At 31.3% G+C, this 133951-nt stretch overlaps 1 protein-coding gene across 1 annotated transcript; it reads right to left on the bottom strand.

Moving 5' to 3' along the window:
* Positions 1–22403: 22403 nt before the first annotated feature.
* Positions 22404–109371, bottom strand: LOC129218726 (neuroligin-4, X-linked-like). Its single transcript, XM_054853048.1, has 7 exons — positions 109347–109371; positions 109136–109285; positions 65448–65633; positions 54810–55605; positions 45388–45503; positions 33758–34266; positions 22404–22742 (listed from the first exon to the last, which is right to left on the bottom strand). Exons 1-7 carry the CDS (start codon positions 109369–109371, stop codon positions 22404–22406), a joined length of 2121 nt encoding a protein of 706 aa, XP_054709023.1.
* Between the last annotated feature and the right edge of the window lie 24580 nt (positions 109372–133951).

The following is a 133951-nucleotide window of genomic DNA, read 5'->3' as shown; positions in this document are numbered from 1 at the left end:
TTTATTCGTATTAATTAACACTTATCACTATCAAATATTTTCATGAATTTTAAAAAATTATCTTCTTAAATAATTTTTTACTGTAACCAAATTTCCCACTCAAGTTATATTTTATCACTACATATGCTTTTCATGAGTTTCACTTAATTTATCGCATTTCATTTAATTAACTCTAATAATTATTTTTTATCATCGATATTTAAGTTAATCATATTTTCCTTTCTTTATTTTTTTTTTTCATGCAAACACTCTTGATGGAATAAAAACAAAATTTTCAACTTTCATGAATTAAATCCCCTCTGAATATTTTATTTTACTTTACCATACTTTACTATTTTACTTACTGCGTTTTACTATTTATCATTCATTACAGCTTTTCCAAAATATTACTTTACAACCAACCAATTTCATTAACAGAATATTTCATTACAATTTATAAATTTCACTTTTATTTAATTATTTTTACCTACGGTAAAATAAAACACATAACACAAAAATGTTAAACATCAATGAAGTACCCAAGAAATGTTAAAATTATAAGTCGAGTATCAAAACTTCATGTCAGCAAATTTTAAAAAATAGACTTACCGAAAAATAACTTCTACTGAAATTCATTTCAAAACTTGGAATCAATTTACTCTTAGCATTAATAAACACTTATCATTAAGAAATTTTCATGGATTTTAAAAATCAACTTATTTAATTTTTTTCCAGTAAGCAAATTTCGCACTCAAGTTACATTTCATCACTTTATTATGCTTTTCAAGAGTTTCATTTAATTTATCACATTTTATTTAATCAACTCTATTAATTATTTTTTTGATTAGTATTTAACTTAGTCATTTTTATCGCATAGTGTTTTACTTTATTATTATTATTTTTTTTTTTTCATACAAGCACTCTTGTTAGAATAAAACAAAATTTTCAACCTTCATGAATTAGAATCACTTTGGCTATTTCATTTTCCCCAATAATATTTTACTTTAACAACTAATTTCTTTAACAAAATCGATATCATTTATTTTAGTCTTTATCCTTTTCGAACGATACATTCAAATGGACAGCTATACGTTAAATTAAGAAACTTAATCTAAATTTTGACAAATTAAGTTATAGTTAAATACTTACTAAAATTAAGTACAAAAGACTAACCTTTTTTGGGGTGAAATCCCTCAAGTACCAGCTATCGCGAAGTTATTTAAAAACAGTGAATGAAATTGTAAATAAGTGGATTGTTAATTATAAACTCAATCTCACAAAATTACAATTACATGCATGTTTTATTTGAAATCGCTGCATACGACTGGCTGCCCATCGTCGATTTGCAGAACGCATGCCGTGATATCGCAAAATCAACTCGGCTGTTGAAAAAAACTACCGTAATGCTACAGCACTTCGGATCGTCCACACTCACCGAGACGAATTGAGAAAATGACTTTATCAATATTGCTATCTACCACCCTTTACCGATAACAGATAGCAAACCCCACGTGCTAGTATTATTCACCACCTGGCCTACGTCTTTCAAGTGATGTCACTGTTTCTGACCAATTAAAATTAGTTCACGTTTCTCAAATATCAAGCACATAGATCGGCAATAGCCTGATGTCTGGTTTTCCAAACAAAATTTTAGATTTTAATTCGTAGTTTCGAATTAATTTCTTTTTCATTTCAAACTTATAAAAAAAAATTTCCAGCTTGTAAGAATATTTCTTTCAAAAACAGATTTTTGATTCAAAACAGTATTTTTTCAAACTTGTAATATTTTTCTACTTAGAAAATGAAATCAAAAATTTTTGTTTTCTTTAATCATATAAAATGTTTTTTAAGAAATAATTTCTCAAACTTGTAATATTTTTCCACTAATTAAAAAAAAAAAAATCAATTTTTTTTTTTCAATCATATAAAAATAAATTTTTAATCTTACAACAGTAAATTTTTCCGCAAAAATATTTTTTTCAAATCAAAATAATAATAATATTTTTGTAACATATTATTTTTTTTTCTTTTCAATCTTTTTTTTTTTTCGCAAAACTATTTTTTTTTTTTTTTCAAAAATTTTCAAACTTACAAAATAAAATTTTTTCAACTGAATCTTCAAACGAAATGCTTTAATTAAATTTAAAACTCAATATCACTTTACTCTTAGTATTAATAACCAATAGCACTTAACCATTTACTCTTTGCACTCTAAGTATTAATTAACACACACGCATTAGAAATAATAATAATAATGTTTAAGATACTTATAAATCATTCACTCAAGCTTTCAAATATCCATCTAGCATGTTATTGTTCATTCGTGTGAGGGAACTTGTAATAAAACTTTACTTATCAACCGAAATTATAAGCGAAAATATCGCATTTTTTAGCACTTAATATAATCCTACAATTAACAAATTGGTTTTAACTTTGAATTTAAGAAAAATAAAAACTATTACACACTTAGTAACATATCTATCGATGTATATTATTTCATGACAAATCACAAATAGGTGAGGATCTTTTATCGATCATGTGACCAACTAAGTTAAGAAAGAGCGTTCTTATCTCATATGAGAATTTATAAGTCTTTAATATTTCTCTTTAATGTAAGTGTATTGATACGTACGAGTTTGTGTATGTGAATATAACTGTGTATTGTTTTCAAACCATTGTCATGTTTAAGCTTTACGGTTCTAATTTTGAATTTCCACTTAGCATTATTTGAAGTCCTTCGCATGCATTAAACTATAGAAATATTACAAAAATTATATTTTCATTCAGTCTTAATTACAAAACCATACAATAAGATGAAGACAACACCGATAGTATAAAGATTACTTACAATAAAGTGCATATAAAAAATATATGTAAGAGTGATTTCAAAGTATAATCCATCAACCATATTCAACAACTCAATCAAAACACAAGTCTCTTTTAAAATGATAAACACAATTTATTCACACACACAGTAAAAGACAATTAAAAAAACTTTCATCTTTAAGTAAAACTCTTCAAAACTTTCAAGCGTATTTTTAACATCGATTGCATCAAATAAATCAGACACATGACATTTTAAACATGGACTATCAACATTCAAAGTAACGAAGTCACGAGTCAAGTTTTCCCAATTAACATTAAAAAGAGCCCGTTCGAAAAAAGTGTCGAACTTTCGACCCCTTGTTAATGATTCACATTCATGCACTCTCATGTAAAAAATGAATCCATTTTTACAATCCACACATTCTTTTTTAGAAAGGTAGTTTATGTTGCATATGAGCTCATCAAATAGTCACTTACGTAGAGAATCAGCCAGTTTACGAACTTCTTGTGATGTATATGTGCTGATTTTATCACATCGACAATCACAGGGATATTTTTTCTCAATTTCCGAAAGGATGTACTCTTTTAGAGTATAAGTCATAAGTTTGTCTTTGACACTACGTGAGATACAAGGGGACGCGTAGCACAATTTGTCAATCTGGCTTTCCAAAAGTAGAACTCCATCAGGCATCAACTGGAACACTTCTCGTTTCAGTTTGAACAATCTTTGCACACTAACACAGATGTTACCATTCGCACTCGACTCTCCTTTTTTATAACAAAAGCGAAATCACGGTCTTCGATTAATTTTTGATTTACATTTTTACGTAGGCTTGAAATAAGTGATCTCCACACATCTGGTTCTAAGGAAATACCATCCATAGTTGGTCGAAAAATACCATCTTTCCCACACGTATATCTTCTAATATGCACGCGTGTACGTTTCCGAAAAGTATTCACCTAAAGTGAAAATACAATCACCCAAGTGTATCATATCATCAGGCTGTGGAGAAGCCTCAATGTTCATTTTCATGTTCGTTGCATCCCATCTGTTCATCTTCAGGCTTCAAAGTTTCAGAATGATTTTCACCAGCGTTAGTCATTCTTAACTCTCATAGGATTAGGAGTCACAATACTAAAACAACTTCCTGTGAACTTAAAAAATAAATCAAACTAGGTTTTAACACTAGCTGGTGAAGAAAAATCCTAAGTACATAGAATAAAATTTCACGATCTCTTTCAAAGCTCAGAATCACCCTGAAAATGATTCTCCAAACATCCACTATAAACCAATGAATATTCACTTTAACCAATGAGAAGTGTACATAAATCTCTTGCTACTGACGTCATAGAATATCACATGAACTTTTGAGCAGAATTGAGTTGTTTTACACAGTATTCAGATTTTTAGAAAATGCCAACACTTTGACTTCCAAATTCATCCTGACCTACTACGAGTAATTTTAAGATGGTAGCAGGTTTTCACATCACATCGAATGCCGATGACGTTTTCGCATCTCACGCATGACATGATCAATCACGTGTAATTGATCATGTCAATTTGCATGAGATGCGAAACCGTCATCGGCATTCGATGTGATGTGAAAACCGATGTGATGTGAATGAACATTGAGGCTTCTCCACAGCCTGATGATATGATACACTTGGGTGATTGTATTTTCACTTTAGGTGAATACTTTTCGGAAACGTACACGCGTGCATATTAGAAGATATACGTGTGGGAAAGATGGTATTTTTCGACCAACTATGGATGGTATTTCCTTAGAACCAGATGTGTGGAGATCACTTATTTCAAGCCTACGTAAAAATGTAAATCAAAAATTAATCGAAGACCGTGATTTCGCTTTTGTTATAAAAAAGGAGAGTCGAGTGCGAATGGTAACATCTGTGTTAGTGTGCAAAGATTGTTCAAACTGAAACGAGAAGTGTTCCAGTTGATGCCTGATGGAGTTCTACTTTTGGAAAGCCAGATTGACAAATTGTGCTACGCGTCCCCTTGTATCTCACGTAGTGTCAAAGACAAACTTATGACTTATACTCTAAAAGAGTACATCCTTTCGGAAATTGAGAAAAAATATCCCTGTGATTGTCGATGTGATAAAATCAGCACATATACATCACAAGAAGTTCGTAAACTGGCTGATTCTCTACGTAAGTGACTATTTGATGAGCTCATATGCAACATAAACTACCTTTCTAAAAAAGAATGTGTGGATTGTAAAAATGGATTCATTTTTTACATGAGAGTGCATGAATGTGAATCATTAACAAGGGGTCGAAAGTTCGACACTTTTTTCGAACGGGCTCTTTTTAATGTTAATTGGGAAAACTTGACTCGTGACTTCGTTACTTTGAATGTTGATAGTCCATGTTTAAAATGTCATGTGTCTGATTTATTTGATGCAATCGATGTTAAAAATACGCTTGAAAGTTTTGAAGAGTTTTACTTAAAGATGAAAGTTTTTTTAATTGTCTTTTACTGTGTGTGTGAATAAATTGTGTTTATCATTTTAAAAGAGACTTGTGTTTTGATTGAGTTGTTGAATATGGTTGATGGATTATACTTTGAAATCACTCTTACATATATTTTTTATATGCACTTTATTGTAAGTAATCTTTATACTATCGGTGTTGTCTTCATCTTATTGTATGGTTTTGTAATTAAGACTGAATGAAAATATAATTTTTGTAATATTTCTATAGTTTAATGCATGCGAAGGACTTCAAATAATGCTAAGTGGAAATTCAAAATTAGAACCGTAAAGCTTAAACATGACAATGGTTTGAAAACAATACACAGTTATATTCACATACACAAACTCGTACGTATCAATACACTTACATTAAAGAGAAATATTAAAGACTTATAAATTCTCATATGAGATAAGAACGCTCTTTCTTAACTTAGTTGGTCACATGATCGATAAAAGATCCTCACCTATTTGTGATTTGTCATGAAATAATATACATCGATAGATATGTTACTAAGTGTGTAATAGTTTTTATTTTTCTTAAATTCAAAGTTAAAACCAATTTGTTAATTGTAGGATTATATTAAGTGCTAAAAAATGCGATATTTTCGCTTATAATTTCGGTTGATAAGTAAAGTTTTATTACAAGTTCCCTCACACGAATGAACAATAACATGCTAGATGGATATTTGAAAGCTTGAGTGAATGATTTATAAGTATCTTAAACATTATTATTATTATTTCTAATGCGTGTGTGTTAATTAATACTTAGAGTGCAAAGAGTAAATGGTTAAGTGCTATTGGTTATTAATACTAAGAGTAAAGTGATATTGAGTTTTAAATTTAATTAAAGCATTTCGTTTGAAGATTCAGTTGAAAAAATTTTATTTTGTAAGTTTGAAAATTTTTGAAAAAAAAAAAAAATAGTTTTGCGAAAAAAAAAAAGATTGAAAAGAAAAAAAATAATATGTTACAAAAATATTATTATTATTTTGATTTGAAAAAAATATTTTTGCGGAAAAATTTACTGTTGTAAGATTAAAAATTTATTTTTATATGATTGAAAAAAAAAAATTGATTTTTTTTTTTAATTAGTGGAAAAATATTACAAGTTTGAGAAATTATTTCTTAAAAAACATTTTATATGATTAAAGAAAACAAAAATTTTTGATTTCATTTTCTAAGTAGAAAAATATTACAAGTTTGAAAAAATACTGTTTTGAATCAAAAATCTGTTTTTGAAAGAAATATTCTTACAAGCTGGAAATTTTTTTTTATAAGTTTGAAATGAAAAAGAAATTAATTCGAAACTACGAATTAAAATCTAAAATTTTGTTTGGAAAACCAGACATCAGGCTATTGCCGATCTATGTGCTTGATATTTGAGAAACGTGAACTAATTTTAATTGGTCAGAAACAGTGACATCACTTGAAAGACGTAGGCCAGGTGGTGAATAATACTAGCACGTGGGGTTTGCTATCTGTTATCGGTAAAGGGGTAGATAGCAATATTGATAAAGTCATTTTCTCAATTCGTCTCGGTGAGTGTGGACGATCCGAAGTGCTGTAGCATTACGGTAGTTTTTTTCAACAGCCGAGTTGATTTGCGATATCACGGCATGCGTTCTGCAAATCGACGATGGGCAGCCAGTCGTATGCAGCGATTTCAAATAAAACATGCATGTAATTGTAATTTTGTGAGATTGAGTTATAATTAACAATCCACTTATTACAATTTCATTCACTGTTTTTAAATAACTTCGCGATAGCTGGTACTTGAGGGATTTCACCCCAAAAAAGGTTAGTCTTTTGTACTTAATTTTAGTCAGTATTTAACTATAACTTAATTTGTCAAAATTTAGATTAAGTTTCTTAATTTAACGTATAGCTGTCCATTTGAATGTATCGTTCGAAAAGGATAAAGACTAAAATAAATGATATCGATTTTGTTAAAGAAATTAGTTGTTAAAGTAAAATATTATTGGGAAAATGAAATAGCCAAAGTGATTCTAATTCATGAAGGTTGAAAATTTTGTTTTATTCTAACAAGAGTGCTTGTATGAAAAAAAAAATAATAATAATAAAGTAAAACACTATGCGATAAAATGACTAAGTTAAATACTAATCAAAAAAATAATTAATAGAGTTGATTAAATAAAATGTGATAAATTAAATGAAACTCTTGAAAAGCATATAAAGTGATGAAATGTAACTTGAGTGCGAAATTTGCTTACTGGAAAAAAATTAAATAAGTTGATTTTTAAAATCCATGAAAATTTCTTAATGATAAGTGTTTATTAATGCTAAGAGTAAATTGATTCCAAGTTTTGAAATGAATTTCAGTAGAAGTTATTTTTCGGTAAGTCTATTTTTTAAAATTTGCTGACATGAAGTTTTGATACTCGACTTATAATTTTAACATTTCTTGGGTACTTCATTGATGTTTAACATTTTTGTGTTATGTGTTTTATTTTACCGTAGGTAAAAATAATTAAATAAAAGTGAAATTTATAAATTGTAATGAAAATTCTGTTAATGAAATTGGTTGGTTGTAAAGTAATATTTTGGAAAAGCTGTAATGAATGATAAATAGTAAAACGCAGTAAGTAAAATAGTAAAGTATGGTAAAGTAAAATAAAATATTCAGAGGGGATTTAATTCATGAAAGTTGAAAATTTTGTTTTATTCCATCAAGAGTGTTTGCATGAAAAAAAAATAAAGAAAGGAAAATATGATTAACTTAAATATCGATGATAAAAAATAATTATTAGAGTTAATTAAATGAAATGCGATAAATTAAGTGAAACTCATGAAAAGCATATGTAGTGATAAAATATAACTTGAGTGGGAAATTTGGTTACAGTAAAAAATTATTTAAGAAGATAATTTTTTAAAATTCATGAAAATATTTGATAGTGATAAGTGTTAATTAATACGAAAAGTAAATTGATTGTAGATTTTCGAAAATTAAATGGATAAATGTATAAAAATAATAACGTATGTGATAATTTAAAATATTAACAATGAAAAAAGAATCAAAGACGATTTAATGAATCTAAATCGTAAATGAGTTGCTATTTTAGTAAACTCAAACTAGAGTGAAAAGCATTTTAGTAGGAACATGTTAAAATCTCTTGTGCTAAGAAAAATAAATAACTTTTAAGCATAATTTTGTAACTGGAATAAATGTATGATAAAATGATTAAGTTAAGTATTAATGAAAAAGTAATTATTAGAGTTAATTAAATGGAATGTGATAAATTCAATGAAACTCTTGAAACATATATGCAGTGTTGGAATGTAACTTGAGTGCGCAATTTGCTTACTGGAAAAAATTAATTAAGTTGATTTTTTAAAATCTGAGAAAATTTGTTAATGATAAGTGTTAATTACTACTACGAGTAAATTGATTGCAAGTTTGACATGATTGCAAAAATTGAAGACATGATAACGTTTTGAAAAATTTGAAGGTTCGATTCCTGTCACTACTTGTGAAAAATTTCTAAGTTTAAAAATATCGGAAAAAAAAAACGATAAAGTAAAAACAAGCGAGAAAATGATCAAACTCTAAAATATACTAAAAAAAATCGAAATCACGAAAAAATAATCTAAGTCTGAAATGCTTGAAATTAGTTAAAGACTAAAAAGTTAAGAAAATAGTTAAAGACTGAAAATAATTGAAAAACGCTAAAATAGTGAAAAAAAAATCAAAGTGCTAAATGACAGGAAAAAACGTTAAAGTTCAAAATGTGTGAAAGAATATTTAAGTTAATTATTTCTTTGAAAATTTAACAAGTAAGAAAAAATATTTTGTTGTATGAAAGTCAAAAAAAAATTAGTTAAGAAAATTATTTCTTCGAAATTTTTACAAGTTAGAAAAAATATTTGTAAATTTGACAAAGAAAAATGAAATTAGTTAAGAAAATTTAACAAGTTAGAAAAAAATAAAAATGATAAAGTTTGAAATGCATGAAAAAGAAAATCAAAGTTTAAAATATATTTCAAGTCCATAAAGCATTGAACCAAATCTAAAATCTCGAATGGGTTGTATTTAAATAAATCTTTACTTAAGTGAAAACTTTGTTATTATGAAAAATAATAATAATGATGATAGTTTCAATTATGAGCTGAAATACAGTTAATGATATGCCATGATTAGTACTAAAGAGTGAATTAACTGATGGTTTTAAAATTAATTTAATTGTAATATTCGTTGTCATGGTACAGATTCACATTAAGACTGAAAGAGTAATGAAAAATATAGCATAGTGGTTAGCATACGTTTTTGCTAACTCAAAGTTTGGGTGTTCGATTCCGAGCAGCGACACTCTGTAAAAATAAAAATAATTAAATTCGCGAAACTTTGGTTGTCTTGACAACCATTCGTCGAAATTATTCAAAGTTCGGAAATAAAAAAATCAACCTCTCAATAGATGGCGCCAGGAGCATTGCAAAAATAAAATCTTCAAAGTTCGCGTAAAAATATTCACATCCGAAACGTTGAGTGTTGCCATCCCAAAACTCGTAAAAGGTTACGAAAAACAAGTGTTGCCATCCGAAAACTTCTACGAAGTGTTGCCATCCCAAAACTCTGGTTGTCATGACAACCAGAAACCTCGTAATCTTTCACGGACAACTCAACTCACGCGGCGAGGGAGGGAACGGCTGGGGGAGGGAAGGAACGGCTGGGGGAGGTCAGAGGGGCAATGGACGGCGGCATCAGGGAGGCGCAGGGATTGGGAGGCGGTGGAGGCGGCATCAGGGAGGCGGAGGGATTGGGAGGCGGCTCATAGCCGCAGAGCCGCCTCTTGGGGCAGAACCGGCATTATTACCCTACTCTTCAGAAGTGCATTGATGCAGGAGGTGCCTATTTTGAAAACTATTATTCAGTTGTACCGATCAGCTCAATAAATCTGTGTTTTTTGAACGAAAGCTCAATACTTTTGAATCCTACCCTGTAAACAAATCCGCAATAAAAATATCCGCCCACGAGTAATCGGGAGTTCACTGCAATCATTTGCACTGACCTGGTTTATGGAAAGTCTGTGAAGTATTGTATCATTTATAGTCAAAGATGGGGTTTCTGTTAGGACTACAAACTGAACTAGTTATCGTAGCTTATTAGCTACGGAAGCAGTAAAATATTTTATTTAATTTTACTATATTATTCTAGTCTTACTATATTTTACTATGTAATATATTGTAATTTTACTATACTTATAAACTGTGCCTTAATATATGTACTTGTAATTAAAAGGGTAATCATTGAATCTTTAAATACAAATTATCAATGCTAAAATGTGAAGTAAGTTAAAATTTGTTTTAAGTTAAAAAACAAATCTAATTATTCGGACGATATTGCTTATTTGTTTTTAAATAAACACTTGGTTATCAATATTTACCTCGAAATCATCGTCGTTAAACATCATCATGTTAATATCGTAACAACTTGTCCCAACCGCGGAACAACTTGCCCCTTCTCGGGGCAAGTTGTTCCACGGGTTTCTGATCGACTTTCGGAACTATGAAATTAATTATAGAAAATCTTTAGAAGTACTACTCAAAAAGCAGTTGTTACTTCATTGGGACATATATTACTTTATTTTAATCTCAGAATAATAATTCCAGACCAACGTTTCCATAATAAATTGCGCTTGCTTGAAAAACGGAACTTCTATCTCCGCTCTCCCTAACCAGTTTTTTTTTTTTTTTTAATTTTTAGATATGTGTAAAATACCAATTGACTTGAAAATTACTGAATATTCAAAATAGTTCTTATAATGTATTTGTAAATTTCATGAAAGATTTGTAGCGAATATTTCAAGATGTTTTTGACAGTTTTTTGAGTTTTTAAAAGCATTTGTGTTTTTTATGATGAAGAAACTGATTTTCAGCTTTCAATCCTTAAATCAAATTTCTTTGCTTGTTTTTTAAACATAAGTGTTGCAAAACGTCTGAAAACTATGTGTATGAAAACTTAAAACAATAAACTAGTTTTTTTGGCTAAGATTATATCGGTGGTTTTAATAAACTGTTAAAAATAATTGAAAGTGCACTGCATTGGGGACATTTTGTGTATAGTTCTTTCTGACGTTGCATTAAATTTTTGATCTTCTATGCTACTTTAAAGATTTAAAATGGTATAAAATTCGAATTACGTAAAAAAGAAAGGAAATTATATTTAAAGTGATGTTAAAACTTCGTTAGGTAATGAATCCGAAGTTTTGCTTTGTGATAAGTTCAATGTTTAATCCAAAAAATGCATTATTGGCTTCTTGCTATATATTCCTCGTAATTGTTTTCCTTTTTTCTGACTAAACTTATAAATTAATGCGTTTAGAGCTACAAATGTGAATTCTATTATTTTCCCCAACTCGTAGGCAACGGAAACTGAACGTTAAATAATTTATCTTACAAAGTGATAAATTACTGCAGTTGATCAGAAAATATCAATCAACATTTGGCTCAAAGAGTATATCGATTGCCTGGAAAGAAAAGGGATAATTTTACTTACTCAATATCACCTTTCAGCAATTTCAAAATGACTGAAAGTGTAAAAGTTAAAATTAAAAAAAAAAAAAAAGAAAAGAAAATGAGTTAAATATACAGGAATAGCAAGTGTGTTAAAACTATTTGCTCCGCCTTTTCCGAGGAATAGAGTGAATATGAAGCTAGTAGACAAATCTTTCAATGTCCGTAAATACCAAATATGCAATCAATCTTCGTTGCATGTTTTCTTTTTCTGTCAAAGAAGATGAGGTTAAGTTGCTTGACACAAGCCGGATATTTTAGATAAATGCGACTGATTATCAGAAAAATGGTATTTTTTGCAGTTTTCAGATGCATTTGTTGTAAGATAATATTTTTTTTTTTTCATAAATGTAGTACTATTGAGAAAATAACTTTTCCGGGATAAATATTTTTTGTTAGTTCAGTTAACAAATAGAATGCCAGTTTAAAATTTTAAAAAACAATATGTGCAGTATTAAAATATTTTAAAACTTTTACAAGCAAATTTCACGCATTGTAAATCTGGAATACTCCTCAAAAATTTAGTCAAACTTATTTTCAGACTGTGTGTTTTAAAAATTCAGCTGAAGAAAATGGAAAAATAAGCAATTGGAATTTCAAGAGTATTACACATGACTAATTTACTATTTTTCGAATGCAAAATGGGAAGTACTATAATTGTTTAATAAAAAATAACTACTCATATCTTCTTTCCCTTCCACCTTCCATTTCATTTTTGGCAAGTTAGGTTTTTTTGGATTAAGATTTGTGAATGAAAAAAAAAAAAAAAAGAAAATATGAGAAATTGGTAGAAAGTTGAAAAATTTGTCGAACTTTCCGAAGCGGTATAAAACGCCGTGCGTCTTGTGAATGAGAGAGTCAGGTAGTTTGCTTTCTAACTGTTGAGTCTCGTTTTCAGCGTTGCGCTGAAAGTGTGTATTAGCCTTTGCGCTGTGTTTTTGCGTATTCTGATGTAAATACGTGTGTGACCGTTGAGTTTACAGTGTTAATTGATATTTGCCTAATTGCTATGGTTAATTTAGCAGTTGCTAACGATATTTCTTGTACATATTTGTAAATAAATCTCCCGTGTTTTCTCAGGAACTGTGTCGTCAATTAAAGAAAGTTTGAAGTTTAACAATATATTCACATACACTCAGGAACATTAAAAATAGCGCCCCAAGAAGGATGTATTGGATTGAATTGAAATTTAATGTACGGAATAATGCACATGAGAGATACACTTGATCCAGAAATCTAGACAATTAAACAAATACAGGCTGAGAAATGAGATAAATACATTGCTACTTCAATAGCGCGTTGGACCCCTTTTTACTGCAATACATGACGTAATACGGTCCGACATTGAGCTAGTTTAACGTCAGATGTTGTTCTGAGGCAGATGGGCCCCCAAATTTTTCACAGAGTTCTCAACTTCCAAATCTTACACAGAGTAGCACGGCGGCATCTGGCATTTCAGCTGATCCCATACATGTTTTATAGGGGACAAGTCGGCGGAGCGGGCTGGCGATGGAAGTGTCTCAAAAGGACGTAAGAAGTCTTGAGCAGCTATAGTTGTACGCGAGCGAGCATTATCTTGCTGGAAAATTGCTCCTGGAGGGCCAATTAGGAACGGTCCGAGATGTGGTTGCAGAAAGTCATTAACATAACGCTGACCCGTTAAGGTACCACGTACCATAACTAGAGTGAACCGGCTATCATAGGCTATAGCCTTCCAAACCACTTTGCTCGCTGTGCGGGTAGTGTGTCGTGCTATAGAATGGGTGAACTGGTACCTTTCTACAGGTCGCCTCAACATCCGTGCAAGAATACCATCTGACCCCAAAACAAATCAGGAATCATCACTGAGCACCACCTTTTGCCAATCAGTGACATTCCACATCGCTCTGGCTTCGCACCATTGCAGACGGAGATGCCATGTTTTGGTGTTAAAGGGAGTACATGTAAAGGTCGCTTTGACGGCAGATTTACTACCGCAAGTCGTTTAGAAATGGTTCGGGGAACAACTGCTATCCCTACGTCTGCTTGTATGGTGAAACGAGTCACTATGGGATCCACGAGCGCTTGCCGCACGATCCTCCCATCCTCTCTTCTCGTGGTCTTCCCGGTAGTTCCAGACCCGTTTTTTTGCACGTATGTACCGTCTCGTGTCACGGCCTTTCGCAGTTTCTAACGGAACATTCCGAACGATTCATTTAGGCAGCAACACGGCTCGTCGACCAGCCTGCAATTTTCATGCCGATGATCAAACCTCTCTCAAACTCGTTTAACTGTGAGAAACGTATTCTAAATCGTCTACCTGGCATCCTTCACTCATTAAGGTTCTCCGACAATCCGGATGTAATCGTAACATTTACAAATCTTAAACTACGCACTGGTTTATATAGCACCTTTTTCCTGATGTCACCGATACTGTAGGGTAAACGGTCATGCACATTGACTCCAAACTTGGTTCATTTGCATATCAGATGTCACTCTTCTTATAGGCAAAATTTCACAATTGTACCTTTCTTTTTCTTGGGGCGCTATTTTCAATGTTTCTGAGTATATATTTAAAAAAAAAAAAAAAACCTTTTGAAGATGAATCTATGTTGTAAGTTATGCCGTTGGAGGAAAATAAATGACCGTATTTGAAATTTATTTCTCTCTTTCAGTCTTGTTGCTCGCAATGAATCGAAGTGAAAAACTGGCCATTATTTTGAGCTCCAGTTGCGAATTTACTGATAGCCTTTGCCCTTTGATTCATGAGATTCTTTCAATAAAAAAAATCCAAACTGCCTTCTACTAGAAATTAAATCGAAAAAAAAAGGCTTTAGATCATGTTCTTCTATTGCATTGTTTAGTAGAAAGCCGTCACTCTGCTTCTCTAGAAATTGCTAGGCTCCAGTGGCAGTCTGCCAGAAAATACACATAGTCATTAGTGTCAGCTTCAGTTATATCACTGGGATTAATTACGAGGATCCAGAGTCCCAGCATTTCTCCCATTGAATAGAACAACAGATAAGCTGTTAAAAATCTTATAGAAATGAACCTTTTTCAATAGTAACAGTTGGACAGAACTATATATCCCTGTTCTGTATGAAGATCTCATAATTCTTTAGAAATAGATTAATGTAAAAACATTACTTTACAAGTCTTGTTAGTGATATTCTTACTTACTTAAAATTAGTTGTTTTTTTTTTTTTTCCTTTTTTACCTTAATCGTTACTTTTTCTCTTTGAGAGAGGCAAAAGGGCTTGGTGGGACAGGTAAAAAAAATCGGTGCAAGGAAAAACAGTAAAATATGTATTGTGTGTTGTGAATGTATACTTAAATTGTATTAATTTGGTATAACTTTAAAATTGTTTTTGTTATTTTAAAAGGATGAAGTTTTGTTTTTGACATTTTAAACATTAATTTAGATTTACTAATATTACTTGAAGCATTTTTTTACAATTTAATATTAAGCGATATTTTATTTCAAATGTCTCGTGTACTTAGCCAAGTGTATTCGGGGAGAAACTGAAATAGTTTATTTTGTTTATTTCTGTAATTATTTATTATGTAACTTACGTATACATTTAATTATTAAATTATTTACATTCCTTCATTTAATGATTTAATTCTTTTCTTTTCCGCTCAATATTTTATTCACTGTTTAATTTTTCTCATAAATTTGATTCTTTATTTAGTTATTTATTCTTTTATTGTTTTATTATATGTTTTTTTATTCATTGATTATTTTTATTACTCATTTATACAAACAAAAATATCTTTAGTAATCATATAGAAAATAGTTAATTTGAAAAATATTTATTTTTTTAGTTTGTCCCATTAAAAAAACGCTTTTGAGCGTAAATTTACTGCCAAAAGTAAAAAAAAAGAATGCTTCAGTGTTCCAAACACGTTTCAAGGGGTTTTTTTTTTTTTTGAAAAAGGTTAGCTTATTTTATTCCACTTTGCCCCACATTCCTCTACTTTGACTGATAAACAGATTACATTATCTAAACGTTGTTGCTAGCGTAGAAGTGCTATAAAATATTAAAACGGATGCCGAATATTCACTGGTCAAGAAAAAGTAAAAACATTTTTATTTTCATTTATTATAGCTAGCAAAGTTCAAAATTTCTCTCACAAACGAATATATTATTAGATTTTTCCAGCAGTAAAAATGTTGAATGAGGTTTTCTGAAGGAAGTTAATTAATTTCGGACAAGTTCATTAGACGAAACAGTAAATCTCATCTTAGTGATCAATTTCACAAAAACCTATCATTTTTTAAGGATGAGAGGAAAGACGAAAGGGAAAGAAAAAAAAAATGTATATTTATTTGTTTTGTAGACCCATAGAATACGTCAAATTTTAAAGAAATAAAAAAAGCACTAAATGTTAGAATCTGAAAATTTAATTTCCCCCTATTTTCCACGGTGCCAAAATTTTAGTAAAGAAGCACAGTGTGATTTAAAAATTACCGAACTTTTAGTGAAATAATAAAATAACCGTAATAATATGTTTGATGGATAATATTTATTCGAAATAGGATACATTTATCGGAATACAATATTTTCAATGGTCAACCAACTTTTCCGTAGAATTTTAAATTCGGATTTGGGAATGATCTTTAGCACATGTCTCAAGCTGCTTGAATGGCTAGAACATATTGAAAAAGCTCCTTTCATCGCAGTTTTCAGTTTCGGAAAGATAAAACAGGCTTGTGTCCTCGATCACCCTTTGTATTCAATTCATCTATCAGCTTGTGACTTTTTATGTTCCCGAAACTGAAAACTGCAATTGGAGGAGCTTTTTACGGTATTCTTCCAACGATTCAAGCAGCAGTTATACAAATTCTAAAGAACAATCCAAAAACCAAGTTTAAAAATGCCTTGAATAATTTAGTTTACTGTTTGAAATGTATTGAGTTAAGTGGATTCTGTTTTGTAAAAAAATATCAGCTTTTAAACACATTAATATGTAAAGTACGACAAAACAACGTTAGAAGAAGCACAAATTTGTAAATTACAGCAGACACGTGTTTCGGCGTTACGCCAAAAACGTGTAGGGAACGCCTTTTTCAATGCAAAAAATAATGAGCTTATGGATGAAAAGATATCCGACAAAAGCCAAGAGCAGATAAGCATGCAGCTTAAAAGATAAAAACAGCGGATTAGCCAAACACCAATGACAAAGTTATAAACCGATCAGAAACCAATAGGAATGCAAGCAAAGACCAAGAGCTTTCTCTTAGGTACGAACCCAGAAAGAAAGAATTCAATTGGACAAAGATTAAGCCGAAGCTTAAACAAAAAGAAAAGAAATTGTCAGTAACTGTGAACCGCAAGAAAGGAAAAGCTGAATGGAAAACCATGAAATAAAATAAACAGAAACAAAAAATATTCGAAAAAAGGAAAAATAAAGATAAATAGAAGAAAATTGGGGGGGGGGGAGTGTCAATCAAGACAAAAAGGTAAAAATAAAAAAAAGGAAGATCGATAAAAATGAATGGGGAAAAAAAAAGAAAAAAAAAAGAGAAAAAAAGGGGGGGGGGAAGGACAGTATTAAAGATATGGGAGCCAAATGTTAGAAAAATATGGAACTGCACTAAGATCGTTAACTAAGTTAGAACTGTTCCTCAAAATATGAAAGGATTCCCAAAAGTCAAGATCTGATGAATTGGGGCATTTTTAGATAATCTGATAAGAGTTAAAATCAAAAGAGTGATTCGAATCCCAACAGTGTTGAGCAATACTAGACTTATTTAATTGTTGTTTTTTCACATAATTTTGATGCTCTTTCAAGCGAATTTTTAAAGCACGCCGAATCTGTCCAATATAGGCAAGTTTACAACTACAATTAATTCTATAAATTCCACAACAATTAAGATGGTGAATAGGATCTTTAACAGAAGAGAATGAAAGTTTATTAATAGGAGAGAACACCACCTGGAATTGGAAACGTTTTAGAATCTTAGCAACCTGATAGCTTACAGATGGAAAGAATGGCAAAACAACCAAATTCTTTCTGATGAAGGTTCGGTTAAGAACATTAGTTTGGGATTTATTTGAAAGTTTTTTATAAATGGAATCAATCAAAGTTGGCGGATAGTCTCTATCAATTGCCACAGCTTTAAGATAATTAAGTTCCACTTTGAGAAGTTCCGACGAAGAACAAATATTAATTGCGCGATAAACAAAAGAATTGAAAGCAGAATATTTTTGATTTGGAGGATGAGACGATAGTCTATGAGGAGGTAAAGAAACAACAAAAGGTTTGCGATAAACAGTAGTTTCAAAACCAATTTCAGTACGAGAAACAAGTACATCAAGAAATGAAATGCAATTATTCCGTTCTTTCTCAACTGAGAAAACTGAATATGAGCAGGGCCGACGGCAAGGGGGGGTGTGGGGGGTGTTACACCCCTCCACTTTTTTGGAGAAAGGGGCCGCCAATTTTACGTTATTGTTAATTTCTAATGTGAGGAATAAAACCGCAAATCGAAAAAAATGCGGAGGTTTCTTAAATGAAATTTAGAAGAAAAACGAAATATAATTAAAATTTTATTTAGCAGTATCAGTAAACCTGAAATCTAAAACATCCGGTAATTATCATCTATCGCGGCCCTAGTCACTAAAAAAAAAAATAGGGGCCGCGAAAAACAGCTAAGAATTGTTGCGAAAAATGCGGAATATTAATCGCCGAGTGGGGCCGCGTGAACGATTACATATCGGTCGTCCCTTATTAGGAAAAAAAAGTGCTGTGTAAACACGTGAGAGAACTTTAAAAGTTACTCCAACATTTTTAGTAAAATCTGTAACGTGGAGTGGGCATGAATCAATTCTTTTTGCAGAAGTATTACATTAATTTGTTTCAAGCTGCGGCAGGGTTCTTTGAAGTTTAAAAGAAAAATAAAATAACTAAAACATAACTAGCAACATCAGTATATCTGAAATCTAAAACATTCGGTACTTTTCAACTATTAAAAAACTATAAATGGGGCCGCAAAAAAAAAGCTAAGATTCTTTTTGGGCGGCATTCGATGCGGAAAATACGAATATGTCGCTAAGTGGGGCCGCGTGAACGGGATTTCACAAATCGATCATCCCGTGTTTGAAGAATGAAGTAGTGCATAAATACGTGCAACATTTTCAGATCTTCAGTACACTGCCACTGTGGTGCTTCAAGAAACTTTCCTTGGGAGAGAAGGGAAGAGGGGGGACATATGTTTCGAAATTAAAGTTCGGATAGTGCAAGTTTAGGCACTTGCCGTGTGTTCATTCAAATCATTTTGTTGCTATATGCACACACTAAATACTTCGTACAAACTTGCAAAATATTTAGTCTCTGTGTTTTCTCCCCTTAGGAGTCACAATTTATTTACTATTAAAAATTCTATTGAGTTTGTTAAAAAAATTCATAGCTTCGTTCCAAATAATTCTTTTATGAATTCTTTTGATGTTAACTCTTTATTTACGAACGTTCCCGTCGAGGGTTCATTGTTATGCCTTCGTAGAAGACTTTCTGAATTTCATTTCACCAATACGGAAATTGAGGATTTAATTTTCCTTACCCGTACTTGTCTTAAGTAATGTTCTTTTGTTTTTAATGGGAAATTTTATATTATGTTAGATGGTCTGGCTATGCGAAACCCACTTAGCCCCATTCTTAGTGATATTTACATGCATTATTTTGAGGTTAAGCTGTTCCAAAAACTGCAGTTTCAATTTTACGTTCGGTATGTTGATGATTGTTTTGTTCTAATGAACCAGAATCAGTTTGAGAGTGATGAGGTTTTATCTATTTTAAACTCCATTGATCTCCTCATATTCAGTTTTCTTGTGAGAAAGAACGGAATAATTGCATTTCATTTCTTGATGTACTTGTTTCTCGTACTGAAATTTGTTTTGAAACTACTGTTTATCGCAAACCTTTTGCTGTTTCTTTACCTCCTCATAGACTATCGTCTCATCCTCCAAATCAAAAATATTCTGCTTTCAATTCTTTTGTTTATCGCGCAATTAATATTTGTTCTTCGTCGGAACTTCTCAAAGTGGAACTTAATTATCTTAAAGCTGTGGCAATTGATAGAGACTATCCGCCAACTTCGATTGATTCCATTTATAAAAAGCTTTCAAATAAATCCCAAACTAATGTTCTTAACCGAACCTTCATCAGAAAGAATTTGGTTGTTTTGCCATTCTTTCCATCTGTAAACTATCAGGTTGCTAAGATTCTAAAACGTTTCCAATTCCAGGTGGTGCTCTCTCCTATTAATAAACTTTCATTCTCTTCCCTTAAAGATCCTATTCACCATCTTAATTGTTGTGGAATTTATAGAATTAATTGTAGTTGTAAGCTTGCCTATATTGGAGATTCGGCGTGCTTTAAAAATTCGCTTGAAAGAGCATCAAAATTATGTGAAAAAACAACAATTAAATAAGTCTAGTATTGCTCAACACTGTTGGGATTCGAATCACTCTTTTGATTTTAACTCTTATCAGATTATCCAAAAATGCCCCAATTCATCAGATCTTGACTTTTGGGAATCCTTTCATATTTTGAGGAACAGTTCTAACTTAGTTAACGATCTTAGTGCAGTTCCATATTTTTCTAACATTTGGCTCCCATATCTTTAATACTGTCCTTCCCCCCCCCCTTTTTTTTTCTCTTTTTTTTTCTTTTTTTTCCCCATTCATTTTTATCGATCTTCCTTTTTTTATTTTTACCTTTTTGTCTTGATTGACACTCCCCCCCCCAATTTTCTTCTATTTATCTTTATTTTTCCTTTTTTCGAATATTTTTTGTTTCTGTTTATTTTATTTCATGGTTTTCCATTCAGCTTTTCCTTTCTTGCGGTTAACGGTTACTGACAATTTCTTTTCTTTTTGTTTAAGCTTCGGCTTAATCTTTGTCCAATTGAATTCTTTCTTTCTGGGTTCGTACTTAAGAGAAAGCTCTTGGCCTTTGCTTGCATTCCTATTGGTTCCTGATCGGTTTATAACTTTGTCATTGGTGTTTGGCTAATCCGCTGTTTTTATCTTTTAAGCTGCATGCTTATCTGCTCTTGGCTTTGTCGGATGTCTTTTCATCCATAAGCTCATTATTTTTTGCATTGAAAAAGGCGTTCCCTCTAACGCCGAAACACGTGTCTGCTGTAATTTACAAATTTGTGCTTCTTCTAACGTTGTTTTGTCTTACTTTACTGTTCAGCACAAAGGTATTTATTTATCACATTAATATGATCAGAAGCGTGCGCAGAGGTTTAGCAATGGGGGTACCGCGCTACCAGTAACCCTGGTCATTTAGATAACCATCAGAAGAGGGAGAAGGGTAGCCGCAAGGTCAATAATTTAGATAAGTTGTATGAAATTGGTGGCATCTGATTTTTTTTCTAAAGCGTCTTAAACAAGGGGGAGAATTTAGTTTCTGGTTTAAAATGGAGATAGGGAGTCAAAATTAAATCTGAGTATTTGGAAGCATTTTTTTTTTTCTCTCTAAGTTCACTCAATCACCAGTTTTGAAACCGCACGGAGCCAAAGTGTTTCTTTTTCATGAGCAGATTAATCCCATGACAGGAGAATCCATGCAAGCACGAAGGGAAGAGCAGTACAATGCATTTTAAATGATTTATTTTTTTACATGGTTTCGCTTTCTTTGGTGATCATTGTCTCCAAATATTTTTATTCTAACCTAGTATGGCTTTTTAGAAGGGAAAACTTTGTACTCAAAACTCACCAATAATAAGAGAATATTTGGAACTCAACTAGTAGATCACAGACGTAACTTATTTAAGGTGGATTTAAGAAAAAAGCAAAATGATGGCCGAAAGTAGCTATCAGAACAGATAATTATATAAGTAACAAAATCGCGGTCACTAAGGGCAAATTCTCTCGTATAAGTATGCAGAGTCGTACAAGTAGATGAAACAAACTGGTAATCAAAATAAGTACCTTACACATATCTTACAAAAACAAATAAAAATTTTAACTGTTATTGGTAAAATATACTATTACTCAAACTATTAGGCATTAATATGTATCAAAATTTCAATTCATGAAATTATTATAAAATATCTTCCACCATGGCACTTTCCAAAAATATTGAAACATTTTCTGAGAAAAAACACACAATTTCGTGGAAATCAACTTGTTAAGCATTAAAAGATGTTCAAACGAATTTCATATTTAGAAAAAGGTGCTATTTGAGTAATATTATTTTGCTTGACCATAAACATAAATAAACTACTGAAAGTTGATGGTAAAACTACTTTATTTTCGACCAATTGAAATAAGCATGTTTTTGAAATAAACTAAAGTAAAATAGATAACAAAAATACGAAAATAAATTTTAAATACTTTCATTAAACTATATAGGTAAATATTATAACCAGTATTTATTGTTTAAAACGGTCAACATGATTTTTTCAGCTAACCTGACGAACCAGCATTACTAATCATTAAAAACTATAGAACGATTAAGTCTTAAAAATGTCAATATTTCAGAACACATGACTAACATGTATATTAAAAACTGTTTATTTATACTAACCTCTCTTAGGTTTACTGATATTCAACAATCTCAACATCTTTGAAGAGACATTCTTTACAAATTGATCTCTTGATGATTATGAGGATAATGAACTTGGGCATTCTGTGAATACTGATGAACTGGCGTTTTATTGGCCGCAGCACTGCCACCTACTTGGTTGAGTAAGGGCTGTGCATCGACTAAGCTCTCCCTTTGTTGAAGCTGCGGTGGGGTGGGCACCACACATGGCTTTGGTGGGGCTTTGTGGGAATGATGGTGGTGCTGAGGTGGAGGATGAAGAGTCAGTTCCTGCTGCTGCATTGTGGTGCACACTGGTGATGGGGGAGGTGCTCTGAGAGATACAGACTTGACATGAGCGACTTGTGAGTGAACCTGAGCATCTACATTTTTTTGCTGCAAATGAAACGTACAATACCAAATTAAAAATCTTAAAAGTATTGATAAAATGTCTTAGTTATTGATCTACAGACAAACTGAAGCTTACTAATTGTTTATACTTGGCAATAATTATACTTCATGCAAACATAGAGCTATAAAACTGATCGTTTAAGAGGTATATTAAAGTGATATTATTAAAATTTGCAAGATTACTTTAAAACATAGGATGTGTAGCTACTTAGAATATAGATCTGGCAAGAGAAAAATAACTTCATTATAAACATAATGCCCGAAATCATACAGTAAAAATTTAATTCACTATATTTAATAATAACGGAAAATACTATGCTTTCTTTACAATTTTATAGTAAATTTTTATATTAGTCAAATGCTATGATATGTCTGCAAATGATTGTTTTTCCTGTTACATATCATCTTAATTCAACCAATATCCGACCAAAAAACTTGCCATAGTAAACAATTTCAGAGGTACAGATTGCAATGAAGGTAACATATTACACAAAACTAGCTATGTTATTGTTTTACACATTTAAAATAAACTAAGGGCTCCAAAAGGGCAGCTAAATCACACATAACTATGTACCTCAGGATTTCGGTTTAGAACAATCATAAAAAATATTACCCAGTCCAACAATCAAGAACTTTACATCCTTTTAACATCCTGATATGATTCTACGCGCCCACAAACGTGCGCATTGTTTGAGACATTTACATTTTTCTTACACTATCACTGATAACTGTTTTAATCAAAAGTCAGAAACATTTTTTCTTTCTGAAACTATATGAATTTGTCGTTGGGAAATTAAAATGAGATTAAGCATAATGAGGTATAGCATATTGTCTCAGTGGGAGGTCTCATTTTTCTAGCTCATTAACAAAACCAGAACTACCAAAGTTCGCACTTTGTCCAATGTACAATAAGGTAGACGGTTACAAGGTGATCAAGTGTCGCTTTAAAAAAAAAAAAATCAGTTTGGGTGGTTTAAGACAAATAACTGTATTTATTTATTTATTTATTTTTTTTTTTTTTGAATCCAGGGAAAGCACTTTTGTTGAAAGTCTAAAAAAGTTTTGCGAAGTTAAATAAAAAAAAAAATAGTAAGAAAATAAAAATAGATCGTTTAAGCTATTTTTCAAGATTAGATTTTAAAAGTAAACAAAAACATTAAATTTAAAAGTGCCGACTTCTATGTTTGCTGTACTTTATAGAAGTTACAAAGTCAAAAATTGTCTAAAAATAAACTTAATAGTCATAAAAAATAAGATTTTAAAAATGCAACATGTTACGCGCGTACATTTGAGCACTCGCTCACCTGCTTTAAAAAAGGATTAGTGTAAATTTATTCATCTTTCAAAAATCAGCTGAAAAAACATCTTAAATACTTTATAATAACTATAAAAAGGGACTTTTGAAGAGAAAAGGTATTTTTCTCTCTTATTAAATGAATGGAAAAAGATGAAAAATAAAGATAATATTAAGTTTTATCAATACTATTTTGATTCTATAATATACATTGACTTGATACTTATGTCGCATTAATAAAAGTTTTTTTGCTACAAAAATAAAAAAAAGGGGAAAAAAAACAAATTGTATTTACCTCATGCCTACATATTTTCCTTTGTGATCAATTTCGTAAAAAGTGCTTAATATTTAGTTATTTGAAGAATATACAGGGTGTTAAGTTTTAACCTGCAAGACCTCTAATTTCGCAATCGTTAGTCCTATATGCATACTTCTGATTACAAAAATGTTCAAAATCAGATGCGGGGTTAAGGTATTGAAAGTTTGAAGCAAAAATTAAAATTAGTCAAAAAATACAAAATTTAACTTCAACTCGGGCCCTAGGTCACCTAACTTATATTTAGAGAAAAAAATTCCATTGAAAACCATTACTGATCCAAAAAACTTGACATTTGTGCGACCAAAATTCAAGGAGATGTTCCGGTTCAAAGTTTTAAGGGACCATACAGTAAATAAAATTGCAATATAGCCCCTTCAGAAGAATAACAGATTGCCAAAGTAAAAAAAAAAAAAAAACAAGGTATATATTTTTCATTGCTATACAAAAATAAACGCAAATGTCATGACGTGATACGCAGAAACACACTACGAATCCTCGAACAATTTGAAAAACCACACTTTATGCGCACATATAGTTTTAAACACTTGTTAACCGCTATATTTCCCCCCAAAAGGTGTTATTGACGGCGAGTGTAAAGTGGTGTAAGTCATAAAATGCTACGTTTCATATCTCGGTGAATATTTGTCGTACTAAATTCAAACTTTTGTGTTGGAATTGTTTTTAAGTGGAAAATATTTCCCTAAATATAAGTTAGGAGACCTAGGACTCGTATAAAAAGTTAAATTTTGTATATTTTGACTGATTTTTATTTTTACTTCAAACTTTCAATGTCTTAATTCTACATCTGATTTTGAACAATTTTGCAATTTTATGTATGCATATAGGACTAACGGTTGCGGAAATAGAGGTTTTGCAGGCTTAAACGGAACACCCTGTATACTTTTAAGGTATACTATTACTTTCTTTTGCATTTCTTAGTCCATAAGAATTTGATACCGATCTTTCCTAACGCAAGACATAAATAAGCACATTAAAAAAAAAAAAAAAAAACGGACGCTCAATCTATTTCCTCAGATGTGATTTTCTCACGTGTATTTGCACTTCAAACCCGGGAACTTTGAACTTTGGCTTTTAATTGTGATACTATTTTCTAACATAAGTATTCATTCTGTGTCATAATATGCAGTATCAAATTTCCAAAAGAATACTTTAAAAAAAATGATTTTCACTTATTGCGAGAGTGACCACAAGGTCACTCCCGCAACGCGTACACATCATTTTCTAAATACAAGAAAACGTTTTAGAAAATTGAAGCTTCATATCGAGATATATCATGGTTGCTTGTATTCGAATATATAAAAATTAAAAGTCAGATTAGAAATTTCCGGGGAATGAAGCGCAATCATATGCGCAAAAATGCTGCATTTGTTTAAATGGATTAAGCATAGAGAAAATACAAAAATAGCGGTCTATTTATGAAATCTTAAAAACATTAATAAATATGTTGCCTCGGAAAGCAGTAAAATGTAATGAAGGGGAAAATAAAACTTATAAGGGTTAAATACATTGCAAAATTAACTATGATACCGGTGCCGAGACTTCAGCAATTCTGCAACTGAATCATTTGTATGCATTCAGATCCTTCCTTGTAAAAAGCGCTTTATATTGTTATATTACAAATCACTTATTACAATAATCTATACGTAGGCAATTAGTTTCCGTACCTAGTTCAACTATTATTAAATAATATTATTAAACTGAGATGGGTTCAGTAAGATTTAGCCTCCTTGGGTTATTGTGCCATTAAGTTAGATTTAGGTGTGAATGTTACATTAAAATACCAGTACCTTTTTTAGCTCAAAAAAAAAAAAAAAGATTTATTTAAATATAAAATTAAACTACATTTCATAGAAACTAAAAATAGTTTTAATCTGGCTTTTAAAAACGTTAAAAATAATTAATGGTAAACTATTATTCTTACTATTTCGTCAAAAACTATTAATTACTTTTGGAAAATCATTACGGTAATTCGATCAGTTTTAGAAAGTCAATTTATACTACCGATTATGCGTCTACTAGTTTTAAAATCGTAACGTACTCAATATTTAGTCTTCCTCACTTAAATAAATCGAGCAGCTGCTAATAAAGAAGAAAAATTGTGGTTTATATTATGCTAGATAGTTTATCTCGTCTTCTTTAATACTATTTTAGCTGAAAAAGCTTGATACATCGAAAGTCGTAGTAATTTCACAAAATTCGAGTTACTTTGTAGTTATTACTATAATATTAATCACATAAGTTATTTTTCGAAAAACTATCAATATTAAATAATAATATCGTCTGTTAGTATGATACTGCTGCAACATGTTACTTAATATGAAAACAGTGTTTACACTTTTTAAAAATTATAGTTCAATTGCTTTGTCAAAATGTGCTTAAAAGATAAAAACAATTGAAAATCCTAAAACGAAAAAAATAAATAAATAAATAAATAAAAACAGCAAATAAGTTTTCAAACAAGCCAAAAAAATGGTGAGATGGAATCAGAGTTTCAGAAGAGTTAAATAAATAGTAAAAAAAAATAGTATAACATTTAAACTGCAAATGAAAGGAAAGCCCCAAATCACCGATAAATAAAACATTATCTTAACTAGTCTCCCCCCCCCTCTTTTTTTCTCTCAATGCATGCAATTAATAAATAAAGATGCCATGCTGTCATATGAACATCTGCGATAAGACTTCTTGGACACATGAAAAATGTTCAGTGATTTATTTTATTATTCAGAAAATTATATTTCAGAAAATCGTTCTCGAATTAAAGTTGAAGTGTCAAAAAAAAAATATTAAATTGTTAGCTAAGTAAAAAAGATTAATACAATTTTTTGAAAAATTATACAGAATCCCAATAGCATCGATAGGAGTAAAACTGGGCATTTCTTTTATCAGACCACAGTTTAAAAATTTAAGTAATGTAAAACTTTGTGAAAATTTAATGGTTTGTGCGTCAACATGTAGCATTTCTTACTATGTCAAAAAGTTCAAATGTTAGAAGCAATGGGTTCAACCTTCCTTCTTTTGTTTTGCCATAGCATTAATATATATATGCTATATTTCACTTTTGTTATTTGAATACTGTGTTCATTGCTGCTTAAAGTTCATTTTAATGGAAAAAATTTACCCTACGTTGAAATATTAGATGCTTTACAGTTAAATAAGCTATACGGAATTTTTGAATATCATTACTTTATTTACACTTCAATGTGTTTTTAGGCAGTTGTTATTTTTATGTAGAAAGAACCGGTTAAGAAATATTTCAGATGTAACGAAATTCCGATTTAAAAAAAGTTGAAGTCACAAGTATTTGATGCTGCTCAAATAAAGTACTTTCCAGTGAGTGCATTTGACGTACATTAATTAATTTCAATGATATACTTAAATTTTTCATCTGGGGAACTCATTATTTTAAAGTACCGCCAATACTTTTTCTAATTACGACATCAGAACTATAACGGAGTCAAGCCTGAGAGTATAATTTTCATTGTTAAATTTTGTTTGAGCCTCGGAGACGTCAATTAAGCAAACATCCTTGTAAACTGGTGAAACCCTTCTTAGAAGCACCGTTTTCAGGAGATGCGAAACTAATTTGCGGAATTGCTTTTGTCACTCAAGATTAGCAAATATCAGTTTAAATGGCTGTCTTGCAAGTCCGTGGAAGCGCAACGGAATAAATTCTTTAAAGCACTTTACATGCTTTGGCGGCATTGTTGTCTTTTGCGCAATTAGTGGCATAGACACTAGTCTGTGAAATTATCATTTAAGCGGACGTATTCATTTCTTCGCTTTACGTTTTGAAATATTTGATGGCGAATTATATATTCGCGCTCGTTCTCAACATAATCATAATTCTATTTAAAAGTATAGTAGGCTGTCATCCAGCATGAAAAAAGAAGTGGAAGATTGTGAGATTTATTGGTGCTGGAAAAATTCTGTAATGGTAATTTACACCGCAAAATATTAAGTAATTTTTAAACTAATTTTGGGGCAATTTTCCAGTTGGAATGATATTTAGAAAATTACTCCAAAGTTAGTTCAAGTTAGTGTTGCTTTCACCTTAAATTGGTTCTCATTTTCGAAAATGCAAGGCATGCTGCAACTGTTTTTTTTTTTTTTTTTACTTTGGAGAACGATAACAGCTTTAACAATGATTTATAACTTATTACACTGACGTTGGGCTTTAACAGCAGATTTGCATTCACCCAGTGGCTTAGGGAAACGGAACAAGTCTACTCCAGATTTTAAGTCCAGTGATTTAATCCTAGAAAAACCGCAAGAAAAGTGGCATTTTTAATTAAAAAAAAAAGAACAGGAGCCCTCTTATTGCAGCAAAATATGATTCAAAAAATAGTTATCCTCTTAACCATCAATTCACATCCTTTTTGATGCGAAATACCTTGTTTAGCAAGCGCTTCTTATGCTAATGCAATGAGGTACAAGCCATTCATCAGACAATGACTTTTTCTTGATTGCACAACTTAAATGTAACACAGTTAAAGTTATATTTGCTAATTTAAATTACATTTTATCCCCAAATGCAAAATGCCAACAGATTTCTTAAATAGTATATTAAAATGAATTTAAAGTTTTAAAATTATGTTATTGCAGTTAGTTTTTTTACATAAGTAACTTTAAAAAAAATTTTGATTGCATTCAAAGAATTAGATTAACCACAGTTTAAATCTGCAGTACGGAAGATTCTACTGTTGGAATTTTGAGGGTAGTACCAAGGTAGTACCTTTTAACAGCAAAAGTTATGGAATACAAGGCTGGAGCCCCACTTCTTAAATCAAGTCATAACCAATCACAAAAGATAATAACACATATCGAATATTAAATTATACCACGACTGATTGGAAAAAAACGATGAAACTTTAATGTAATTTATTTTGACTTTGTCCGCCGAGCAAGTGATGACTGCAGGAGAACTTGCAAAAGTGAAAGAACTGTGGGGGTATTTTAAAACCACATCGTGAAGAAGAAAAAGAAGCGATTCATTAATTTGAAGAATAGACTGGCTATGATAGAGAAGAGTGATTCCGAATCCATAGAAAAATATTTCATAAGAGCACAGACAAGAAAAAAAGAAATATCTGCTCAAGAAGAGTGTAAATTCATAGATGAGGAAAACTTTCAGACATGTGAAAAGAGCACGGCAAATGTAAAACTTTTAAACACATTTTGAACAAACTTTTTGACGAGTTGAACTGATTGTTATTAAGGATTGACGTCAAATTTTAAAACAATTTTTTAAATGGTCTTTTTTGTTTTCTTTCCGAATTTGTATGTTCTACAGATGATTATTCTATGTTCCTAAATGTTCAAATATCCTTAGATTGTTTTCGTCACAACCAATACTATACGAAAGACAAACTAATAAAAAGACTCATTTTACAAGGTGTTTGCCATAATCTTTACAAGGTGTGCCATAATACATAAAACAATCATCAAAATTAAATATACAGGGTGTTCCGTTTTAACCTGCCTAGATGTATACTTCCAATTGCAAAAATGTTCACTATTAGATACAGAGTTAAGGTATAGAAAGTTTGAAGCAAAAATAAAAAAGAGTCAAAAGATACAAAATTTAACTTTTTATACGGGATCTAGGTCTCCTAACTAATATTTAGAGAAATAATATCCGTTGAAAACTAATACTGACACAAAAACTTCACATTTGTGCTACTAAACTTCAAGGAGTTATTCCAGTTTAAAGTTTTAAGGGACCATAGAGAAGATGAGATTGGAACTTATCGCTCTTTCAGAAGAATGACATGTCGTCAAAGTAAGAAAAACGAGGTATTTATATTTTTTCATTGCTATTCAAAAATAAATGCAAAAGCCGTCATACGCAAAAACACACCACAAGACCTCGAACAATATGAAAAACCACTCTTTGCACACATATACATTTAAACACTTGTTAACCGCTATATTTCCCTCAAAGGTGTTATTGACAGCGAGTGAAAAGTGGTGTAAGTCACAAAACGCCGCGTTTCATATCTCTGAATATAATGGTACTAATCTAAAACTTTTTGTGCTGGAATAATTTTTCAATGGAAATTATTTCCCTAAATATAAGTTAGGGGACTTGGGGCCCGTATAAAAAGTTAAATTTTGTATTTTTTGACTTATTTTTATATTTACTTCAGACTTTTAATATCTTAACTATGCATCTGATTTTGAAAGTTTTTGCAATTGTAAGTATATATTTAGGACTAACGGTGGCGAAAATAAAGGTCTTGCAGGTTAAAACGGAACACCCTGTATACCTAAGTGAGAAATATTCAAAAGTAACATTCGGTTAAAAACACAAGCTCAAAAAGAAATAAATTAAGAAGGCGAAAAGAAAAAGATTTTAAGCGAATTCCATCTATAATTTTTGACACAAAAAAATTGTTTAAGTTAGACATTATTTAAAGAACAATCATTCATAATCACTTCATAAAATCATTAAACAATAAATTAAATACATTTAAAAAAATAATAAGGAAACATAAGTATATGTAGTCTCAATGGATTGCCAGAAAAGAGTGAAACAAAATGGGGGAGGTTATAAGGTAAAGTGGAGAACTAGTTAGAAAGCTGGGTAGGAGTGTCAAACATGGTGAAAAAATATGTGATATCCTTTGATGAACAGCACTCACACATTAATGCATTTGGTTAAAAGTATCTTTCGGTAAAATCAATGGAAACCAAGAGCGATGTAATGAAAACAATAAGCAATCCGTTGTTCATCAGTAATATCTTTTGAAAAATAATAATAAAAAAAGAAGAAATAAATAAAAGTGAAATTTAAATTTCACTGCTTTCTCAATCTTGCGACACAAAACCCGCTCGAAACTTTTAAATTCGATAATGACCAACACGAAAAGGAATGCTATTTAAAAAAGTTTGTTTCTAGTGGTGGAAATAGAAGAAAGTTTCTAAGTACTCATTTTTACAAAGTCATCGTATACTGTCAGGCTTTGAAAAATGAATACTAACTAGGGGAGCTCTTGATCACCCTTTCGCATCGATCATTTGTAAGCAGTTGGAATGCTGCCAGTTTGTCTTTATTTTGAACGTAGTGTGAAGGAAATCTTAAAGTTATAGTCGGAGAAAGAGCAAATATTCTTTGCTAAAGATTACAATTTAAGTAGTGATGATAGCGACAAAGAGTAGTTTTATAACGATCATTAGTTTTGGGGCACGTCAAACTTCAAGCCATTACTCTGCCATCAATGTTTTATTTAAGGCGTTACAACTACATTTAACCAGCAAAAATGATTTGTTGCTCAATTCAGAACGCGCTGAGAATATATAGGCTGTTATAAAATATGGAAAGTATTGTCGTTATTGTTTGTGTACGAAAATTGAACTATTATTTATTAATGTCGTAAATGATATTTAATAGTGGTAAGATAAAAAATGAACGCTAGTTCTTTACAATATATAAAATATTAATTTTCTCTAAGTTATGAAAGCTTGGTTACATGAGACACTGAGAAGCAAAGAGGTATAAGTGAAAAAATTTAAAAAAATGGAGTAAACCAATAAAATGGTAGGATAACGTCTCCTGTTTTGGAGCAAAAGATAGTACTAGTAACTCCAGTAGGTGTGACTATCCAGCATGATTTAGAAAAAAAAACCAGCAGTAATGACGTCACATTTTATTTCCCATGATACAAGGGGGCCCCCTTGTTTATTTTCAGCCATAAATGAAGCTGTGAGATTTTTGTCGAAAAACAAAAAGATTTTGCTTCAAATACTTAGTATGGTTGTTTTGACTTCTCATCTCCGTGAACTTGAATTTCAGGGATGTAAATGAATGTAAAAAAAAGAAGTGAACATGTTTTCATATGCTTATTATGTGCAGATTGTAGCAACGAAGAAAAAAACCCTGTATCTATTTGCCTATATTAAGGGGTCTAAGGACCTTTAATCTTCAGAATTTTCGATTTTCTGGAAAAAATATATGTTATGCATAATTTTATTCTGAACAATTTGATACCTTATTTATTACCATACGCCAAAAACTTTTCGAGTTATTGTAAAAATGCGTAAACTTTCCCCGTAGAGATTTATGTTAACAGCAGCTGTTTAAGCCTCTTTTTCTCAGGTGTCGATTTTTTCGGTTTTCTCGTTTTGCGCGCATGATATTTCAGAAAGTTTGTTATATATTTCCGTAAAACTTTTCATGCATGTTTGTCTGATACATCTTAACGATCTGAACCTAAATTTCAACTAAAAAGTTAAAGTTAATATTTAAAAATAAATATTTTTTTACCCAAAGTTTTGGAAATTTTCGATATTAACTTTCCAAATTTCAAAAAATAAATAAATAAATAAATAAATAAATAATTTAAAATAAATAAATAAATTTAGGTTCAGATCATAAATATAAACTAGATAAACATACATTAAAAGTTTTACGGATATATATAAGAAACTTTCTGAGATATGCGCGCAAAACAAGAAAACCGAAGAAACCGGCACCTGAGAAAAAGAGGCTTAAACAGCTACTGTTAACATAAATCTCTATGGGGAAAGTTTATGCATTTTTACAATAACTCGAAAAGTTTTTGTCGTATAGTAATAAATAAGGTATCAAATTGTTCAGAATTAAACTGTGCATAACATATATTTTTCCGGAAAATTGAAAATTTTGAAGTTTAAAGGTCCTTAGACCCCTTAATGGAAAATTCCTCACTCCCGTGATTCTCACCTTTTTGACAGACCTTATCAATTTCATTATTTCTGAGGTGAAAATAAATGATGGAGGGGAAATACATCAATAACAGGAAGTCTTCCAAAATCATAAATTGCCAGTATATTATCAAATTTACTAAATACTATTTTTAATATACATTTAAAACTAATAATTAAGCCGTACTTTAATTAAGAGAGCATATTATGTTATTCCTACTAATCATTAAAATGTCTGGTTGTTTGCACAAATAACAAAAGTACTATATTGATATTAAATTTTTTTTCGTAAACAAAGCATTTTTTATTTATTTTTATTATTTTTTATGAGTAAAATAATCGGAACATAGCTGGGCCATTGTTTATGGTTACTTCTAGTAGGTAACTTTCATGTAATAAGGAAAAAAAGAAAACAAAAGGTTTTGAAATTGAAGAATAATTGTGTTCAAAAGTTACGTTTATGACCCACATATATTTTTTTTTTCAGCTTCAAAATTTCAATATTTTAACTCTGCATCTCATTTCGACCATTTTTTCGATTGGAATCATGCATATAGGATTAACGTTTGAGTAAATAGGTCTTGCAAGTTAAATGGGGACACGCTGTGTAAAGATAAAATGTAAAACTATATTTAAATTATATACGTGCATTAAAAATTATAAAATCATTAACAAGTTACTTACCGCAAACATTCTCTTTTGCATGTCTTCTGCTCGACTTCGATCTCTCTGATAGTAAATTCCAACAAAAATTAATATATTTAAAACTAAAAGGGAGGCTCCTACAGCTATTGTGACACTCAACGCCGCACTGAACTGTTCATTAGTCATCACCACAGCCAATGAGTCCGTCATGTTTGCAGTTGTAGGGGAAAAAGTTACTACTTCGGTTGAAGATGGAAAACTAGGGTTAATAGTACTTAAAATAATACTTAGTTTTCCTCCAGCCCCACTCCACGGTGTAGTGGATGCTATAGGAGATGCCACTGTGGCAGTGTCACCAGGAGTTCTTTGTAAAGAAAATGGAACTTGACGAACAGCGCCGTCATATGACTGGAGATTGTCATGATCATCTAGCAAATGATGCTCTGGAGCTACGTTGACAGAACTAGTCGTGTGCAGTTGGGGGAACAAATGCAACCAAAATGATAATCGGTGAGCATGGTAATGGTCACGTACTTTCGGCTTGATTCCTGAAATAAAGATAATCGGAAACACAAATTGTGGGACCATTTTAAATAGAAGTTTTTAAGCGAGGATAACTAGAAATGCTATGGGAAACATTTAATGGTAGTAATATTTATTTTGTATGATCTAGATGAAGATTTCAAATCTATACAACATAAGATACATAGATTATATGTTTAACAGTTTCCCCAGGTAAGAGTAAAGTCATGTAATGATATTGGAAACTGCCTTACAAAACTACACTGCAAATAATCGGTACACATTTGAAACACTTTAAGTGTTCCAGTTGCTTGAATATGTGCTAAAATGTATTTCGAATGTGTTCTGTACGAAGAAAGTAAGCTGAAATGTTTAACTAATCCGTTCCGTTATGAAGAAAACGTTCCAAAAGTGCACCGAATGTGTTTTGCTGGGAATCTCTTTTCAACCGAAGTTTGGGAATACACTTGAGAACAAACACATCGCGTGCAGATTTGAGTGTGCTTGTGAAATCACTGCTTTCTTTGCTACGCCATGTTTGTAAACAATCTGGATCGGCCGCAATCATTTTCGTTATGCTTTTGAATGCTCAAAAGGTATGCCACTTCCTTATATTCCTGTTCTTTACAGATACTTTTTGTATTTGTACATTTACTGAACTTCATACATTCGTTTTAAATAAACTAATAATTTACCATACCGCTTAAGTTTTGAAATAAAATTAAATCCTGTGTTTTAAAACTGTGTGGTTACGTTAAGATTAACGTGTTACGATTTCAATCCTGAAATTTGACGATTGATTTAGGGTTCCTGTCCTTATATTTAGATTTTTTTAAGAACATCGGAATTCGAGGTTTAAACAAGGGCTCCTAAACTACAGGTTATGATCCAAAAACATTTCTAATGAAGGTCGAAGGGCATTTCTTACGCTGTTCAATTTCCATCTTTAAAAAAAAAAAAAACATATCTTTCATCTAAATGCTTTTTATAAGTTCTGTCATCTATTTTTTGTTTTTAAAAATATTTCAGGTGATTTTATATTTCTGGCTAGCAATTTTTTGATACTTTAGTACTTATGCTTGTAAACAACTCATAAGATCGATCATCTTGTGCACAACCTTTTGGTTTAACAAACCGAAAAAGAATGAATCGCTGGAGGTTCTACGGCTTAGATTAGGTTAAACTTGAATATGAACTATATCTACCACAATAGTATGAATGAGATTCGAACCTAGGTCCAGGGATCAAGATTCTTCCAAGTAATGAAGTTTGACAACATATACTGTCTAAAGTTTCATATCAATAAATTTTATCTTGAATTTGAGGATAAAATATTGCGTACCATTTTGTATCTTATTTATGGATAATTAATTTTATTATCTGTTGCATTGAAAAAAAATATGAAATTTCAGTTTCATGATTGATGTTTTTTAGAAATGATCAGTAAAGTATTGTTCGAATGAAAGACCTGAGTTCAACATATTAGCAACAAATCTTTTAAGTATCTTAGTCTAATTTCTGAAATCATTAAAGCAATTAGAGCAAACAGGGTGCCTTATATAAATGTGTGTTTTGCGTACGTACAATATATGTATCGGGTCTCGTGTTCTTAAAAATGGGGTCATGACACAAAAATAGGAAAACCGCTGGTTCAGAAAATAATTCTTAATAGTTTTTTCCAATTCCACTTTTTAATTTGCCGTGTGATAAAAAAACATGTGAATAAAAAATTTCAGATTTGAAAAAAAACCCTTTATTTCTTTGTAAAACAGGTACAACCTGATAACATAAACACAAAAACAAAAAAAAATCTTTTTTAATACAATGTAAGACTTTGTAAAAATTGTTGGGTAACTAAACGTGATGTCTGTTGCAGTGCAAAAACTATTTCAATTGTAATTTAGTTGTTATATGTTCTATCACATTGAGAGATAGATTAAGGGTGACCACAGACTGAGGAAACAGGAAATATAAGACCTTTTTCTGAGAAAAATGCCGATTTCAATATTAGTAACGCAAGTTTAAGATATTTTTACAGTTCTGGAAGTATTGTAGGGAGATCTTCCTCGGAGATTTATCTAATCTTAAAATATGTTTAAGCTGTCTTTGATTTTCTAAAGATGGGGGGGGGGATATGGAGAGGGGAGAAGGATACCTCTAGGAAAAAATGTAAAAATGCAGTTTTAAAACTATACATTGAGGGCATTTTTAAGGAACTTTGGATTTTATGTTCCGGGAATCATTTCAGCTGAAAATATTTGGAACCTAAAGTGTTAAAAACATTTTTGTAAGGTAACTTGAGTGAATGAAAAAAAGTATTATTTACTATAATATTTTGAAAATTATTTTTTTTAAAGTATAGTTCAAGCTATCTTTGGTAACATTAGAGGAAGGAAACTCTGGTTGGAGGGGGGGGGGAGTTGGTCTCCAGAAAATTGTAAAAACTGATGCGTCTAAAACATTTTAGCTATCTTTGATAATGTAAAGAGAAAATTAGGAGGATAGGTGTAGGGGCTCTTTTTGGAAAAATTATTATTATAGAAAAGATAGTAAGGGAAGGTGGGGTAAAGTAAAATTGCTAAGATGGCTGAAGTTTTTAAATTGAAAATTTCTTTTGAAAATTACTCTTCACAAAGAAAGAACATTGTATTTTTTAACAAGACTTGCAATGAAACTTTTTTTTTAAATTCTTCATTTTTTATAGAGAGAGTGAAAATAAATATTTTTCTCAATGAAAAAAGTTCTATTCACTGATAAAAAATGTATTTGATCAAATGAATGAGTAAAACAAGGGTAGAATGAATAATAAAAAGATAATGAAGCAATGAACGAATACTTAAATAAATTAAATGGTTAATTTATGAAGAAAAATAAATGACCGTATAAAATAGTGAATGAATAAGAAAATGGGTGAATGAATGAATAAATAAGTGAATTAATGAATGAAGGAATGTAAATAAATTAATAAATTAGTCCGTAAGTGATTTTGTAAATAATTGAGTGAGTAAACGAAATAAACTATCTCACTTTGCCCCATTTACCTTGTCCTGTAAGTACATAATTAATTTTGCAAAACATTAGAAATACAAGTAAGCTTAAAATTAACTGACAAAAAATAAATAATATTGCATCAAATATTAGAAGGTTATTATCATTAATTTTAAACTCCAGAGGTATTTTTTTTGCTGACTGAAATTTATCTGCTACTATATAGTTAAAATATTACGAGATTGTTGGCACTAAAAGTAATTGTTTCACCATTTCACTTTGCGCCGCTATTTCACTTTGCACCGCTCTTTCACTTTGCCCCACATTCTCCTACAGCCTGCAAATAAATGTATAACGTATTGCTTGTGTTCTCCTAATTAAGTGTATGTTTGTAAAAAAAAAAGCTTTTTCTTATTTTTTTAGGTAATTTTTTACTTGCTCATAGAAAGCAAGATAGTTTCAAGCATTGTTATGTAATTTCTTTAATGTGTATGTACAAAGTTAAATAAATTGATTTTAAACATATTGTGTTTAATGACTTGATATGTTTGATAATCTCAGTTTAGTGTTGCTATGTACGTAAGTTTGAAACATAAATCCCATGCGTATTTTAACTTTAGCTGCATTAGTTAATGCGTTTGATCTTAACTGTCTGATTGAGTTAGACCTGAATGTATGGCATTTAGTCACCATCTGGAGACTAAATGCCATACGTTGGAAGCTACAAAGAGTACTCAACCAGTCACGTCTTAAAAACCGAACCGGCCACACAATGTTTGCACCAATGATTTTTCATACACAAATCCTTTCTATTTTGAAGTAATTAGTTTCGATGTAAGAGCAATCTCAACCTCAGTATTTTATGTTGCCTTTCAATCAACAATAAAAGCCACTATTAATTTCACGACCCAAATTGCACCCCTCAAAAACTAGCAAGCAACTTGGAAGCTTATGCAAAAGGTTTGTAAAAGGTTCGTACTCACCTTTCCCGGGGATGGGGGGGGGGGGATAGAAAAAAGGCAAATGAATGGAACTGCAGTTAGATCTCATACGGTAATACCTTTTTCCACAGCTCATTTTTTAATGCAGCCATTTTTTCCTCATTCAAAAAATAAATAAATAAAATATTTTGAATAAAGTGGCTACTAATGGCAAAAAAAGGCTACTAAACTGAAAGTATATGTCAGCCACTGACTACTAAGTAATTTTTTATTTATTTATTTATTTTTTCGCTAACACTTTTCTTCCTTCATGTAAGGAACTAAAACTAAAAATAATTAATGGATATTTGTCAGTGCCGGATATACGATTTTTCCGAGTCAAGGCAAATCTTGAAACTGATGCTCCTACTCATCTTTCTTCAAGTTTTATATTGAGTTTCAGTGAAACCCCCCTCTTCCCCACGGAAATAGAACAAATTTGTTGTCCCCAAAAAGTTGCCTCACGGGGACAAAGGTCCCGACTCCTCCCTTCTCCCCCAGATTCAGCACTCATCTCTTTAGTTAAATAATATTCAAGGAAATGATTAGTCTTTAAAGATTTCCACTGCACTTACATTTTTTAAAAGAACACAACTAATGTTTAAGGTCATTGATCAGATACCAAGCAATAGATCACTGAATAGCAAAGTATCACGAATTCAAACAATTAAGGCATATTGATTTTGTTCCTGAGAAATTAAAATTTTTGAAAATGAAATTTATGAAGCAACAAACTGAATTTATGTGAGCCTTTGTTTGTACATTTTTGTTTGCTTTTTACAGTATGGATTAGCTTTGAAAACGTAAATATGGAAATTAATATTTTAAATGTATATGCAGTTTTTGTACTAAGTAATAGTGGGTACTACATTTTCCTGCAACCTTTTTATTGGTACACATTGTTCGTGTGCAATTCTGCTGTACGCTATTCATTTATTTGGAAATATCTTTGCATTTTAAATTTTCATAGAAGTTATGCTGAATAATAATTAGATTCATACAAAGCCTAAACCATCATCAGCCTGCAGTCTCAAAATGTACGCGAATTTAGTGCATATTTATTTTTTCTCAAAGCTTCTTTAATACTTGTGCGGTAGGTATCCTCAGAGGATATTAGTGCTAAGTAATTGTTCTAAAACGCATTCTAGAAACTACATATATGTGTGCCACAAAATGTTCAGTGAAGTGTTCTGAAACGTGTTTTAATGCTATCCTATAAATGCTTAAAAAGTGCGCTAAAAAGAATGCTGAACTAAATATATGTTCCGAACTGTGTTTCTAGAAGTGTTTTGAAAACTGATCCAAAAAGTGTTCTAAAAAAGGGGACAAGTGTACGCGTTCAAAAAATGTTTTTAAAAGTGTTCTTACAACGGTTCTAATAAATGTTCCGAAATAAGTGTTCTGAAAAAGGAGACACGTGTCCGTGTGAAAAAAGTGTTCAAAAAGTGTTTGATTATTTGCAGTGTAAAATAGTCAGTAAGCATCATGCATTAGTTTCAATTTAGAGCTTGTACACTAGGGTCGGCCGAAAAACAACTTTTTTTTTTGACGATTGGTAGTGTGAAAAATGTGCCATTAATGGAACAAAGTGCACGCAAAAAATTTGAATTTTTTTGCACAATTTCTTGATCTGCCGCAATTGGATTGAAGTTTCGAAAAAATGCTGTTTTTTCATGTTTTTAGCCAAAATTAGTAAAAATAGTATATTTTTATTTTCGATGATGATTTGCGCAGAAAAGGTGCCATTGGTGGCACTAAAATCCCATAAAAATTTTGAGGTGTGTGGTACAGTTCTTTCCTTTGCCACAAATAAGTAGAAGTTTTGGCAATTTTCAGTTTTTTTAACGTCTTCAATAAATGTTTGCAAAGGGTAAAAATTTTGTTTCCGCCATATTTCTCTGCAATAATTATATAGTTTTACCTCATGTGATGCTTTTTTAGATACGTGGTATGTTATAAATAAACTACTTATTGCGTATAATTTTTTTAATTTAAAATATTCTATTAAAAAAAATATTGAAGCTTTGAGATTTATTTGCGTTCAAAACCAGCGGGAGTAACGCAGAATTCGTTCTCAATCATTGGTAAATCTTTTTAAATAAGAACTAAGTTATTATATCTTAAGTAAAAACAGTCCCGTGAAATGGCACTCCCATAATAGTATGAAAAGAAAAATAAAAAACAACGGTGTCATTGCAGGTGTTAAAAAAAGAAGGAAATATATAAAGAACTGTAACATTTTTCATACGAACGGATATCTCCCAATCTGACACCTGATAAATAAAAAAAAGTGCTGAACCTCAGGACTTTCTGGCTTAGTCAAATCCAAGCTGATGGCATGCGAAAAGCTTCTCATACTATCATTCTTGGTTACCACTGTCATGTGTTACCACATTTTCAAAAGAAGAGGAAAATACCGACAATTTGAGCACTGATCAAAAACACGTAAATGATAGTTGTGCAAGTGTTTCTTTCAATTGGAATGTGCTCTCCAGCGTTTCAACACATGCAATCAGGGCGTATTTACGTAGTCTAGGTGGCTCACGGCCGCCTACAGAGCTCTTTGCTTGCACGTACCTCGAAACCCAGATGCCCCACGATGTCTCGCACTGTTTGCAATATGAATTGATTTGCCCATATGAATCGCCAAAAGAAACGTCCTGGGTACGCAAAAGGGATTTAAAAAAGTAAATAACATGGCCAACCTAAGAATTCACAACAATGCTACAACAGTAGTAGAAACTGACGAAAACTAAGGTATCAAAACATTGTGATGAATATTAATTGAATAAAGAGACAGCAATTATATAAAAGAGAGAGAAAAAAAACAAGGATCAAGAAATTCGAGTGTTTAAGGATTAAGGTTCCAAAATTAAAATTTAGGTTAACTGAATCCGATGATATGCTCCCGGTTTAATTCTCAACCAATGTCAGTCAACCTCGAATCAAGAAATGTCTTTCGTCACAAGAAACTGAAATAAACATAGTACCCGAAACTATTTTTGAATCTGAACTCCTACTCCAGCTGTGTGTAGTAAATAGAAATACTACTAAAATGGCACGGAATTTGCAGATGGCCACGAAGGAAAATGTGCTTTCGTTGTAGCAATACTGCACTAAAATACAGAAATTCAACTCAAAAAAAGCTTTTATTACCTAAAACAGTGTAGATAAGAACTCTCGGTTGAAACTAAAAGCAGAAATTTTCTGTACATACACACCATCTTTAGCTCTTTGTTGAATTTTGTGCTGTTTAACCTTAATTTTGAACGCAGCTGCACACAGTTTTCAAATCACACATTTCAAATTTAAAATTGTATACGCAATAAGTAGTTAATTTATGACACATCACGCATCTAAAAATTCATCACTAGTGATAAAACTATACAATTATGACAGAGAAATGTGACGAAAACAAAATTTTTACTATCTGAGAAAATTTATTGAAAACGTTAAAAAAACTGAAAATGTTTGTACTACTCATTTACATACTAATGTAATACTCATTTGTGGCAAAGGAAATAACTGTACCACACTCCTAAAAATTTTTATGGGAGGTTAGTGCCACCAATGGCACAATATCCGCGTAACTCATCATCGAAAATATAAACATAATATTTTTACTAATTTTGGCTAAAAAACATGCAAAAACATCATATTTTTGAAACTTCAACCCAATTGCGGCAGATCAAGAAATTGTGCAAAAAAATCAAATTTTTTATGTACACTTTGCTCCACCAATGGCACCTTTTTCGCACTATCCTCCATCGAAGTAAAAAAAAGTGGCTCACCCTATTGTACACAAGTTTAAAAGTAAACAAATTTTAACAATTTAGTTATTTTTTGTGCTTCTGTTTTTTTTTTTTTTTGCAGTAGAGCGGAAATTTAAGAATGTACAACACACAAATGTAACTACATTTTCTTTCTAGCTGGTGCATATGACAAAATAGAAATAAACAAACTCGGGCAAAATTGGCTGAGCTTCCTGAAGACACGGAAGCATGACGGCACATCCAATGAATTAAATAAACGCTAGATATTAAAGGAGTATTGAGAAAAGCGACGTCGGTAATTACAATTTACGTGTCATGAATCTGTTTGTAGAACTAATCTGTTTGAAGTAATCTGTTGGTAGTATCTTGACTGTTGAAAATATCAAGACGTACCTCGGAAAAGTATCTAGAGATCACCGTATGAGCTAAAAGCGTTAGAAAAATCTACGAATGTACCTGTCCTGCGCTGCATTGGATATTCCTGGACGACCACTGCCACTCTTTCTCAATGTGCTTCTGGTGCTCTTTTGCTTATTCAGTAGTCCTTCTTTGTTCAATGCAACGGCAACACTCTTCCTTTGTGGTATCAATTGAACGTATTTCGACATACTGCAACTCATACTATGTCCTGATCAGGTATGAATGCGACGAACGTTCAACTGTTTTTTTTTTTTTATACTGTTAGAAGGATGATGCAATCTTACTCAATAGCTTGCGTCATGTACCGATGCCAATTCGTGTTATATGATGCAAGAACCGTTAAATATTTCATAACTACTTATAAATGCTAAACATATTTGGATTTCGCTGGAGATGCAATTTTTTTACCACCACTCTATTACAGAAGACACAAGCTGCAGCAAAATTTTTGTAGCCATTTTAGTCAAATTTTATACGTATAGTGAACGTATTCAAACTTTGACCACATTGAACGTTTAAGGATTAGTTAAGTAGAACTTCAGAAATAACAAGTTGAAAGGGACGTTGTTGCTTTTCAAAACTATGTAATCTTTTCAAAAGAGGTTTTAATATAAATGTTTGATACTTGTACACTTTTTTTTTTGCTGCTTGTAAACTTACGATACTAAAAAATCAATGTCTCTAAACAAAAGCCTAAAGTTATTGGCCATACACATGACAATCATATATACCCCTTAAAGTAAACTGATATTATTGAAATACTAGCAAACACTTAATATTTGAGATTCAAAAAGCACAAAGTCATGTGTAAACAATGTACCCGTTACGTACAAATTGGCTTTTCAGTTTCATGATGGCAAGAATAAGAGTCTGTTGAAAATTGCTGTATCTGAGATCTGTATATTTAGTGTTAGCTGGTAGTGAAAGTTTATTTCAGGTGTATATTATATACACTCATTTGCTCTGATCGTGACTGATTAACACTTCACTGCAATGTTGGATGCCACAATAGCGGTTGCAGTCTCACTCTTAGTAACATATTTAATTAAAAATCAAAAGAAAAAATAAAACAAACACAGTGTACAAATATTTTTTACAGGTGTTACTGAATCAAAGCAATGCTTGATTGCTACGCAATAAGTTTTCATTTTTCAAATAAAACGTTGGAAAAGCATCGTCAAAATTTGTTATTTGCAATGACTTAGTTCAAACGTAAGGGTGAAATTGAGTTAAATAAATGTAAAGCTTATTTAACTCGATTTCCAAATTCTTCTGAATCAGATGTTGTTAATATTTTTAAATGTAAATGAAAATTGATTTTTTTTCTCACTTTACTAAATTTGAGTTTTTCCACTTGACAACTAGGAATCTTATTTGTATGTGTTGTTCATTAGAACAATAGTCCTGTATAACTTTACAAATATTCTTAACTTTGGTCGCTTTGACAATGTTCTGGTTTTTGACTAAGCACTGCTTGTGCAAAAAAATATATGGAATTTGCATTATATATGGGTCATTCTCCAGAAAATGTAACTTTTGAACGCAAATATTTTTCAGTTTCGAAATCTTTTGTTTTCATTCTTACATGAATGTGTTACCTACTAGAAGTAACCATAAACAATGTCCCAGCTAAGTTCCAATTATTTTGCTCATAAATAAAAATAATAAAAAAAATGCCGCGTTCACAGAAATAATAAAAAAGAAAAAAAACTATTCATGTTTAAACATCGAGGCCAATTTAATATCAAAATAGTAACTTTGTTACTTGTGCAAAGAATGAGCTATTTTAATGATTATTAAGAATCTAATCTTAAGTTCTCTTAGTTAAAGTACTTCTTAATTAGAAGTATCCTTTTAGTGCAAATGTGTGTTAAAAATAGCATTTAGTAAATTTGAGAATATAATTTCAATTCTTAATTTTGGTAGAATGCCTAAGATTGATGTATTTCCCCTCCATCATTTGTTTTCACTTCAGAAATAAATACTTTGATGAGGTTTGTCACTGAAGCAAGGAATTTTCCATTAATATATGCCTAATCGATACATTTTTCTGGGAAATATTTTTTTTTCCTTCGTTGCTACAATCTGCACATGTTTAGCATATGATAACATGTTCACTTCTTTTTCTTACATTAACTTACTTCCTTGAAATTCAAGTTCACGGAGTTGAGAATTCACAATAACCCCACATGTAAATTTTAAGACAAAATCTATCCTTTTGTTTTTCGACAAAAATCTCGCAACTTCTTCATGGCTGAAAATACACAAGGGGGCTCCTTTGTATTATGCGAAATAAAATTTGATAGTATTATTGCCACATGTTAATGATAAATGGCATTTTGTGTTTAGGTAACGGAGGTGAGAATGTATTGTGTGACATGACATCTTATTCTACTAAAACGAACTAAAACACAATATTAAAAAATTAAATTCACTTAAGCAATTATTATTTGAGACACTTGTGAAAGGAATAATAAATAAGTAAATATATACTTTTAATTAACCAAGTTATTAAGCAACATAAACAGTCACACAATATGTTTGACATGCCATGGAGGTGAGAAATTACGTGTTGTGAACCAAACATACACTAAAATAAAAATTATTTTTGAAAAAATGTTTGCAGATTTAAATAGATATATTTTTTGATGAAATTAAAAAGCATTGTTGAATGAATTGTTTCTTAAACTTTTTACTGTAAATGCATGTGACCGAAAAGTTACACTTTTTGAAGAATGACCCATATCAGTTTCCAATCATAATATTAATACGTGTTATAAATCCTCTGCAATTTTAAATCTGGTGTTTGATTTCAAAGTACGTTCAAAACACGCCCATAATATACATGCATACCAAAATCATGATTTTTACTACTTTAGATACAGCATTGAAACTTTTAGTGACCTAATATTTTATCAGAACTGAGTCTCTTAACAACAGTTTTACGATTGTACATGCTCTACAAAAGGAAAAAAGAAGTACTCACCTAGCATCATGTACCTTTGATGGACGCTTTCATATTCTGGCCATAACGTCCTGTCAAATCTCCCTTTCGATTTCTCTTGAACACTTCTCTCCGGTTGCGGTGCACCATTAGGATCGCTGAATGACAAACATTAACTTAATAAGATATGTCATATTGCTTTCGCTTATATCTCATATGCAATCTATTGCTTAAATTAATTCAATGTCTGGTGTAAATTTGTTATTTTAGCAAACGTACTTGTCGTCAGTATTAATTATTACATTTGTTCTTTAATTTATGTTTAAATTAAGTTAATTGATTAAGAACTTAAAAACAAGAAATGCGTTTAACTATGCATATAATTACAGTAAAATTATTTTATTAGCCATCATCAAGAACGTTGCACATATTTTTATATCAGAACACAACTTCTTGTGTTCAACAACTGTGTCATAAGTGTGAATATGTAGCGGTAAAAAACGAAATCAGTAAATAGCTGGAAAAAAAAATCACAAAAATTGTCCTAAATGTTTGCCTTCTTATGAAAAGCATTGTTGCTTAGCAGATTGAGAGAGGATTATGGCAGGGTAAATGACTAGCTATGGACACCCAAATAATAATGGGCAGGTTTGTCTTGTATTGTCCATTCTATATTTGTAATGAATATTCCGAGAACATTAGTGAATAGTGTGAAATTAATGTCATTTTTGTTAAAATAGTATCTTTCAAGAACACTCCGATCAAAATGAATCGATACATAAGTTGTAGGGTCTGGTGGGGGAAAGTGGTCAATGGGGTAAAGTGGTCATTCGTGAAATAAATGGCTATAGCTTGGAAATAAATGTTTGAATGAATGTTAAAATTTTATTATAGAGTAGGGAAGTTAGAAACTATATTTTGAATAAAAATATTTGAACTATATTTTACAACTGGCAAAATTTTATTTGGTGAAAAAAAAACATTTTGTGTGAATATGAAAATTTTAATATTTAAACACCTCTTTTAACTTCCTTTGGAAATTTTGTTTGTTAGAATTATGAACAGATTGACTGCATAGGAAGCTTCCTACATGTCTCAAGAACTCTTACTCATTAGCATTTAGCTGAATCTCTTTTAGATAATTTTTTAGAACAATTTAAGTAAGATGGGGTAAAGTGGTCATAATATTAGGCTTAACAAATATTGTTCTTCTAATGCCACTTAATCGTAGGGTATAAGGAAGATATAAATTAAAACAGTAATTTCACATAATATGTATTGTTTTTACAGTAAACGGGGTTAAATTTACGATTATATGCATATGCATACGCATATACTCGTGTAGGGACGTATATAGACGTATTCACATAAATGCACCAATAAATACGTATATGAATATCTGCAAGTATTTTTAATCTATACAGATATACATTCGACTATACACGTACATACTCGCTTATACTCGTATATGCATAAACACTTATATACTCAGGTAGACACGAATATACGCGTACGTACTCGAGTATACACTTACATACAAGCATATGATATACAAGTAAACAGGGTGAGTTTAAACTCTTAGGCAAATTAAATGTGTTAGAGAGGAGGATAAGAAGCAAGAATCATAAGGAACATATCGTCACAAACAATATGCTGACGCACTACATGCACGCAAAGCCAGAAACTAATGGATGCAAAACAGGTCACAAATTTATATATTACACAAAGAAAATTTAACACAACATTATAGATCTCAAGAAAGTTTTAAAGCGATTGATAAAATTTGCGGCCTGCTGCTGTAATACATGTGTGTCGCAATCACAAAGCACTCTCTTGCAATAACGAGACTTTTGAAAAAGTTTCATCGGTCGCTGCGCCTTTGTTGCGATGCTTGTATTAGAGCGTAACTTTTACCAACTGCTCTAAATATTTCTTAAAAACTAAAATGTTGGTTAAAATCATATTTGTGTAACAAAATTGCGATTTGTTTGCATCCATCAGTTTCTGGCTTTGTGTGCATGTAGCACGACAGCGAACGTAAGTTCCTTAAAATTTTTTGCTTCTTATCCCCCCTTTCACACTCCTTAGATTTTTGCACAAGAGCTTTTGCTCATTCTGCAGGCACACATGTATATAAGCTTATATACTCGTGTATATATACATGTACTGGTGTATACACGTAAATGTACTTATATACGTCCATACAGGACATAATCGTGTTTGCACGTACATACGTATATACTCGTGCTTCACAATATATATATATATGTGAGTAGACACATACTCCCCCCCCCCCAAACACGCACTAGATGTATCCACGAATTAACTCATTTATACCCGTATATGTGTGTATATACACTTATATATACGTGTATACGTCTACTGTACACATATATACTCAGGTATGCACATATGTACTCGATATACAAGTGCATACACGCATATGATATTCGTTTACACGCGTATATACCCGTACGTACACGTGACACGTATATACACGTGATACGTATATACCCGTGTAGACACGTATACATTCCTGTAGGTAATCACGTATGCATGCTTATATACTCGTGTATACACGTATATACTTGAGTAGGCACGTGCATGCATGTATCTGATGCACACATGTATCTACTCATATATAAACGTGTTTACTAATGTTTACATGACACGTATATACTCGTGTATACACACATATGCTTGTGCATATACTTGTAACTATAAAGATAACCAAAATATACAAATATTAGGGTTGTTTATAATGGTTTTGCATCTATTTTTAACTATGACCACTTTACCCCATGCTATGACCACTTTCCCCCACCCCATGGGGTAAAGTGGTCATAAATACAAAGGGAAAAGAAAGTGTTATAAAACTACTTAAATCAATATTTATTTTCCTAAAACTCAATGTACTGTGTTCTTTAATATTGCAATGTAAAATAAAAACAAAAGAAGTTTAAATGTTTAAAGAATTTATTGTATCTATTATTCACATAAGTTGAAAACCTATGATTTTATGACCACTTTACCCCACCAGACCCTATCCATGTTACGAAAAATATTCAAAAGAGGAAAAAATGAATTTTCTTTGCATTTAAGTTTTTGACGGGTTTTGATCTTAAGGAAATGATATTGCTACTTCTTATTGGTTCGCAGTTTTATTGGTACATTCCTTAGCTTTTTTTCCTACCATATATGCATGTTTTTGGCCAATAATCAAGATACTTAAGCTCCATTCAAACTGATGTCTAGTAACTAGTCAAGTAAAATGTGTTATCTTAGTTTTCAGCACATATGACCATAATCAATTATTTGGCCATTCTTTCTCCGAAGCATGGTTTAGAATTGATGATATTTTAAATCATAAAGCTAAATTTGGCAAACTATAAATAAGAAATGCAGCAGTATGATGGTTCTATTTGATTTGTTTATTTATTTCTTTTTGTTGCTCAAGTTCAGACTAACCTTTTAAATCGAGTTGTCAGTTAGATATTTTTTTAATTTTAATGTTGTTCGAATTGGTCAGTTATAATTTGATTATGTTGTACTTAAAGAAGGTGCTTTAATATTGCTGAATACTTTTTTGTGTATTCCTTGAAAATTACTTAATTCAGCTGGCGTGGCCATTATTAGTTTTTAGTATGCCTATAAATAAGAGAGTGGGACCAAAACTGGTCAAGATATTGCATTCCAATTTATGTCAAATATATATAAGTAATAGCGGGAAATTAATGAAATTGTTTTCGCAAAAAAAAAAGGCAATTTCTAAAATTTAACACAGTGAGAGTTAGTTTTTTACATCAATAAGAACTATAGTTGGAACTTCTATCACATAATTTTCTAATTTATAAAAATTATTCTTATACATAAGACAAAACATTAACCTTTGAGGAAGTTTGAAGTACTTCCTTTTTAACCGTTCCTTCAATTTTCTTCTTCAAATTTCCAGCATTACATGAAGGGATGATTATCTTAGAATGTTATACTTTCTAAATGGCAATTTGCATGCATATTTTTAATTTATGAATTTTTATTACTGAGTTTCAATAAGGTCATTTAAGATTAAGATACAGTTTTAGACGATAGGAAAAACTAATGATTATATAAAAACCATACATATATAAAGAAACATATATTAATAATAAATAGCTAATATTGGGTAATTTTGCATTTCGGTTTAATTAAAATTGTAAAATCCAAATTTTTGATAGGTTAATTTATACAATATGTAAGCCACCTCGAATATATTTTATGAAAATCGAAATATGATATTTAGAGAAGTCATATGGAATGCAATTGTACCCATAATAACAATTTCCACAAAATAACATCCCATAACGTTTGGAGAAAGTTATTTATTTATGTTTTTACGAAATGAGTTATTAATAAAGAAAAACTGTACCATTTCTGGTAAACAAGTAATGCATATTAATTGCGATTCAGAAAAACGTTTTTTATCCTTAATGTACTAAACTAATAGTGTCAAAAATCCATTCACGCATTATAAATTGCAAAAGCGATTTAAATGAAGTATTTTTGAAAACATTCTTATCTTCACATTAATTAATAAATTAATTTTTGCGCCTCCTTATTTTATCAGCGTACAATTTCTGTTTCTTTCTTCACAGAATACCCTTAAAAATAATGACGTACACAATATATACATGTTATTTTATTCTAGTAATATGTTAAGATCTCGAATCCCAATATTTTATTTTCCTTCCACCAATGATTTCGTTTGTGACTTTCAATCACTTGTGCTAATGATTCGTTTCAGTTAATAAACTTTTATCGCTATTTAATGCTTTAGGAGGCGTCAAGAGAATCATATGAAAAATTAATCATTATCAAAATGTGTGATACTTAAGTTTCGTTTATCTTGTCATTTTTATGCTTTTTTAAAAGATTACTATGTATTAAAGATTGCACGAATAAACCAATGAGCCATTTATAAGTAATTGCTTTTCCTTTCTTTCAGATAAATCTTATTAATTGGTAATTAAGTAAATAAAAGGTCCATATAGATTGTATCGAATGTGAAGTATTTATTAATTTGCTAAAGATATGTTTTTGTCCTACAGGAGTAATAATTGTAGAAGCAGAGACATATTTGGGAAATGAACAAAATTTTTGCTCGAAATAAGTTAGGAACTTGGTTACTTCTCTCTCTCTTTTTTTTTTTTTTGATTGAAATTTTATTTATTTATTTATTTTGCGAAATGTATTGGCGTGACACTCATTTGTATTTGTATCTTTTCCAATATAACCAAACTTCAATAAAGTTCATGTACGAACTAATATTTGTTAATACACGAATGATAGATACAGCTTAGATAACCCGGCGTAGATCTCAAAGAAAAAAAAAAAGAAAACGGAAAGCTATCTTACATACTTCCACAAAATACTGCACAGGTAACACCGATCACGTGACTTTATTCTTCATACAAAAGTTTTTTTTTTTTTTTTTTACTCTTTAAAAACTATACATTTACTGCAATTATGTTTTATTCAGAAAATAAAAACAATTTTTATGTTTTAATAACGGGAAAGTTGGGCGAAAGAAGGTGTGGTTTAACATAATATACGAAGCATAAACTTCCAATTTACTTTAAATCTTAAAATACAAATCTTAAAATAATAGACAAGATAACGAACAATAAAAATTGTTCAGATTTATGTCTTTAATTTTCTATTATGGTGAAACTATGTCTGTGCCTCTCCTTCAGTCATGCTCTTGAGTGAAAATGACCAGTACCTACTGCAGAACAATTGGAAAAATTCCTGGATTAATCTAATCCATGACAGCAATCAATGTTCTTTGTTGACATATATCTACTTAGTATTCCAAACATGATATGTATCTAGTGGGTAGTTCATGTCAAGAGTTTTCTATTCATATCGGCAAGAAAAATGGCCATACCTAACCCCATGTACTATGTTCGGCTTTACAAGTTTCTGTTGTATTCTTTGACATCATAATTGATGAAATAATACTTTTATTGCACAGTGGATAGCCATCATTTTTGTGCGTTTGTTCATGTAGTTATCATTTGAATTATCTAACTATAAATATAATAGATATAGGACGTTTTTCTTGCGGTGAGTTTTTTAGCTAGTATGTAATGAGTGTTAATTGTTCAATTATTGTCGATATGGTAAACAGTAGGTTTTTACAAGTGATATTGAACTTCTGCAAGAGCAAAAAGATCTTGTTTTTTTTTTTTTACTTACGAGTTGCGTAGATGTACTTATTGTTATTATTATTATTATTATTATTATTATTATTATTATTATTATTATTACTATTATTATTACTGTTTTGTAATTCTTTGACAAAAAATATTTTTCGGGGATTTCTTTTATTAAATCATAAGAAAAGAGTATACATTGTAACTATTAGGGAAACATGAGGCAGATTGGGATACTTTATATAAAGCTTTTTTTATATGACTCAATATTTTTCTTTTCTCTTTAAAATTTCGCATGTTTCAAAAGTTATGCTTTGGTTATCTCATAACTATTTAATCTGTAATCTTCTTCTAGCATTAGATGTCTTTAATTTGTGGAATAAACGTTGTGACGAAATGTGTCTTTATTTGCTCCAGGAATGAATCCTGACAGTGACAATATTTATCCGACTTTGGAGTAGTTAAGGGCAGCTATCTAGCCCTGATATTTAAAAAAAAACTGGTCGTAAATGCACATACAGTGGATCCCAAAACTGTTCGTACACCTAGAAATTTTGTAGTAAAACCAAAATAACTCAAAACTGAATTCGAATTTGAAGCCCTATTTTTTTTCACACCATTCCTATGCCATTCTGAATAAAAACCCAGTAGTTTTTTTCAAAATATTGCCAGATTTTATTTTTGAAATTTGTCAGAAAACGAAGAGACAGAAAAAATACGCCACAAAAGTCCTCGTACACTGAAATATTTTCGAATAAATTCATAATTAAAATTATCATATGTGGTTTTTTAATAATTTTTGCATTGCAATGACACTGTAAAGTCATTTGCCTTTAATGGTTTGTTTATTTATTCAATAATATTCTGCTTATTATTTTTAAATGGCAGGTATAGGAAGAAAACAACAAACATGATTCGAAATTTGATTTTTTCCCCTCTCAGTAGCCATAAATTGGTTTGAAATGTCTCTAAATTGGTTAATTTATATCATTATATAGTGAAGTGCTTGATAAAATGCTTTAAAGACAAGAATCGGATCGAAAACAAGGTAAGAAAAGGTCAACTGGCAAAGTTAACAATGCGTGGTCGGAGGTTTACAGTTAAAAAAAATATTAAAAAAACACATTTCAGAGTTGAAAAAGTTTCTGCAGAATTGAATGAAACATTTTACGTTTAATTTTCACATAAAATTGTTCGCCAAGTTCTCTGATTAGAGGGATTCAATGGGACCTCTTCCCGCAGAAATTTTCTTGTTCGTGCGAAAAACAGTAAGCTTACGCTTTCCCTCTTAAAATCAATGATAAAATAAGCTCAAAACGTTTTTGAACAACGTCTTACTTATAGAGGAAAATAAATTCAACATTTTGGGTTAAATTGTCGTATAATTGTAAATGGAAGAAAAAAATGAGGAATTTAATCTTAAGAACTTGTTGAATGAGTTAATCAGGACGGTGAAGGTGTTCTTGTGTGAGGGTGCATCTCAGCATCAGGACTTGAAAATTTGGAATTTTTTGATGAAATAACGAATTATGCTGTTCATTTAAATATGTTAAAAAAAAACAATTTTAAACTATTAGCCCAAAATTTGGTATTCGGAAACAACTTTGTTTTTTATCAAGATAACGATAAGAAGCACACGTTTGCGTTTGGTGCCTCAAAATTTGTCCTTATAAGCTTAGAAATATCTCCTCAATCACCAGATTTGAATTTAATGGAACATATTTCGAGATATCTGGTGGCTAGATTATGAAAATACACCATTGAAACGAAAAGCGAACTATAAACAGTAAGACTCGAAGTGCGACTTAACACTTACTCTGAAATTGCACAAAAAAAAAGAAAGAAAAAACAATGAAATTTATTCCCAGACGTTTAAAAGCTGTTGTTGCTACTGCATGATATTCTACTAAATAATATTTAAGCAAAAAGTTATATTATTTACTAATTTCTTGACATTTTTTCGAAGTGTACGAAGACTTTTGTGAGATAAAATTTCCGGCACTTTTTGTTTTTTTTTGTTTTTTTTTAAATTAAATTTTAATGTTTTATTAAAAATTTTCATGTAGTGTTGTTAAAAATAGATCATAGATCTTATAATAAAATACCTATTCCGAAATATTAGTTCTAACCAATGGAGAAGGGCTTATTTCATTGAAAGTCGTAGGTGTACGAACACTTTTGGGAGCCAATGTATATATAGAATTAAAATATTTCTAGCGTAAATATATATATTAAAATTACATGGGAAAGAGTAGTACAGTATGTTGAAGTAACTATATAATTTTATGATTAGATAAGATTTTTAGAATATCGTATGCTACGAAGTTTATAAGAAAGGAAAAGGTCACAATAATTGACTTCCACTTGTATTGGCTAAAAAAAACATACAAATAAATATAAAAAATTCTCTTGACACTTTAAGATATGTATTTATGAATATCATTATTTATGCTTTGAGTCTGTCTCAATAGGCCTCCAGTTTCTCTATCGCCACCTTTTTGAAAATAAATGAAAATCTCTTATTATTCTGAAAAGCATTACAGATACAGAATAATTAATCTAATAAGCAAAAAAGAAAAACTTAGTTGTTTGAAGGCGTAAAAGAAAAAAAAAAATGTGTTTCCTTGGAAGAAAAAGTGCGCTATTAAAACATTAGTAATCATGAAGCTTAGTAGTACCTATTACGACACAAAAACAAACTTACTTAGCTCATAAGACAATTGCTTTATATTTTTAATTAAAATTAATGGTACAAACAACACAGTGCACATCGCTTTAATAAGAATTTTCATGGTTTTCAACTTTTACTGAGATACAGCCCTCACGTCATGTTCATGTCTCTAAATGCCGCCTTCTCAAGAATATAATTTTGCAAAGTTAATAATAGGTGATCAAAAAATAAGGCACTAAAAATAATAATTTACTCATTTTTTTTCAGGACTTAACCACATAGTATTTTGCGCATCCTATTTGTTGTTGAAGAAAGCGCACCCATATAATATAAACTTTAAAAGGCGTACACTAAGAAAAAAATATCCGTATTGTTTTTAATAATAGATTTATCTATTTAAATATATGGTTTTAGAAAGATTTTTAGTTCCATTCTCATTAATGAGACTTTCGCAATTTGTAAAATTCTCCATTGGTTCATTTTTCATATTTAAGCCTCATGTAGCAATGTTAAACATGCAATATGATGTTCAAATTATAGTGACAATTGTGAAGCTTGATTTTAATTTCTTAAACAGTTACATAAAATCCTTATTTACTCACCCATTTCTGGCGAAGTTCACCCAATATGTCATCACTGCTTCAGATAATAGTACTTCACTTTGAGTATAATTTTTAGAGAAATGTCCTAGACTACTTATTAGAGGAGCTCCAAAAATAAATTGGAGTTCTTCTCCTGGTAAACATCCTTGCCTTTGGGGATACTTACCATCCTCAGCTTGATAATTAAAAACATAAAAATATGCTTTGCGTGGACTCATTGAATGATAATTAGCAGATTTTATAATAGGAGCCACGACAAGAGCATCACCTAATGCGTCTAAAGTACCATCTAGCACATTAATATCATGTTGGACTGCTTTAGTCCAGTCTGTGTACTCGTTGACTATAGTAAGAAATATCTCTTGGAGATGATAATTAAAGATATTTCTAACTAGAGTTCTTAAAAGTTTGTCTCTGCGCTGTATATCAATACCGACTTTTTCTTCCTTTTCCGATATGTGATAGTAAGATTCGACTTTGGTGACACCGAACATCAAATCGAACAACCCGAATTGCTGCTCATCGGCTAGTTCCTCCATCATCGAAACGGGCTCACTTTGAACTACGATGCCATCAATGGTTGGACCAAATGCTGTCAGAAACATAGGAACGGTGACTTGGACCCTTAAAATATCTGTGGCAGATCTCTGACGCAGACATTCGAGGAGAGCTGCAGGTTTGGCTGTTGGGCAACCAAGGGTTCTTGCAATTTGGCGCGCATAGAAATTTGCGTCACGCGCTATTGCCCAAGGGCTTAAGGCCGATCCGCTCATCATGATGGCTCGATGAAAGAGGCCTGCAGGGAAGAGAGTGGAACCTACAAATGCTATTTTATTACGTCTTCTTTAGAAACCTTACAAATCACTTGAATTCTGATCGATTAATTGTTATTATTTTTAAAATAAAAGTCAATTTTTACCACGCTTACACCACTAGAAATGGAAAACAGAGGTCATAATACAGTGCCGGCAAAGGAATCTACATTTGTTGGCAAATTAAACTTTACATGCAAACTTCCTGTCGTGATTTTATTGGCATGCTCCCTAGTGATTTATTTAGCCAAATACTGAATATTCGGCCACAACCTAGGTCGAATATTCGGTATTCCGCCAAATCACAAGGGAGCATGCCAATAAAACCAGGACAAGAAGTTTAAATGTAAAGTTTTTAAAATTGCCAACCAAATGTAAAGATTCTTTTGCCGGCACTGTATATTTATAGTACTATTTTTAATAATGATGTAAGTAATAAAAAAAAGGATTCATGGTTTGTTTGTGCTAATATTTTTTGTAATTCAGACCAGAATATAAATGATTTGTAACGAAGCAATAAACAAAACACATATACACTGCAAAGTATGCTTTGAAAATACACAATTGAAGCAGTGAGAAGCAAATGGATGTAAGTGCCAAAATCAAAAATTTGGATATAACCAAAGCAAGTGGCATAATTACCACTCCTCTGTTTTGGGGAAAACATAGTACTAGTAGTTCGGGTAATTGCTATTATACAGCATGATCTAGAAAAAGGTTTCAATGAACCTAGGATTGGAACTTTAACGCTTTTTACTCGAAAGGTTAAAAAATGTCCACTTACATCCCTTTGTCCTCTCAATTTAAGAAAATAATTCTTTAAAGATATATAGATATACAGGACAGTACAGTAAAAACCATTTTCCTTTTTTCCTCAGGGTATTTAATGATAAAAGATCTATTGCAGGAATTAGTAAGAAGTAATACAAAGTAATTATAATTTACAATTGGCTTTTTCTCCACATGTAAATGCTTTTAACGTACTTTAAAAATACTGATCTGTAAATAAAAATCTGAGAATGATTTAAAATCAAGTATCTGCGATGTGGAAAAAAATATTTCGGGGATTTTTGAAAGAAAGGAAAATATGAAGTTCGCTGTTTTTACATGAACTTTTACATAACCGAACGTTTGTCAGTCCTTATGAATATTTATTGTGCTACGAAGATCATTAATATGAAGTTTATTTTGAAACAGTTGTTTCCTAATCTGTCAATATCAAAAGAACTCAAGTGTAGTTTCCAATTGGTCATTACTTAATAGTCTTTAAAGATGCTAATATTATTTAATAATGTTCTTTAAAAATTATAATAATACGTTCCTGGGAAATTTTCTATCAACTGGTAAGACTCTACTTCATTTTAAAATGCATATTTTGTGGCCATAGTGTGTGAGTGGAAAATGCCAAATATATTTCTATAAAACACACATGATTACACATGCTTCATATTGCAGCCTCAGAGCGAGAGCAAGACATCTAACAACTGTAGAACATTTATTTATATCCTATTGTTGCCCTGATGCGACAGTACATTAAAAAAATAACCTATCTAAAATATCATTTTACCGTTCCGTGAAGCTGTAAGAATTTATATTAAAAAGCATCAACGGTGTGTATACAGGAATATAGCACATTTCATTTGATATGTAATAAACACGTACAAATATTAAAAAAATAATAGTACTGTAATCAAGCCCAGTTATTTTTTTTAACTAATTTTAATCAAGTTCAACTTATGGCATTAAAAACTGTTCTCAGACTTCTATGTAGTACTTTAAAATAATACATTGATTCAATTCGTTCAAAAACTCATTTGTCTAAAAAAGAAATTCATAGAAAATTATTCCGATAAATTATATTTTTATCTTTTGACCTAGTAATGAAAGATTAATATCTTTCAGCGATAAACATAATTCAAAAATGTTATAAAATAATCATATCCGGTTATGTCGCTGCTACTTTTTAATAATAAAAGACTTTCTGAAGAAAGATGCCGGGAATACTAGTGAACTCAATGAAGTCGAAGAATTCGTGTTACCTGCTGTAATGTATCACATCCCTCAGAAAAAAAAGAATTGCAGGAGTTCCTGTGTTTTTAATTCGAAAGTAAGAAGAAATTGAGTGTCTTGTAAGTAGAAAGAAAACAAATGAATGCCTGTCTTGAATGTTATCCATGTGATGTATGGCCCCTGTTGGAAAGATTTCCATGTTCTTTCTTTTTTTCCCACTTTTATAATAATAATGTATTAAATTGAACCTCATGTAACAGGAAATGAAATCGAAAGAAATGTATTTGCATACTCGTTAAAAAACAGTAACACGTGAATAATTGATCTTAAACGCTTTAAGACACTCATTTTGATCGTCAGAATTATGAATGTTTGATACAGTTAAAGTATTAGTTAATAAGCTTAAATATCATATTTTTAAAAAAAACTAATATTTCTGAATAAATTATTTAATTCCAGTCTTCCAGTCATTCATCTAGAGAATATATTTTAGAATTGTCATACGTTTACCTTTTTAGGCATTAATGCTGATGAAAATAATGCAACGCTTTATATGTACAAAATATATTAGTGATTAAAATCCTGAGAAACAATTTCTCCTGGGTTGGGCTTACGAAGAAAAATAATTCTATGTCTTAAATTTATTTTTAATGAGAATCAGCCTAAATACATATGATGAAATTTTGTAGCTAATGTCTATTTAATAGATTTGCTTTTTAATCTGAATTTGGAGTTAAAGATAAGTGTATTTGATGATACTGAAAAAATTGTTATAAAATATGTAACAAATCTACAGCGGCACAATTTTGCACATTTGCTTCAGAAATGCGATGTTAGAACTAAATTAAGGTTAACTTATTGTCGATAGACGAGCTTAATACGAATCTAATATTATAAGTTGTAACACGTTTTAAGAACTGGTCAGTTTCCTTTTTAAAAATCTATTAATCAGAAGACGGTGCAAATAAGTATGAATGCCTTTTTCAGCAACCGTTTTTCTAAGTTCAACTCTATAAACAACATTGTTTTTTGTCATACATTACTGAAAATGCCAAGATACTTTTTCATTTCCTAAAGGTTATTTCCCAAAGATTTCAGTTTTACTGATTGTTGTTGAGCTGTACCTCAACTTAAATTAAGTTTTACAAGGAAATTTAACCAATTTAACGTTAAGTTGTACTTACCAGTAATATTGCAAAAAGCTCTTTTCTTTATATAAGTAAGTAAAACAAAATATTTTTTGCGTGTACTTTGTGCTATTTCTATGTAGTTCTTATTGCATGAAATATTTATGTATTTTGTTCATAACTCTTCTTTGATGAAAATTTAAGAGCAATCAAATGGAGAGCAATGTCATTAATTTATGACACTTTTTTCGGAGAGGTATGTGTGTCGGATGGGCAAACAAATGAAAAAATTGTCTTTATGTTTCATCGCAATGTCTAATACTAGAAGAAAACTACGCCATTACTGCAAAAATATACGATAGGTGCATTTAGTCTATAAAATCTAAATGTCAGCATGGAAGCAACATAGGAAAAGATTTCCTCTTTTGAAACTTTTTTTTTTTTGACATAATCGTTGATTGATGATAATTCTTTCTTTTTTTAAATTTGGTTCTCATGGAATCTGGGGAGTGATTAGTACATAATCCGTGTTTGGTACAACCAACTATTTATTAAATACACTGCCAAAAAAATTATGTGCACTTGAATAAAGACAACAAATATCCGAAGAATTCTTAAAATGCTACAGCCATCCAATGCATACCGCCAAACATTGCTCAATTGAATCAAAATGTAAAAAGCAACTATATCGAAATAAACTCTTTGATCCAACTTTCTTGGATTTATTCTTCACCGAAGAGCTTAAGCAGACGGTTTATCATTATCTGCAGCTGTCTCCTTTAATTTGAGATTCCATACTTTCTAAACCCAAGGTAAAAGCTTAGTTATGTGTACTTTTTAAAATAGAGCATACTTTTAGCAATGGAAAACAGTGTTTGGATTTAATTTTGAAGCTTGAATTTGTAATATTCATTTTTATGTTGACTTTGTAGAACGTCTAAAAAGCATTGCTTAGGGCTGAATTACAAATTCAGTTTCTAATTTTATATTTTATAATGATAGTAGTAAAAACAATGGAATTTTTTTCGACAAATTTTCTTCGAAAAAATCTAATTGCTAACAATAAATGTAGAACATTGCACTTTTATTGATTTTCTTTACACAAACAGATATATTCATTTTTATTCAAAATAAAAATTTTGCTCAGCCAGTTGTATAGTGTACTGTAGTAATTTTGTCGGAAAGTGACAGAGGCAACCTAGGAAGTCATGGAAATGGTTTCCATGTTTTTCTTTTCAGCTTTGGAATCGACACATTTTTTTTTTTGAAGCTGACATATTTTTCTTCAAAAAGGTTTAAAAAAACACCTTTCAATTTTTTGGTGTACCGAATACGATAGCTCAGATTGTTTAGTACTCAAAAGTGTTTCCCGTATGAATCCTGCTGAAACATTTTCTTATGACTGCTACCAAGATGGGCAAACTGGTTTATAAAAAATAATTTCAGTACATTTTCATGTCATCATTTCATTTATTTTGTAATATTTTTACTTGCCTCAAATATAAGACCTAAAAATTTTGATTTTTTTAATGAAAACGAGAGGAAAAAATCTAACAGAAAAACTCCTCTGATGCTTTTACTGTTAGGCAGTAAGAATTGAATAAGTTCATGAAAAAAGACAGCCATTATGGCAATTTATTTAGTAAAGGTGCTAAATTGCATACCTTTGTCTTAATTTTAAGAGCAATTTTCCATTATTGCACCCCATAATAATGGAAAGCAACATTAACCTCAAGTACGTATTCATTAGTTTACTTGATTAATCTTGACTTCCTAAAAGTCATTATTTCAGTCTCGCACTTCAGAAAAAGCCTGCCATTTGAATTGTCCTTATTTAGTTCTCTGTCGTTCGAACCTCAGATTTATTATTATAGTTTTGTGGGTAATTTCATCTGAATGAGGAGCTGATACTGATAAAAATTCTTTTGACACCAAGTGTCTGTTATAAATTATTTTTAAGCTATTTTTTTAAGAAATGATACGAAAGCTTCCCCTTTTCTGCCGATACTTGGAAGCGTCTTAAGAGTTGAGCATTAATTGCTTGGAAGAGAAATACCAACATTTTGATGCAAAAGATAGTGTATGGAGTCTTTAAAATAAAATTAATACCTTTTTAAGATTTACTATCAGAAACGGTAGAATAATATTTTGAAAATTAATGAAAATGAATACGTGTATTTTTGTTGAAACTGTCATTTGTTCATCACAGCAATAAAGTGAGAAAAGCTGGTAATGTATGTTTAATATGCTTTAAACACATTTGTGCTGCGTAAATAAAAATTATTTTTCTGCGAAATTTGCAACTTGAGTTATGTTTTGGTTTTGTAAATTATTATATAATGGTCTACATTGAAATGGTTCGTTGAAGTATTATATACTTAATTGAAATGTCAGAAAACACTGATGCTACAATTTCAAATGTTTGCCTGACTGACATAATAACTAGAACATACATTTAAAATTTCCTGTACTAAAAAATGAGGGGGCTATAAAAAGGTTTTCTGTTTTTTTTTCAAACGTTATGAGTTACAAAAAATGACTCTTCACTTATCACCTAAAAATTTAAAGAAAAGATCCAATGAAAGCAGAACCAACTATGCAATCATTCATAGAAATTTAAAAAATGCTACACATTATGTTACAAGCACGTATTGCAATACCTTGTAATACGTGCAAAAACGTTTTAAACAATTGAAAAAGTCAATGAATCATAACGTCGTTCAATGAAGGACGTTATTGGTCAAACACTGCATTTTTGAGCATGAAAAACGCATGGAAATTCGCTATAATTAATTTGAAAACATTAATTTCACCGGTGACAGAAAGCGATCGTAATGCTTCGGTAACAGACGAGCAAATATAAAAGAAAATTTACTGACTTACTAAGATGAAAAGGCTGAGTTTTTGAATCATAGTCAAATATCATTAAGGGAAAAAAACATGCCTGTCTAGTGACCGATTCCATCAAATATCCATTATTTGCAATGTCTTCAGTGGCTGAACGTGTTTTTATTTCATTGTGTAATGTGAAACTTGTTGGCTAATTAGAATAATTCAATCAATATTTTGACAATATAAGGGGATCAATAAAAGATAAGAGTTAGTTAAGTGCAGCATTTCACGAAAATTGGACCTACAACCAATTCAAACGTACCAACTACAATTTAGCAAATGTTAATACTTAGCACGTTCCAATTTTGGCACTCCCCTTGTGCTTAGCTATTCTTAAAGTGCTCCAGTTCTTCTTTGTTTATATATAATCATTTACATAAATCATCATTTGAAAACGTTATTCACGCCTGACATTAATAAGGTTAATTTCTTCTTGTCGAATTTTCCTTCGCAATAATTGCAAAGGTAGTCCACTCAAATTTACGACGATCGCATATATATGCACGTAAGGGTCTTAAAAAAAAAAGAAAAACTCAACATGCATTCGAGGATGAGTAAAATGGAAAATTAGGCCGATTTTTTTTTTTTTGGCGAATACAATATTTCCTTTACTATGTAAAAGGAAGTAAAAACCGTCATCTGGCAGTACACCAGTGGAAAGGTAGTCTGCTGACGCAGTAAACATGATTAAAATGGTGCTCCGTATAGAAAGTTACACTACGTCAGCTGGCGACCTTTCCACCTGAGTACAGCCAGCTGACAGCCATTTTTTATAAAAGTAACTTATAAATTAATATCTCATAAGTTCCCGAGCAAGAGGAAATAATTTATTTTATTTTTTTTTTTTTTACAAGTTCATGTAGCCAACTGACGCATAATCCACCGCGACTCAACCATTGACGTTGTTTTTTTTTGTTTTAGTTTTACGTCAACTACTTACTGACAAATTTTCAGGCGGAAGTAAATGATTAATTTTTTTATATATTTTTTTACATGTTTGCGCTCAAACAGCTACTTAACCCACCTATAGCGCCGCAGTATACGTTCCCTAGCTTCTTTTACACGTTTAAAGGAAACATTTCTGAAGTTTTCAGCCGAGAGGAGATTGGTAGCAAAAAAACTGCCGCTGGCTCTCGGACTAAAACCCTTCGACAAAATTAAGCTTCTATAACATGCATGTTTGCAACAAAACACCATGATTCATATTTCAATTTCAAATTTTTTAAGGGGTCTAAGGACCCTTAACCTTCAAAATTTTAGATTTTCTGAAAACAATATATGTTATGCATAGTTTAATTCTGAACAATTTGATACCTTATTTATTACCATAAGCCAAAAACTTTTCAAGTTATCGTAAAAAAGCGTAAACTTTCCTCGTAGAGATTTATGTTAACAGCCGCTGTTTAAGCCTCTTTTTCTCAGGTGCCAGTTTCTTCGGTTTTCTCATTTTGCGCGCATGATATCTCAAAAAGTTTCTTATATATTTCCGAAAAACTTTTAATGTATGTTTATCTGGTTTATATTTATGACCTGAACCTAAATTTATTTATTTTTTTAAAATTATTTATTTATTTTTTTGAAATTTTATAAGTTAATATCGAAAATTTCCAAAACTTTGGGCAAAAATATATATTTTTTTTAAATATTAACTTTTATTTTTAGTTAAAATTTAGGTTCAGGTCATAAAAATTTACCAGACAAACATGCATGAAAAGTTTCCAAGAAATATATAAGAAACTTTCTGAGATATCATGCGCGCAAAACCAGAAAACTGAAGAAACCGGCACCTGAGAAAAAGAGGCTTAAACAGCTGCTGTTAACATAAATCTCTATGGGGAAAGTTTACGCATTTTTACGATAACTTGAAAAGTTTTTTCGTATGGTAATAAATAAGGTATCAAAGTGTTCAGAATTAGACTATGAATAACATATATTTTTTCCATAAAATCGACAATTTCGAAGGTTAAGGGTCCTTAGACCCCTTAATATTTTCCACACTATACAGTAAACGATATTCAATTCAGTAAGCGCGTTGTTTTACAAAACAGCTGTTCAAAAGGAAGAAAAAATAGATTTCTCTTTAGACACTTTATTTAACTAAACTTGCATATAAAAATATTCCGAACTTTTCCGTACTCCAGCCTTTTAAGCCGACTTATCTCTTTCATTATAAAATCAAGGAGGGATCTAAAAGAAGATAACAACTTTATCAGATCTAACTGAATAAACGTTGCCTCCAAAAAGACTGGCTTTCATCTTCACTAACGGTTTCAACTGAAGATAGTCTGGAGAACAGTCAATGCCGTTGATTACCCTTTCTAGGGAAGAGTCACGTAACCGTCTCTTAGAGTTGTTGACATTCAACTAAAGCAAGAATATCAAACAATGTATTGATCAGTGCAGAGGAAGGATAGAGGGACTGATAAAAAGAGTTAGACGCATAAAATAGGTTTGCTATTACGCTACAAAACATAAGGATTTTACTTAAACCCGGCTAATTATAGAGGACAGGTATGCAAAGGAGTCACTGTTATAATTTCGTCTCATCGGGGAATTTGCGATTAGTTTGACCCTGTTTTTAATTAACAACTTGGTTTTCATCTTTAGAGAACGCTATATTTAATCATGGATTATTTTATTCTGTTGGATACTTGTAGTTTTTGCAAATTTTGTTGTTGCTATTAGTTTTAATTACCCGATCTTATGATGCAAAACCATCTTTCGGAGAGATTAATATAAAATGAACATTTGATCATTTGATTGGGTTTTATTTATCACTCAAGTGTTTAGAGAATGTACAACCTCTGCCAAAAAAAGCAAAATTGAACTCTAAAACTATAAAATTTGCTCCTACTTTTGTCTCTGCTGAACGGAAATTTTGAATTTTTAGCTATTTAAGATACAATAAGTAACCTATTTTTATTCGAAAAATGCAATGATTTTTTCTAAAATCATACCAAAGACAACTAATGTAAGGTAACTTGTGAATGAATATTCTAATCCAACTGTATGATTTAGAAATAATCACTGTCTCAAAAATTAGAGCATGGCGCTTGTACACGATTCGGAGAGTTATAGCTTTTATGTGACATTTTAGTCCTGTCCACGAACAACCCAGCTCTATTAAATGAGAGACAAATTACTTCTATCGATCATAAAAAATAAACGAAAAAGAAAAAAGAAAACATAAAAACTAGTACTATTTATATATTGTTTCTTAACATAGCTATCAATGGTGCTCAACTATTGTAAGTATGTACATTGCACATGATATACAGCGTAAGAAGCTTTTCCTGATTATAGAGAATTCGACGTTTATCATGTTTATATATTTTGCCAAAGAAGTGGCTTAAAACTCTTCGTCAAACGTTTTGTTCTATCATAACGTTGTCTAGTGTGTAATTGTGATTTTTCAGCAAAATAAGCAATTAATAATACGTATTCACTGAATAATTTCGGATGTGCTTCATTTCTCTGCAGGTGAAAAGCTGTGACTCCACGCAAATAAAAAAGGAGAGAACTCGAGATTTTCAAACTCTTCATTTTAATTTTTGTTGCTAAGTTAGAAACGAGTTATTTTTATTTTTTCACATTTTAGAACAAAAAATTTCTTCCCTTGAACAAATGTTTCTTTCTGTTCTCAATCTCAAAAACAAAATGTACACGACGTCGACCATAGAAATAATTTGTGCTGATTTCTAACATGGACATATTGACAAAGATAATAACATTCCCAAGTATTCATATTATTTACATTAAAAAACAATTGTCTAATATTAAACGGAGTTAATAGTTACCTTTCGCCATTGGAGACAGCACAAGAAAATTGACACAAGCAGCGCCATGACCATGTCCTAAAAGAGTGACGTTTTTCGGATCCCCTCCAAATTCAGCTATGTTCTCTTGAATCCAATGTAATGCAGCTACTTGATCGGTTAGCCCATAGTTACCACGAGCGGAGCCTTCCATCAAGGGCAAGAAACCTAAAAGCAAGAATATAACTGTTGCAGATGATATTTTTCACAATATATACTGATAGCCTGGTTTATTATTCTAATTAATGAAATGTATATGAGTGAATTATTTTTATCACATTATTAGCGAGGGTGCATGAAAATGTTATAGAGGCTATAACGAAGAAACGCGACGTGTTAGACACCCATATCATTAGGCAATTTCGGTTGCAATTAAATAAGTAGCTCCAAACACGTAATAGTATTCATGTTAGAAAAATCGTGTCACACAGTGTTATAATTAATTCAAAAAAAAAAAAAAAAAAAACTGAGTTACATTTTTCTTGATAAATATGCTTTACGAAAGAATGTCTTATTCTATGGAAAAGCTAATATTGTGTTAAAATAAAGAGTTTTGTTTTTCATTATTAATATAAACGAATATTAACTATTCAATAAAGTTCAATTCAGTAAGCAAAACTCAACAAGTGTTGCGCTAATTTGATTTAGTCTTGCTTAATTATTCATTCTGGTTTTAATTACGAGACATAAAAATAAATTGAGACTTTTTACATGTTTTCCATTTAAAGGTTAAATGAAAATTTTAGTTATTTTTGTTAAAAAGAAATTACAGTGTATTAATTACTTTAAATTAAAACTTTAATGTAAGTTTATCGCATTATTTGAGTATGACGCCTTTGATATTTTAATAATAAATGCTCATAACATATGCACGTAACGATAGAGAGATAGATAGGAACATCAGGGAGTATGGAATAATATTTTCATTAAAATACTGAACTATACATTTGATTCACAAACATATCAACTGCTGCAAATTTTAACTAGTTGCGACAATCTGTACTTCAGTAAACGTAACTAAAACACACACATACACACACACACAAACGTTAATAAGACAAAATATTTGAAATAATTGGGTGGTTCGGGTAATGATAAATAGCGGGACAATAATAAAGAAAATTGATCAAATTAATAAGGAACAAATTTTAATGAGACAATAGGAACGTTAACATAAAACTCAAACTTCGGTCACTGGGACAATACCGCAGTTGCTTAGCAGAAAACCTAATATTAACTTGAGGAGTGAAGACAAGATGTGTCATATAATAAATTCTACTAAGTCTTGATAATAATCTCTTTGCAAAAAAAAAGAAAGAAAAAGAAAATCAAGCAAAAGTATGCATCTGTATAAATTTACTGGAACTAAAATTGCGCGGTTAGAATTCAAACAACATCGATTGTTAGTAAACTAGAAAATTACCCATCACGGTATAACGGATGCTTTTTACTACCGAGATTGGCCATCAAAATAGATGTGTTCTCAACTGTGTCTTTTGGAGAGGTTAAAAAAGTTTGATTACTGCAAACGAAGGTTAAGACTCGCGCTCTTATAAAACTGGTCAATAAATCAAAGTTCTTAAAAACTTCGTTGCTGTGGCTTAATGCAGAATAGGAATCTGTTCCTACAGTGTAACCAACCTATGAGATGGAAAAGGTAAAATCCGGTTCATAGGCGGACATTGACGCATCTATTAGTTTTCAGGGAAACAACCTTTTGAAAAATGAAATTACTAAATTTTAGGTGATCCAACAATGAAATAATGCCCTCACTCTAATCATTCATAACCTATGGTTTCTTACTAAGTAAAATATTGACAGACATATACATGTACATTCATTTTTTTCATGAGCTTCATTGTTGGTGACATCAGAGCGTTTCTAGATCAATGATTATTGGTATTATGGGGGAGGGTGGCCCAAAGCGGGTAGGTCTTCCTATGCCATCCCCCCCCCCAACCCCATGATGTGTGAGCGGCGATGCATACGTACGTCGTGTTTACATGAACACCCCCGAGTTTTCAGCAGTCCCAGCGAAGCAGCAGTGAAACGGCATGGTGCGACCAGGCTTAAAATAAAAAAATGATACATTTCTAACGTATCAGTAAGTTTTTTAACTTATGATAAGAGTAGGGAGATAATGGGCGTTCTTCGCCAAGAGGGAGACTGGGGATCGTGCACGTGCAACTCACTCCCCCTCTCACCTTGGGTAACACCGCCATCCCTCCCCACCGCCGTCCCTCCCCTTGTGCCTGGAACTTGAAGAAGATAACGAAGGGTTTTCGCGCGTCCACGTTTTCGCACTTAGTCCTTTTTTTTCCCCTTATAATCTTTTACAAGGACATTTCCGCGCGCTTTTTTCCCGCGCATGACATGCCCAATCACGCGTGATTGACCATGTCAACTTGCGCGAGCTGCGAAAACGACATCGGCATTCTTTGTGATGCAAAGTTCTGGCGGATGATGTGGAAAGCTATTTTTTTGGAAGTCAAATTATAAGTCATGCCATATCCTGAAACTTAAATTTCAAGAATACCAACTCAACTCCACTCAGAGTAGTCTTCGACAAATTTTGAGAAGGATCTTGATGTTCACATATGGTTTGAATTTATCTTTATTTATTTATTAATTTTATTTTATTTTTTACTCTTGTGAAATGATTGTATTCAAACAGATGCGTTGAGCTCATTGGTTCTCTCATCCATTTCATTTAGCATTCTCATTCGTTGATAATTTCACCTTTTGTTTAACGCATCCTTCGAAAGTATAAATTTGATGTGGTTACTTCGAAAGATCATTTGGTGGTTTAAATTCCATTCCGATCGTGACGGGAGGTTTTCTGTGCTGAAGTTAACTTCTACTGAAAAACTTTTTTGAACAGTTGAAAATTTTAACTTGGTGTTTTAAATTTCTTTAGAGTTTTTCTAATGGAAAATCATAGGGAAAACTCGAATATAGTTGATGATGGTGTGAGTCGCGAAGATGTTTTATCATCACATGTAAGTATTTATTTTTGAGTGTGTTATGTGATAATTCTTTTGTTGAAATATTTAAGAGTCTTAGCTAATATGGAAATAATATAATAAATGATTTTGGGTAAAGATTTTATCAATTTTTTTTATTTCAAAAGTGCGAGTACGAAATATTCATTCATTAAAATTGATTAATATTTGCACAGGATGTGCTTTACTTGAAGGTTAGCGCTTATTTGATAATTATCTTATTTTAATATTCTAAAGAAGCTTGTTAGTTTAGTGGAAAAATTGTACATGCCGAATTTTGGTAGCGGAACGGTAAACGATATTGTGTGTGCTATATTTTTTAAGTGAACTTTTATAAAAATTTCAACTTTTGGATTCTTGTCTTATTGAAAGAATTGAATATGATGTAAACAAGAGTTTTGTTTTCACGTTTTATGTATTTATTTACATTTCATTTGAGATTAAATTTAGATGATGAAATGATGTTGAGAAAGTATATAGCATGAAACTTCATATGTGTTAGTGTTTTAAATGATATTTTCGATGATAGAATTGACTTAAATAAAAAAAGTTTGTAATAATTTTTGATTTATTATTCTTTTATATCTTTTATAGGTATGTGCTTCATGTGGGGAGCAATTTAGTTCAAATTCAAATTTGAATCAACACCTTAAGACTCATTCAGGGATGAAACCATTTAGTTGTATGGAATGTAATGCTTCCTTTGGGCGTGAGTCTACTTTGAGAAGTCATCAAAAGATACATTATTGAAAGAAGTCTTATAGATGTGAAAAGCGCGACATGCTATTCGATGAAAGAAAGCATTTGAATCTACATATTAAGGAGCATGGTCCCTCATTCATATGTCAAGAATGTGGAAAGTCATTCAAGTGGAAATCTGCTTTGAATCGTCATTTGAAGATTCATAGTTCTACTACCAGCTTTGCATGTTCGAAATGTGACAGAAAGTTTAAACGAGAGGATAGTTTGAAAAGGCATATCCTGACACATGGACGAAGCTATACATGTGATCAGTGCGGAAAAGTGCTTGCTAGTAAATCTACCCTTTTGCATCACGTTCGAGTTACAAACTCATGTCCCAAAGAGATTAAGACCTATTCGACAAACTGCATTCGGTGTTTTTGCTACGGAGTTTGTAACACCTGCTCCTCAAAATTCTCAAGACATAAAAATGGGTTTTAATGAGTTAAGACTCCAAATTATTCAAATATTGGAGGATGAAATAGATGAAAAACGAAGCATTAAATGGTGCATAGTAATGAAGGCTGTGCTGAGTCGTTATGTGGGTGATTATGATGATGATGATGATAGTTTGATTACTTCTTATTTTAGAAGTGCAATGCGAATAGAACATGTTAAGGACACTATCTTAGAACATTTGAATGATGCTATTGGTCAGGTTGAAAATGCCGTAGAGGTGTTTATACAACTTGGATCTGGGTGGACGTTAGATCATATTGTCAGTGTGGAAGTTCAAACTGCGAAATACGCACTTTTAGCTAAGTAGTAAATTAATAAGTTTTATAAATGAATTACCTCTATCCTTCAAAAAGTATCTGTTATCCTTTAAGGCACTTAAACTTGTTTTATTGCTTTGCATTGTATATAGTTGATGTTTTGTGCTTTGAAAGTAATCTTTCATATATTTCTACATGCGTTTTCTTCAAAGCAAGCTTTAGAATGCCTGTATTTTGTTTGTTTCACTGTATGGTATTGTAATAAAGTTTGAGTGAGAATATGATTTTTGTGATATTTCAATAGATTGGCACACATAAAATATTTCGACATATACTAAGAAAAAGTTGAAAATTATGATAGTAAATCTTAAACAAGATAATGGGTTGAAAAATAATATACAGTCACATTCACATGCTGAAATTCATAAGTATCAATACTGGATTCGATATTGGAGAAAACCTTAAAGACTTGTAAATTCTAATATGAAATGTGAGCGCTCTTTCTCAACTATGTTGTTCTCTCAATTGATAAAAGACACTCACCTGTTCGTAAACCATTTCGACCTATGTGTTACTGAGCGTGTAATAGTTTTTAATTTTCTTAAATTCAAAGTTAATTGCATGATTATATTAATTGCTAAAAATGTGATATTTTCGCTTATAATTTCGATTGATGAGTAAAGTTTCATTACAAGTTCCCTCACATGATTGAACAATAACATGATAATTGGATATTTGAAAGCTTGAGTGAATGATTTATAAGTATCTTAAATATTATTATTATTATTATTATTATTTGTAATGCATGTGTGCTAATTAATACTGAGAGTGCAAAGAGTAAATGGATTAGCGATATTCGTTATTAATACAAAGAGTAAAGTGATTGCTAGTTTTAAATTTAATTAAATCATTGCGTTTGAAGATTCAGTTGAAAAAAATTTATTTTGTAAGTTTGAAAATTTTTGAAAAAAAAATAGTTTTGCGAAAAAAGATTGAAAAGAAAAATAATAATATGTTACAAAAATATTATTATTGTTTGTTTTGAAAAAAATATTTTTACGGAAAAATTTATTTTTGTAAGATTAAAAATTTATTTTTATATGATTGAAAAAAAAAATTGATTTTTTTTTTTAAATTAGTGGAAAAATATTACAAGTTTGAGAAATTATTTCTTAAAAACATTTTATATGATTGAAGAAGAAAACAATATTTGATTTTATTTTCTAAGTAGAAATATATTACAAGTTTGAAAAAATACTGTTTTGAATCAAAAATCTGTTTTTTGAAAGAAATATTCTTACAAGTTGGACATTTTTTTATCAGTTTGAAATGAAAAAGAAATTAATTCGAAACTACGAATTAAAATCTAAAATTTTGTTTGGAAAACCTGGAATCAGGCTATTGACGATCTATGATTGATATTTGAGAAACGTGAACTAATTTTAATTGGTCAGAAACATAGATGTCACTTGTAAGATGTGCTGGTTAGGGGTGAATAATACTCGCACGTCGGGTTTGTTATCTGTTATTGGTAAAGGGGTAGATAACAATATTGATAACGTCATTTCCTCACTTCGTATCGATGTGTGTGGACGATCCGAAGTTTTTTGGGATTACGGTAGCTTTTTTTCTCTACTGCCGCGCTGATGCGACGATATCCTGGCATGTCTTCTGCCATCTAGCCGTATGCAGCGATTTCAAATAAAACATGCGTGTTGTTGTAATTTGTGAGATTGAGTTATAATTAACAATCCACTTATTACAATTTCATTCATTGTTTTTGAATAACATCGCGATAGCTGGCACTTGAGGGATTTCACCCAAGAAAGGTAAGTCTTTTGTACTTAATTTTACTCAGTATTTAGTTATAACTTAATTTTGTCAAATTTTAGATTAAGTTTCTTAATTTAACGTATAGCTGACTATTTGAATGTTTCGTTCGAAAAGGATAAAGACTATAAAATAAATGATATCGATTTTGTTAAAGAAATTAGTTGGTTGTAAATTAATATTTTAGAAAAACCTGTAAACTCTCTTCTTTCCAAATAACTATATTGAACGTGATGTATTTTGAATATAATAGCGGGAACATTTTTCATCACTTTGTAAATGTATAAAAAATAGTAAAATGCATGGGAATATGTTAAAGTAAAATAAAATATTATTGTGAAAATGAAATAGTCAAAGTGAATCTAATTCATGTAAGTTGAAAATTTTTGTTTTATTCTAACAAGAGTGCTTGTATGAAAAAAATAAAGTAAAAACATGTGCGATAAAATGATTAAGTTAAATGCTAAGCGATAAAATGATTAAGTTAAAAACTAATGAAAAAAATAATTATTAGAGTTAAATAAATAAAATGTGATAAATTAAATGAAACTCTTGAAAAGCATGTGTAGTGATAAAATGTAACTTGAGCGCGAAATTTGCTTACATGAAAAAAATTATTTAAGATGATTTTTAAAATCCATGAAAATTTCTTAATGATAAGTGTTTATTATTGCTAAGAGTAAATTGATTGTAAGTTTTGAAATTAATTTTAGTAGAAGTTATTTTTCGATAAGTCTATTTTTAAAATTTATAGGATTGTGGACATGAAGTTTTGCTACTCGACTTATAATTTTAACATTTCTAGGGTCCATTGATGTTTAACATTTTTGTGTGATGTGTTTTATTTTACCATAGGTAAAAATAATTAAATAAAACTGAAATTTATAAATTGTAATGAAAATTCTGTAAATGAAATTAGTTGGATGTAAAGTAATATTTTGGAAAAGCTGTATACTCTCGTCTTCGAAAATAACTATATTGAACGTGATGTGTTTTGAATATAATAGCGGGAACATTTTTCATCACTTTGGTAAATGAATGATAAGTAGTAAAACGCGTGAGAATATGTTAAAGTAAAATAAAATATTATTGGGAAAATGAAATAGTCAAAGTGATTCTAATTCATGAAAGTTGAAAATTTTGTTATATTTGCGATATAATGAATAAGTTAAATATTAATGAAAAATAATTATTAGAGCTAATTAAATGGAATGTGATAAATTCAATGAAACTCTTGAAACGTATATGTAGTGATGGAATGTAACTTGAGTGCGAAATTTACTTACTGGAAAAAAAAAATATTTAAGATGATTTTTAAAAAATCCGTGAAAATTTGTTAATGATAAGGGTTAATTAATGCTAAGAGTAAATTGATTGCAAGTTTTGAAATTCGTGCAAAGAATCAAAGTTGTAAAAAAAAAAAAAGATAAAGTTTAAAATGCATGAAAAAAAAAAGAAAATCAAAGTTTAAAATATATTTCAAGTCCACAAAGCATTGAAATAAATCTAAAATCTCGAATGGGTTGTATTTAAATAAATCTTTACTTAAGTGAAACACTTTGTTATTATGAAAAATAATAATAATGATGATAGTTTCAAAATATGTGCTGAAATTCAGTTAATGATATGCCATGATTAGTACTAAAGAGTGAATTAACGGATGGTTTTAAAATTAATTGTAATATTCGTTGTCATGGTACAGATTCACATTAAGACTGAAAGAGGAATGGGAAATATAGCATATTGGTTAGCATACATTTTTGCTAACTCAAAGTTTGGGTGTTCGATTCCCAACCCTGACACTCTGTAAAATAAAAATAATTAAATTCATGGCAGTCCGGAAAAAATATTCAAAGTCCCGATAGATGGCGTCACGAACGTTCTTAATTTCGATTTTCGATTCCGAGTCACAACTGACAACAACTGTATTTATGTTGAGGACTGCATACTAAGTGCCTTGCCTCCAATATTTTTTTACCTATAGATGGCAGCACCATCACCGGATCGAACAGTTAATGAGAATTTAGAACTAGACCAGGAGCTAAAAGCTACCTGGTGGCAGCACCCCCAGAGGTATCGTTACGAACGTTCTTAAAAGTAAAAATCAAAACAGGTTGCCATCCTAAAAGTAAAAACTTAGTGTTGTCACCCGAAAAATAAAACATCAGTTGTCATGACAACAAGTGTTGCCATTCCCTAAAAGTAAAAACGACAAAGTCCAGTATGTTTGTAAATAAATAAAAAAACGCGGGAAAAAAGCGCGCGGAAATATCCTCGTAAAAGGTTATAAGAAAAAAAAAGACAAAGTGCGAAAACGCGGACGCGCGAAAACCCTCCGTTATCTTCCTCAAGTTCCAGGCGCGGGGGGAGGGACAGCGGTGGGGAGGGATGGCGGTGTTACCCAAGGTCAGAGGGGGAGTGAGTTGCACTTGCACGATCCCCAGTCCCCCTCTTGGTGCAGAACGCCCATTATCTACCTACTGATAAGTCTTAGACCAGCTTAATTTTTTAATTGTCAATAACATTACGTTCTTCTGACACCATCCACCTACAAACTGCGATAGTCTTTTCGTTTGTTTCTTTTCTAAATTTAAGGTTATAATTATTGAAATAACAAACGTGCTTTTGGGCAAAGCGGATATAGGATTTAATCATGTAGTTACTTTTAATTTCTTGATTCGCGTGTGAAGGGCCACGCCGTCACTATGTGCAAGGTCGTGCGGTGCATGACGGCCCCAGAGTCAGAAAGGCGCCGAGCTCTGCCGAACAAAAATGCTCCAAATGAAGGGGAAAAATAACCAAAAAAAAATAATAAAATAGATTTCCTCATTATATGTAATGGCGGTGGTGAAATTGTACTGCTCATTAAAACAATTAATCCGCCTCGCTGAGAATCTAAAAGGGAAAATTATTGGCTTGTTGTGTCTAAACATACTTTTCAAACGCGCAATACTTTACAATGAAAACAAGTGATTTTAATTAATGCATACATTAGCATTTTACTTCTTAATATGGAGACGTGAATGCTATTTCGATATGTCTACATTACACAAGGATGAGCAACGGAAGCGCAAGAAATTTGCTTTTCCCCATTTTGGTTCTTGCGGTGAATGTCTCGTTCTATAATTTTTGCAGTTATTGTCTTTTTGTGATTTTTTAATTCGTTTTAATTCCACCTTTCAATATTATCGTATATAAAAAAATTCTGTGAGCACATTTGCATGTTATTTAGATGTGCGTAAAATTAATATATTGTAGGCAATAATGTAGGTTTCCTTTTTAGTTCCGAAAAGTAACGAGTTGACCATAACTACTCGCCCCCACTTTTTATTTCTTTACCTATTTGTATAATAATAAAAAAAAGGTTTGGAGAAACTACGTATTTGTTTTGGATCTTAAGTTCAATGCCTTTTGTAACGGTTCCGTATTTAAGAATTTTTAATTTTACCGGAAATGATTTCAATTTCAGATATTAATTAGGAATTACCTCTACTTCAATTTAGAAATATATTTAGTACTCTGTCATTATGTTTTCACAGGCATAAAAGTTTGAATAGTTATTTGTCAATTAGAGAGAAATTTAGAGCGGTGTTAACTTTGATACTTAAAATATTGCCATAAACCAAAAACGCATTAGCATATAAAAGGCAGGGTTCTTCAAACCAGGCTCAGCCCGAAAAAACCCGCCCGGACAGGCATACTTGAAAAAACACAATATCTCGGTAAAGTGGGTTTTTCACAATTTTCTGAATTTTGAAATATTTTCTTCAGAAAAAAGTTAAATATTGATCAATACAAAGTCCAGAAATAGGCATCAAGTTTTCTGGACAGTATATCAAACATTAGAAATTTAAGCTACATAATAGTCGTTTCCCATTTTTTTTTAAGTACACTTGTTAGACTAAAATAAACAATAATTATTTTGATCAAAGTCCAAGATATATATATATATATATATATATATATATATATATATATATATATATATATATATATATATATATATATATATATATATATATATATATATATATATATATATATATATATATATATATTGCGGTAAAATGCTTTGATTAACTGAAACTGGCCATCTCTTTTTGTAAAAGCAGCTCAATGCAAGGTTTCCAAGAAAAAAGTCAAATTTCGAAAGTCAATTTCGATCGCACCTCCCTAAAATCCACCCTGACTCAAAATAACTTCAAGATATGAAGTAAAAACGTACACTGTGTATGTTCCAAAATTAAAAGTTTACAGATTGGTTTTCTTTTGATAAATTAAATGTCAAACGTATTTTTGTTTCTAATTACATTTATCTACAAAACCTCACCCCAGATAATAACTATATTTTGCTTGAATATTACTGCATAAAGATGCTAAGAACACAGGCTAAATCAGGCTTGCCACGGGCCTGTTCGTGTGCTGACTTAGATTTTCGATTTCAATAGGATAAGTATAACTTTAAAAGTTATTTTTTAGGATGGCAAATAATTATCTATTAATTTAATCAGTTATTTCTTTATGTATTATAAACAAATTTTCTGACTTTAAATTCGATAAGTACAACTGTTTTAAATTTTTTTCTATAATGGTAGGTAGCTAGCCAACTATTTTAATCATTTACAACTTCATATTTACTAGCAAATGCACCAAACCACACGTAGTTAAGCTTACTCGCTTTGGGCTCCCTGGTAGGACAAAGCGAGTTTTTCAATAAATGTCTGTAAAAATTGATAATAAATAAATATTACGTCTAAAATAATACAAAAATCTTTTTTTGTTTTGAAGTTCAAGAACCCTGCTATTAAATAAAACCGAAATTGTTACGATAAAAATCCAAGAACTACAATTTTCGAGCGTTGTTGAAAAACCTACGCGCTTTGGGGCACCCTCCATTATATATGAGGATAAAAGGGAGAGCATTAGTTAAGACATAAATATGCCAGTAGAACGTTTTACATTAGAAAATAAGTCAGCCTAAGACACTAAGGTATCCAAAACTTAATTTCAAACGCAAAGTTAAAGGAAAACCCTAGTAACCTGAAATAGACGAATTTGATTACGAATCACCGTAAAAAGTGTTATCATTGTAACACTATACTGTCTCAGAAAGGAAAGTATTTTTGAACTTTGGAACTTTTAGGGATAAAAATGATTCACTGTTCTCAAACTCTCTAAAAGAAAATTGAATTCCAAAAAAAAAATAAAGAAAATGTTTAGAGGAAACTCCGAGGAAGTAGAAAAATCAATTGCACTGATTGCTTTGCCTCGAAGTATTTTGGCGAAGACTAGTGTTACCAATTTCGAAAAATCTTAAAAGTTATTCAAGACAGGCTCTTAATCTAAAGCGTTGCTAAAATAAAGTTTTACTTTTAACTGTGGTATTTTATGAGATTTTTTTCCCCATTTTAAGTATTAGTAAAAAAAATAGATTAAAGAAAAAAATATCATATTTTACCTTAATAGTATTTTTTTTTTTTTTTTTTGCCTATGAAATTAAGTCTTCTGAATTTTGAACTTATACAACGTTATAAGTGGAGTATAAGAACAGTTTATTTAATACAATAATGCTATTTAACATGAAAACTTTCATCTAAAATATTTTTATCTCCAAAGCTGGTTAAAGCATTTCCGTAGGGAAAAATATGCAGTTTTAATTTCGTGTTGTGAACCTTTGCTCCATATTTGAACTGTATGAAATAACTTTGGAAGTTATTGCCTTAAATAATGGTAAGTTTCTCAAAACTAAAAACAATTCCTATTCCTATCAGAAATCCACTAATATTTCCAAAGTGTTCGGCATAGTTCTGCTACAAGATTTTTATGAATTTTCATTGTATTTATGTAATTTCATTCATTATAAAATGCATACAAAATTTCTCAAAAAATTAGTGTAGGGGTAAAACAAAAGACTTTGCATTTCCATTTGTGCATTTACATAATAATGGGTTTGTCTATTCCTCCTAATCTAACCTAAGAAATATAGGTCATTATCATTAAAAAAGTGTTGAAAGAACTGAGTTTTAGAAATATTTGTTGCTCTTGTATCATTTGGTTGAATACTTTGTATTTTAAACAACGGATGTCTAAAGTGAGGAAATTAAACTACAATTTTTATCAGCCTAGCAATTTTTACCTTTACACATTGTTCATGATTTTTTATAAAGTATCATTTAAGGTTATTACAGTCATAAACTGAGGTTCCTAACGGTTTCTAAAATTAATCCTACGTGTTTTATCAACACAAGCTAAAATTTAAAAAAAGAAAGGAAAAAACAAAAACAGAACGCAACGAAAGTTTATCTTTTTGAGTGAAAAAATAAGATATGTTTTAAAATTGTATCTGAATTTCCGAAGTTTTTTTTTTATTTGATGTTATGATTTAATATTGTAACTTTCTTGTTAAGTAAATCAAACCTTAAATAATTCGTTATACTTTAAATTTGTTTGAATGCAGCAGACAAAGCATTCCATAAAATTATAGATCGCATTATCCTGCATTGATTGTAGTAAAAAATGATAGGTGATAAATAAATGCTAATAATCATAATAGTTATGCAAATGTTTCTCATTTAATCAATTTACGTATCTGCATTAAAATGAGACAATTGGAATAAAACAAATACCTGACGTCACTTTTACAATTCAAATAAATTTTGGTTTAGTAAATCTTAATGATTGTGTAAAAACAATTTAGTTGAAACATGCTTTTCTCTGTTATTAAGAAAAATACTATATACAAACCAAATGTTTAATAATGCAAATGATAAATTCTTGCAATGATCCTTTATACATGTAGTACTTGTGACTAAAACACATTATTATCTCATTTTACCCTAAATCGAAAACGATTTCATTTTGTTTTTATGTTTAGAGTACGTTTTTGCAACTATAACCTTGTAACTCTAAGTAAAGAGTCAGAAGGAGAGATACAACTAAATTTGTGTCAAATATAAATATGGTATATATATATATATATATATATATATATATATATATATATATATATATATATATATATATATATATATATATATATATATATATATATATATTTATATATATATATATATATATATACATATATATATATATATATATATATATATACATAATTTGTCATCATAAATGCAGCTCTTCCATTTTTCCCAGTGTCCCGTTGCTTCTCTCTCTCCCTAATAAACAGTTGAATTACTTTTTGATAAAAGGGTGTTAGTAAACACTGTTCATAGTTTGACTTACGCCCTTTTAACAAAAACCGATTCAGTTAGGAAACAGTTCACCTGTGTTTTAAATTAAGGAACCACCAATATGCCCTTATAAATCAAAATTACCGCGTGAAAAGAGAGAAAAGAAGAAATTTGACATTCAAGCGTTTTAGCAGTATGTACTATTTAATTGAAAAATTCTCCAGGGGAAAAGAATTCTCGACGATTTTAATCCTGTATAGATACACGTTTTTTTTTTTTTTTTTTTTTTTTTTACTTTTATTTTTATATCCGACGAAATTAATTAAACCGCTTGCTTCTCTTTCATACCACCATCAAAGCAAAGTTTAAATGTACCTTTCAATACGACTTCAATGAAAAAATTGTTTGTATTTTTTTTTTTTCAATTCAGTGCAATTCATCTTTTAAAATTCAGAGTAACGATGAAAAGGGGGACTTTTCTTTTTCTTGTTCCTTCTGCAGGGATCGTTTTCCCTATTTTCTTTTTAAACAACTCAAAATCCTGTCCAGTAGCGATACACTTTGGCCTTCTCCAGAATTGTTTTGCGTTTCTTTCCTCTTTCGAATATGGCCCGCTGTTGTATTTTGAATCTGAATTTTATTTTCATGGGGGGGAAATCCAATCATTTAGTTGAGGGAGTATCCCGCTTTGCAAAAGTACAATATATTACTCTTGTCGGGTAATACTTGGATGTTTCTTTGTTGAAGAAAGAGCTTTTTCTGCTTTTAACTTCCCATACCCAGCTGAATAGAAAACATTTTATTATCATTCGTATCCAAAAATATATTATTTCAGTATGTTGTGATTTGGATATGTTTCTTGTGTCCTAAGGGAGTGGTATTCACATGCAATTGAATTCTATTGATAAGAATATCCGTCTTTCAGAGCTATCATATCATTGCATTTTTTCTTCATCCATTCCGAAATGTAAAAATGCTGAATATGATTTCGTAGACATTCATAGCGTTGCATTCTAGGTTCAACTTTAGTGAGTATGTCCAGATGTATCTGCTGTAAAGCTATAAATTTAAAATTTAAGCTACCAAAAAAACCAATACTTCTATTTAAAAAAGAAATAGCTTGACTTTTAAGATCTTGGGGATATTCAACTCAAATTATTTTTTTCGCAATCACAAATTGCGATACAATCCTACTCGTTGGGTTTCTTGTTTCTACTAATACCTTTTATCGCAACCATAATTTGAATTCAAGACGTAAAAAATCAAGTGAATGCCACGGTTTGAATGGTGGATTTTATGCTGGACACTGTTTTTGAATAAAAAGGATTGCGTAAAGTCAAGTAGAGGTTGTTTGTAAATAATTCAATTTCGAGGTTCATAGACGCCTGCATTATAAGCATAGGAAAAAAAACAATCAAAAAACGGACGTTATTCAACAGCCAAGTGAAAACAATAAGCCATTCGGGAGTTCTTAAAAATATGATCATGAAAAATTAAAAAAAAAAAAAACGGACCTTGGGAAAACTCATTTTTCATATTGTTATGTGATGATGAAGTATGGCATTTGTTCCGTTTTCTGAATGTAAATGTAACAATCGTTAGTCACAAATATTTTCTCAATTTCTTTATACAACTCCTGACTATAACTCAAAAAAAAAAAAAAAGTTCGTTTAACATTTTTTGTAAGATTCTGAAGATTATTATTGAAACGTAAGACAATTGCATTACTTTTCCAACCACTTTAATCGGTTCACAGCTTGAAGCACCGAAGCAAAAAAGGAGAGAAAAACGGATCCGTGATTTTTTTCACTTTCTTTATTTCTTTCTTTCTTTTACATTATTTTTTTAAATTCAACTTTGGAATATCTTAAGGCCTGCAGAAACTCTATTAGTCATTAAGAATTAAGAGAAAAACTAATAAAGCAAAATACATGGAAATGTTTTTTTTTTCTTATTTATACATCAATAAAGGCAAAACTTGAGTCAGCTACGTATAGCTTCCAGGCCACAAAATTATCTTTCGGTGTTTACTTAAAAAAATATTTTTTTTTAATGGAGATCTCGTTTTCTTAACGACTTCTGCACTGTGTGTTTTTGCCAGTTGTCTTTAGATGAACCTACAGTTTAACATCCTTTTTACATTTCTAATGCATTTTTTTTCGTCGTACTTGCATTTCGGGACAAATGCCATTGAAAGAGAAACCCTTCGGCATAGTTTTTCTAAAGAAGAATTGTTTCAGACACGAGAGAGGATCAATTGTTTCACGTTCGCTGGCAAAATTTAACACTTCGTTTAAATGAATAATATCCCATCTGCTGTTCACTTTTTAAAGAAAATACTATATTGGACTATTGGATTCCATATGGTTCTTTTTCTTCTCAATTTAGGTTGGATATGTATCTGAACACACTGAAACTCTGAGCGACTAACGAAGTTGTCCGTGGGTTGATGTGTGAAAGTTAACACTGAAAAAAAAAAACTGAAGGAGAAAGATTAAAAAATAAATAATTTAAAAAAAAAATAAATCTTCAGCGTCTTTAGCAGATAAAGAAACCCAACTGTGGTGAAATTTCAGTAACAGGCTTATGCGATAAGGGATGGTTTCGAGCATACGGATGGACGGATCATGATTTTTTTTCGGTGGAGAGCGTGAGCTCTTTTGCCGGGTGTGAGGGTATAGGGTCATAGCATGGAACAGATCATTGATGGTATGAGGGGGAGGAGGAAAATATATATAAAAAAGGAATCTTTTCAGGGCCACTTGTGTATATACAATATTTACAAGCACATGTGAAATAATTGACAAGTATGAAGAACGAAGGATAAATATAAGTGGATAAATAAGGACTATTTACAATATGTACAGCGAAAATCCAATGGAAGATCAGTGCGGGTAAGGCCTGTCCTACCCGCAAGGAGAGTTCGGGAGCCGAACCATCTGCCGGAATGGCAGAGAAGAGATTTAGCCGTCGGGGACGGCAGGGGGAATGCGCCTGGGGCGCTTTTTCCCCTTGAGTTGGTAAGTAATGAACATTGTGTCCGAAGGGAAGCCTGTGTCTCCCTTATTGTATGTGTATTGTATTTGGTTATGTATCAGTGGGTCGGGGTGGTAGGTGAGTCGAGTGAAGAAATTTGTTGCCATGTCAATAATGAAATCTGTTAGATACACAATGTGGGAATCATTATGGATCGTATCATTGGAGACAAACCAAGGGGCATTAAAGACCTTTCTCAGTATTTTGTTTTGGATGACTTGGAGCCCCATCATGTTGGTTTTTGCAGCATGACCCCATACCGGGATGCTGTAAACCATTGCTGGGCGGATGATGGTAGTATATATGGCGAGTTTGTTCTTGGTGCTTAATGAGTTGGTCTTGCTTAATAGACCGTACATGTAGCCAATTTTTGTTTTAGCTTTTTTAATGGTTTCACGAATGTGATATTTGAATGTGAGTTTTCTGTCTAAGCTCACGCCCAAGTACTTTACATATTTAGAGTACTTGATGTTTTCGTTGTTGACAGAGAGGGGTTTGGGAGCATTATTGAGGTCATTTTTGGAGAAATAAATGGCCTGAGTTTTACTAGGATTGATAGCAATTCTCCATTTGTTGAGGTAAGACGTGACATTATTTACGTATTTTTGTAATCTTAACTGGGCAAAGTTCCTATTCCAGTCACTAGCCATGAGACTGGTGTCGTCTGCAAATAAGCAAGTTAAGTGTGGATCAATATTGAGGAAGTCACTAATATAAATGTTATACAATGTTGGGCCAATCGCAGAGCCCTGGGGCACGCCGGCCAAGATGTTGTGTTTGCTGGATAGATAATCACCAATGCGCACTTGAAACGTGCGTTTGTGGAGATAGTGGTGAATAATTTGGATTATGTAACTGGGGAAATTTAGTTTAATGAGTTTGTAGATAAGACCTTCGTGCCATACGCGATCGAAGGCCTTACTGATGTCAAAGAAAATGCCGATGGTGATTTTTCCGTCTTGCATATTTTTTGTGATATAGTTAACCATCCTAAGTAATTGGTGGGTAGTGGCATGAGCTTCTTTAAACCCAAAGAGGGAGGGAGCATGTAACATAAATCAGGGCTGCGGAGTTGGAGTTAAAAGGACTGACTTCTGCTTCGACTCCGACTTCGGGTTTTTTATAGCATTCGACTCCGACTCCGGAAATTTTACCCCAAAATCAACCCGACTCCGACTCTATAATTCCTGGCAGAGTTACGGATCTTGAGAGAGAATAACCGACTCTGACTCCGACTCTTGAGAGTATAAACCTTTGACTCTCGACTCTGATTCCTTTACTCCAAAATCAGTCAGAGTTCAACTCCTCAGCCCTAACAAAAGGAGGCATCACGCATTTTTAATAATTATTCGGATGTGCATTACAGCGTGACATGTGCCTTAGGGAAGGGAGTTTTTAAGGTGAAGGTCATTTTGTGACCAAGAGGACCCCTTAAATATGTTTAAAAACTGTGAAATAATTGATGGACATCCTCTTATCCCTCTGACTGATTGTTATTTCCTGGCATCCGATCTGTATGGTATATTTGCTTGCTTTTGATGTTTACTTGTGGTTCTACCTTAACTTGGATGCGTGGCGATAACATTTTGTTCAATCGTCGTGCAGGATGTAGAGACTGCAAAAATACATATTTTGAACCAATATTTAAAGTTCTTTTAACTGTGTATATATATATATATACACTCAGGGTGCTTCAGCCAAACGTTTTGGAACTTCTAAGAGGGATAGGGTGCATCTTCCAAATCATATAGCAATGTGGATCGGTCCTGATACGAAGGTAAACGCAGAAGCAACATAAAGAAAATAAACCGCAAGTGAAAAATCTTTTTAAAAATACATGTAAAAAAGCAAAAGGTACATGAGTGGAGTAAGTGTTCGAAGTTTTTTCCACAGGCTACATTGCACACTTCCTATCTTAAGCGCATGGATCTCCGAACAGCAAGAACACTCCCGGCATATTAGTAATTTCTGGTCGGAAAGCATATCCGACCCCATCTTGCGATATCATTTCGAGTCGTCAGGATGCATCCTACCTCTTTTAGGAGTTCTAAAACACTTCACTGAGACATCCTGTATCAATACTTTCAAACTTGCAAAAGCTAAGTGTGTCAAAAGGATGCGCAGATAGAAATTATTTTTAATTACCACTTAAAACGCAACAGCAATATTTGTTACACAAATCAGTCAGTTAAAGCTCATTATCATCTAAAATTATCATTAAAATCATTATCATTTAAAATGCAAACTAACTACTATACATTATTATTAATTCTGATTTGTGCATTAATTAAATAACACATGGGACAAAAGGCGAATAGAAATATTATGATCTTGTTACAGCTTCACGTCTTAAATTATGTTAATAAAAAACTACACATAAATTGGCATCTATCACATACTATTCTCCCAAAAATGTTTTGTATTTTTTATTCTTTAATTTAATTTATGTCTCCTATAACGTCACGCTTCACACCAATAACATTTGAAATGTGAAGCAGTGTTACGACCTCGAAGATTTTAAGTAAGTATTTTCGATCAAAACTACAAAAAAGTGAGTTAAGTTTTTTTAAGCTGAAAAATAAAACATTCAATTTTTTTTAAGTCTAAAACCAGAACATTTTGATAAATAACTGAAGAATAAAACTATATATGTGATACTTCTAGTTTACTTGTGTAAACAAAACAGTGTTTTTAAATACAAGTTATTTCTTAGATAGAAGCGTAGTCATACATACTATAAAAATTATTTTTTCTCTATCCGATAGCAAACCAGAATTACTCACACCTAATTCCTCAACCTCCTTAACTATTAATTTTGAAGAATTATTATGTGTGCGGACATCAGTAGGTAGATGTACTTGGTATGACTTATTATATAAGGTTATCGTCATACTCGAAATCAATAGCGACACTGTATCGTTTAACCGCATTGATTACTATAAAATTTCCGAGACTCCATAACTTTTGAATTTTATGGTTGAAGCTTTAAAATTCCTCTTTGAAGAAGGTTTTTTTTCAAATCATAAAACAAGTTCATTGCTCCTTCTGACGAAATAGCGAAGACATGCTAAGGAAGAAAACATGAATTACATTCTTCATTTTTCAACAGGGTTTTGGTTGTTCCACTCTTTAAAAAAGTTGCCAACAGGTTTAAAATAATCACGGTGAACGACAATTTAGTTTACTTTTTGATTTCAAAGCCCAGATAAAGAAACAAGAAACTGAAAGTCATTGAAAATTTGTTATTGTTGTTTATTACGTGTAATCACTATGAATCAACACAATACCAGTGTTAGAACTACTGCAGAAATTACTCACTATTAAACTTCTTGCAAGCGTCAACATCGTTTTCAGGCAGCATTTTGTGAAGCTGTTATTTCATTTCTAATCTTTTCAGGGTCAGGTTCAGGCCCAGTCAATTTGAATTTTTTTTTTCTTTGCTCAAAGGGCAGATGTATTGAATTCATTTCTACATTGCTTCTTAATTGCATGTTCTATTTACCTACACTGTAAAAAAATTCGGAAACGTTTCTGAGTATATCGTGCAGCTGCGGTTCATGAAATTTTCAAAAACGTTTCTGAGTATTTCGGAATTCTCTTTCTGTAATGTCCGGAAACGTGTCTGAGTATTTCGGAATCATCTTTCTGTAATGTCCAGAAACGTGTCTGAGTATTTCGGAATCCTCTTTCTATAATTTCCAGAAATGTTTCTGAGTATTTTGGAATCCTCTTTCTGTAATTTTCAGAAACGTTTCTGAGTATTTCGGAATCCTCTTTCCGTAATATCCAGAAATGTTTCTGAGTATTCTGTGCAGCTGTGGTTCATGAAAGTTTCGAAAACGTTTCCGAGTATTTCGGAATTCTCCAAACAATTTTCAAAAACGTTTCTGAGAATTTCGGAATCCTTTTTCCGTGATTTTTTCTAAAAAATAATTCTTTACTATAGTATTGCATGCCATATCAGTTTCAATTCTTTCATATCTAAGAGCAATGAAACAAGCAATTTTAGAATCATCCGTGGATTTTTTTTTTCTGAATTTCTAATGACAAATAGCATGGTTAACAGCATAACATACGCACAGTTATAAATTTTTGAAAATTTATGAAATAATATAGTAGTTTCATTCATAATCACAAAATCGTCGGGGGAGGGAAGGGGAGTACTTTCTCAAAAGTGGGATTGTTTGTTAAACAATATTAAACTTCAGTTTTTCTCTCAATATTTTCAAGACAAAATTATCAACATATTGTATTTTTAATGCAGAACTTAAAAACATATCTTGTATCAAACTTGATAGCTTTTATTTTCGGATAAAATTTGACAGAACTTACCTACACTTTGCGTTCCGAAATTCGTTCACGTCAAGTCAATTTCTTTGACGAACAAAGTGTACCGAAAAGTACCAACAGAGAAATTGATGAATTTAAATATGACACCAAAGTCCCCCTGCTGGAACCATTCGGGTTTATTCTTCTGTTCTTGCCCTTTTCCAGTTTATCACAAATATAGATACTTAATCAAAATAGGTTACTGATTTAGAGTGTGCGCAAAATGCATTATATATTTTATTTATTAAAACATTGAACTCTATTACATGATTATTCCATTTCATATATACGAGAGTCCCCCCCCCACACCATAAGAGTGATGGTGCACCCATAAAATGATATAAAGCGCCCCCCACCTTAAAAAAAGCAACCCCTTGAAAATGTCAATGGCACAGTCTGCGTGGTGAGCGCCCCTCGTCTTCTCACCATATGTGCATTGCATATTAATAACACAGTATTTAAAAACTGATCACTTTTAAAACGATGACATGAAATAATATTACTTTTTATTTCAGCATGTAAATGCAGCTGTTCCATTTTTGCCACTGACTCATTCCTCCTGAGTGTCCAACATTAAACTAGTATATCCACGAAGGAAATGTTATTTTCGGAACTAATGTCAAGGAATTTTTTTATTGTTAACCACATTTAACAAAATGAATAAGCAGATGAATTAATTTCATAACTATGTTCTTACTAATAGATAACATGGTCATTTTCTAATGGTATAAATATTTTTAAATGAATGAATAAATTATAATAAAAAAAGATAAATTATACCGGCACATTTTTTGTGAAGCATATTACAATACTAGAAAATATTTGCATTACCATATTTCTAATGAATTAAACAATTGATTTTTTTTTCTTTTTGAACCAAAATGTATGTACATCCAAGTATTTCGAAATAACTTTTCTGTGATTGCTTCTCAAATATAAATCTTACTTCTTTTGCGTAATTAATCAGTTTCAGTTGGTTACAACAAATAGTACACCGCGCACATAGGTATGTAGGATAACTTTAAATTAATTCGATAAACCCAAAAACAGTTACAATTGGAGCCTCATCAAATGCAAATCAACAAAAATATAAATTATATAACAACATGTTTTAAAATATTCATTAATACTTACAAGTGAACATGAGCGGAAGAAAATCTAAGTACCTCCATTACAACTGAATAAGTAATCCAAAGGGTTTCGTTTCATCAAGTATAAGCACGGGTGTTGAAACTATTCACGCTTGTACACACAATATATATCTAAATATGGTCGGATTGGAAATTGTAAAGAAGCAAATGGTTATTAACTAACTTAATAGCTGCGTTCATCGTCTAAAAATCAAGGGCAGTCCAAAATGCAAAGGCGTAAAATTAGTTTCGACACATTTTACTACTCTTTAGACATGAAATAACAAGCAATCCAATGCTAAACAGCTGCTGACTGCAGCAACCATAGATAAGAAAAAAAGAAGTTCTCGTTATTTCCGACTCATTGGCGCCTGTGTTGGAAGGATGAAATAGGTTTCGAAGCGTTGCTTCATCACTTCCGCTTCTAGATATCTTGAAATAACAAAAAGCTTTCTGAATATTGAGGAGTTCGCTATTGGATGAAGGATTCCTACTATTTCGGAAACGTTTCCGATATATCCAGAAACGTTTCCGAAATTTGTTACAGTGTACTGCCCTAGAGGGGGGGATGGTGAAAGTTTACAAAATGCCTCTGTTTAAATTTATGGCTTTGAAAAAAAAACAGTAGAAATAAACTACATTTTACTTCAAAAATAAATTGAACTGTAGTTTCTCATTCTTAGATACCTAAATTAGTACGTAAGCAAAGATTTAAAAAGTAATATTTTATTTGGCGCGAGTGTACAGTGCTTTACTTGACTAAAACCTAGAAGTTTTAATCTTTTATGGTTTAAAATTTTGACTCAACTGACAGCTCCACGAAGCAACAAAGAGGCTTGTGAACTGTATAAATTTTTTTTAGCTTTGTTCCTAAATACAAAACTTCTCTTTTGCTGGAGTAGCCTATTTAATATTTACAACTTTTTCTGGAAAATATTGTATTAAAAATGTATTGAAGTCCTCTCCGAGTAAAATATGTAACTTTATATTCGTTATGGAGGTTTAGAAAACGAAGAATTTATTTTATACAGTTATTTCTGGTTTATGTTAGGAAATAAAATAGGTCGAAATAGTTTTCGTTTTCTTCTAGGAACTTGCTTAGTTAGAGTTATTTTTCAAAGACATTGCTGCAATTTGAAAACCTCATTCAGATTTCTTTTGAATCATATGCAAAGCACATTTAGAACGTACTACGATAGCAGAAGTATTGTAATGCATGCTATTGTGTAAAAGTTTGCACATTCTTGTTTAAAAACTATTGTCATTTATGTTACAGGAATTGCTTTTTAGTGAGTAAAGAAAACGAAAATATCCCAATGTAATATTCACATTGCAAACGGTCTTTTTTTACGGTTCCTCATAGAATTTTTAGCATTTAAGCTAGAGATATTTCAAGTCTCTAAAATTCATTATATTTTCAATCGGGTATTGCGTTGTACGAGTATTGCGTATTCACATTAAAGCAAGAAATATTTTACGCCTTGTTACTTGATTAATTTCTAAATGTTTAAAAACTACTTAACATCAAGTATTTACATTGGTCTTTTCAAGTTATTTTTCTATAATTAAGATTATTTGTGAGTTTCTATGGATATATTTAAATAACTCTGAAAAAACAATAATTTAGACCGCAGAACCTAATATTTATGTATGATAAGTGCTGAAAAGCTACAAATATAACATTGTCTCATAGCTAAATAGATGCCGTCGTTAATTCAAAGAATTTTGAAATTTTGTGGGATTGGATAACTAAGCTTTTCTTACATAAAATACACCGCCAGCTCAGTTATTCCATCCGAGGGCTGCAGTTTCGTGCTTTTTAGCACTCAATAACTCGGAATAGGAAGTAACTGAGCTGATGACGGAAAACCTCTTAAAGGAGCCAAGAGAGCCAAACAAACTGTTAGTTAATATAGAATTAGCACACTAAGTGGCCGTAGCAATGGTGCGCGCACCATTGCTGCCATTGCTTGCGATAGAGTACAGTACCTTAAGCAGCTTCGATCGTTTAAATCTCTTTATTTTTCGTTATTCATTTATATTGTATATAACTAAACCCACGCATACAGCAAAGCGACTGCAACTGTCAGAACTGCTGCATTCTTTGGCAGCTGTAGGAGCTTAAGTTATAACGAGAGAAGACGGAATACTTGATAATTTTGAGAATTTTGCTCAATTTGGGGAATCTATTTTTGAAATGTTTAACTACAAGACGAAACAAAAAGAAAAAATCACTGTTTTGAAACTGAAAAATCCTCCCCCTCCCCGCTTAAACTGGAAGTAGAATTTTCTGATTAACAAGAATACATTGCTGGCAATTTGATACTGCTAACTAGCAACTAACAAAATTAACATACATTACCAATGTACCAAATTTATGGTATATTAAGCAAATATTTAGTTATAGGTCTCCACCAACGCCTAATTATATAACTGATAATTTGACCTGAATATTTAATAATAAATAAGTCATTTAAATATAGTTCAAACCAGAATAACGCAAAGTTTATCGTTAATAAACATAAATTAATTGAAATTGTAATTTACAAATGTATCTCATAAGTAATGCAATTTTAACTTCACCCTAACCAAAAAAAAAAGAGAGAGAGAGAGAGAGAGAGAGAGAGAGAGAAAGAAAAAAAAATCTGCAACTAAGAATTCCAGAATGCAGAATTAGGCAGTATCTTTTACATCAATTCATAACTATTACAACCGTTTTAGAACGAAAATTACTGCAATCGTAATGGCTTATAACGAACGTGAAGGAACTGCAATATTTGTTAGTTTATAGCCGAGTGCTAGTAAAATTCGGGTTAATGGAAGCAAATTATAAACATTTAAAAATTTTAGCCTTGTTTGTTTTTCATTTCTGTAATGCTCTAAAGAAGTTGAGTAACTTGCTTTGAACAGTCTAATTGCTTCTTTCTTGCGTTATTGTTTTTCGAGAAATGCATACGACTTGTAAAACATCTTTATTTGCACCTTGAACTTAGAAAAGGTTTGACCTTTTTTTTGCCCATCAAAAGCATTGACTACGTTGAGAGTAAATCATTTCAAGTTTTTCATACACTGTAACAAATTTCGGAAACGTTTCTGGATATATCGGAAACGTTTCCGAAATAGTAGGAATCCTTCATCCAATAGCGAACTCCTCAATATTCAGAAAGCTTTTTGTTATTTCAAGATATCTAGAAGCGGAAGTGATGACGCAACGCTTCGAAACCTATTTCATCCTTCCAACACAGGCGCCAATGAGTCGGAAATAACGAGAACTTCTTTTTTTCTTCTCTATGGTTGCTGCAGTCAGCAACTGTGTAGCATTGGATTGCTTGGTATTTCATGTCTAGAGAGTAGTAAAATGTGTCGAAACTAATTTTACGCCTTTGCATTTTGGACTGCCCTTGATTTTTTAGACGATGTACGCAGCTATTAAGTTAGTTAATAACCATTTGCTTCTTTACAATTTCCAATGCGACCATTTTTAGATATATATTGTGTGTTTAAGCGTGAATAGTTTTAACACCCGTGTTTATACTTAATGAAACGAAACCCTTTGGATTACTTATTCAGTTGTAATGGAGGTACTTAGATTTTCTTCCGCTCATGTTCACTTGTAAGTATTAATGAATATTTTAAAACATGTTGTTACATACATTTATATTTTTGTTGATTTGCATTTGATGAGGCTCCAATTGTAACTGTTTTTGGGTTTATCGAATTAATTTAAAGTTATCCTACATACCTATGTGCGCGGTGTACTATTTGTTGTAACCAACTGAAACTGATTAATTACGCAAAAGAAGTAAGATTTATATTTGAGAAGCAATCACAGAAAAGTTATTTCGAAATACTTGGATGTACATACATTTTGGTTCAAAAAGAAAAAAAAATCAATTGTTTAATTCATTAAAAATATGGTAATGCAAATATTTTCTAGTATTGTAATATGCTTCACAAAAAATGTGCCAGTATTATTTATCTTTTTTTATTATAATTTATTCATTCATTTAAAAATATTTATACCATTAGAAAATGACCATGTTATCTATTAGTAAGAACGTAGTTATGAAATTAATTCATCTGCTTATTCATTTTGTTAAATGTGGTTAACAATTAAAAAATTCCTTGACATTAGTTCCGAAAATAACATTTCCTTCGTGGATATACTAGTTTAATGTAGGACAGTCAGGAGGAATGAGTCAGTGGCAAAAATGGAACAGCTGCATTTACATGCTGAAATAAAAAGTAATATTATTTCATGTCATCGTTTTAAAAGTGATCAGTTTTAAATACTATGTTATTAATATGCAATGCACATATGGTGAGAAGACGAGGGGCGTTCACCACGCAGACTGTGCCATTGACATTTTCAAGAGGTTGCTTTTTTTAAGGTGGGGGGCGCTTTATATCATTTTATGGGTGCACCATCACTCTTATGGTGTGGGGGGGGGGGGGAGGGAACTCTCGGTATATATGAAATGGAATAAGCATGTAATAGAATTCAATGTTTTAATAAATAAAATATATAATGCATTTTGCGCACACTCTAAATCAGTAACCTATTTTGATTAAGTATCTATATTTGTGATAAACTGGAAAAGGGCATGAACAGAGGAATAAACCCGAATGGTTCCAGCAGGGGGACTTTGGTGTCATATTTAAATTCATCAATTTCTCTGTTGGTACTTTTCGGTACACTTTGTTCGTTAAAAAAATTGACTTGACGTGAACGAATTTCGGAACGAAAAGTGTAGGTAAGTTCTGTCAAATTTTATCCGAAAATAAAAGCTATCAAGTTTGATACAAGATATGTTTTTAAGTTCTGCATTAAAAATACAATATGTTGATAATTTTGTCTTGAAAATATTGAGAGAAAAACTGAAGTTTAATATTGTTTAACAAACAATCCCACTTCTGAGAAAGTACTCCCCTTCCCTCCCCCGACGATTTTGTGATTATGAATGAAACTACTATATTATTTCATAAATTTTCAAAAATTTATAACTGTGCATATGTTATGCTGTTAACCATGCTATTTGTCATTAGAAATTCAGAAAAAAAAAATCCACGAATGATTCTAAAATTGCTTGTTTCATTGCTCTTAGATATGAAAGAATTGAAACTGATATGGCATGCAATACTATTAAAAAAGAATTCTTTTTTAGAAAAAATCACGGAAAAAGGATTCCGAAATTCTCAGAAACGTTTTTGAAAATTGTTTGGAGAGTTCCGAAATACTCGGAAACATTTTCGAAACTTTCATGAACCACAGCTGCACAGAATACTCAGAAACATTTCTGGAAATTACGGAAAGAGGATTCCGAAATACTCAGAAACGTTTCTGAAAATTACAGAAAGAGAATTCCAAAATACTCAGAAACATTTCTGGAAATTATAGAAAGAGGATTCCGAAATGCTCAGACACGTTTCCGGACATTACAGAAAGAGGATTCCGAAATACTCAGACACGTTTCCGGACATTACAGAAAAAGAATTCCGAAATACTCAGAAACGTTTTTGAAAATTTCATGAACCGCAGCTGCACGATATACTCAGAAACGTTTCCGAATTTTTTTTACAGTGTATTTGTCATTACCATCGTCACTTTCATTGTGTTTTTAAAATTAACTTTAGCTTGAATTTGAGCTGCAATATCCTTGAAAGTGTTTTCGAATGGATAAAATTGGCGTCCAAAAATACGTCGCTTTCAATTTTGTTTCTACTCCACACATAAAAAAAGAGACATAACAACGCCTCAAGTTTTTTTTTTTTTTTTGGATTTATGAATCATCAACTTTTGGTTGACTTCGAAATAATAAAAAAAGTTTCCCATTAGCTGAGCTGGAAATCATTAGAATTTTTATGAATCGGTAAGTCTTTTTCGCCCTAAACAGAATTAGCAAATTTAAAGTAAGCAACTCTCATATACTTAACATTTCACCAACCGAGTATTTCTGATTTACGCATTAAATCCGAATTTTCATTACATTAGGGATCCTCATAAGTGATGTAAACTGTAATTCTAAAACTGCACACAACAAACTAATATCTTGCTATAATCATTACAACTAAAGTGAATAAGATAACCTATTATGAAGCGCAGGGAAAAAATACATTGTTTATACATCGTGACTTTATAAAACATGTCATATGATAAACTCTGAAATCAATCTTCATACCATTTTCTTTTCAGCAATATTTCATGTCTGCTATAATTCCAGATAACTCCAGACATGTAATCCGTGCTTATTATCTTTTATATGCTACCAACAGTTCTAGGCTTAGCTTAGTGATCTCTAACATGCTCATTACAATAACTTCTGATTCCGAAAAGGTTTTTTTTTCTGTTGAATTATCGCTTTAGTTATTGGAAGCGTCTGCTTCTTTTCTGTATTACTAATGTGGTCGGTAAGTAAAAGGCAAATACAATATGTAAGCATTATAATATATATATATATATATATATATATATATATATATATATATATGGGTGATTCTTCAAAGTTCTAACAATATTATCTGCCAGTAGCCTAATACAAAATTTGTTTAACTCAGAAAGTGTTTTCATTTTTTTAATAGGTAGAAATAACTTATCTGATGTTATTCTACTCTTATTTAAACAATAGCTCATTTACATTTTTCTATAAAAATTTTTAAATAACTATAAAGCAACACTTTTGGCGTGTCCCCCGCCGTTTTTCAAATGGACTCAAATAATTTCAAAATTTTATATCAACATTCCATAAATTCAAATTATAGTACAAAATTAAGCATACTTAAAGGTGTAAAATAGCATTCCTTTAAATAATTAAATTATTTAAATCAACAACGTACATCTTTTTAAACTTTGTTCCCGGGTTTCATGTCATTTTCCTTTCCTAGGAATGAGTTCAATTATTATAGATTAAAAAATTAATTTTTGATTTGCAGTGCTACAATACTGTTTATTATCATAATTTCGTTAGATTCCTTGAGTATTATGTTCATATGATTTGTCTGTTGTTCTTACTAAAACATGGAAGTTCAGAAATGTGTATGAAACATTTTTGATGTCATTCTCCTGGACAAAATTTCTGTGTTAAATAAAAGAAAAATAATAATTCTACTCATAGTGTGTAGTTGAATTAACAGGTTAAAATCGAAAAATAACATTAGTTGCCTTAACTATAATCCTGGGCTTACGCAACAGGCAAATTGTATGGAAAATGTCATACTGCTGTTCTAAAAAAAGTGTCATACTCTTGTCCTAAAAAAATCACTCTCCTAGCATTATTTCTCAAGCACTTGTAATGCATCCTGTAAAATAGAAGGATTTATTTAAAATGCATTAGTTGGAAAATAAGATTGATTGAAAAAAAGAAAGTTAAATTTGGCAAACGATCATTAAAAAATGTATCAGTGGTATAGTTCTATTTATTTATTTATTTATTTATTTTTTTTTTTTTTTTTGTTGTTGTTCAGACGAGTCGTTCCCAAAGAGCTTTTTTGATTAGACATTTGTTTATCTAAATATTTCACGAATATGTTAGTGAAGTTGCTATAAATTTCGCAGTTGCTTTAAATTAAAAGTAAAATATATGTTATTAATACTGATGATTCCCTCTTTGTTTTACGTTTGTATTTCCTGAACCATAAAACAATTCGCAGGTAATGAGAAGGTTATTTTTCTTTTTTTAATTTTATCATACTGTGTATGGCTAACTTAAAGAAAGTTTTAATGCAGCAATCAATTTTTTTTCGTTGAAATGAATGTCCGTTATTCTAAGTGTAAGCTATTCAAAGTGAATGATATTGAAAAACCTATATGAGACTTGTACTCGAAGAAATTGGGGGTGTCCGTTAAGGGAGGTTTTATATAAATTTTGTTTTGTCATTAAATAACCATACTTTTTCATTTAGGCTTCAGTTATTTCTTTATTACTACAGTTACATTTTAGATAAGCCATGAAGAAATTCATTTTGTAACACTCCTAGTGCTGCTTGTCAGTCTCTTGCTGTATGAAAATTTGACCCCTCTTTTGAGGGTGAAACACAGTGTTTCCTCTATTTTTCTCTTAATAAAATCCTAGCAAAGAGTAAGTATGATTTTTTTCAGATTTTTCTCAGCATTTTTATTTAAAAAAAACGTGATTGGAAAGTGTCAGGTTTTTGTAGAATCACCCATATATAAGGTTCATTGAAATGAAACCAGGTCAGTGCGTCTAACTTCACATTTGACGTTAGACGATGCCAGTGTGGTTAAACGCCGAAGAGAAGGAGGTCATACAAGTTATCGTCCACTACGAAACATGTCCTTTTTTGACCACAAGGGTCCACTCAGAGGGAGGGGGCCCACTGCTTGTCGAGTTCCTGAAAAGGGGAATCACCACTAATGCCCAGCGTTATCAAGCCACTGGACAGAGCCTTAGACGAGCCATTAAATCGAAAAGGCCAGGCATGTTGTCCAAAAGCGTCCACATACGGCCAATGCGGTGAAGACGACATTGTAGTAGTTTCGGTGGGAAACGCTGGAGCAGGAACATCTACCGTACACCCTTTCACCGTGCAGACCTTTCACTGTGTGACTTTCACGTTTTTGGACCTCTAAAACAAGCCATTCACTGACAACACACCGGATATTGCGGATATCCCAATGGACTACAAAATGTGTCACTGGGTTTAGTCCTGGATCCGATAGTAACCTACCAGCTTCTTCAAAGGTGGAATTGACCGACTAGTGTCGCAATGGGATAAATGTGCCATCATTTTTGGCGACTATTTTTGAAATAATAAAATCGTGACTGTTACTTTAGGCTATTGACCAGGTTTCATTTGAATGTTTCTGATATATATCAGCTTGTACAGCAATTTTGACCATAAAGCAGAATAATGCGCAATAAATAACTAATTTTGCTTGCAATAGTTCAGTTCAAAAGAAAAGAGTATTTGACAATGTTTTAGTGATAAAATTAGTTTTCTTTTTTTTCTCATAGATATGGTCTGTCATAGTTCTAGTCATTGTAACAATAAAGAGTTATTTACCAGAATTGCATATTAATATTTAAAATATATATAAAAAGTTGGAACCGAAATTACTAAAAACATAAACATTTAAAAGCGTTCATAAAAAATGTGATTAAAAGTCGGATATTTCATTGAAAAGTTTGAGAACAATGGAAAATATTTTTTTTTTACTTTGTAAGACATTAAAAAACAGGTTGCGAAAGAATTATTATTGCTTCCACTATCTTAAAGCTTAACCAAACATTTCCACAGCGTGATGAAAGTAACCGAGTATACTGTATTGTAAGTAGGTGCATTGACATTTATGCAATCTTATAAATCTGTTGCGTAAAACGGTTGGATAATTTGTTAGACTAAACAAGGAAGAATAATTTTTAGTCGTATTCATATACATTTTTTGTTTTATGCACTACATGCGCTTAGAAAATAAAAAAATGCATGAAATGTTTCTAGATCATCAGAAAGAAATCAAGTTTGTCTCGATATTCAGATCCAGTTTTGTAACGAATTTTATAGATTCAGCACAGTATACATGTGGATACTAGCAACAAAACCTCCATTAGTTATTTCAATTTAAAAAAAAAAAAAGAGTCCATTCTTAAATTTCAATTTCAACCGTAAGACCAGCACGTATTTTTCCCAATTTAAATATACATTAATTCCACTGCTCCTATCCTATTCCAACTAAAATATACTCCTTTAATGGTTTTCTTATCTTTGCATAGTGATACTCTTTCAGCGATAGGTGAATTACATTTTCATATTCAAGCATCGAATTCCAATATTAAGCAAATCTCAAATATTCAAACGTCTCGGAAGCATCGGAGAGAATCTTTTCATCCATGACGTATTTGGAATTTAGATAAATGATTTTATATGACTCTCTTTATAAGTTTTTGAAATTTGTAGCTTGTTTTTAGTTACCCTTGTCAACTACATATAGATCAATTTAATATACCAAGTTTTCAATAATTTAAGGTATTTATTCTTTGAATTTAAGCCGCGCTGTATTTGAAATGAAATAAAATATTGATAAATATTCAAGCAAATCCAAGCCTACTCACAGTTGTGTATTAGAAATGTATGAGTGGTGGTTTCATTTCAGGAAAATTTATAAATATATCTAGCGATGGATACATTTTTGGATTGACAGAAGTATTTATTATTTATTATCAATTTCTTAGATACAGAGTTAATTAAAGGTATAAGCTAATGTCAAAAATGCCATCATTCTTTCAGTTGTTGAAGTCCATAAATAGATACAAGTGGATACTCACGTAATCGTGGGCATTCCACGTCATTCAGATGAGTTCATTAAAAAGGTAAGGTGGTCATAATGTTTAAGTTTCGTAATACATATTTTCTCGTTATATAGCTATATACGAAAAAAAATGTGTCTTTGCTGTTCCTCAGAAAAGAGTATTATGCAGCAATCCAGTATATACTGATAAACAGCGCAATTCACACATTTTTTAAAAAAATACATACAATTTCCCAATTCCAGCTACTCCCATGCACCCCCATAGCATAAAGGATGTCTCAATTTGAGAGAACGTCTTACACAAGATTTCTCAAGAGCTTCGCTTTTCTAATAACCAAACCCGAACGCCTCTTTCTTCAACAGATATTTCAAATAAATATTCATCACTGAATAAAGCACTTTATCAGTCCTGTTGCACCCAAATGAGCTTCTTTTTAATCCAGGAGAGTTTGGCACGTCTCTGCTTCATGTTCATCTTTGGTTTACTTCAAGGATCCACAATTGCAATTGCAGTTTATGCAATCATCTAAGTGTAGTTGATTGGACACGATAACTACAGATTCTTTCCAACACTTATGGATGTAAGAGGCATTTTTAAAGCGACTGTTTTGGACAGTCCTCTTTAATTTGCGTTCATCTCTAACAGTTCTTGCAAGCTTTCTACCTCATTTACTTCGGTTATTTTTTTATTGGTCAGCCCTTCTGTATTCTTTTAAAAACTTCGAGAACGTAGATAGTTAATTTGTTGTTTCAACCCAAGATTTACTGTTTTTTTCTAACTTTAAACGATGATACACAATACACAACTTCCTTGTTCCCGATTTTATCACGTTGATAACCCATTTTCAGCAAAAGAAGAATGTAAAATTGTCCGAGTGTTAAAATTTCATACTTGTCGCAACCTATGCAGTAAACAGGTATGCAAATATTTTCGCTACTTTTCAAATTTACATTAAATGAATTGATTATTTTAATTTTTTGACATACATAAAAATATCAACATCATTTTCAAATGTGTCAACGATCCTTAAATTGTTAAAATAATAACTTTAGGGCTGCTGATATTGTTTTACCCATTCATATATAACATGTTTTACTTTGTTGAATTATAATGTATTCATTTTACCCAATTCACTGACAAGTTTTGTTTAAACAGTTCTGATACTCTTTTTTTTTAATTTTAAATTTAGGTTATTAATACGAGGGCAAATCAAAAAGTCTTCAAGCCTATTTTTTTCTACCCAAAATAGGGCTGTGGATGCAAAGCGAACATATACGTTCCCAGGAGTGACCGTTCCTTGAACCGTACCAGCCGTATCTGCCTTTTGCTTCCATGAGCGGAACTGCTATTAGTCATTTAAGATGACGGTTGTTCTCATACGTCCACAGCTATGAGCAGCGAAGTGTTATTCGTTTTGTATGGAGCAAGAGACAAAAAACACATAGCAATTCACAGGGAAATGCACGCGCAGTCCAGAACTTGTCTAGTGATTTTTTACGATTTCAGTCCACTGAAGAAGTTTCTGACTGGACAGAAGCCAAGAACGCGGTCCAACTGTGATTCCACAACCATCCGGAAAAATGGCAAAAGGGGATCTCTAATTTAGTGCTGCAATGGGACAAATGTCTGAACTGGTGTGGTGACTATGTGGAGAAATAATGTAAGCTACGTAATACGCTACGTATTTTGTAAATACCTGTATGTACCTGTTTTTGGCGAATAAAAAATAGGCACAAAGACTTTTTGATTTGCCCTCGTATGTATATATATATATATATATATATATATATATATATATATATATATATATATATATATATATATATATATATATATATATATATATATTCGCAACCGTTACCCTCAGACACATATTTCCAAGTATTACAATGGTATTTTATATACTTGTCAATCACAGGTAAACTTCATACCCTAGTACAGTCATAAGCTTTTGAAATTGTCTTAGGTTAAATTTTTAGTTCTGTTGAAAAATATTTTAAACTTAGTTTTCAGCATGAATTTCTTCCCCGTCCACTACACTAAATTTAGGGTGGAAGTAGTTTTACATAAATATATATTAATATAGATGCATTTTTTTTTTACAATGAATGGTTTTAATTTGTCAAAAGTACGTGGTTATCCCATTTTTTTTTCTTCCGAAAACATGGTTACAATTCAAAATCTTAATTTTATTTTTTTAACTGCATTTTTTAAAAAGAAGTATGTTTATTTTTTTCCGTTTTAATCGATTTAAAAAAAGAAATCGTATAAACTTCGATTTTTGATTTTTCTTGTACTTTTTACAATATATTTTGTACGACTGAAGTGCAAATGTTGTTTTTAAATATTAGTACAGTTTGATTTACTTTTCCGGACATTTGCATTATTTTATGATTTAGTAATGATACTTCTTTGAGCATACTTATTAACAAACATTATGCAGCCAGAAATACCTGAGTGCATAGAAAAATAAATAATTAATTTAATTAAAAAAAAAAAAGAAAGAAATTGCCAGCATAGAATGGATATTTTTAATACTGTTTTAAACGCATACACATTTTCTATAATAACTTTAAATTACATAACTTTATGTTTTGTCATTAACTTTACTATTTAGAAAAATTTTAAAGAATATTTTTTGTTTCCACCTTAAGCCCTAACATAAAAATGAAACTCTCTGACATTGTTATAGTTCTATTTTCTATTCTATAAATGTTTTAAAACTATGAAGGGGAAAGAGCTTAAAAGCTTATATTTCTTAATAATGCTCTCCTGTAAAATATTTAGAATTTTAAAATGATATCATCACATTTATTTCGCAAACATTAAATTTTAATACATCCAGTCGGTCGTAATCTCCGGTCTATAGCGATGTTTCCTTATCTCTTGAAATGCACTCGTCTGCAAGAGACGGCTGCATAAATATTTAGCCCTATGGAACAAAAGATATAAAGCCTGTTTTTTTAGGACACACTGTATTTTCGGATCACCGATCTTCATCATCGTTCTCAGGTGCGGTTACAGAGAAGTGTGAAGAAGATCTTCCATTAGGGAGATAATATCAGCGGTAAGTCAAGTCGCGTTGCCAGACAAAGACAGATGAGTCGCCATTTGGGCTACAAAGCATTTGAACCCATTACCGTAAATGGTTGGCAGGATTGAGGGGACATTTATAACGAACGTGTCCTTCCAAGGATGTAATTTTGTTTCAACTACCATCAATCTAAGGGCCGAATCGCTTCCAAATCTCAAAGACTGTTCTGTTTTATTCTTATATTTTTCTCTCCTTTTTTCTTATTTTTGGGAATGAATTGTTCAATGCTTGAGCGAGGTGGTGCCGTTTTTTAAAAGTGGCAGGCCTGCGAGGACCATCGGGTCGGTGAATGATTCTAAAATCGGCTGTCGCGTTTCCACCGGCAACTTTTACATTCACTCGCACCGTAATGAATCAGGGAAATGCAATTTGTTTCAGTGCTCTTTGTAACACGGATTCTTTCGTCTGAATGTAGTGTTGTTGCTGCTGCGGTTGGAATAATATTCTGAATTCCGAGGCACATGAATAATGAGAAAGAACTTTGATTTTTATTGCAATTGTGTAACTACAACATAGGGCGTTTATTTTGGCAGTGGAGCAGTCCATTTTTGGAAGAAAATGAAGATAATGGTAATTGTAGATAGAACTCTATTGATCTGTAAACAATTTAGAGCGAAAAAATTTTTGAATCCTATTTTTGGGATATGGTAGTTTTAGCTCTCGATAGTATTTAAAGTACATTCAATTTTAAAGTAGTGCAAGTCCACCCCAGGTTCAATTTATTTAACAGTACGGCAAAATTTGATTCCTGTTGCTGTGTGGTCAAGTAAATAAGATGCTGTAACATATTTAGCTAATTTATCAGTAGAATTCCATACTCACTCGATCTCCAATAAATCGGAATGCAATTTGCTTCAGAACTCTTTGTAACACGGATTCTTTTGTCTGAATGTCGTGTTGTTGCTGCCGTCCGCAAAATGTCCTGCATTCACAAACGCATGAAGAGCGAAAGGAGTTGTATATTTTGAAAATAGGGGGGGGGGCAGTTCATTTTTGAAAAAAAAAAAAAGATTGTGGCATTTACAGACAAAACTTTTTATGACCTTGCAATTTAAAGTTTAAAAAAAAAAAATAAAAAAAAATCAATTTTTTTGGGGGGGGGGGAGATGGGAATTATAGTATTTAACAGTAGATTTATAATATGCTTAATTTAATGTGTTAGATTGAATTTATTTAGCTTTACGGGAAATATTATATGGTGAAGCAAATGTGAAATTGTATGAAAATTGAAGCAAATGTATATTTTACGTGACAAAAAAGAAAAAAAAACAGTAGTAAGAAAGTCGCATTATATTGCTTAAACCCTCTAGGACTTTCATAATGGTTTTTTATATAATCCAAAAACTTCTCATCATCATAAGAGCCCTTTGAATACACACTGAGATAGTATGTTACAGCAACAGGGACAAGTTTGGTTCTTTAAACTCGATACGACTTTTCCTCTAATGACAGTATATAAAGTAATTCCGCTAAACTCATGAGTAAGAACAGTTTCTTTGAATGAAAAGATACGCTACAAGGCTCGCGATTTCGCATAAAAACGAAATCGAGGACCGCCATTTTTTTTTTTTTTTTTTCAACATCTGAAGAAATTTTTGTGTGATAAACAAATGCTTGCTTGGCACCACAAAACAGAAAGAACATTTTCAATTTGTATAAATTTTCATTTTTACTTACTTCATATACTTATTGAACTTTTCACTACTTATTGCAAACTTCTTGTGAGTATATTTTACTCATGAACTTGTCCCGTAATGCTCTATATTTGATTTTAAAAATAATTTGCTCATTGTTTTACTTTTACGTAATTTTTTTTACTAATCGCCACGCTATTGTCATCTGAATAAAAAAACTTTTTTCCTAAGTGATTTTCTTTTTTTTTTTTTTTTTGCTTAGTGGATATATATTTTAATTTTTATATGACGTACATTTTCTGAATATGTAACTTACTTTAAAAAAAAAAGGTTTTTCAAAGAAGTCATTTAAGCTACAAGTTTTTTTTTTTTTAGTTGAAATATAGGTTCCTTGCAGTCCTGAAATACGTGTCTACATTTTTAAGGAAATTTCGTAAAAGAAAAAAAAATCAGAAAAGGTGAGTAAGCTGCAAATAACTTTGAAAAATAAAACCTGTGTTGCAAGTTATTTTTTTCTAAAACACTTTTAATTTTCCCTTTTATTAATAAATTGTTGATAACTGTCGGATAATTGTGTATGCTTAAGTTGAAATCAATTTAAATGAAAAAAATGAATTAAACATTGTTCAATATGCTTTGAAATAAATTATCGATTTAATAATTTGAACAGCTGAATCTGAAGTGTTAAGATTGGTTAGGACTAGTTTTGCAAGATTGTGAAGTGGTGGAACTGTGAACTATATATATATATATATATATATATATATATATATATATATATATATATATATATATATATATGTATTAATGAAATTTAAAACATTATCTGAAAATATGGTATTTTTGGCGTGAACATTTCGCTTGACTGGAAAAAGATATCGAGAAAATCTAATTTCAGTAAAATATTAAAACTAATATTACTTTAAATTATAAAATATAGTATATCTTAGTTTACGAATCAGCGGGAAAAAACGGTTCATGTAGTACTTCTAGTTTTAAAAATTTAAACACTAGTTGCCAAATTCCAATTTCAAATAGTGTACCGGCGTCTCTCGTATAACACGATACTTCTACAACACGGTTTCGATATAACACGGTACCAAATTTGCGATTATTATAACACGGTTTCGATATTACACGTTACCAAACATTAATTCAATTCTTCATGGTTTTGATATAACTCGAATGTTATATTTATAAGAGATGGAATTTTATCGTTCTTGTTTTAATACATTTTGTTAATGGTTGATAACTCTAATGAGTTTTTACTTTGTATTATGAAACTTGGTTTCGATATGACACGGTACACATCCCTTGATTTAGGGCAATTCCATGAAACTAGAGACATGAGAGTAAAAAAAAAACTTCATTGTATCGGTATTTTTTTTTTCCTTTCATATGAGGAAAAAAGACTTTTATAAAACTATGCCAAAAAAAAAAAAAAAGGTATAAACGCATTTTTTGTAAGTTTTATGGGCACTACCTCGTGCCCATGTGTCGTTGTATAAGTGGCTCTAAAAGTTAATCCTTTTTTTTTTTCACTTAGGAAATTAATTGTTATGTCTACAATCTTATTTTTTATTGAAATTTATTTTACACAGGAAGGATATTAGTCTTTAAACTTTAAACTGTTATAATTGTTTTTTAACATTTTTTTTTTAAATTAGGCCTCATACTCTCTAATGTAACATCAGTCACAAAATTGTATAAAAGTTTGCATTGCTTAAACAAAAACAAATCCAAATTAATAAAAAGTCATATTCTCTTCATTTATGATGATATCTTTAATATTAATTCCTTAAATACTTAGAAAATACTTGAATTTGATTATTTAAAACTTATTTAAAATATGTAACATCAGTCACATTTCTCTTTTTGGTAATAAACCTCAAACAAATTGCACAAATGCCATTGATTGCTGCAGAAAGGCAAAAAAGGAGGCGATATAATTAAGAAATAAAGAAAAACATGAAAATTACAAAAATTAAAACAAAATAGAAGCTAAAAAGAGTGGACGATAAAAAATAAGTACAATAATTTTAAAAAACCTAGCATAATTACCCAAAGTTAGTTCAGAATGGAACTAAAAAGAGAAATTAGATGATGAAGTAGAACAAGAGTAGAACAAATTTAAAGTATTGAAGTCCCAGGTTTTAATTATTAGCTGCATTACCCCTCTTCAAAATAATGAAGTCTTAGTAAAATATGTTAGCTATTAAAAGCGCTCTTTGTTATATCTTCACAAAAGAAAACCGAAGCCGTAAAAAAATTTTCCAACATGAAATTTGACAAACATATACAACTAATTCTGAATATAATACATTTGAAAAAAAGTGCTATATCATAGATACAGAAATATTTCTAAATGTCACAGCTTCATGTAAATTTCAGAGCTATCACCATCCGACTTGCAGCCATGTTATAAAGAGTTATATTTGAGTAATGCTTTTTTTTTTAAATTTTATAAGCTGCAGCAGATGCTTAGCACCAACACTTTCTTTGCAGTAAAGGAGGGAATCACTTCCAGCAGAACATGTTCCAAAATTGTTGACTGCTACTGGAGAACGGGTTCCTGAAGAATATCACTAACAATTGTATCACGAGAAGTTAGATGCATTGAAATTAAAAACTAAGAGTATTTAGTGACTGTCAAGATTCAAGCAGAAAGACATTGGAAATAGCCTGTCAATGTGAATGTCAAATGAATTTATTATTCACGTTAGAAAGGAATAAAATATTTAGCACACTAGATGTAATAAATTCAAGAGGACTTTTTATTTTATGAAATACATCAAAAATATATCTTTTAAAACTTTATAAATGCACTTTTCTTGTAATTTAAATACAATTTTAAACAAAACATGAGCTAATTTAATTTTTAAGGAGAAATAATTTATAATTGCAGCAATTTATTGTAAATGTAACATCAGTCACAAAATCTTTGTATCATCAGTCACGGGTGTTAAATAATTTTTATACTCTCCGTTTTTAAGTTTTTCCAATAAAACAAAGTGTTTTCATCAAGTCTAAAATCTATACTTTAAGGGGAAAAAATCTGTTTAGATATTACTTTATTAGTTTGAAGAGAATTTCAAATTGTATATAAGTCATTTGTCTCTTCTGCGTAACATCAGTCATGTTTCTTTATTCCCTTCAATTTCACACAAAAAAATTTCCTCAAGTCTGAAAACATCTGTGGAGGCAGTGATGTACCATATCATGACATTTTCGATCAACTTTAGAAGAAACAAAATTTAATTTCAAGACAGCGCTGAATTTGTAAGTTAAAAATAGAGTCAAATTGTAACGTCAGTCATCGTGGAAATACTCTTTACATTATTTCTAAGTCTCGTATAACACGGTTTCGATATAACACGATACATCTTAACCTAAATTTTTCTCATGCACATACATAATTAGTATTAAAAATAAGTAAAACTTTTATTTTAAAAAAAATTCTCGTAAAACATGGTTTCGATACTACACGGAACGAATTAACCGAGTGTTATACGTGCGACACCCCTGTACTCAATTTTATTTACAATCTCAGTCAAAAAAAGCTTTACTACACAGATTTCTTGCGTGAAAGAAATTTATATCTTTATTAGTTTATCCTTTTAACTAAACTTGTAACAAACTACTACACTTTCCACGGTCAAAACAAATTGACACTTCAAAATATTATGTAAGAACTTCTGAATCATTCTTTAATTTAGATCATAACTTTTATCAATTTTAAACTGTATATTTTTAAAGAAAAAATACGGATCTAATATATTGCAAATTAATTCTAAACGGAACAAATAATTAAAACAGTAATAATAAAATATTGGATGTATTTAGCATGCCTTTTCAAATAGTACAATGTCGCAAATTATATGTAAGGGCGAAACGTGTAAGAAATAGAAAAATAATCTTTTCACAATGTATTTACGAACTACTCCTGGTTCAAAGAAAATCACATGCATTGTGATCAACTTTTCATAATAAATTTTTCATACCTGAAATAATTCAAACAAACTTAAAATCCATTGAGTTATAACCCATCTTACTTGTCATAAAGTTTTGAATTACTCTAAGAGAAACCAGAGTATGAAAACATTGTTTAAATAAGCAACCTTGTAATGGAATACGATATTTAAGATAAAAGCAAAAATATAAGTCTGCTTGGCCAGAAATTATTTCTTCGATTACCGGCTCACAAAGGGCATGGATAAAAGCGGGGTGGCAAATAAATGCTATGCATTTTTTCTCCCTTTATATTCTCGCGGATTTTTCCTATTCACAATTGACAACAAAACTTAATTAAACTTTACTTCGGCCCAATCGAAATCCATTGATTTTAAATCTAGTCGTAGAATGTCACCGAATCGGAAATCGAACTCTGCGTCTCAATTGCTATGTTTTACTTATTTTGATAACTGAAAACGATTCACTTTGTTCTCTTTTCGTTTTAGAACAAGGTTGGTACTCGAATGCCCCACCATCCCTACAATACCCCTTTCTTTGCAAGTCCCCTGGAGCAACTGGAAAACTAAAGTTTTAACGCGATCATTTGACCTTGCTTCTGCGTATTGATTAACTAACTTGGAGAGGGTGCGACGGATGTTTTTGGAAGAAAGATACAAGAAGACTCTTTTACGCCTAAGAAATGAGGTAAATATTAGTTTAGAAGGTATTGTATTTATGTAAACATGGGTACCCATGTTAGAAATGTAGTTCAGTGGTTCAAAAGAGAAAACGTGAAAAAAAAGAAAAGTTGGAAAGAAATATGGTGAAATACATTCTTGAAAGGTTCTCTCTGCATTTCTGAAAGCATTGATGTTCACGTGATGAGAGTAGACTGTATGTAATGGTGACAAAAAGAATATTTACTTTAAATGAAAAGTTATTTTTATTCATAGATATTTATTTGAAAATTAAGATGGGGCATAAAAGAGGAAACCTCTTCTAATTCGAAATAGAATGATTAAAAAATATACATACAGATTTTTTGTTTTGTTTTGTTTTGTGAAAAATCTTTTTTCATATTTTCATTGTTTTTTCTTTCAATATTAAAATACCAAATATCAAATTAAATGCTTCAGATGAAACACACGTATAATGCACTATTTTTACTAGATTGACTTTTTACAGCTTGACATCTTGATTTACAAAAGTTATATGTGTATTCCCTTGTGGTACAAATCAGAGCTGCGGAATCGGAGGGAAATTGACCGACCCCGACTCCGGAAATTGTAGAACCTAAGACTTCGACTCCGGTTCCGACTCCGCTGGCACTGACAGAGTTGCAGGCTTTGAGGGAAAACTACCAGCTCCGACTCCGACGCTTGGAACTTTAAACCTTCGACTCCCTACTCCGATGCCGACTGTTTTACCTCCAAATCAGTATAACTCCGATTCCAAATCAACAGCCCTGGCACAAATACTACTTCATATCAGTAATGGTATTTTCATTAATATATTTTTTAGGTTATATCTAATGAATTATATAATTTAGAAGTTAATAAAGAAGATTAATAATTAGATAACCCCTATTTTGCAGTTTGGCGTAAGGTCGTGAATTATTTTGCGTTTCATACAGAACGACAATTTTTGTGTACTTATTTTTAAGTATATTCTTTTCATTTTCTTTTTGTGACTGAGGAAAATTGGACGTTTCCTGTCTCAAAAACTATAATGTGTGCAATCCACATCAAGTATAACCATACACACTATAAATTGCGAAAAAAAAAAAAAACGTTTACAACATTTGGAAAAAAAATTTGAGATGTAATTTTCAATAATTTAAAAAAACAAGAAAAAAGTGACTAATCCCTTCTTAAACGTATTTTTAAATTCATTTGGTGTCTTGACCCAAAGCTTTATTATCTAATTAAAACAGCTAAGTTTCTATGGTGTGGAAAATGTTATAATTAACTTTTTTTTTAAAGAAAATCGTTGTAGAATCCAATGTCAGTAGGGTAAAATACACCATGGTTTTTTCTGGAAAGCTTTCTTTTAAAGACTAGTTTCATTCCCTTAACGACATTAATTCTTTTTTCCCAATGCATTAGAATTATTAACGAATGCAAAAGCTTTGATTTTTCACGTTGAACACTTTTATACTTAAGAGAAATCTCCCCTGTGGATAACAGCTGTATTATGCAAATTCTTCACGCTTTTTGGCCTACCTACATTTGTTGTTCATTAATTCTCATTTGAGGAACAAATGGGAAAAATATTTTGCTATTTTTCGTTTAGTGTTTACACAACATAAAAAAACACTAAACAAAAAAAAAAACACCTACATGCTTTTTCCTAAAAAAAACAATCTCAAGATTATCACGATCTATATCAATTACTTTGTATGGAAAAGCTTTTAAGTACGTTTTAGCACCCATATAATACCATAAAAAAAAACTAAATACATAACAGCAAAATTAATTTCGTCATTCGTTTATGAATGGCTTAACCTTAGCTCCAGCCGGTATTCCACTCCATTTGACCTATGAGTTATGACAACTTTTCCGGTTTTTACCAGCAGGGCTCTTTGAAGGCAACCACGAATCCGGGAGTTCTCGATTATACCCAGCCTATTATTGAAAGCATCAAAAGGGTTTAGCGGACTCGAAGAGAAATCCTGCGATAAATGGCCTCAACGATGTAAGAAGATTGCCAGAAAAATGGCATCAAAGGAAGACAAATTGGACAGCAGACTTACCCAAGACTCCAAGACGGAAATTGACAGTGACCACAACAACTTTCCCATAGCTGGCCAGAACGCTTCCATCGTAAGGGTTCCCAGCATTCCATTCGTAGGATTCTCCGTGGATGAATACGATCACAGGAACTGGTCCGCTTTCTCTTCCGCCTGCCAAACACACAAAAGGAAACAAAGAATTAGGTGGAAGCTTTCGCTCGCAGTGACTTACCAAATAGTATCAGGAAGTGATTCATGGGGATCCGAGCAAGCCTCGGAAAATGTCGGATATTCGCCTACGAAGAGGCTTTTCTGAGGATAAAGGAAACTGATGAACGTTTATGGGGGGAATTGAAACATCTTAAGTGTGAGATTACGTTGAAATATTAGCCTTGAATTTTTGCGAGGGTGCATCTAGAAGGTGAGTTTTATGGGTCAACTATAATCGGAATTAAGTGTTATTAAAACTAAGTAGCTATTACTTAATTTCTAAAAGTATGCTATTGTAAGCTACGAGTATACAAGAACAGCGATCATGAATATATTCAATGGTTTTCATTACAAATTATCGTGAAAAAAAACCTGTTTGCGGTGTTTTATTTGAAAGAGTAATAAGTGCAACATTATAACAGACAGTTTCATCAATTTCATTTAGAATAACTTTCTTATTTCATGTTGGGATCAAGGAATAAGTATATTTGTGAATTTCACATCTATATACTATTGTAACTTGTTTTTAAAACACAAACAAAAAAAAAATAGTTTAACTATTAAAACATTATTTTAATAGCCGTGCGAAACTTGTTTTCGTTTCTTTTATGTTTTCATTTGCGTAAATCAAACTAATAAACTACATGTGTCTATCGTAATTTATAACTCTATAAATGAATTTTCCCACCATAGAGAATTATATTTTACGTAAAATTCAAAGAATAAACTAACCTAACTCCAGTAAGAAATAAAAATTGTATCGATTATTTTTAGCTACTTAGAAGTGGTTCTTTTGATCATTAGTTTGCTGAATTTGTGTATCATAAAGTAAGATTTCAGTCAGTTACACTGGAGGAAATACCTGCTTGATAGTGAAAAAATTAAAAGGTAAATTGGATATCTTTAGTTAAGTGACAAAATAAGAAAAGATAACTTCAGATACATTTCGGTTGATTAGAAAAGAGAATTTTTCACGGAAAGTAACAACTAAAAATTAACATTTTTTTCACATTCTGAGTCATACATTAAGAAAAGAACTTCTTTTATTTAATATAAGAGCAATAATTTTTGAAACCAACTAATTACACCGTCATTGCACCGTCAAAAGCATTATATCATTATATGAAAGGTTTCATCCTAGTAAAGCCATCTAGCATACGTATAAGTGAACTCCCCCTCCCCCTTTCATGTATAAAGTATAAAATAGGGGAGGATGGCCCAAAGCGAGTAGGCCTTCGTATGCCCCTCATGGTGTACAAACGACGATGCATATGTATGTCGTGTTTACATGAACACCCTCTAGTTTTAATCAGTCTCAGCGAAGCGGCAGTGAAGTGGCATGGCGCAACCAGTCTTACAATTTAAAAAAATGATACATTTCTAAAAATAAAAAAGGAAATGTTCTAACTTGTGATTAGTCGAAGAACAGCTTTTTTTTTTTTTTTTTTTGGTTGGCAAAAATATTACGTTATTCTGACATCATCCACCTACAAACTACGATAGTCATTTCGTTTGTTTCTTTTTTTAACTTAAGGTTTTAATTATTATTATAAAGAACGTGCCTTTGGGCAAAGCGGGTATGGAATTTAACCATACATTTATTTATAATTTCTTAAAACTCGTGTACTGACTTAGATTTTCTATTTGAATAGGATAAGTATAACTTTAAAAGTTTTTTTGGAATGGCAATTAATTAGTCTATTAATTTAATCAGTTATTTCTTTATGGTTTACAAACAAATGTGCTGACTTTGGATAATTTCAACTATTTTACATTTTTTTATATAATAGCAGGTAGCTAGTCAACTATTTTAACCATCTATAACTTCATATTTGATTGGCAAAAGTACCAAACCACTCTTAGTTAAGCTTACCCGCTTTGGGCTCCCTGATAGGGCAAAGCGGGCTTTACAAACATTTGCAAAGTTTGATAATACTAAATAAATATTAGGTTTGAAAAAATTCAAAAATCACTCTTTATTTTGAAGTTCAAGAACAGGAAATAAAACCGAAATGGTTGCTATAAAAGTCCAAAAACTAAAATTTTCGAGCGTTCTTCGAAAACTTACCCGCTTTGGGTCACCCTCCCCTATATTACGAAAAACAATGGAAACTAAAATGAATAATATCTTGCCATTAGAATATTAATAACGTTTTCAGATCAATTCGATTTTCTGTTTAAACTAAATTTTAAACAGCAACATTCAAGGAATTGCAGTTTGTTAAAAGCAGTGTATTGAATAACTTTGCAGAACTCAATAGTTTTCCTAAAGCACAATTTGATGAATTAAGACATTACATTGATGAAACAAATTGATGTTAATTATTTTATACAGATAGTAAAAGACTTTAAATAAATATTTTAGAGTAACTAAACAGCATCGATAAAAAACTACTTTGATGGATTACATGTATTTAATTACTTTTATTTAAATGCATATTTACTGTATTTTACTATTAAGTATTCCTTACATTATCAAAAAGTGACTTCAAATAAATTTGTTGGTAAGATATACTTTACGTAAATATGTATTTAAATATTTTTCCTTTATCATGATATTTTACCAAAAGACTAATTTGAAGAAAAAAGAAAATGTATGTTTACGGATTAGTACAGATTAAACATTAAAATGTAAAATGTGAGCCAACAGTTTTTGTTTTGAAAACACGCATTTCATTTCACAATATAAGGATTTTACTGCATTTTAATCAGCATCAGACAGTGAAATACGAAGTTTTTAACTTTATTAAATTTTTAAGCTTGAAAGTAATATTTTCACTTAGTATTTGAAGCTTGTAACTAAAAGTGTGAGAACAAACATGCTACACATAATTAATAACTCGTTTAAAAAAATCAGGATTTTCATTTTCATTTTAACACCAAGCAAAGCATAGTAATAATGTCATAGATTTAAAGCTTTGAATTTAGAATGAAATAAACTTAATAGCAATACAAACCCCTGTGAAGGCCGTTGCGGTGATTCAATTTTAAAAACATTGTTTTTAGATTAAATGTAAAATTATTTTTAGTCATTAGGATTTAAGAATCTTTCATTTTTTTCTATGTAAGAGTCATTTTGCTTAGTTTCGAGTGTATTATACTGTAAACTTGGGGTTCAAAAACGAGACTTTTTGGTTTCACAAATGATTTCAAATGGCATATTAGACAGAATAAAATAATATATATATGTATATGGTTTTAGTCTTGATTTAGTTTTATTAATAGGAAGAGTAAAATCATTAGTATATTGTTCTTAAACTAATATTTTTTTTAAATATTTAATAATTAATATTAAAAATTATAACCCTTACGAAACATTGATAAGAAAAATAGGATAGTAACCATTAACACGAGTTAAAACATAAACTCTGTTTGAATCTGTGATTTACTAAAGTTTGGCTTCGTACAGCCCGCTCACATACGAAATTGCTTGAACATCCACTCATATCTAGCGCGCAATATCTCTGCGTTAGTAACATCGATGCTAACTACATTCTATGACAAAAAAATCGACGCACAAAGAAAGAGTGATCATATTGAGACGAAAATTGGTGGATAGAAAGACAGTGCACTGAATAATGATTAAATTCTCAGAACAATTGAATAATCTATGTCGGAGTTACAGTAACAAGTTCAATAAGGTATTGACCCTAGCCGGGATACAAGCTGAAGCACGGCGTGGCAAACACCGATAAAGCTCCCAGAGGGTGTCCTGCGGTATTTCCGGACAAATTCGCTCCAACTGCCGGACGAGGTTATCAACATTCCTTGCAGATGCAATCGCCATCCCATCATATCCCAGACACGCTCAATGGGAGAGAAATCTGGCAGGCCACGAAAGAGATAGACAAGCTTGTAGACAGTTTATAGCAATACGTGCCGTATGTTATCTGGCATTGTCCTGTTGAAAACCAGCCGAGGGTACTGCAAAAGGAACGGCAGCAAAACAGGTCTTAGGATGTCGCCGACGTACCACTGTGCAGTAAGTGTATCTCTAATTACGACCAAAGAGGGTCCAGTTATCAAAGGAAAAGGCACCCCAGACCATATTGCCTTGTTAAGGGCCAGTATGACGTGCAAAAGTGAAACCAGGATCCCCCATCTGCCCTGGGTCTCTCCAAACACGTCTTCGATGATCCTCATGACACAGTTAGAAGCGGGATTCGTCGCTAAAGACTAAACGTCCCCAGTCGGCTCCATTCCAACCTGATCGAGCCATGCGCCACTGTAATCTGACTGTCGGCACGAGCGTAGATTTCGTTGTCCAAACCGTCTGAAAATAGTCATGATGGAGACTAGTGTTTGGGTTGAACGTCTGATGGTTCATAGAGATGAAGAAAGCGCTGTTACAGCTGTTCGGACAATCACTCTGTCATCACAATCTGTTGTGACCCTAGGTCGACAGCCACCATCCTGACGCTGCACTATGCCATTTTCCACCCATCCTTTCCAACATCTTCGAATCGCCGCCATCGCTTCGACTCAAAAGACGAGTGATTATCCGATTTGACCAACCGGCCTCTTTCAATCCAATGATACGACCTCTTTTCAACTCTGACAGTTTCTCGTAATGAGCACGAACCATGCGGCAAGGCATTTTTAAGTTGTTAAAAGGTAATCTGAATCGCATTTAAACCAAAATTTTTAACAACTGTTGAAGAACTGCTCTATATATACATCCGCTAGATGCGCAGTTTCGATGCGCTGGAGATCAAACTTAATTTATTGGACACCAAATTTTAATCATTTGCACATCCTGTAAAAACACTCATGCATACAAAATTTCAAAGCAATCGGATGATTGCTTCTTGGTGCGTCGACTTTTTTGTTATAGAGTGTATTTATAACTTTACGCAGCTTATCCGTAGAGCAAATGTTTGTGACGTATATTGCTTGGAATTTCTCTGTAGTAAGTTAGCTCAGCTATTGCGCTACGTTTGGACTATCAATTCTTATTATTGATTGTACTAAAGTGGCACTATCGCTTGACGGAACCTCTTTGACATCTAATGCGTTCTGATACATGATCATTCTTTCTGTAATAAATTCTACTTTAAAAATCATGCTGCTGGATATAAACGCAGTTGCCTACAAATTGAAAGATATGTTACACTAAATTGCTTTGCACTAACTTAACATAACTATCGGATAGCTATGAAAAATAATTCGTCCAGACACAACACATATTATTTTGCTTTTTTGTTTACTTTTATTGCCTCAAACCAGGAAATTTAACAGATAAGTACTTTCGAAAACCAAAACACGCTCATAGTGAAAAATTTAAAGCAAATAAATCTGATAGATCATCAATTTTGAATTAGAAGTTAAGATACGCAACTCTCATAACAAGTGATGTGATAATATTGAAATCATTTATTTATTTTACGATGTCTTCTGAAATTCTCCAAGTTAATTGCTGATTTTTACTGATTTTTTGTATAAACCTCAATACTTAAATCTCACAGAAAGGCAGAATTTCCTCCGGCCAGGAGCTACTTTTTCTAAATCTTCTTGACGAGCTGTCTAATGCCCATGCACCGAGAAAACATTAACCACGATCTGATTTACCATAAATCGCCAATCATCATCTTAAATGTTCTGTTATTTTTTTTATTAATGTACATTATAGAATCATTATAAAATTACTGCATTTAAAATTGTAATGCATACAGTACGTACATTACTTTACTTTATCACTCGCCCATCCACTGATTATTAATTTTGAGCATTTACAATTATGTTGAGTACTGTTTTTTTTAATACATTATTTATTTATTATTTTATAAGGAAGATGTAAATGACATAGCTATGGAAGGGTGGAAACAGTTTGTAGGGTTTTTAATAGCTCCTAAAGTAATGTTGTATGCGTTTCAGAACTGAACATTTTCTAAACTAATATTTTAGAACTAATCCAAAATAATCCTATTTTCTTTCTGTCACATTAGTTTCAGAAAGAGATTTTCAATTATTACTTTTTTTTCACATCAAAATACAGTAGATATTATACAATTATGGTGCCATTATATTATCCAAAGAAACCGGATCTTTTACAAGAGATAAAATCAGTTAATTTAACATATTTATTGCCTCAAACTCCAATTGGAACTAAAATGGGTCTCGCCGTCTTGTTAAACGACCTTTAAATCATGAAACAACCCTCCCACAAACCTTACTTTTACTGACAGCTTAATTTAACAGGAGAGCAGAAGAAAAACGGTAAATTAAATCGAAAGTTACAGACGTGGATATCTTACCATCATTAAGATAACTGAAAAGTGTTTCAAACAAATAAAATGGAATGATCTTTTCTTTCTGTTTTATCTCAGCCGCTCTTATCACTGTCTTAGCTGATAAAGACCCGTTAATATGCTTTTCTCGTTATCTCTTTAACTGCTCTGGCTGGGAGTTTCTCTACTATACTTGAATTTGTTAACTGATGATAAGAAAATGATTTGCTTTTGAACTAAGAGCAGCCTTATGTGGTTTTGACGAATGTAGATATACTCTTCCTTTCTTGAATTGATTTTAAGTGCATTGTTCGTGATTGTGCTTCAAGTTAAATGATATTCAAGTCGATTTCAAACGGAAAACTTTATTAAGCTTTTAATTTTAATGGATTACATTAAACTTTTGCGTTAGTATAAAAAATGTTTTGTTTTGTCTTATATATATATATATATATATATATATATATATATATATATATATATATACTTTATAACTTGTTCGATGAAAAAAATTTTGCTAAAATTGAGAATAGTATCCCTTTAAGAACTATAAGCTTAGCGGTGGAGCATTGGGGTAGTTTTCACACATATGACTATCAGATTGAAACCGTAAATAATGTACATGTCACTTTTGGTGAAAATTGGTTTGTTCGATTTTGTGTAAGCTAATGGGGTGTATGACGTAAAAAATTGTCAATAAGAGATTTAAACTGTAACTATTCCCTAAATTCGATTAATTAATTAGTTAACTCAGAAATACTTGGATAATTAAATCTCTTTGTATAATCATTCAGTAAAAAGTAATGTTGATAAAGAGTAAAACATGTGAAAGCAATTCTTTTGCAATGTGAGTCAATTTTTTGAAGCAATTTTTTTATCATCATTTATTATTAGCTAATATTAAGATTCCGATGTTTAAATAACAAGGAAACAATAGAATTTATTAAGCATGCGTTTTCAAAAATTTATAAAATAACGTTTGAGCTTGGTTAACATCTGTCCCATCGGCTTTGCAGGTCAGCCACTTGATGCATAACACACACACACACACAAAAAAAAAAAAAAAAAAAAAAAAAAAAAAAAAAAAAAACATTAAAATTTTGCAAAAGGGAAACAATAATGAAGTATTTCTGAAATAGTTTCAGGCATGAATAATAAAAAGGGGTGGTGCAGTAGTTAAACAATAACGAACGGGGAATGTAAGTTGATTTTATATTACAGCACACACTGTTAGCTTATCTTTATCGTAGAGGGAAAATATGATAGCGTTAAGAGAGTGTATTAAAAAAAAACTGTCTGTGTAAATCGTATCAAACACGGAAATACACTAAAAATTTTTGTTTTAAAATGTTTATACAGTTAAACAATTTGCTTAAAAGTGTTTATACTGTTAAACAATTTGCTTAAAAGTGTTTATACTGTTAAATAAAAGCATATTGATTTTTTACGGCTTGAGCAACACCATAAAACCCAAAAAACTATTCTGGGGTAAAATATAATATATTTCAAACATTAATGGTGCTTTCAAAAATCAAACTTTCGCTTTAGTTTTTCTGAGCTAGCATTTTTTTTAAACATCAACCGTCTGTAAAAATGTGCTCTGTGAATATCTAAACCTTTCCCTTTCCAAGTAAAAGAAAAAAGAGAAACCAGGACATTTTGACTCCAACGGCTGCAAAAGCATCATTTAGCGATTGCTCCTTTCACGCTTTGAAAAAAAGTAAATAAAAATAAATAAATAAAATGAAAAAAAAAAAAGAATTGAAGCTCAAATCAAACTCTGCAGCTTTTTAAAAGTTTTTCTTGCGTGTTTTTTTTTTTTTTTTTGGAAACCCAGTTTAATTTTAATCCCAAGGAGGGTTTCACTTTTAAGGTTAATTTAACTCTCAAAGAAACAGGAATAAAACTCCAATCCTTAGAGGAATGTAGAAATTTAAAATAAAATGAGCGGCAAAAGAGTCATATAAAAAATGAAAGAATAGAGATAAAGAATTGAGAAGTTTCGTGCTGTGATTTTTAACTAATAAAAGCTTTTCTTTCGGTTTCCAAATTGTATTCAAATGAACTCGTTTTATATTTTGAACCATTAAATTTTATTAAAAAGATCAAGTACTTAATCTAATAATGAAAATTGCTTGCCTTTTTTTTTCCGGTTTCATTAATTTTGGTCGTTGTTTTATCTGAAGTGTAAAGTACTGAATAAACTAAATTACTAATTATATATTGACATTCGATATCCCGCTAAAATAAATTTGAAAGTCGACTTTAGAGGGTGATATTGCATGTGTGTTAATTAATGCAAATATATTTCGTACATTTTTTATTTGCGCATTTATATATATATATATATATATATATATATATATATATATATATATATATATATATATATATATATATATATATATATATATATATATATATATATATATATATATATATATATATATATATATATATATATATATATATATTTTTTTTTTTTTTTTTGAAATATTAATTTGATAAATCCAAATTGGGTCTCCACCGGAAACACTTCCGTAATAAAGTGTCGTTACTAAAAAATATTGTATTCGTCAGGATAATTCTTAAAATATTTTTTGTCAATATGTTATATTTAACAACTTAAGATACTGAACCATTTTCAAAGCAATTTAACCAAACTTCGTTTTTGTATAAGAATCAAATACATTAAAAAAAAAAAAAAAAAAAACGTGCACGTATTCATACCAAGGAGATTATTACTGTAAAAATGCTTTGAAATAACATCGAAAAATAGGTTACAGTATACTAAATTACCTTAAAAGGGCAAAATTCATTGATTTTATACTTAACGGTGTTTTGCTTTACTTTTTCTACTTTTTAAATGCATATAATTTTATATATTTTTACCATGCTTGAAGGTGATGTTTTTGGTAATAAACTCTATAATTTCTTTCCTTCTAAACTTTAAAATGGCTTATTATATTTCATAAAATAATCGCTTAGCATAATGCATTCTCTCTTGAGAACAGCAAGAGTTTTTTTCCAGTGGGAAATTGGGTGATCCATGCACCCATCACTTTTATTTATGTCTAACATTTAAATATTGGCAATATGGTAAAAACCAAAGAGGTTAACAACTCAAACCACAATCGTTATCTTCCTTCAAAATCTTATTCATCATCTATGTCACAATGAGAACATGAACAGCATATTTTTGAGCAATGTTTACTAAATGCAGGAATGCATGTTTTCAATGTCGTCTGAAAGAAAGGTTTGTACGGTAGAAAATGAATGTATTGTAGGTTCAATGTACTAAGTTTTAAGTTTAAAAAAAAAGTATGTAACTACATTCGCGTACAATAATACATAGATATTTATCCAATGAGTTTTTTCTTTCCTTACATTATTATAAGTTTTGGAATTGATTTTAAAAAATAAAGAAGTTTAAAACTACAATATTTTTAGTGAAACTATTTTGAAAATTCCATAACTAACTGAAAAAAAAAATGCATAACTTAAAAAAGGAACAAGAAACATCATGAATATTTTTCAACAACGTTGAATGCTTGAAGGGATAACATTGACAACGTTTGCTAACATTAAAGTCCCATATCCACATCCAAAACATGATCTAAAAAATTGTATTAATTTTACAAATCTAAACGGTTTAATTTAACAACCAATGGAATTCCCCCGTTCATTTTAGCAGCATACTTGCATGCATTTCTACGCAATAGGAAAGCTTTTCGAAGCCTTCAGAATTTAAACATTAGGAAACCGCTGTAGGCAGGTATTGGGGGGTAAAACAAAGACTCGACGACATCAGATAGAATATTAACGCTTCATTCACTTCTCTGCTCTGAATAATTCTGATTCGAGTTTCAAAGTTAGTTGTTGCAGCACACTAAATGAGTTTGGTCATATTAATACGAGATGTTGTTCTATGAAAAAGAACATATGAATGGTAAATACTTTTCATACAATAACCAGTAGATACTTTAGTAGGTTTCTAACAAATAATGTGAATGGCAAATATTTCGAAAGCAAATGCATTTAAATAATATATATTATACGAAATGCTTATTTTCTAAAACTAAACGGATTAGTTACTTAATTGATAACATTTTTCAAGTACGCAACAGGTTGTATGCCATTATAATGAGCAACGGCATTATTTAGCTTCAAGGGGCCAACCTTGCTCACACACTCTAAAAATATATTGTACTAAAACAATAGTTAAAACTAGTACATAGTTTCGATAATTTTAAAGATTTTAAGAAATTGAATTCACAATACATTGAACGCGTTTTAAAAAATTCTGGTGTTTACAAAAAAGAAAACATATACGTGGCATTTTTAAAACCTTTTTGAGTAAAATTGAACTGTGGATAAACACCTATCATATGTTTGGTAATTACAACAAATCCATCGGTCACAATCATATTAGCGTATTAGAAAAAAAAGAGTAAACGCAACGAAAAAGGATTTACAGAATTCACACCTGTACGGTTGAGTATAGATCCTCAATATGCAAAAAAAGAAAGAAAGAAAATAAAAGAAAAAGAAAAAAGAAAGAAAGAAGTGTTATTTTCACATAGCGGAACCTTTCCTGTTCTGATCAACCGCTTCCATAAAGCTCCAAAACGCCAGTTGATTATGGTAGTCTCAAATTTGCATTAAACACGTTGTATTTGCCAATGTGCTTTTACGTATATGCTTTATACCGAAATATTTCAAATTTATTCTTTTGTAAGGGAAATCCGAGGGCATCGCCGCTGACGGAATCTACCCCACCCTTCTTGTATATCTTGTAATTATAGACGAATCGCAGTCAAACGTTCAATAGCGGAGCAAAATGAGATTTCTTTAGCTACATTTTTGGGCAAAATCAAATTCAATAATCACTGTTAGCTGTGCAATCGTTATTTTGAGGAAAGTGCATAATTTCCCTATCCAAATTTGTACACACCTTGTAATAAAATAATTTTGCTACTCTAAATCGTAACCACGTGCATAGTATGTACAGGGTATTGTATGTATGGATACGCAATGTTCGTTTGCAAAAGCCAACAACTATTGTGTGCACTTCTGCACCGTACAAAATTTGTACGGTGCAGAAGTACGACCCAGGTCGTACCGTGTTACGGTACACATGTCGTAGCTTCTTCTTACGGAATGCCGCTATCACTAAAATTGAACTTGTTCTAACCGTGTTTTATTTTACTAAATTACTGAATTCTATATTACTTGAGTATATTTGATGGGTTTGAGTAACGTTATGATTTTTTTTTCTTAACATCAAAGCTCTCCAATATTATTTTGTTAGACATTGGCAGATATTCAAGTGCTGGTAAAACACACACAACACAAGAGAAGACAAATTTATCAATTAAGGTCAATACACTTAAAATAAATTTACTTAGTATCATCAAACCATTGGCAGAGCAATGGTTTCATCACCCACAGAACAAACACATGAACGTATATAATTTTCTGAGTGCTGGCCTGGTGACAGCAAATCACATGCACTGTTAACTGCTATCATTAATAGGGATGTTCTGAACTCAAATGTGAAGAAAATACGAAAATATTCCAAAACTTTTTAAAATGTTGAAAATAGATGGCATAACTAAAACGAAAAAAAAAAAATTTAATCAGGTAAGGATTCAATGGCGGATCATCATATACTAGTGAATTTTCAAACCACATCAAGTTTGCTACTCTAAAATGATTTAGTTTCTTTTTTATTTCTTAACTAGGGGCCCGTCCCGAATTTATTCGGGTGGAAAATTATATGTCTTAAATAAATATTCTGCAGATTATTTTGTTTTGAAATATCATGGTATACAACACTTTATGTTTCGTTTTTATGAGGTTTTGAATGAAATTGATTCACTTCATTTCCTAATCAAGAAAGACCAACCTTTACTTCCCCGTTAACAATATAATCTTTCTACATGACCTTAAGTTTTGATGATGATGATGGCATAAGAAATTTTTATTTGAAATTGCAATTACTTATATTGGAAATGAAAATGTGCAATGATCATGGGGTATTTCGAGAAATATTACTGATTGACCTGCTGCTGGTCCAGTAAGAATAATACAGTGAACCATATTAGTTCGTATATTGATTTTACTTAGGGTTCCAGTTCCATTGCATACATAAGACAGACTAAAGTTTCGCAACGGAATTATTGAACACCACCTGTAATTTTTAATAGAATGAATATGAACTCTTATTATGATATGAGTGTTCTTAAGATACAGAGAACGTGCAGAGTTCCTAAAAGGTGACGACTTTAAACAGACTTGAATTATATCTGCACGTGTTCATCATGGAAACCACAAGAATAGAGTAAGAGTCACTGGCAAATGCAAAAATGAGACCTCTCTCAATGTTGTCTTAATCTTTTAGTTATTTTAGAATCCATGGCTTCTATATTCAGACAGTGGCTCTTCGAACAACCGTAATACATTAGGGGCAGATCTTTTGAAGACGCTTTCCAAATGGTCCATTTTTTTTCTTATTAAAGGTAGGAAGTCTTTTTGAAGGGAGATATTCAAAGTAGTACAAATCTGGAGTGGTCGGTTTTTCGACCACTAAGTAAAATTGCTGCAATTAAGAAAAAATATATTCCACATACACCCTCAGTCTGCCTGTTGATTTTGGTTAAATTTATTAAACTTTTTTCAGTTCCACCGGGTATGCCGATAAACATTAATTTGCGGTATGGTATCATTGGCGAGTCACTGATCAGTTACCAAATTGGTTGCGTGATTGGAAACGTACTCATTCAGTAGGTCGCAATCATGTATCAATCTAGTCCGGAATATATAAAAATACAAAAATCGCTCTCTCTTAGTATAGATTTTACTGCGCAAGTTAGTCCTTTTCATACGAAGAAGAATTTTTTTATTAAGTGCAGTGTGGTTCCGGAGATTACCAGGAACATATAAACTTACAAAATAAACCCTCTGCCTTTAAAATATTAGCATAGCTAAAACATCTCAACGGGTAGCCCGAAATGCATGCAAAATTACAAATTTTAGAAGCACAGATTAATATTGTCTATCCGCACTACGTGAATTCAAAAACTAATTTGCTCGAAGGGAATCCCAGTTATCATTCATTTGAATAAATTTTGATGCATTAACATTCTGCGACTGTAAATGGTTCGGATTGCCCAATGCTAATAGAATGCTATATACCTTATCCTCTGCAGCTTCAAAGATATGTACAGGTTTTAGGGTTAATTAAGCCGCCAACGTGATTGTTTTTTTTCCACTTGTTTCTATTCCTTAGCATTCAATCCATAGGGAACCATCAACTACTTAGGCATTGCAAATACGGGACAATCAGCGCTTGTGTTTACGTATATAAGAATAGATCAGTACGAAGCATAAACTGGTAGCAAAAACAAGCTATTGGCTTCAAAAAATATTATAAGTACATATAAGCATTATTTATAAGCCTTTCTCACTCAGTAAGAATGCACCTTTCATATAGTGAAATAATATTTCAAATAACTGCTAAGATTACCTCGAACATATAAACATACAAAAATCCACCATATCTCTTTATAATATTAGTATAGATAAAGTACACTTCTGATATAAATATAGTGATATATTGTTTCTTTTACCAGGTCGCGACGTACCTCTCACAAAAGTCTTACTCTGAACATTTGGGTGACATACCACAGTCTAATGTTTTACAAAGCAACTAATTTAAAAAATGATTTTAATACATGTTTCTGTGTTGCAGTGCACATGATCCATGATTTATTTTTCTCACCATGAGCACACCGTGATTTATTTTTCTTTAGGTGCATCATGAGATTTTTTGTCGCAATTAAAAAAAAGTGCGGTTAACTTCCAGATTTTTCCAATTGCATTAGTTTTTGAATACTAATTGTGCAACTAAGTATCACATTTTCATTTAATGAAATGTGTTATCCTATTCCATTAACGATTTTTATACCCATCCAACGACGCAATATTACAGTCGAGCCTGCTTAATCGTATTGCCAATTTGCCATAAAAACATTACATTAGGTGGTTTATTATTTTAACCAGCATTTTGATAAGCGGGCTCGATTGTAACACCTTACTCTTTTAATTTTGATAAAATAACGAGAGAGAACACTTTTCTTTCAAACTAGACATAAGTTTGCAGTCTGCAAAATGTAAGAGAATTTTTAAAACTATTACATTTAATCTAAGATGAGTGACACCACACAAAATCTAGTTAACGTTTACTGCGTGTTTTAAATATACTATTTAATTATACACTGCTCAAGTTCCTTGGAGCAAAAAGATAAATGACCAAGACATTTCAAAAATTCTACTCTCATTTTGGAATAAATACTATCAGTGAGGAAAAAGTGTATTGCTCAGACACATTCACATTAGAAAACATATGCTTTTGACAGCTTGGATAACATTCTTTTGAAGAAATTTTTTCTGTTGAAAGCGAAAGAAAAATACCACCAACGAAATGCCATTTTACCGCAATCGATAATGAAATAAATCCTTTACTTAAAATATTAGTGTTCAAGTTAAATTTAGCAATAATTGCACAATTTTTTAAAGTTATTATCAACAAAACAATAATATTTTCTGCTGATAAAAGTAAACCAAAATTGAATAAGGAGGTGGAAAAGCTTATTATTTCCAAGTTTTTTCACTTGATAATTTTAATTTCTCGAAAGTTTAGTGAAACTTATGAAATGATAATCCCAGTTAACTTTCTATCCCATTTTTTGCTCGATTAGTGAACATATTTTTTTTTTATTTATTGCAACGGAAGTGCATGCATGCAAAATGAATAGGACAAAAAACGTAAATTTATGCTGCAAGTTAACGATTCTGGTCAAAAATACTGCTGGAAATCACACAGTAATGTAAGAAATTATTTTTTAAAAAGCATATAAAATGATATGATTTTTTAAAACTATTTTAACTGCATTAAAAAAAAATAAACAATTTAAGCTGTGTTACTAGTCACACAAATGGATGTAATGAGAACCGCATATATTAGAGAGAAAAATACAGTTACTAATGCTAATTTAGTGCGACAAAGTTAAAACAGAGCTGGATATAATAAAAATGATGATAGATGAACCATCAAAGGCTTAATATAAATACGAAAAGATACAAAAATACCAAGAAAGAGAACACAATGTTGCTGTAGAAATGAGATTGTGCAGTTTGAAAAAGGTCATATTGGAAACATTTAGGAAAGTCTTTGATCCAGCAGTAAGTTGATAAAGGCTTTCAATGATGGTAGTATTTTGCTCATTTAACCCCAAATTATAAATAAACTCAATGGTCTCAGTTTGCATCATTCATTATTTTTAAAAAAAATATTTAAAGGATTTGTAATTTCGAAGCGTGCTGTATTGTTCATTCTGAGATTTAAAAGAACGCTTTCGTGCTGTGAAATTTAACTTCAACGCAAGCGACGTCCATTTTACAGCTTAATTAAATATAGCGGAACAAAAATAAACTTTTTTTTTGTTTCAAATTGTAGAGTTTCAGAGCATGTTTCACAAATTTCAAGACTTTTGAAAAAAATTTAATATCCGTTTAAAACCTTTTATTTTACTTTAAAAACCAACATTACAAATGTTAACGATATTTCAAAGAAAATGCTTTTTAGTTTACTATCCTTAAAACTTATTAAATACAATCATCATGACCATTTATAAATGAGAATTCACGTTTTGACTTGACAACGAATATTAACTATCGAAAACTGCATGCATGAAATCACTCATGTTTTAAAACCACTAAAACCAATCAGAGTATCAGTAGATAAAAGGTATTAATGATTAGTTTTATATACTTGAGGTGACGAATCCGTTTTTGATTCTGGTATAACATCTTTCTTTGTTACGTAAATTCATCTTTAAACTATGTATAGTAGTTCTAAAAATATGGAATAAAACACACCATACTTAAGAGGGTCCGATACACATTTTGAAAAAAAAAGGTAATAAAACAGTTAAGAGTAATTTTTTGCATGATTCACCATCTATTTAATGAGCAAAATCACAACATAAATGTTAAAAAAAATATTTAAATGTAATTTGTTTAAAACAAAAAACTGGGTTGCTTTAAATAGATAAAGCTCAAATTATTCTTGGTCAATTTTCAATTTTTTTTCAAAACCTTATGCCAAATATCTAAGCTTCAATTTTTATTCGGAGTTTTAAAAAATTGTATTAATTAAATAAAAAATAAAAAGTAATTGAAAAAAAAAAGATTCGAAAAATTCGAAGATACTTTTTTTTAAATGATATGTTTTTGCAGCAAACATATTTTTTTTTAAATTTGACGAATAAAAATTGAAGTAAACTGTTAGAAAGAGATGTGCTCCAAATTTCTTTAATTTATCTTCATCATTTCCTGACTAATAAGACTTTGAATGCAAAATATCGAGAAAAATTGCATCATGAAGAAACACGCGTTTCAAGTTTTAAAGTTAAATATAATATTAGTTAAATGCATGCAACAGAAATAATTATGTCTTTCGTTCTAATTAAGATAGAAACAAGATTCAAACGTCCTTTTAAGCGGAAAAAACTGATTTTTTTTAAATGATAAAAAAATTGCAAAATTAGACGATTTTTGTGTCTCGGACTCCCTTAAGGGAAAAATTAGATCGTTGTCCTCATCAAAAACGAGCTGATGTGTGCATCACATGACTTCCTTTTACTCCAATTTAATGTCATTTCCCCATTATTCGCTATTTTAATGTGATTCAATATTTATTCTCTAAATATCACCAACAATGGCCAAATTGAAAACCAAAAAAAAAAAAAAAACTCCGCCAAATTTGTCGCCAAGTTGGCGACAAAACTTGGCGACCAAAAGACTGGCGATATATCGCCAAGTGTCCGACAAATTATAACGCCACTTGAGTTTACATCGAAATTAACAATGATTTCCCCCCAAAAAGGTGCAAAAGACCCCCTTAGGAACATCCGAAAGCAACCAAAAGGGGAGGTGCACAACTAGACCCCACTACGAGTCTATGTACCAAATTTCAACTTTCTAGGACATACCATTTTTGAGTTATGCGAGATACATACGCACATACGCACATACGCACATACACACATACGCACATACATACAGACGTCACGAGAAAAGTCGTTGTAATTACCTCGGTGATGGTCAAAATGGATATTTCGCGTGTCTATACATTCTTAGGCACTTTTCCGCATGTGGTCGAATCGAAAAAAAAAACTTAACATTCATTTGGGGGTGAGCAAAATGGAAATTAAGGGCGATTTTTGAGTGAAAATTTTTTCGCGAATACAATACTTCCTTTTTTGTAAAAGGAAGTAAAAAACAGTAAGCTACTTGAAAAAGAACTGCAGTAAATCGGATTCTTTCATTACTTGTAACGTTGCGAGAATTTTGAAAGCGCTTATTACGATATTCGTTTACATTTATATTGCAACGTAATTTGCCGTAAAAATCCACTAGTTACGCAAAAAAACCTTCCACAAGGAGCAAGACACCTTCTCCAGCTGTTCGTCAGGCCATCTTTTCTGTAAAAACCCTGTATATCATACCAATGGATACATTGTTCACCCGGTCTTTAAATATAATGACAGACTACCCATCACAAAATGGGAGCTGAACCTTCCACGTGTGATAAAGGTCGGAACTGCAACGCATCCCAGTCGACCCGATCTCCGAACCTGCTAAGGTACGTGCATAGACTTAACTTAAGGATGCTATAACAACAGAGATGAAACCATCATCTTGTAAAAATTTTATTTTCCACCCGCACAATTATAGGGAGTAAGTTTGCGAGGAAAATGCACACAAGCAAGTTTTTGGAAAGAAATGTGTTCGTGCGCGCATCTCTTATAGAGTACTAATGCCCACGTCCAACTCAAAACATGAATTTTCTCATTTCCATTGGTACTTTTTTGAGGTATTTAAATGCATTAAATAGGATTTAAGGGGACTAAACTAAACAAAAGATTGCCTGAAGCATCGTTAACTTGTACTGTTATTTATTTATTTTTTTTTTAAATAAAAGGTTGCGAAATGAGATCAAACCACTTTTTTTTTTCTTTAAATCTATGCAACATACTGTCATAACCAATTATCAAATTTCGACGCATCTATCCATTTAAAATATCAGCATGTTCATTTTTAAAAAATCATCTGCAATTCCAAACTAGATGCTACATCGAAGGCAGGGAATTTAGGTGTATGGAGAATTTGATATGAAATTGAAGCACGTCATTTTGACGAAGTTTTTGGAACGCATGTTATTCTGACGTATGCAATACATTAAAAAAAAAGACAAATGATAGACCTACAGACTAAGACACATTCATTTGTTATACAGTAATGATTTTTTCCCAAGTGTCTCAAATAATTTTTATAAGATCTGTATTTTCTGAAGCAGAACACCAGTAAATATGCTTAAACTTCACCTCGTGATTGTGTATTTTTCAGATTTGCTTTAAATGTTCCATGTATTTTGCCTATATATCTTCACCTTTGCCTAGTTCGTACTATCACGGAAATCTATATTCTTGCTCGAAGGGTAGAAAAACTTTCAAAAGAAAGAAAGCTTAGAAACATTAAGGTTTTTTTTTTTGAAGAAGAAGATGCGTGCACATTTGCGGAAATAATATTTTACCCCAAACGTTTGCTCCCATATTTCAAGGAAAAACAATCTAAACGCCTCTGCGAAAGTGTTTCCGCTCCTTTGCTTGTTTTTAGAAGTTTTATCTCCCCATATATTCTTCTCTGCCTTTGTCGCTGGAAACTTGCGAATATTCCATTTACCCTTGTTTGTAAAAGAAAGACTCCCCGTTTCTAAAAAGACGCTTGTGTCTCGTCGCTTTGACTTTCGTTCTTTCTCTCCTCTTCCTATTTTTTCAAATGCCTTTTTCGGCCCATTTGAATGCTAGGAGAGTCCTTTTGCTTTTGAAAGGATACGGGAAATACGCCTCTGGGTGTTTTTCAGACCGCTTCAATGTGTAAGCGTTATTTTTAACCTTTACATTCTTGACTTTTCATTGCCCCCTCATATTTAAAGATTTCGTGGGTACACTGCGCACCTGAACACACATTCATACCGTTCAGCAGTTTTGACCTGGAATGTGGGATATATTAATGCATAGTATATATATATATATATATATATATATATACATATATATATATATATATATATATATATATATATATATACACATATATATATATATATATACCCTCGATAACTCGAAGTCCGAAGGGACATACTAAAACGTTCGAGTTATGGAAAGTTTACACAACAGCCTCAAGAGTTTCGGACCCGATAAGAACTTTATGATAAACAAATATTCGATTTATAAGCTTCGACCTATCGATATTCCACTGATATATATATATATATATATATATATATATATATATATATATATATATATATATATATATATATATATATATATATATATATATATATATATATACACTGGTGTGCAAAAATTAAGGACGAAGTCGAAAAATTAGCATATCAGCTGAACGAAGAGGCAGAGCGGACAGAAAGACCAATCAGGAGATTAAGTAAGGTGATGTACGGTAGCACATGCGCAGATATGCAGGCAGACGTAATGGGGGAGTGTCTGAGTAGTATAAAGCATGTTGTTTGTAAGATCAGTATTTCTGGCAAAGAGATTCACGCCGTATAGCTGTTAAAATCACACCGAGATGCTGCCTCAGCGAGAAATGGCGAATAATCAATCTGTTGGACGACATCTGGATGCATTTACCCGAGATCGAATCATTGGGAAGTTGGAGGAAGGCCGCAGTGTGACAAGTGCGGCTGCAGAGTTCGGAATTGCTCACAGCATCATTTCACAACTTTGGGGACAATTTCAAACTACAGGAACAGCTCTCCGGGGGTTCAGTAGTGGTCGTCCACGAGGAACCACACCCGCAGATGACCGGTATATTGTTTTACAGGCCAGAAGAAACAGGCGGCAGACAGCGGGAGAAATCGCTAGACACACGACACAGGCACGACCGATATCGCGTTTTACCGTGGCCAGAAGACTGCACGGTGGTGGTCTGTTTGTACGACGCCCTATACGGTATGTACCTCTAACGCCTGCCCATCGGAGAAGGCGTTCTCTGTGGTGCCGGGAACACCGGAATTGGAGAGACAATGAATGGGGACGAGTACTCTTTACAGATGAGAGCAGATTCAGTCTGAGTAGCGATTTTCATCGCATACTCATCTGGAGAGAGCGGGGAAGCCGCAATCATCCCTCGAACATCATTGAAAGGGACATGTATGGAGGTCGCGGTGTTCTCGTTTGGGGAGGCATCATGCTTGGTAGTCGTACATACCTTCACATCTTCGACGCAGGTTCAGTCAACGGGAGCCCTTATTGTAACGAGATTCTTCTTCCATATGTGCGTCTTTTTAGAGGCGCTATGGGACCGCAGTTCCTTTTCATGGACGACAATGCACCATGTCATCGCACAGTAGCTGCCGAACAGCTCTTAGAGAGTGAGGATATTGAACGTATGGATTGGCCGGCACGATCTCCGGATCTCAATACCATCGAGCATGTATGGGATTTTCTAGGTAGACGCTTGGCAGCTCGTACCTTACCACTAGTAACGATTCGGGAGCTTCGATTGGTGCTGCAAGACGAATGGGCAGCAATGCCTCAACAACTCATTGACACCCTCATTCTCAGCATGGGCAGACGCTGTGAAACCTGCCTAGCAGTCGGGGCAGATCATATCCCCTACTAAAGACCGGATGTTTCTTGCTGGACACCCATCACAGGGATGTTTCGGCCTTCAGTCGCATTGCGCTCCATGCTACTTTTCCAATAAAGCTTCTTTTTATCCCTCTGATTTCTCTTTTATTAAGTGTTGCTTACATTACACATGTCCTTACGTATTGGGGATCTTACGGTATTAAATGTGTTGATTTGGAAAACTTTTGTACAAAGTTATATTGAAAAAACCGTCTCGTCCTTAATTTTTGCACACCAGTGTGTATATATATATATATACATGCAAGGTGTTCTGTTTTAACCTGCAATACCTTTATTCTCGCAACCGTTAGTCCTAGATGTATACTTCCAATTGCAAAAATTTTCAAAATCAGATGCAGATTTAAGATATTGAACGTTTGAAGTAAAAATAAAAATAAGTCAAAAAAGACAAAACTTAACATTTTATACGGGCCCCAGGTCCCCTAACTTATGTTTAGGGAGATAATTTCCATTGAAAAATAATTCCAGCACAGAAAGTTTTAAATAAGTACGACCAATATTCACAGAGTTATGAAACGCAGCGTTTTTCCGACTTACACCACTTTTCCCTCGCCGTCAAAAACACCTTTTGGGGGGAAATATAGCGGTTAACAAGTGTTTAAAATTATATGCGTGCATAGAGTGCGGTTTTTCAAATTTTTCGAGGTTTTGTAGTGTGTTTTTGCGTATCACGCCATTACATTTGCATTTATTTTTGAATAGCAATGAAAAATATAAATACCTTTTTTATTTACTCTGACGACCTGTCATTCTTCTGAAAGGGCGCTAAGTTTCAATCTCATCCTGATAACTTTGAACTGAAATATCTGCTTGAGTTTTGGTCGCACAAATGTGAAGTTTTTGTGTCAGTAATAAATTTCAATAGAGATTATTTCTCTAAATATTAGTTAAGGGATCTGGTGTCCGTATAAAAAGTTCAGTTTTGTATTTTTGACTCATTTTTATTTTTGCTTCAAATTTTTAATATCTTAATTCCGTGTCTGATTGAGTGCTAATTTTGTATTAGCTACCTGTTTGTTTGGCACTCTTAGCTTCCTTAAGAGGTTTACCACCTCCAGCTCTGTCACTTCCTATGTCGGGCTGATGAGTACTAATAAGCACGAAACTGCTGTCCTCGGCTGGAATTGACTGAGCTGGCGGTGTATTTCATGTACTTATGAAAATCCTCAAAGGATTTTGAAAGTTTTTTTTCCTCTCCTTTTATAGTCAATTAAAATTCTGCTCTTAATCGGTCATTTTGAGAAATGATCTGCAAACACTGGATTTGAAATCGACACTGATTCAATAGTTTTTTTTTTATCATTTTAAATAATTTTCCTCTACAAATAAATAAGGTCTTACATATTAATAAGACGTTATTTCTGAATTTTTAGTTGGAATTATTTATAGAGAAAAAAATATGCTTGTGGTGAAAAACCTGTATTTTAATCGATTTTATGATTTTTTCCACTGATTTAAAAAAAAAAAAGAAAAACATTATTTTATACTAAACAGACATCGCAGAATGAAGTTCCCACATTTGAGAGAACATGAGCTTTTTGAATAATCTTGGTTCAAAAACTTAATATATGTATTTAAATTTTTCAAAATTTATTTCCTAGGATCTAAGGATTACGATAAAATATTCTATGAAACTACCGTATCACGGCTGTCGTTTCTGTTTGATAAAAAAAAAGTTTTGTCATAGGGGAAAATGGAAAAATCGGTAAAAATTTGTGCTTTTCACATAAAAATGTTTTTTCTCTTAGCAATAAACATAACTAAACTTTCAAAATCTATATCTAGATGATGCATAATTCTTTGTTTATTTGTATAAAAAAGAATATTTGAAATGTATTTAATGCATTTGAAATAGAGTTAATTTTAAATTGAGTGTTTTTGCTGTTTTTTTTTTTTTTTTCAAAATGGTCGATTGTGTACAGAATTTTAATTGGCTGTAACTAGAGGAAGAAAAATCCTTTTAAAACCATTTTGGGATATTCATTGGTGTTAATGATGATGCGACGGGCCCTGCCTGACTCGAAACGAAATGGCTCAGTATAAATTTGCCGATTTACGTTGTTAAATATTTTATACAAAGAGTCTGGAAAGATAAAATTTCTTTCATTTACTACAGGTTTAATCAGGAGAAGAACAGAAAATGTATAAGATGTACATACAATACGATTATAAAAGATTTCAGTTACGACAGTGTATTTGAATAATTGTTAAGAATTTGATAGATCCATAATATCTTTATTGAGGGCTGGAATACATATACTCAAAATAATATGTTTCTAAAGAATGAGTATTAGAACTACTTTCCTCATTATAGTATTTGTTAATAGTAAAATTTGCACAAAAAAGACCCTAACTATAAAGTCACCATGATTATAATATTATCTCTTTTCTTGGAAACGCATTATTATTCCAGAAAATTAGCAGATATTTCGACAGACCCAAAGCATCTGTGGTAAACTGTTACAAAACCAGCCTCGTTTATTGTTGGATATGGCTTTTGTGTGGGTAGTAAAAATGCAGCGGAATAGAAGTTGAAAATGAATCTTCGCACAGAAAATGAAGTTCTTTCATTGTTAATGAGCTACATGAAAGGAAACTGCCATGAACTGATGAAAAGTAGCGGGATAGTATAATACAAGTGCTGTTGCATAAAAAAATATTATTTTCTCAAAGGATAACAGTAAACATTTATATATCCTTAAAATATCTGAAATAAGGACTTGATAACATCTTAAACAATGCATTAAATGTTTTATTCGATATACTATGTATTTCGTGAGAAAACATCTAGCACAGTTATTTAATAAAAATATATTTGAGGTGCTCCTTTCATTTTTAGAAAGAAAAATACTTAAATTTAAAAACTTTCCAGTAAACATTTAACAAGACTATTTAAAAGCAGACTTTTAGCTTTATATTTTTAGAAGTACGAAAAAGCAATGCATTTAGATTATCAATGTTGCAGTAACGAAAGATTCTTTTTAAAGCAGCTGTCATTACTTAGTAATAGTAAGAAAAATACCGTTATAAATACGCAAATTTGCAACAAATTGCCGATACTTGTTTCAGGGTTTTAAGGATCCCCTTTCTAATGCATGAAAACGGGAGTTGTGGATGTAAAAATTTAGAAAAAACATAATTACTTTAACATAGTTTGTAATTTGTTTGAAATCATCCCATTAAAAAAAATCTTAACGTAATATGTTCAAAGAAGTAATTAATAAGAAGAAAAGTACAATTTCAAATCTTAGAGTTATTTATGTGTACCTGCTGCGACCAAAAAAAACGGTGAATACTATTTTTTATTAAAAAAAGTAATAGGGTACATACACTCTTAAAAATTTTCCGGAAAATTTACGGTAATTGTTACTGGCATCCATGTTGCCAGTAACTATTACCGTAAAAATCAAATGTTACTGTAAAATTTTACGGTTTCCTCGGTAGGCCACAGCAACCAGTTGGAGCTGGGATCGCTTATTTCTCCGGTATAAATTACCGTAAAAATCAGCGATGCGTCGGCGATGCAATTTTACAGTAACAATTACCAGAAAATCTTCCTGAATTTTTAACAGTGTATGATTTTATTTAATCTC

This window comes from Uloborus diversus, chromosome 3 (genome assembly GCF_026930045.1).
Source record: "Uloborus diversus isolate 005 chromosome 3, Udiv.v.3.1, whole genome shotgun sequence".
Taxonomy (NCBI): Eukaryota; Metazoa; Arthropoda; class Arachnida; order Araneae; family Uloboridae; genus Uloborus; species Uloborus diversus.
Note: the sequence above shows the minus strand (reverse complement) of the source record. Positions and strands in the feature narration are given on the sequence as shown.

What these genes read in the sequence shown, in the direction of transcription:
- LOC129218726 (XM_054853048.1), bottom strand. Translation starts at nt 109,371, where the DNA reads ATGAATCACTTCCTGATACTATTTG. An exon ending in TCACTTCCTGATACTATTTG is followed by an intron (nt 109,286 to 109,346) that starts GTAAGTCACTGC and finishes TGTGTTTGGCAG; the next exon opens with GCGGAAGAGAAAGCGGACCA. An exon ending in TGCAAAAGAGAATGTTTGCG is followed by an intron (nt 22,743 to 33,757) that starts GTAAGTAACTTG and finishes TTTCATTTGCAG; the next exon opens with CAAAAAAATGTAGATGCTCA.